This window comes from Athalia rosae, chromosome 7 (assembly GCF_917208135.1).
Source record: "Athalia rosae chromosome 7, iyAthRosa1.1, whole genome shotgun sequence".
In the NCBI taxonomy this organism is placed as follows: Eukaryota; Metazoa; Arthropoda; class Insecta; order Hymenoptera; family Athaliidae; genus Athalia; species Athalia rosae.
Window position 1 is genome coordinate 2,149,295 of NC_064032.1, and position 115,770 is coordinate 2,265,064.

Genomic DNA, 115,770 nt, shown 5'->3' on the forward strand with positions numbered 1-115,770 from the left:
TTGCAAGGCTCATTGTCAAAAACGAAGTCCTACCGCTGTCGCCGGTGACGTTGGGGGGGGGTGGCGCGCCCCCACCCTTTGTCTAGAACTAACCGCTCTCTTTGGTCGGACGTCCTACTGGCCGGCCAGCCGAGTTACCGCATCGGTGTTACACTATTTTCTTGAGAACAATATCTGTCATACGGTATACTCGCGCGGATATTACGTAAACCCCCGTGGATAATTGAACGTCTCGTGGAAACGCGGAGTGCGGCGACAAATGCGGGCTCGAAAAGCCCTCCAGTCGTCTACTCGTTACGAGAAATAAAGAGTTTGTTTGTTCGGAAAACTTCGCCACCCGGTCGCACGGCGCGACCAAGTGTCCATCGATATACGAGGACGATTGTCCAGGACATCGCGAACGGCCGTAGCCTTAGGCGTTGAGCTTATTTTTGCGCGTGTGCCTCCACGCTTCGCTCCGTTCACCTGTCAATTTTTTCGTAGTTTCGTTTTTCTTTCTACTTGTTTCTCTACCGAAATAGACGGACGTCGATAACGCGGTCGTCGATAACGAGTGTAAATACAGTAATTATTTATGAGGTAAAGCGCTCTCGTGGTCGCTACCGATTTTATTTCCTCCGAAAAAAAAAAATGTCAAGTTTTTTTCCATTTCGCTCCGTACGATCGGGAGATAAAATAGGAAAAAAAAAGGGAACGGCGTCAGTCCAGAGCTTTGCACATATTATCGTAATAGTTTTTTTTTTTTTCTTTTTCGCTTTTTTTTTTTCTCGGTCCTTCGAACGAGTTAAGAGGTTTTGTATTAAGATACCCAAGACTACCGAAGTAATTAGACTACGTACCCCTATCTGCATCCCTTCGCGATATCAATGGGAGGATTAGCCACCGTATTTGAAATCTGAGCTTCAAGCTTTCTCTGGTATTAAGTCGCTCCAGAGCCTCGTCTATAACCGCGAAAGTATGTACATCTCGTATGTAATGTACAACCCGGGCGTCGGAGTATATAAATGGACGGCGTACGAAAAGAGTAATGAAATTTTTTCGATACACACCCACCTGTCTCACGTGCGAAAAAGTTCGAGCCCGATCAAATTCGACTTCAAATTGAAGTAAAAAAAAATTACCGGTCGACATTTCCGTCCGATATATTTTTTTTATCATCAGCCCTTCGGTTTCTTTTTTCAATTCTTTTCGTTTGCGAGAGTGTAATACCTGCGTGGAAGATAGCTGTAGATTTTAAATAATTTAACTCCTCGGAACCAAAAATGCAGCGATGAAAGGGGCGAGAGGGAAATGGGGAAAGAAATCTCATTCCCGCGTTCAGTCATCTCCCGTCCCCATGTTCACGTTTCAATATTTATTCGGTAAATAATACAATACTTAAATAATCAACGAATGTAGCAACGGTGTGCTCACCCCCTGAAATTCTCCCTAAAAATTTTCAACATCTTTCGCGGCGCACCTCTACCGCTGCCTTTCCGGACGTCGTTCGTCTCCACAATACGCTTTTTAAAGCTTTCCAATATTTCATATTTCGGTGCAACCGCCACTTTCTCAGCACTCGCCATCCGTTCCGCACTTTCTCGACGGTACGCAAAGTGGACAACCGTATTTACATTTATGAATGCACCGGGTGTCGCGGAATTCCGGCGCAAAGCGCATATTTCCAACCGGTCATATTTTGGAAACGGTGCTTCGAAAAGCACGTGTAATACACGCGGATCTATTCGGCTCCTACCCTCCTTCGAATTTTCGCATTCAGTTCCGAGACACCCCGTACAGGTCAACTCCTCCTTTATTCGGTGAGGGTAGTTTAAAAAATGCATAAATTTCCGGCGAGCTTTCGCGGGAGGGAATTCGGAGAGGGGCGGCAGATCTGGCGGCACGGTGGGTGGTTTAAGGTTGGTTGAACGGACGCGCCGAGGGAGGAAGGGGGAGGGTCGGTCGAGGGTATACATCCGGCTCTCTGCTGAAATTTTTGAATTATGAACACCGCTATTTGAATTATGAAACGAGAACGGACCTTGTCTCTTAAGGGATGTTATACCGCTGCGGAAGGAAGGAGATTATAGACTCGAGTAGCGAAAGCTTTTATTTAAACCTTTGTAACACCCGAAGACCGGCGCAACCCCCTCTCTCCAATCCCCTCAACATTTTCCGAAACGCTTTTCTGCCCCATCCTCGACGCCGACCAACGCGTTCCAAAAAATTAACCCACCCTCGTAGCGAAGGCTGTTATCCTCGTCCTCGGTCGAATCGTTTCTGGTAATTTATAATGTTTCCCGACTCTTATTGTCAGCGGAATATATTCGATGGAAGAAGATTCGGGGTGAAAGTAGGAGGGCGAAAATGTTGATAAAAATTTACCCTCTATTACGTATACCGTAGGTTGAGTGTGCATTGTATAGGATGGGTAACGAAATAAATAGATCGTAGAGTACTGGACGGGCGGCGGGGCTCGTGTAGGAGGAAAATGTAGATAATAACGACCTATTGATTTTCACTTAGAGAAGTCGATGTTTGCTTATATAGGTATATATATTTTATTCAAGTTATCTTAGACGGTCTTAGTTTTGGAGCGTCGGTTCCTCCCACCCTGCGAACCTCCCATTCGAATACTTCATTCAACGGATCACCTTATACCCGGTGGTAAAGTCTCCACGTTGATTTCGATTTCGATTTCGACTTCGACTTCGACTTTGAACTCGGAACTCGAGTTTCCCCGCTCATTCCTCCTCCTCTCCATTCCGCTCATTGCTACCTACCGCTGCTCCTCCTCGCCACCCTACGCCACCCCTCACCCTATCGCCTCGGTCTTATCACTCCAGTTATTTATGACTACCAACCGAATGGCATTAAATTTCCATTACTTAAATATCGGCAGTTAATCGCCAGTACGTTATTTATTACATCTTGATATAAACGAGAACCTTCACCCCCTCCCCCCTCCGTTCACCTCCCTGACCCTCGCGACGAAACCGCACCGCTCGTTATACTTATAATTCCGCGGTGGGAATTCGAGGTATTACGTTCTTTTCATTGCTGTATATTTTCAGTGTTGAAAATAATGTACCGCGTCTAAGGACGGGAAAAAGGGAGGGGGGGGTGTGTGGGGGGTGGGTGAGTCGGTCTCGGGATTCCATAAGGGTAGAGAAATGTGAGAATCTTTCCTTTGTATTTACCAATGCAGCGAGCAAAAATACTCGGAGAGAGGGAAGAAGCTCTTCTCCTCAACAGAGAGCTCAGTCAGGGTGAAAAAGTTACGCTTTGTTGGCTCACGAGTTGGGAGAACATTGCCCGCTAGTGATAAGCTTCCAACAGATTTCGTGGCACGTATACCTAGAGGATCTCGATAATACTTTCGGAAAGAAAATATAAATGAGATAAATAAAATGAGAAAATAGTTAAAGAAACTGCGCGCCGTATCACATCGTCGTACGGAGCAAAAGCAGAAGGAAAAAAAAAAAAAAAGCAAATCATCGATGATTTCCCGATTGAGGGTGAAAAATTTTGGCTGCGGAAAAGTTGTTGTATCTTTCCCACCGTAGCGAGTGGCGTTGCTGCTCGGGTAGAAAATATAACTTTTTTGATATTCGCTTGTGAAAATATTGGCATTCGAAATCGTTTTCATTCACGCTAGGGGTGTTCGAGGCGAATAGCTACAGATATAATAGCGTCGAATCAGCTCAACTCGCACAATACCCAAAAAGCCCAATAAGAAGAAGCCTCTTTCGCCTCTCGAAAGCCCCGCGAGATCCGAAGGGGGGTAAAGGAGATGAGGAAAAACTTGGCACTCCCCAATATTTTGCACACCCCTTTTTGCGCGCCCCTTGTATCTCGCGATTCCCGATGTGCGGACGTGTATATTTAATGGCGGGGGTGTGAAAAGAAAAAACGTAGTTTAAATCGTTTGGAATAATAATGCGAAATTAATTTGCGACACTTACGCTTCGAAAGTTCAATTTTCGACTTATTTTAATTCGAAAAACGAACGAGCGTTGCATTATTTTTTTTTTTCACGTTTCTCTCAAACCGAATTTTCGATGCAGTTTGTGCAAAAAAATAAGTCAACGCCGCACGCGGAGTAGAAGACGAATCTGACAATCGAGACGACTCGACAACGTTCGCTTTGAAGTTTACGTTGCATTCCCTCGAGTCCTCGTCCGCTCGTCGCTCGCTCGCCTTCGTCTCGACGTCCACCTCGCATCTCGCGTTGCAACGAGACGATTGTCAAATAATTCGCGCGGCCACTCCGCGCTCGTAGCTCGAACTGGAATATTTTTTTTTTCGCCGTTGTTTCGAAGCGAAAGAGTGAAAATGAAGACGCGCGGGGGACGACTGCTTGTGAATATCAATGCGACGAATTGGCAATGTGTAACGATCAGGTCGGGGCCGGCGGAGGCGGGGGCGAGGAAAAGTGGAAAATCGGGCGAACGGGGAGGGGTGGGAAGCCGGGATGTGTCGGGGTTGGGCGTAATGGTCGAGAGCATTCCGAAAGTAAGCGAGTCACGACCCTCGCGCGGTAACAGAAACTGGAGACCACCCCGCAGTTTCCCAACTGTCGCTGGGTATATAAGAGCGCCTCACGAAATGTCTCCACATTGTTCGCGGTAGCTTTGAGTGTTTGGACAATCAGAAAGCCGTAAATAGGGAGCCGCTGGGAGGGTGGAGAGAAAAAAAAAAAATAAAACAAACAAAATAAATAAAATAAAATAAAGATGTCCCGCTTCCGTTACCGCCGTCGCTTCTTTCGCCCATTATTTTCAACAATTTATACGAAATACGAAGATATAAATCCGGGAATCACCCGCAATTCGCCCTCTAATTGACACCGCCCTCGTTTTTTCCACCACATACGTTTCCCGTCCACGCATCGATTCGAGACTCAACCGTTCGCGCTCTTTAATTGATACCGAGATAAATTAGCCAAATTAGCATCGGCCGATTTTATTACTCTGGATTCGCGAAATTCGATTTCCAATTTTTCACTCTTCGTTCTATCTCCGCTCTCGTTGCGCACCGGTAAGGATATTTGAAATCCATACGACGTACATAAGTAAGTATTTCTCTCCGTCGAGATGCCGCGGGCGGTTGGAAATGGCGACGTGGAACGGGGTTGAAGGGCGGTAGCATCGAAGGTGCGGGGGTGGGGGTGGGTGGGGTTTGGGGGTGGTGCGCAATGTATAATTTGCATAACCGTGTTAAGGAGAGCATATTCCGTATCAACAAAACAAAATAATAATATCGCAATACTGTAGAAGAGCATATCAGGGGCTGAAAGCTGGCAGGCAGGCAGCCAACTGCCATCGCTGTGGGCAGCATCCTCCCATCTAAATAACCAGAAATATTCTAATTCTATTGAATCTACCTCGAAGTTTACTCCTTGGGGATTTCAAACGTCTGCGTTAGGTATATACGCGTGTATATATACGTTTATTTTATAGTACACAGTCTCTGCACACCCGCGGACCAATACAGACGCGATCGAGTAAACACCCTCTTGAAAATTCTCACGCTCCCGTGCAAGGACTCCGTTCGAACGACTTCTTGCGCCGTTTATTTATTAATGTATTACATCGTCTTTATTATACATTCTTGAATTCAATTATATCATTCTCCGTCAATTTTCGCGTACATTTCTTTCGCTCGTGTTGTACTTTGTTGTTTTTTTTTTTCTTTTTGCTTTCTTCCCCTCGCGATGAGAGAAAAAAAAAGGAATATGTAGAAAAACGAGAGAGAGAGAGGTGTGTCCTAGGTGACTGGTGAAAGTAACGTAAGTTGATTTCATCCACGTGGAAGGAGTTGGCGTAAAAAGTTATCAGCATCGCGTGTATATAGAGCGATTGTTGAGGGAGGGAGGGAGGAGAGCGTAGGTACGGATCATTTAGAGTCCCGATAGCTGGTAGTCGTCGTCTTCGTCGTCGTCGTCGTCGTCGAGGCTCCCGGGTTAAAGTAAGTCGTACACTTACCTTAAATAACTCGGTGTGAACGTTGCTCCCGAACGTCCTCCCCTTACCCAACACCTCCTCCCGAGGGAATTATGGCCACCATTATAACCGGAAGATTAGAAGACCTCGTAATACTTTTATTATCAATCTCCTCTCTCCCGTCCCACCCGTTCCTCTCCCCTTCCTACTTTTTTTAGTTTTTCTTTTTTTCTTTTTTTTTCTTTCATGTCCCATCATCCGATCTCTTATACGCGACCGTGAGACACACGCGTCTGGCTGTCTTGGTATTCTATTCCGTTCTATCGAGGTATGATGCGAAGATTAAGCGAATAACTTCGTTGTACTATACGGTTGTACGTGCTGTGAAGAATCGTTATTATTTTATATCGACCGATAACACGCGCTTATCAAATTTATGTGCTACGTCTATACGACTGTATTAATAGCTTTCCAAGTTTCTTTCTACATATCGAAGGTGAATGAGGATCGAATGGTCAACCGTAACCGTCGCGAATGTATAACCGTACGGGGCGAGTCATTCCAAAGTCCGAAATTGGGAGGGAGCCTCTTGTCTGGTTTTACCGGCGAGTCAACGCACCCGAGAAAAATCAACGACAGTTCACCGAATCGAGCTCATTCCATTCTCGGACTTTGAAAATACTCACCCTGTACAGAGGATGCATAAATTTCGCGTCTGGATATGCTCGATATTTTTGCACGACGCCGCACCACACTTTCGGAAGGAAAATTGTCCCGCGGGTTATTTTCCGGAGAGTCTGATACGGCTGAAGATCGCCGCGTATGGTCGTTGGCTGGGGTTGTCCGGATATTCGGGGTTAGCTGGGGGCAGGCTGGTCGAGTTTAAAATCGAGTCCCTAATTTCCATAGTGAAGTGCGAGCGCTCGCCCCTCGACTCGAGGGCAGCTCGCTCGGTCTGGTCCGTTCGTCGTACTCTTCGTATCTAGGTATATATGTACAGCGGTCGCTCCTTCTTCTCTCGTTCTCCAAAGTAGAGTTGATTTCAGCTTCGTAAGCACATATTCTTCATCCTCTCTTTACTCCCATACCCGACTGGCGTTTTTTTTCTTTTCCTTTACTTTCCTTTTTTTTTTTTTTTTTTTTTCATCTCCTTGAACTTACCACCTACCCTGAATTTTTTTTTGCTACCGGTATATCTCGCGGCTCATTCTCTACCTCGTTTCAATTCTATACTGACAAAAGTGAAAGAGTGGCGTGGTAAAAGAAAAAAAAAAAAAAAACAGACGGGGGGTAAAAAAAAAAAAGTATTGCATGAAAATAATTTACAACTTGCCAACGGCGAGCTTTTCATTACGCGTATAGTCTTCTTTTACGGTTACGATGTTTATAAAAATTGCTTTACTGCTTATTATGAAAAAAAAAGAAGCGGATAAAAAAGAATATGGGGCGGTTCGAGGACGAGGTGATTTTGCAGCGGTACGGGTGTTGCGCGGGGTCGGAGGTTGGAGGGTTGCGAAGATAGTTGGGAAGGTTCGCAGTTGATTCCGTGCTTCGCGGTACGGTGAAACTTTTAACACTATACGGTGCAATTACCCCGTTGCGCGGTACTTTTTTCTGGGACTTTAAAACCCCCCCCACGTTTCCGTTCCACCCCTCGTTTTCCGGTGTGGACCCCCGTCGACGTTCTATCCCTTGTTTTGCTGCAGTTGTGTAATGGATTCTTGATGGAAATTTAAACGTCGCATACCGACTGGTACGGCTACACCCGGGTACAGCGGTCCGCGGTCCGGTTATCAACTCCTCTATAGGTACTCGTCCGGAGGATAGAACTACGTACGTACGTACCTACGGATAAATAGGAGTGACGGGCGAACGTTGCGTTACGGGTTAGCGCACACCACGCGGTCGATACCTTGAAATTTAATTAGCCCAGAAAAGCATCGTGCAAAAAACTAGCGGCCCACGACGGGGCTATTTTTCATCAATTTTCCTAACCATTTAACCTTGCACCAGTGCGTAGGTGTGCGAGTTACATTGATTCGCCATGCGCGTTTGACCGACACCGTGCCACGTTCCGTCCCCATGTACATAGTTGGGATTGGCGGGCACAGTTATATGCTCGTACAATACAGCCGGTTGCGGGCATCGGGAAATTGGATATTAAATTATTCAGACCGAAAACAAGTTTGAAAATTTTACAATATAACATTATTATGTTTATTATTATCATCATTGTTCATTAACCGTAGTTATTCGTTACAATTGTTCTGCTCTCTGTTCTTCCTTTTTCCTCGTTATACTCTTCGTCTTTTCATTTTTAGTTTTATTTTCTTTTATTATTTCGTTTCATTTTATTTTCTCCTTTGTTTGTTCCTTATATTGTATTATAGTTATTATATAGGTCATCGTTATTGTTATCATTATTGTTAGTATCATTATCATTATTGTTATATATATATATATATATTTTTTTTTTTATACAACTCTCTATACATCCTCGCTATTGTACGCCTAGTTTTTTTTTTTCCATTTTCTTTTCATATTATTTATAGTATAGTATTTATTTATATACCTATACATATGTTACGTATATATACAAAAGCATCATAATATCTTCGGTGAACCCTATATAGTACATGCCTATAACTATGGGCCCTTTTCCGGCCACAAAATTCACCACATTTCCACCTCGTTTTACGCTACATTTGCGCGGTTTTTTCTCTATTGTAATTTTTTTTGTTCATTCATACATATATATACATTGGTATGTATGTATGTATGCATAGTCGTACTCGTTGTGTGGAGATGTCACAATAGTTTTACTCTATTTATTTTTTTTTTATCTTCGTTTTTTAATATTTTTTTATCCACGTTTTTTCTCTTTCCAAATCTAATTTTTCATTTATTCATTGTTTTATTTATTCAATTCAATTTATTTTATTAGTATTACTATTATTAATATTATTATTTTCGTTTCTTTTTCTTTCTCTCTTTATAGTTATGTGTCATTTCTTTATTTTTTTTTTTTGGCTAAAAAATTAATTGACAAAAATTCGTCACGGATTTCATTTGATCGTTTTCTTTTCGCATCTCTTCATATGGTACATAGTATAATTTTAGTAGATTCATAACTCCGCGTACGTTCGGTTTAGCGTTGAAATTTTTATTCATTCAGCTGTACGTTGCACTTTTTTTTTTTTCAATTTTTCATTCTTTTATACTTGTTTATTTATCTACCCTGAAAACCTACTCCCCGCTTTACTTTCTCTTATCCGAGAAAAACTTACCGTGACCTACGTCCGTTGGGAAATTTTAGCGCAATTTTTTATTATTTTTTCTGAAACGCGATTGGAGGTTTTTCACATACAAATCCAAGTGCGAATTATTCACTCCCTGACTCGTTTCTACCACTAGAAAAAGAAGAACGAAAGAATTAAAATAATCTAATAACTGGCATTCTGGTGACAGACAAAAGGTGAATCTGAATAACTTTTTTAAAATTTCGGTAATGATTTAATTATAAAATTTGGATAGAAATGAATCAAAAGAGTTTTTTCGTTAGTGAGAATTTTCGACCCGTTAGGATCTAACAAAGATCCCATCCTTTTTGGTATTCGTGCTCATAACATTTTTTTTTTCTTTTCTAATGTACGATCGTCGTTGCCGTTTTTTAAAAAATATCTCCTTTATCTTATTTCGTTAGACAAATTGAAATTAATTTATTCCGCGTCGATTTTAAAGTTTATCTGATAATTTTTTGAATTTAATTTAATTTATGTTTATTTTTTTTTCAATTCTTTCAAATTTTACCATAACTTGCGTAATTCGTATTTCGGAGAGACAAGTCGTCGTGGTTGTGTTTCGAGTTTGACCATTTTATTGGGGTGTGTGTGTGTGTGATTTATTATAATGTTTTTTTTTTTCTTTCCTTTCAAATTATTTCATTATACGACGTTGTGCGATAAAGAACTGTCGTCCCGCCACGTGTTGGCTGGAAAGAAGAAGTCATCTTTTTAAAAATCTTATTGAAAAGCACCGGCGTGTTACCGCGGTCGAATATTTTACGGTTAAATTAAGGAGCGGGGCTTTACCTCTGTAGTGCATGTCCTTCGCCATCGACGGGCACTTTGCGTCCGGTCGCTAGAAACAGAAAATGAAAATGAAAAGAAAAAAAAAAATAGAATGAAAAAAGAACGATTGACATTGAGAGAGAGAGAGAGAGAAAAAAGGAGAAATCGATATCGAAAAAATTGCGATGCATGAAAAAAAATGAAGCGACTCGATCAGGAATATTAAAAAGTGTTGACTCGTCAACTCTGCCAGCTCGAGTATCTCTTTTACTACCGACCCTTTTGTTCTACATGAAATATGCTAATTTGCGTGGTGGTAAATCTGATGAAGATTAATTAATTAATTCGCGAGTGGATGAAACGCGGGTGCAAAATGTACCGAGATTGAAGGGTGAGAATTTTTTTCTTCTAATTAATTTTTACTCACCTTGCGAAAATCTATGTTCGTCCTGATCGTTCTGTGATGTAGTCCCTGAAGTGGTCTCGCGTTGTTACCCAGGGGTGCTTTAGGCGTGCCGTCCGGACCTTGCATCAGTTTTCTCAGTACGTAGATCTTCGCGGGAATCGCAGAGGGGCGGGGGTGGGTGGGGAAAAACAAAAAAAAAAATGGAAACGATTATTCGTCAGAATTTTTCAATCGTCGTTGATATCGTAACTATTTTTTCAAACACATCATCGACAAATCATCGATTTAATTACCTCCTGCGCCGTTATGTAGATCGGTTTGTTCAGTATCAACCAAACGGCCGTTTCCCAGCATCCCGGGTGCGTTGTGCTACCTTCGTAGGTCATGTAACCGTTCGTGTCGGGGAGAAGCGATCTCAACGACAAATGACGAACCTGGGCTTTGTCCCCTGTTGGAAAAAAAACAAAAAAAAAATAGAGGATCATGCGAAAAGATGGAGCTGTTGAAGGACTTCCAAATTCGTCTAGTTGCGTCGCAATGAATTTTGGAAATCAGACAGACTTCGCGACGCGTACATAGATATCCGTGCGGTAGACAATGGAGAATCGGAAATATAAGAACGAATAAGGAGTGGGACGGAAAATGGGGGGGCGGGAGAGGAGGAGGAGGAGGAGGAGGAGGAGGAGGTGGTGTGTACGAGGTATAGTTTGAGCGTGTGTTTCAATCAATACGTTGTTAACGCGGTGGCGGGCAGCGGGCACCGGCTAGCCGTACGTATAAATCACGAGACAATGGGCTGCTGCGGGAATGACATCAGGAATCTAAGTGTCCCATTGTCGTTTCACGTGCCCGCAGAGATGCGAATTAATGTAATAGCTCAGCCTCTCTTCCCTCTTCCATTCTAGTAGCTCCTCCATGTACCAACGTGTCAACTCCGCGCGCTATACACACACCGAATATCAGAGTTGCCCGTCCGCACAATGCCCACGAAAATTCAACCCCATTTATTGATTCAACTTTACATAATAATTCCGATCGGAACAGGGTCGTATGTTCCGGCGTTCCCGGGGGCTCGGGAATATGAAAAATATTCTATTCTCCTATTCATAGTTACGTGGGGAGAAAAGGTAAATCCATTTTTTGTTCATTTTTGTTTTCATTCCGGTACGAATGAAAAACCCATCATTCAACGGCTTCTCTTAGCGACAGAGTGGTACCCCGGAGGGGGGTGGGGTGGTGGGGTGGGGGACGCGAGGGGCAACGCAGCAATTTTTCACAACTTGTTTTTGGTACCACTTAGGGGCGCCCTGCAGGACCAAAAAGCTGTATAGGGTGGCGGGGTATCTCCTTTTCGCGGGCCGCCTCTATAGTCTAAGATATCTTTTTCTCTATAGTTGAGTGCCTTTCCTCGGCTCGCCCCTCGACGTACCCCGACCAAAATTCGCTCCATATTTTCCGAGGGGCGGGGGTGGAACGTTTCAACGAATCTAGAAATTTCACGTACATATGTACGGCGGTGCGTGTAGACGGCTCCGGGACATTTCTCGTATTGAGACTGGTTGACATTAAGGACGAATGATACCCGGGCACGGGGTGAGGGGGGGGCGGAAAGAAGGTAGAGATTCTTAGCTCTCCATTCAGAACGTTGAGAGCAGAAAGTGGGGCCCTCCTCCTCACTCCCCTCGTCATTCCTTCGTCTCCTTATTCTCACCGTTGATATTATTATCGTTATTTTCGTTTATTATTATCATTGTTATCATCATCGCCGTTCCTTTTTCCATATCCGGAGGTATTCGTGTCTTTCTCACTGTGTGCGCTAGGACGCGTGATGGTTCATTTTTATTTATTACCGTGGGGTATTATGTGCGAAAATTTTCTCTGTACCGGTGACGCTTCCGTCACCCCTGTCCATGATTCCTGCATGGAAACTTTAACTCCGACTCTCGCCCCGCTTCGCCGTCGTCGTCCTGATTTTCTTTACTACGTAGTCGACGTCGCGGAGGGTTGATCCTCCGCTGAGGTATGGCACGGTATCCCCTCCCCCCCCCGCATACCCCCGGTACACCCGTACTCGGATCCAGGACTCTTTCTTAACGTCGCCTCGTACCCGATGCCGGGACGACACCCGACCACCCCCGTTCGCTCACCCCCACCCCTACCCCCCGAAGATGCGAGGGGGTGGGTCGCAAAAATGACAAATAATAACGCGGAAGAGACGAGACAGAAAAATATCAACGTTCTCTACGTTCTCTTCATGGTGAAGTACCCACCTACACCCACCTGCTCGTCGTGTGTGTAGACGAAATGGCGCGTTGACTATATGGAAGGAAAAGGAAAAGGAAGAGGGGGAGAGGGAGCGGGAGAGGGAGAGGGACGGTAGGGAAAAATATACGGTGAAAGGGAAGAGCTAGTAGAGAACCCGTGCGTCGCGTGATTAATGAAAAGCATTTACTTGAAGTCTGATAAATTTCACGCGTCTAGAAAACTCTTGATCGTATATAAATACGTACATAGATTTTTTACGTACATGTAATAAGTTTCGTTGATTCGCACTTCATATTATTCGGATGTGATTTATTCGTTTATCTCTTCAACATTTCACACCGTCGCCGATGATCAGAATTTTCTGAAGGTGTGAAAAAGTATTATAAAAAAAAAAAGCAGAAATTTCGTACGCGAATAATCCATTATTATCGCGTCCCCCTCTCCTCCCTCTCCACCTGTTTACTCGCGTTGTTTTTTTTCACGTTGATTTTTAGATTTTTCTCCGTTTTTTTTTTTCTCTCTTTCCCCCGGTAGATATTTTTTATCCTTGCCCGTTGTACCGCGCGGGTTGCGGAGGTTTGGGGGGGGAGGAGGTCGGCGGTGGAAACTGTATATGATGCAGTTACCGCGCGAGCTTGAGGCGCTTCGGGGTTTCTGCCGGTGAAGAATTTTCTCCTCCTTCTTCTTCTTCTTCTTCTTCTTCTTCTTCTCTACTTCTTCCGCATTCTTCTTTCGTCGGCCTCGTTTCCCTGCTGCTCTCTCTCCTCTCAATTTTTCCCGTCATCATCGCCGTCGTTGTCCTCCTCCTCGTCGTCGCGGCGTCGTCGTCACGGTAAGGTAAAGCTTTGCGAGATAACTGGCGCGTGATAGGCGACGTGGCGCATTCACGGTATCGCTAACGTACGTCGTATACGGGGACAAGATACCTTCCAGTGAATCTCCGCGAAGCTTCTATCCCCTTCCCTTACCCCGTCCCGACTCCACCCCCACGGGTACGCGGGATATACGACAGGTAGGGTAGGTAGGTAGTTACCGCTTCTGGGTTGTACACCTTTTTGATGCCCGCTAATTGCAACCAACCGACTCTACGCTTTCATCTCTTCAAACTCTAACTCACTCCGCCGCGTTGTAGATGTAGAAGCGGTACGGTAGAGCGCAAGTCGCGTAACGACGTGTGTGTCACAGACGGTGGAAAAGTAAGGTGCAAGAGGCTTGCACGGAATGCCTGGCGCCGCATCGTCACGCGCGTTTCCTTATTCGCGCCAAGAATAACGCTACGGAACGAGAGGGGTTTTTAGGGAATTAGACGCGCTACCGTACACGCTACTTTACGTTACGCTTTCACGGCGTCAATTTTTTGCCCTACTATTTTATTTCCTATTTTCTCTTTTTTTTTTTTTTATTTTCTCCGCTCGTCACTCCTCCTCTCCGATTCGCCATTCTCTGTTGCGAGCTGCACTTCAAACTCACCTCTGTAAATAACCTTGTTGAAGGTGCTCGTCAATATTCTTAGTTCTGGATTAGGCGTGTCTCCCAACTGCAAAAAAACAAACAAAGAGAGAAAAGAAATTAAATTAAATTTACCGTGTACTTGTCTATTAGAGAAACGTTGAGAAAAAAAAAAAAATTGAAAAAAAAGAGAAGAAGAAGAAGGGAAAGGTAAAAAAGATTCGGTAAGCTAGAGAGAATCGAATGAAACGGTGATGGAAGGGGATGATTATATCCCCCGTTTTTCGAATTTTCTTCGGAATCGTTATTTACGAACTCATCATCCCGTGCGACCCGAAGTGATTTGAAAATGAAAAAATTGGCTCTTGGGGAGGTCCGCGCGAAGCGATCCTTCATGATCATCCCTCCGATCCCACCCCATCCCCCGCCCCTTTTATCTTGTCCCTCACCGACGGTCACGAAACTGCGGCACGGGGGTCGGGAAGAGATTTTTGTTTAATGAACGGATCGGCGTCACTACCGCCCCACCTTCTCCCTCCCCCCTGGTTTTCACCCCGTTTTCACAGGGGGTTGCACGGGACGGCGCTCGTAATTCAGACAGATTATAGCCCACGGGGCCTCGACTCGACTCGACTCGCCTCACCTCGCTGCGCCTCGTCCGCGTGACGTATCGCGGCAAATCTGCAGAAAACTCGCGAGAAAAGCTCGTGCGAGAGTTGAATTCTATGGGGGCTCCTTGTTGGCCGCACTTACTCACTCACTCTCAGCTGCGGTGCCGACGACGAAGGCGTTAAGTGACAGAGCGATGAGCTGCGTGGCGTTAATAACCGCGCCCGCGTAGCTTCGGGACTCTTGAAAACACTTAAAACCATTTCCCCTTGCGAAACCAACCCCCGTAGTCGAGGGAAAGGGGGGGGGGGGGGGGGGTAAGCTCGCGGCGTCTCTTTCGCGCGGGGTAACCTTCCGACGAACCAACCTCCGCATTCTCCTCACCTCGAGACGCCAATCCCTCGCGAATTAAGCCCCGCAAGTTTCGCCTTATGAATATTAAGAGCGGTATAAGAAAGACGAGGTGCTACTACCGGTCGTCCTCGTCCTCCTCGTCCTCCTCGTCGTCGGAGTCGGAGTCGGAGTCGGAGTCGGAGTCGGAGTCCTCTCATCCTACCCAAGACCCCACCGACTTTGGGGAACGACTGAGAGGATTAGACGTCGCTTAACACTCGCTACTCATCCGCGTCAACCGGCACCTGCAGGACCCAACTTTTCCAGGGGTTGAACACCCCCCCGAAAAAATTTGCCCCTGCAATTTTTTCTCTGTCTGTTTGTTTTGTTTTTTTTTTCCGTTTTTCTTTCAATCGGCCCGGTACAAGGAGATTTGGTTGAACCGCGATTACCTAAGCAAATAGTGAAAACTTGAATCGTTGAAGGTATGAAATATGAGCCCAGTCGACGATATATCCCCTCGACGCGTCAAGTTTGCCGGTTGTTGTACCACGTTGACGCGAACTTGTAACTCGCTCTTATCTGCGCTAACCCCATAAGGGTGAGACACGGGGAACGACGCCGTGATGTATTTTCGAGCTCGGATTATACCGCGGACGCCGCAACGTTTTATCTACTTTCGAGTTATCAAACGCAGGAGGGGGGAGGGGACGCGTTTTTTGGAAACTTCGATGCCTGACGAGTCGCCTGATTTTTTTTTTTCCCCTCCCGTGGGATTCGTGTACGGCGGACGAATCGGAGCCATGTGTTTCGGCATACCGCGGAATCGACCGTCTCGTTTCTACGGGAAAACGTGTAATTTGCATAAGCTTATACGCTTCGGGAACACCTGGAAATCTTACAGGTCGAAAATGGGGGGGGGGGGGGGGGGGGGTTTGTGTTGAGGATGATGCTGAACAGCAGCTCTGGCAACCGACTACGAAGTACTAAGCGGAGGCAAAGACCTGCCCGGAGCGTTAAACTGCCCTCGTAATTGTCAATTTAGACGTGAACCTCGGAACTGCAGATTAAACCCTAAGGAGCGAGAAAGCTAGTGCTTCCTGTTTCCTGTTTCCTGCTCGCCGACGCAACTACTCCGTGTCTCACCACTTCGGGATATGTCGCTAATACCCTCGCGTAGTTATTCCCGAGGGATAGTCCGGCGCAGAAGTCACCCAAACCCACGAAATTATTTTGTGCCTAAATTTTCTTTGATTCAATTTTTTTCGACGGCTGGAAATTTATTTCTTCTCTTCGTCATTCGCAACCGAGAACCGCGTCGAGCGGAAGCGATTTTTTTTTCTTTTTTTCTTCTTCCCTTATAACGTTTTGGCAGTGTTTCATTATTTTTTTTTTGCGCGAATTTGATCGAATCGTTTGGATTACCGGTGGGTTCCGGAGAAACGAAGACCACATCGAACGTTGGCTTCCAAGCATTTCTCGGTCTCACAGTTCGTTCTTCGCGAAAATTCTGTAGCCAGACTCGGGGACCCACCAGAGCCAAAGTCGAATCCGAACGAACGTTCGCGCGCGGGTTGGTAATCTTGTGGCAAATTGTGTTAAAAACTACCGGCGACGCGGCTACGTATGTCTGGCCGACTTCCTAACGCTCGAAAATCGAATAAATTCAACACCCGGAATCGAAGGGGCAAATTTTCTACTTGAAATTTATGCAAAATTACGGATGAGTTCGCAGCCAACTGACGTACGGGATAAAAAGTAAAAAATTCGAATCTAATGTGGATTTGGTTTTGTGAAATAATTCGTTTTCGGTAATGGGGTATTCGCTTTTCTTTGAAAATATTTTAATCTTCCGCGTCGAGTTTTCATAGAAGTTGAAATATTTTCCGATCACCTTTAAAGGTCTGTTCGAAATTAGGAACAGACTAAAATCTTTGAAAAAGGCACGTCGTTTTCTCGATCCAAAAATCGAAAACGATCAAAGCTCTCACCTGAACCATCAGCGAAATGGCGACCAGTCCTTGACTTTTGTGCTGCGCCTCGCTCATGTTGTGATAAAGTTCGGCGTTGAATCCGTAGACTTGAATCTGCGAAGGACAAAAAAATAATACGTGAAAATAATTAGACGTGATTTTTACAATTCTTATACCTGGTTTTCTCCACAAATATTAATCTACGTTTGCGGATAATTGAATTCGCCTCACTGCGAATCCGTAGAGATTTAATATTATTAGATTATTTTTTAATCAATCATTAATCGTTAAACGAATCACAAGATTCCCACGGATTATTACCGAATATCCGTTCGTCGATTCTATCCGTATACTCATCTCTTCCGGTATCAAATTTCAGGGTTCAACAGCCGTGTTGACACCTCCTCGAGATCTACAGCTGGATTTGGATCCACGGGATTCACGGTTGGGAGTTGAGGTACGAATATTCGACACCCCAGGAATACCGAAGGGGAAACCTCACGGCGTCTGGAACACGACGTGGTATCTCGCGGTACGTATATATGTCCGCGTATGCATGAATATATGTATACCGCCGGTTTGATACGGAGAGGATGTCGAGAGCTTAGGTGGCTCAAGGTTTGCTGCACACCTAGGTGAACCGAGCTAGCTGGCTGGTTGTGTTGAGAGGGTGGGGAAGGGGGGGCGGAAAATCGTCACGTTGTTCACAGGAAACCCTGTGAAGTTTCCGACCCGCGCGATTATGCAATCTCAAAATTATTTAGCTGGAAACGATTAGGTACGTTCCCACCTCACGGTACCAGGGGCTACTCTCCTTCGCCCCCCGCCCCCTCTCGTTGCAAATTCACCGTTGCTTTTCTCCCAATTCGCAAAATCGTATTCTAATTGCGCGCCGCTAGATGTTATCCGTATATCTTTACGCGTCCTTTGTCCCTCTCCCTCTCCTTCGCAGCTCCTCTTATTACCGTATACTTTTTTCGTACTCTTTTATCCTCATTCTCCAGCGCATCTATTTTTCCAAGTCCATTTCAACGGATGAATCGCCACTCGAGACTTTCCGATTTCTTAGTTTTTCTCGACGTTCGATCTCGTTCCAGTTTTTCTTATCTAGCTCCTCTCAAAGACCCTTTGTACGTTATTACGGTTTACTCGACTAATTGCTTAGAATTATACGTACTCGTTCAGTTATCGGATCGTAATCCCATCGCCGGTCTCGAGTTATGATGTATAACGTCCACTTTTTACCCTTTGACCGATCAAGTTTAATTGTGCAATCGCATCGTATAATTTCTTCTGTTCTTCGTTACCTATTTTTTTTTTTTTTTCTTCCTCCCTCCATTACGCTTCGTAACGTTCGATTTTTCATTTGTGAAAAAAAAAAGAATTTTCGCCCCACGTTATCGCTCTCGGAGGATCCCACCTTTGCGGTACAACTCCGACTGAATTACGTACGTACGTATCTTCCCGAAGGAATCAAGCATTATGGAAAGTGTCACGTCTATACATCAACGTGTTTCCGTCTGTCTGCTATCTGTCTGTCCGTCTGTCTGTCTGTCTGTTTTACCGCGTGTCGTACGTACGTGTAAACAGAGCGGGCGCGTGTGTCGCGTAATGCGGAGGCTACAAAGTGAAGCATTTCCTACCCTCCGCCCCCATCGCCTCCGAGGATCGTTCAACTATAAACGACCACTACAATTACCACGCCGTGCGACTAGACAGTCGAGGGTTCGCACTCGTCACCCTTACGAGCTGAGTTCTCTCGCAAGCTTTCAGAGACCCGCTCTACCGTAACTATCCGATGATTAAGGAAATTTCTATACAACTTCAATATACACACACGAGTGGATAACGGGCGGGGAAAATAGGTGACTGGGGGGGGAATTCGAGTCTTCGAAAGTAATACACGTTTCGCTCATTTTCTTCGAGGAGAAGGCGAATTTAGATTTTCGTTAATTTTCTATTTGTCGTTAGTCCGAATGTTTTTTATTTTTTTTTTTTTTTAATCAACGCGAACAGGACGGATAAAGGTATTACAGAATTTACCGTTGTTCATGAAACAATCCGCGGTTACGCCGCGCCGATTGTTTCGCGATAATCTGCAGTCTATAAATATTATAATGTGACCGCGTATCGATACGATACGATACGTCCAATTATAGAATCCGTTGCTCTCCCGCAGCAGCGAGAGCAACGCGATAACTTTGGATGGAGGAAATCTTCTCGGGGCGCAAAACGTGACGATACAAAGAAAAGGGCGGAAATTATTATTATACAGAATTTGCGTTACCCGTAGCTGTACGCAAACTCGGTGTATTTTGCGGTAGATGAGAATCGATCGGTATGAGAAAAGAACAGAGAAGTGTGGAGAGGCGCAGTTATCCGGCGAAGAATCACCTATGCGAATCGCGATTTTCGTCCAATCGTCAAAGCGTTACAGAATATGGATAATCGGGAGATATTCCCGGGCCTAACGAAGACCGGGTCGACCGAGGCGTCTCTGCACGCCCCCTCCCTCGCGAATTCACCGATTCACTCCCATCGTTCCCCGTGAACGCGTTCGGGGACAATACCCCATTCTCATGAGTGATTGATATATCTGGAGCTGGATTTGATCGCGAGCTGTGGTAAAGCGTACGGCTCGAAATGTGCCCGACGCAATCGGCGGCTCGTTGATTCGAATTGACCACCTTAGCAGCTGGTTCCCTGGTCTACGTCCGCCATAATTCGAATAGAATCTTGTTCGCGACAGGGTAAGCCAACGTCTGAAAGTCTGGTTTATTATTTGAAATTATTTCTCGGAAACTTAAGACCGAGACAAATTGATTGCGAATACATGGGGGTAAAGGTGGGGTTCGGTTTATACCAATTCTCCAGGGGGTTTAGCCGATACGAGGAAACTGAAATTGTGTCTGTATTGTATGCAGCCGGCTGCACTGCGGTCTACCAGACTGGGTTGGCCGCTACCTACCTACGTTACATATAAACCTAGGCGTGTAGGTGCATGTGCAATCTATGTATGTATACATGTGTGCGAGGTAACTAACCACCTAACAACGTATAGCCCCGCGCCGTTGCATAGAGGTGGAGCAGAGGAAGTCCCTTGGCGCGGAATATGATCCTCGGGTTTTTAGGTATTCGAGGGAAATGAACCGCTCGAATCAATCCGACCCCCGTCCTCCCGCGGCTCCTCCGCCTCCCGCATCGAGAGTCAAAAAAAAAAAAAAAAAGGGAACAGGGGGAAAAGAAACGGAGAGGGAAGGTTGAGAGGGTGTCGTTCCGCGAGGGGTGGATCTCTTCGGCGGCGGCGTTCGTTCGTTCGTTCTTCTTTGATCAGTTATTCCGACGAAGGCGAGCCGGGATGCAGAAACGGCGTGGTAGCGATGACGCCCGCATTTCAACGAATAAAGACAAGGAGGAGAACGTGGTAGTCGGTCGCGTTAGTCGCGGCGGTACCATCCCGCCCAACGTTAGTCGTCAGCCGCGCCATCGCGCCCTTTTTATAACCAGACCGAACGAAATCACCCCGTGTCCCCCTCCCCCCCCCTCTCCTTCGCACCTCGGTTCTCGTACTCCGAAAATTTCACCCACGGCGATTATCCGGCCTTTCCTACTTTGATCAGCGAACTATTCCTCCGTCGTCTACATCACGAACGCGCCCCCAGGCGTCGAAAACCAAGTCCCCCCGGGATTGGGACAGATTTATTTCAATTTTTATTTTATTATTTTTTTTTTTTTTCACACTCACGTCGGAATTTCGTTCAAAGGATCCGGCTGATGCCGACCTTTTAAATCGACGGAAAAAAAAACAGATGTCCCTACCGATTTTATATCATTGGATAATTTTGGTCCGCCCGATCAAAGAGACGTTTAATATTCGAACGGGAACGGTCACCGTTTCGCGGTCCCCATTCTACGGCTCGCTCACTTATTTGTCTATCCGTGTCCGTAGCGATCTACATGTACGTCGTCTGTACATTGTCAATAATAATTACGCTGAGATCACACCCGGTGTTTGACCATTAGCGAGCGCATACTCGTGGGCGGAGGGGGGGGAAAGAGAACGAGACGGGGAAGATACTGGAACGGAATTGGGTTCCGGTTTCGGGGTGCCACCGCGACGCTTCTCGATGCCCTTTCTGCCCCGTTTTCGTCCCACCTACGACCTACGACCGATGTACGTACGTAGAGGTACTCGTGTGAGCTCCGGGTATGACGGACCCTTCGACGTGATTCGACCCCATTACCTGATCACGTTTGAGCGACAGTCTAGCTACGTCTGCGGGGGGCTTTTGCCGTGTGAAATCGTCCGTTCGGCCCACGATCCTCTCGGCCGGCTCCCACCCCCGTTTACCCGCGATACCGGTGGCGGTAGCTACGTAGCCGATATAACCACACGGACTCGGCATCGCCGCCACTTATCGACCAGGTGATCGAGTGCCCGCAGTGGCCCTTGAGCGACCCTGCGAAGCCTCCACTACATCACTCCTCTCTCTCCGTCTCTCCGTCTCTCTCTCTACTGTCACTTTCTCTCCATCCCGCTCCCTCTCGCTCGGGGTTATGCGCCCTCCGGAGAGCGAAATTCGTACCCCGGGGTTACTCTAATCTTAATCCGGATCCCCGGTCGCCTACCAAAACTAACCGAATAATACAGAAAATGTGGGAAAACGTCGGGACCGCGGGAGCAGTGATTGAAGAGGCGAGATTAATTAGCCGCCTCGTGAACCGCGTTTTGGAAAGAAGCTACGCCGTACCGATCGTTGGGCTCGAATTGCGGAGGAGGCTTTTTTTTTTTGTCGACGTGTAGTTTTTTTCGTTAACCGTAATAATAATTGATACCCCGGAAATTTTTGTAGATCGTAGAAAAAACTTGTTCGGGAATGGGTTGAACGTTGAACTTGATATTGTATTAAGTTAACTCGTTTATTATTCGTATAATTACGGGGAATATTAAAATCGAATAGTTCCCATTAATCTAAAAATAAGCAACAACAGAAACAAGTCTTTTTCGATAAGATAACGTTAAATATAGATTGGGTGGTCTTCACGCACTGGACAACCGTCTTTTCAAGGTCCAACACGACAGCAGTCTAAAAACAATAAAGTATATCGTTAGGGCTCCGACGTTCGGCCAAAACCGGCTCTCCTTCATGGACAGTTCCTCCAAGATGGACTGGGGGTACCGGTAATGACAATAGTCGTTTTCGCGGGGACAGTCGAGTTTGCCTCTGTCGAATCCGTACATCGCCACGATCAACGCCTCCACCGAATACCTGAGGAAGCTCAGGTAGGTCAGGTTGTACATGAATCCGGGCATGTGTTTGTAGAGCGGTATGAAACCGGCGAGCGAAATCATCACCGCCATTGTCGCCGCCCCTATGAACGTTCCGTTTATCGGATTGAGCAGCGTCCCGAAGAGGAGGCCGATGGACTCCGCCGTTAGACCGGTCAGGGTGCCGACCAGAAGGAACATGAGGAACCTGTCCCACTCTATCGGTTGACCGGTGAGGACGTAGCTTATCCCGCAGTAGATGGTAGTGAGTATCACCTGGAATGGAATATTGATCGAACTGACGGCGGCGAAGTATGTCCTCAAGTAATACCAGTTGTTGAAATGTTCTTTCTGGAGTACGGGTAGCTCGAGGGGAAAACGTAGTACGGCCGGCATTAGAGTTGTGTAACTTAGGAAAACCGAACTGCAAAGTATGAACCTGACGTTGTCGAGGCTCTTCGAACCGTCGTTACCGCTGTCGAGGAACATCGTCCCGAGAAGGATACCGAGTAGCACGTGCAGGGCGATTTTCATCTGGACCGCGCTCCAGTCCCGTATCAGTTGGGTCATCGAGCGTTTCAGTAGAATTCGGTATTTGTGAAGTTCGAACATCCACTTGGTAGTTTCCCCCGGGAGCGAGATCGCCCTCTTTCTCCTCCTGTTTCTCTCGCATTTGCTCTCGTCCGCGGCGGGATGGCAGGTCCACGTGCGATTGAGGCTCGCCGCGTTCTCCAGTACGTCGATGAAGTATCCGTACTCGTTGCTGATCACTTCGGTGACGTAGTCGGCCGGGTTGTGATAGAGCGGACAACACAATCCGAAGTCCTTGAAGTAGGAGACCGTCTCCTGGGGTAGGCCTTGATAGACGCATCTTCCCTCGGCCAAAAAGTACACCTGGTCGAACGCCTCGTAAATCGCCGCGCTTGGCTGATGGATAACGCAGACTACCGTCCGTCCGTCTTTGGCGAGGATTTTCAGGGTCGCGATGCACTCCGCGGACAACGAAGAGTCCAGTCCGGTGGTCGGTTCGTCGAGGAATACCACGCGAGGGTTGTCCACGAGTTCGACGGCGATGCAGAGACGTTTTCTCTGACCACCGCTGAGCATGTCGCAGCGCACGTCGCGTACCCTGGCGATGTTGAACGTCTTCAGGGTTTTTTCGATCAGTTCACTTTTCTCGTCGAACGTGTAGTCGGGACCGAGCTTGAGCTCGGCCGCCAGCCACATCATCTCGTTCACCGTGAACGTCGGGTACAATTTGTCCTCCTGGTGGATGTAGCGAAGCGCTCTTCTGTACTCCTCGGAACCGGCGGACCTGCCGTCGATCCCCACGTAACGGATGCTGCCGGCCACGTTCCTACGACGAAATCCGGTGAGAATGTGGAACAACGACGTTTTGCCGGCACCGGAGGGTCCCATTATGGCGGTCAGTTCGCCGGACTTGAAGTAACCGGAAACACTGCGTAGGATTTGTTTTCTACGCTGGCGAAAACCGCTCTGCACCGTGTAAGTTATGTTAACAAATTCTATGTCGACCGACGGACGGTTGAGTCTCATCATCGACGCGGATTGTTCGCCATTTATGGTAAGCGTCGGAATAATTAATTCCCTCGCGATAGGAACTTGCAGCGTGTTTTGCTTCATTGTGTTTATTTTATTTTATTTTTTTATTTTTTTATCGTTGAAACAACAACGTCGCACGAAGAAAAGGAAATTTTTATCGACGTCCCGACGAATCGAGTCGACGTTAAAAAAAAAACAAATAATAAAAAATAATAAAACAAACGGTTTGCACAATACGAACGAGCGTCGAGACACGCGAGGCTTCACGGACCTCGGCCCGATCTGGACTGCCGATCTTTCGCGATCTTTGAAATGAGGATAACCCAAACGATGATGGACCAATTCTTCCGGCTTTCGCACGGATTTCAACTAATATTGTTGAACCGAACGCGGGATCGCGAGGCGGCGTATACGAGCGGTTCTTAGCCGCGAAGTATGGAAAAAAAGATTGAATCGAAAGAGAGGAAAAAAAAAAAAGCGTATCATTGAGTCACTCGGCACTCGCTCACTCGCTCCCAATAAACCAGTTTGACGTCGAATCATTTAAACTCCGTTTGTCGCCAACTGTCAGACCTACCGATACGTCGTCGTCGCATAAGCAAATTTAAATACCACGGTGTTGAAGTGTTGCCGAAAACACGGCGAAGCCAAGGCTATACCCGGATCGGCGAGCGCATTCGGTGTCCTCGCACGAATTTTTTCATCCTTATTCTCCCAATCGAAGCGAGTGGGGTTTTTTTCATTTCCCCTTTTTTTCACCGATTTAATCAACCACATCTCATCTCGTACGCAAATATGTACTTAAATTATGTACGCGGAAGGAAGTATTCTAAATTCATTGAATGACGATAAATATCTCGGATTGTATTACGCGCGATAATATTATGCCGAATACGCTTCAACTCGTAACGATATTCGATCTAGTAAATCAACTTGTTTCTACTCCGGTGCAGACGACGGAATTACTATATTTAACGTTAGTCGAATAGAAATTTAATTCCGGTTTCTTATTCTCATGTCGTCTTCTTCCTTTTTTTTTTTTTAAATATACCGAAGTTGGAGCTTTGACACGATCGTGCAATGTGGGGTTCGGTATTGCCTGTGATCATCTCGCGACTGTGCAAGGTATAATATCCTCTTCCGAAAGATGAGTTGGCGGTAAAAATCGGAAGGGTTTTCGGAATTTCATAGTAGTCGGTTGGTTCTCGGAAATCGAGATCTTGAGACCCTCTTCACTTCTCATATTTCAACGATCCACGTTTTACCGATTTATCGCTTACAAATATTGTGAAAAGACTTGTCTCCTTTTTTCTTTTTCATATTTTGACTTCCATAAATCTTGGTAGTATGGAAATTATGGCGATAAAAATTAATTCCTCAAACGAACCCGCGACGCGTCTCGCGCAAAAGAATGCGACGATCACGGGGTCAAGGAAGAAAAAAACATTTGTATAAAATTTTTCATTCAAACAGTCCCATGAGATTTGTCCGTCGTAAAGTTTCTCCTCGGCCGAGATGATGGCGGTGACGATGGTTGCGAATAATTTCACGTAATATTCAAACGCGACAGCCTGCATATCGCTACTTTATATAAAATCGCACGAGGGCGGCGGCAAGCCGGTTATGAGAATATTTTCGATCGATTTCAATCGGTCGTCCTCTCGCACGAAACGCGTGAGCGCGAATCCGACATTTTGTGGCGTTGAAAAAAAAAAAAATAACCGAAGTGGAAAAAAGTTGGACAGTTTTTCAACTGGATTACGGTACTTACTTCGGCAGGAAAAGCGTAGTTGTTAACGCGATGTTCGGATCCGTGGTTGTTGTCGCTACCGTAGTGGATATAAATTTCCTCAAATTGATAGTGATACGCCAACGGACCACCCGTTATATTGACGCGAATTTTCGCCTCTCTGTCCGCTCTGAATACCAGCGACTGACCGGTGTTGTGTAGGTGGCCGGATACCTGAAAAAGATAAAAATATAATTTTCATTTTCATCCTCATCTTCTCCTCTTCTCTTCTCCTTTGTTTCCTCGATTTTTAACGTCCTCGTCTTCGGTTCGGGTGTTAAGTGACACCCGAGGAGATTTCTCGCGCGCGAAACGGGCTCGTCTCGTCTCCGGTTATATTATCGTTTGATCGGCGTGTATAAGTCGTCGTCGTCGTCGTCGTCGTCGTTCTAGCTTTGTTCATAACTCATTGGTAACGAGGCATCTGCGGCCGATGGCACTCATCATTCTTTTTCGCGTCGTGCGACGCAAAAATCGTCGTCCTCGCGTCTCTTTCGTAGTTTCCGGGAATAATATATTTTTCCCCCGCATTTGATACATGCGACGGATTTATTTTCCCCGTACATATGTACGGTACGTAATATATACACATTCCAACATACGCGCTACGCGACGCGCACACACTCCTCCGGGTCCTCGTGTTCCTTGATCTTTCGGGAATCAGCGGTCACGGAACGAGTTTCCGTTACTTTGTTTTCATTTTTTTTCTTCACCCACCGCGCGTTCGCTACTCCTTGATTATTTTTTTCATTTTTCTTCCTCCGAATCCGTTCGTTTAAATTAATTTTATTTCGGTATCTCGAATATTTTTTTCGACGCTCCGGTCAGCAACAACGGCGATCCTTGCCGCGTCGCGAGGATCAGGGATCTTCGAATGTAACCGCGAGCTGAAGGCATTTTGACGTTAATTTTCCTCCACCACTTATCGCGAGCGATGCGTGTCGATTATTAGGAGGCACGAATACGACATCCTTACGCTCAACTAGTTTGTATGACTTGCGCGATTAAATTCACGATCAAACGAGAGGTAATCATACGAGTGCGAGAAGGTCGACCCGCGCGTCGACGATCCACTTTAGCCGTGTAATTTACCATCGGGGAATTGTAGAAATAAAAAAAATTAATTAACGAAGAAAAAAACCGATGACAAAAATTATCGTTTGCTTTTTCTCGAGTCGATACAATTTCATCATATCCATGAGATATGATACACTTGAAATAATCTAATGACACGTTCGCGCGTTCCGCTAGGAGAAATAAATATCTATTGAATATGTAATGTAGTATTTTTTTTATTCCGTTCGGGCTGACCAGTCAGTCAGTCAGTCAGTCATTCAGTCAGTTCAATCATTCGTTCCAGCGACTAATGGAGGTAGAAAATAAAATAAATTGAAATTGATAAGAAGTAGAAAAAATAATGCTACCGATAGCCACGGCGGTTTCATCTACGTATAAAAAGATGCGAACTGGAACAAGTAATAGATAAATAAATAAATAAATGAATAATTAACCACCAGGTTGTTTTTTGAGGAGTTGTAAGTCGCGCTACACCTACTGTAGAAATAATGTTATTTTTAATTATCGAGAAAAGAGAGAGAAAAAAAAATGTGGGACGAAACATTTCCAATCATTAGAGAAAAGAAGAAAAGAAAAAAAAAAAAAATCTACGTAATCCCAGAAGGCCGTTTTGATATGTGCAACGCGAAGACGATTTTCTAGAGAGTTTTGAATACATTAGAGGGACTTGGTAATTTTAAGCGTGGCCATACGATGTGTGCGCGTGTTCCGAAATTTTTACTTTCTAAATTTTTAGTAGGCAGACTCCGTCGTTATGGGTTTTTCTACGTCAAATAATCAAACGTCTGGAATTCGTTTGGTTAATTAAAAAGATTTGGTATCATTCGGAAGAGAATAGTCTTATACGATTATCTATCATAGTCTCGCATTTATTTACATCAACCACATCTGGTAATTCTTCTTTTTTTTTTTATTCTTCAATAACTCGTGTTCACGCGATGAGAAAAACCATATTCTTTTATATTTATTAGCCTCGAGAGTCTTAAATTATTTTTCTCCGGCCGATTAAACAGTTGAGAATAACCAATAAAATATACCAATGTATATTATCATTTTAAAAAAAAAAAAAAAGAAAAAAAATAATTATTAATTAATACTGTCGGTGAGCTGCAATAGTGAAAATTTACGTCTTTTGAACAACGCAACGTGACGTGTTCTTTTTTTCATCTACCTATCATAATAATATACGCGGTTTGGAATAAACGTTGTTGACCTTACGTAAGAATTTATTATAAAATATTTTTATTATATAAATTATCGCGTTATATCTTTTCTTTTTCTTTTTATACGCGTTTTTTTTTTTTTTTTTCTTCTGCCCACACCATATCCGCGTTGTCGATCGAACATCACACGGTTCGCTGTAATTCCGCAGATCCATACGGTCGGGATCTCGGTCGAGTGTCGACGAGTTGAATTATTTTAACAGTCCGAGAGAGGACCAAACGACTCAGAAATGATAATCGAAGGAAGGCCACGATATTCGAGTCTGTTTAATTATTCACGTATAGTGAACTACCGCAGACGGTTTCACGAACCAGCCAAATCGACCGAATAAGAATATATCGAACTATTGTAATAACGATCGACTAACAATCCCGCGAATAGAAAGAAAAAAAAAAAAAAAAAAATCAATCACAACTAAAAGTGACCGATCACAAGTATATTCGTTGTCGGATGTAACGTAAAGTAATGATCGCTTTCCGCATTTCTTTTTTCTCTTTTATTATTTTATTTATTTATTTATATTTTTATTTATTTTCAAATTGATCACGATTACCGTTCGAATTGGAAATAAAGAGGGAGGGAGGGTGAGGAATGCTTGTACATTACAGCACGTGTAACATAACAGGGGTGGGGTAATGGTCGGTAAATCCCTACCGGGCGAAGCGATTTCGTTGCAGCATTGTTTGATAATTAACACGGATTCGGTGTGTCGATATCGAAATGGGTAGTTTGATTACTTAACGTGCAGCTGGGGGAAGACAATGGCGCCGATATTCGAGCCGAGGTTTGGGGCGCTCGCCACCCCCCGTACAATTTCAAAAATCCAATTCGCTCAAATCACTTTTTTGAACGTGTACGCGCGAATGTATTTACTACTGCGTACCTGATTCTGATTTTATGTGTCCGGAACCTTCCATCATACCCACGTGTGCAGTCGTATCGCGAATTGTAGTTTTTGAAATTGATCAAATTGCGGCGAGAGTGAATTAATCGCCGAAAAAGATTCATTCGATTGACTCGATTCGGGTTTTGAAAATGTTAGAAATAGCGGTTCGTTTTTTCAAGTGAACATTTTAAAGAGCAAATACCATAAGCGAAAAACCAAATGCGACATACAATGGCAGGCCACACGTGCGTTCGGTGTAAACGTCGTATTATTGGAGTCTGACATTTTGCTGGCTTGACATTCTTTAATTTTTTTTTTTTTTTCTTATTACTCCATTTCATTTTCTTTTTTATTCGTCTTTCCTATTGTTTCTTTTTACCGAGGGTCGATGAAAAGACGTACTTTTCTTTACGCGGATATACGTACGTTACGTACTACCCGTTTGCCTTTTTTTTTTTAATTTTATTCTACAACAACCGAACAGCATCGTCTCAGACTTTGAAAAATTTTTTTTTGCTTCTTCAGGCTATCGGGAAAATCGACGATCAAAAAATCGCGAACGGTTTATTTTCTCAGGTTTCTTTTTTTCTATTTACGGGTTGTATTCAGTCATCGTCCGTACGAATTGCCTCGCTGCACCGCAGTGGAAATTTGCAATACGAAAACGCAGGGGATGAGAAAAGAACCGACGTAAATCGGGGCGAGCGGGGGATGAATGGCGTGAGTTTGGGCCAAAGACATACGTTCGACTCGTTCTATTGTTTAATTTAAGTGCCGAAGTTTTAAACGGGTTAAATGGCGTATATAAATTCGCGAAATCGCGGATAAAGCCAACCGATGACGTCAGCCCAATACCCCGTGTACGTACCCACCCATACATTCCGCGGGGACCGTACCTACCCCTCGCTCAGATGGGGCTGAAAAACTTCCTAGGAAAAAAAAAATATATATGTATAAAATAAGTTTCAAACTACTAGCGTTTTGAAAAATTTTTCTACTGCAACGTACGAGTTGGAAAAACTCTTGCGACTCGAATTCGAATATGTTACACGAATTTCTGTTTCGTTTATTCGATAAATGTTGAGTTCTGTTTTCCGACTTTTATTTATGATATTTTCTAAGCCACTCGGCAATTTTTACATAAATTTTCATTCGCTTTCCGCAACCGCGATTATCGTTGTTCCCACCCTTCTACCAAGTAGTTAGTCAATTCGATAACGAAGTTATTAATTATGAAACTGCCTATTTAACGGCTCGGAATACAAAACATTCGTTGGAAACACTAATTTTCCATTATGCAAACATTTATTCATCGTTTCCCAAGATTCAAACCTCCGTTCTACCCCCCCGTACACACAACCAACACCAACACGAACACCGCCACAGTCCGCATCGCAACGACCAACTTGAACAAACTTTTCCTCCCGCTGTATAAGAAACAATAATTAGCACCCGAGATGGCGGTGGACAGACAGCCGGATAAAAGGTACTCGCAGATTTCTCATTCTTAAGTGCGTCTATTTTACTTAGTTTTTTCACGATTTTTATCTCTCTTTTTCGCCGCTATTTTCCGTCTCTCGATATTACGCTATGGAATTTATACAGTGGGGGGGGAGGGGGCGAGAATAAAATCTATAAATTTATACCCGCGGCCCATTCATCTCGAAAATAGCACATACATCCTACCGTGATCCGTAAGCCGCGGTCACAACTACCCTTCGTAAAGTCGGATACAAGAAACCCTTCATTGAAATTCTATTGTCACGGCGGTTTATCACACCCCGTAGACTGGCCTACGTGGTCCCGAAGACGCCCACATTTTACTTCAGTCTAGTTGTAAAACCCTGAAAAATCATTCGCTCGGAGATGAGAAGTTGGAAAAAGGAAAAATATATACCGAGGAGAAAAAGTCGCCATTTATTTATCCATTTATACAACGGTGGACAGTGTAGAGTTTCACGAAACAAACGTGGAGTGGGGGGGGGGGGGGGGTGGTTTTTTTTTTACCTTGTGCTTATCAACGTGCAAGGGACGCAGGTGAGGGTCGAAGAGCAATTTGTCCGGTTCCACGTTGATCGGACTCTGTCTCCTTCCTTTGCTGCACAACGACCACTGTGGGTTAATGAGCCCCCAGAAGGACGGACCTGAAACACCCCATTAAGGGAATATAATTAACCGGAAGAAGCGGGAGATGAGACATAATATTAGTGGCGAACCGAGCGACGGTTGTACCTCGTGTACGACGTTTTCCAATTTTCTTTGATGAGCGAAAATGATGGAAAAAAGTATTTCGAAACGAGCGTCGAAAATTTCGAACCGACGCGACGCGTGTACGGACAAAATATTTCGCGTTATGGGAGCGCGCGAGCGAAAAAAACCAAGTCCGGTTTTTATTCCCCCTGAGGAATCCGGCTGGCGGCGAAGGTATTATCAAAGTTTTCGAAACAGGTGTTCGAGACCCCGTATATATCTACATAAATACAGCGGTTATAATTTCGCCGAACTGCAGGTGGATATCGAAAATCAGTTTTCGTACGTGAAATGCGTGCGCCCAGAAGTTTTATCATAATTTTAACTTCCGAAGGATATCGAATGGGATTTTCCATCCTCCTATACGTACTCACCTTCTCGCAGGAAAATCTTTTAAACTATTTCTCGGATTCTACACTTTTCTCATACGTATTTTGATCGCGGAAATTAATCCGCCAACTGAATCGATCCGTCGATCGGTTTTCTTCGTTAATTCTATTCGATTTTTTTCTGATCTTCACTCGCGGAAAATTCGTTTCGCAAAGGGTAGTGTCCCGTCAATCCGTCGAACGAAGCGTAACCCGACGCACCTGAAATAACGTCGATTTTTTTCTTCTTCCTCTCCGTTTTGTTTTTTACTTGGCAAAGTTAGGAACGTTCGAGAATAAGCCTCCGTTATATATACTCTCGCGTTTTTTCCCTCATGGAATGTGTCAATCTCATTCCAGATATCTTCGCGATCCGAGGGGCGGGACTCTGTTCTTTTTGTTTCTTCCTTTGTCCTTTTTTTTCATTTTTTCGTCGTTCTTCCTTTTTATTTTATTATTTTCTCATCATTTGTCGCAATCAATCGATTAGCCCCGTCTTCTCCCTTTTCGTTCACCTGCATCACTCCGCCCAACGTCGAACGGTTCGTTCGCCACCGAGCGCACGGGGATCCCCCGATTATTGGCAGGCGAAAAGTCCCCGCCGCGTTTTCCCAGGACGTCATCAATATCCTCATTCATTTGTCTTGACAGCGGCTCCTCGACCCCTTGCGCTTCTTCGGTGCCCGAACACCCCCAACCTCCGACCCCCGAAAACCCTTACTACCTTCCGCCATACGCGCGTCGTCGCCCTGCGGCTCAAAAACCTTCGCAGTTCGTCTCCACGTCCCGCATGTAGCTCTATACTCATAATACGCCTGCCGTCACGCAGCAAAGTCACCCTGCATCTTTCCAAGTAGTTTCCTTTTTCTTTTTCTTTTTTTTTTTTTGCTCTCCCTTTTTTCTGTCACCCCTAGACCTTTCATTCGTGTGGAGCGTTGACTTTATGCGCAGGGTATTTTTTATTGGGTTACTTTTTCTTTTTTCGTTTTCGTGACGTGTTCGAATGAAAGTTTGAATTTTTCTTTATTATCGATAAAACATTGTTACCAATTAGACGATGCAGTTTTATCGTACGTGCGGTACACGGTCGGGATGTATCCGGGATTTTCGCGAAAGGGTGGTAAAACTTTAGCAAACAGCGGGTAGATCAATAGATACGATAGAATTATGGGATTATATCCGTTGGGGGGGGGGAAAAAAAAAAAAACCAATATCTATATATAATAATCATGGTGATCGTAATGATAGAGGAACGGAGAGAAACAAGGAAAGTATAGAGGGGAGCGGGACGGGGGATGATAAAACCCGAGGCTTAAAAACCTGAGCGGACGTTGAGGGGGGTTGGTTGTAGGTATTAAAAGCAACGTCGATGGAGTAGGTGGTACGGCGGAGTGGAGAGAAAATTATAGGTGGATAATTAAAGGAAAAAGAAAATCGTCGATCGTGGCAAATAGAAAATGATGAAAAGAAAAAAACGAAAAAAATGGAGCGAAAAAAGATGAAGCAGAAACAGAAATAAAAATGGAGGGAGAGAGGGAGGGCGACGTACGCCCGTAGGAATGGACGAAAAATTGTTCTTCGGGCGAACGATCTTCCCGCGGTTCAGGTGGCGGTCTACGGACGAACTTACAGGGTGTCCTGCCGCAATAAGAATTGGACGGGGATGATATTGATAAAAGTGAAGAGGGGGGTGGAGGGGGTTGCGACGCTTGTTTCCAGAGTTTCTATCCACCCGAACCGTACGGTACGATCCTTCGGAGTTTTCGGTCGCTCCCGTTGACCCGACGCGGAACCGATACCGAATCTGATCCTCGCGTTACTCATTTATATATTTATACGTACATCGCGGTACTACTTGGTACCGTTGAAAAATTCACTCGCCCATTTTCTTGGCCCGATCTTACGTCGGACGAGGTGAAAGAAGACACCCCGTCACACCCCCCTTCCGCCCCCCAGCAGACGTCGCTCCTATTTTGGTCCGAATTTTGACGCTGGCAGCCCAGACTTGTCAACAACCCCAGCGAGCAAGCAAGCAACCAACCCACCGCGACACTCCGCCCGACTCGACTCGACTCGGCTTCACTTTACTTTTGATCCGTGATTAGAATCACTGCCAACATCCCCTCGCCTTTCTCGGGGGTCGCGAAGGTTACCGTAACAGGACAGGATGGGACGGGACGGCCAAAAAGGGGTGACGGGACAAGAGCCTTCGAAAGAGGTTGGGAGGTAGAGGCGAGACCTCGACGGCTTTTACCACGTCCTAGCTGGTTGACGTAAGTGGTTAGAAGCGTCGCGACGTTTTAGTACATCCGAACACGACGTGTATTCGCTCGACGATTGTGGTGTCGGATGTGTGTACGGTGTGTGTATATGTACACGGAGTGGAAAAGAAGTGGTAGGGGTGTGCCGTTGCCGCTGGCCGCAACAAGACGTTTATCCCGTAAAGTGCAGCTGACGTATTCGACGTAGAAAACTAATCTGAGGATTATTATTCGAGAAAATGCGTGACGGATTTTTAAGCCGACGCGTCGGCGAACACCCGGTAGGGGAAAAATTCCGCGCGCTCGTCGCACACACCGCTAAATAGATTCGATCGGGGCGAAGAAGGTCGAGGAGACAATAAGGAAAATGAAAATAAAAAAGGAGGAAAAAGGAGGCGAAGTACCGGATTCTTTTGTTGCTTGTGCGATGTTAAAAATAATAATGACGGCAATACACAGTGACGATGATAATAACAAGGAAAATGTAATGAGAGTAAAAAGAGGAGCCTCGGAGTGAGAGAGAGAAGGGGAAAACGGAAGAAGAAGAAAAAAAAACATGAAGAACACAAAAAAAAAAAATTGTAACAGAAAATTAAAAAATGAAAAACAACCAACGGCGCTCGCCTGCAGGAAGAAATATATATAAAAATCGTCGGAACCGGGTCAAAAGTTTTCCGCGTCAGACACGGCGGCAGCGTCGGCGGGGTTGGGGTTGATTGGGGGAGTTCCGAGTAGAAATGTATTCATGTATGCATATGAATTCACGGTAGGCCGCCGCAAGCGACCGCGAGACGCGAAACGACGAGCCGACGACGACGACGACGAGTCCCACGCGGAAGATGTCTGCCGGCTAAAACCCAACCACCGGAACTCGCTGAAAAACATCTTAATTGGACTCTGCACCACCCCCCCCCCGCCGACGCCCGAGCCCCACCCACCCCCACCCCCCTCGCTCCGTCATCATCGCCACCCTCGCTACGTTTCTCATCCCTCTAACCCGAATATCTTTCAACCACTAACGACACCTACGTGCAACGATAGCCAGAGCGTAATGTAGGCGAGACCCCCATCCCCCCGACACCCTGAAAGTAAGCTACGTGTGCACGTGTACGAGGTATCCGGCTGCTCGATAATGCCCTCGGGAATAACCAAACAATGGGGAATAACAATGATAATTGTACCGTTGATGCTAACGGCGGAGTCGATGACGATAACGGAAATCAACGATAATAAAGGTGATACCACACGTCGCCGTGACGAAGTAATCATCGTTGAAATATTTTCAACGTATCAAAATCATCGGACGCTCGATTTCGACGGTGGGGAAAAATCGTTTTCGATTCTTTTTTTCTTTTTTCTCTGGCCACGTGGCGAACGGACTCGAATTAATTCCCGTCCGAGGGATTTCGAGTTTAGCCGCGCACGGGGGTGAATCGCATTGTACGCATCGAGATCGTCTGCAAATAGCAACGCGATTACGGCTAATGACGTTATAATATCATTGATTATAATTTTCGTTGGAAACCGGTGTCGGATCTACTTTGTTAACGAGGATATGTGGCCGGGTTGTTTTCATTCTTTGAGCCACCGGTAGCGGCGGGGCCACGAATTGCACGTCCACGGGAGAAACGACGGTGGTCGGGCGGCGGTGGTTGTGTCGAGAGAGAGAGAGAGAGGGAGAGAGAGTGGGGGGGGGAGGGGGGGGGATCCGCTGCTTGTTAGCTTCCGCACTTAATCACTTTTGCTAATTGCAGAATGATTGCTCCTGCAGGCCTGAAGTTTCAATAATAGGGTTGTTTCCACGACCCCAGACATCAGCCTCACACCCCTACCGTTACTCGGTACCTACGTTCCTCCCGTTTCTCATTCCCACCCTCGTTATACACTTCGTCCAACGGAAAGCAGTGCCAAGGTGTGTAGGCTCTGCAAGCTCGGGCACGTGATAAATGTGATAATAGTCTTACCCGGGGTGATAAGAAAGTAATCACTACGGTTGCACGGTATCCAATTTCGACCATTACCCACCACCTCCGACTCTCCACCCTCCGCCTCCGCCCTCCGCCCCCGCCACCGAACGAATCTTCATAGTTTTCCATCGGAATCTTGGAATGCTAACTCGCCGAGGTCATTAGACTCCGGTTCCCGTCGTCCCGGTGTAATTAGTACCGACCAACGCGGTTACAGTCCGACGAAAAATGTTTGGAAAAATTTTTTTTTATCCACGGCCTTCGCGGCTACGCGCGTCACACGGAGTGTCGATATTTTCCGGGTACCGAAAAATCGGCACGTCGAAAGAAAGGTGGTCAAACAGCTGATTCGCGCTGCGCGGGGACCAAGGCCGGTCGGTCCGATTTTAATACTTCCATTATTACTCCGAGCGGTAATCGCACTTACACACCCGTTTAGACGTAACCGTGTAACCATTAACCGATACAATAACACCTGGACATCCGCCAACGCTGCTTTACTCTGCCGACTGCCAAATGGCGGATCGTTGAACACGGAATGGCACGATAATAATTCATCGTTTGGTGTACAAGGTGTACAAACTACCTAGCGGAAAATCACAAGTCCTAAAAACTAACGGCGGACCGTCTGAAAAAAGAGAAGAAAAACTAAATGAATGAAAAATAAAAATGCGTGCGTACGAAATATGTACAATCAATTTCGGAACAATTTTATGCCCGTATGAATTAATTTATTTATTCATGTCCGCTGCCTATTTTCTTTTACCTCGTGTTTTTTTTTTTTCTTTTTTTTTCATCGCCTCAAGGTTCGACGCGACGGCGTCCGGTGGAAATCAAGTAATAAAAATCGATAATCGATTACCTTTACGCTCTATCGTATGTGAAATTTAGCAGATTTTATCGAAATGAATTTACCACGGGAACATGCGAGAAGGTTTTTTTCCACTGTGAAATTTTGGAAAAATTTTCTGAAAATAGTTTTTTGAAAAGAGGCAAAGTGAAAACTGCATATCTTCGTGTTCTGGTCCGTCTCAGCTAGCCATTGGCCGACTGCATCCCCTCGCGAAGCCCTCGTCTGTGTTTACCGAGCGAGTTAAAATATAAATGAAATTATTTAAATGTCGTAATTTAACGCGACTACGCGATACGGCGGGACGTCGCGGCTTGCGCCTCGTTTTGCAAGGATAGTTTAGTTATGCCCGTACCCCGTATGCGGTGGCGTTCGAACCGACGTGTACACGGGTATATATCTCTTATGTACATTTGTACATAGCCAACCTTTACCTAGGTTATTTTACACCCACCAGCGTGGGGGGATATCCACATCCTACATCCTCTCCTCCTATCCTGCACCTACGTACGACTTAATATACCTGAGTGCCTTGACTCAACTCCGCCTATACCACCTTCGCTCCAACCTTCCCGTACTTTTTTCCACCTTTTTCAACCGAGTACTGTACGGTAGACGGTTACGCCAGCTGCGAGAAAACCGCGACGCGTCGTGGCCGGTGGTGGTCACTTGCTTCGACAACGTGTTAGGTATGCATGTATGCATAGAATATGCTACTGCTTTCTATCCAAACCCTCTCTCTCTCTCTCTCTCTGTTTCTACTTCCCCATTCCGCACAGACCCGCAGCGAAAGATTCGAGCTAAACGATCGTTTCGAAAATCGGCGGAAAGGATTCGAAAAATCGAAGCGTTGGGTTTTTTCCGTTTTAATTCTGACCCTCGTTCCGAACGCGTTTCAAATTTCTTCGTCGGTGTGAAGAATTTTCGCAAAATTTCATTTTCCTTCCGTCGTTCTTCACTCGCCCTTGATCGTGCTCGATTCCGCCTCGTTTCCGTCGCTACGCTCCACGGTGTGTAACACAGTGTTTATGCTGTCCGGGATTGGGTGTATTACGAGCAACACGAGCAATTATCTTAGTTAATTAACAAATTTACAACCCTGACGTCATGTGTATACACGAAGTGCGACGACCCGCCGTTCCACTACCCGTAGCCGCGCGGTCAGCGTTACGCCTCCGCGGCACCGCGCGGGTTCGCTAAAAATTTTACGAAACTGTAACTAACCGACGTCGAGGGAAAGTTTTGGAAAATATTCACCCCGGAATGTCCGAGTTTTTTTTCCTTTCTTTCTGTTTTTTTTTTTTTTTTGTCTTTCAAGAACGCCAGGGCGGAAACGATTTTAATACACGAGCCGGGCATCGGAATATCCGCACCTCGTTATTCGAGAGCCTCCCGCGACTGCAACTCTAACCCTGCGCCGGGTTGCAGCGGGTACCGGCGCTCAGAAGGTGCTAGGGAATTAAGGGGTTGAAATAAACATGCAAATGTTCTCGCTGTTCTCACTTTGCATCAACCTTATCAACGCTTTGAACTGAATACGCAAACGGCACGAACTATATATTATTATGTACGTATATATATAGGTACACCATTTCCTTGCCGCGCTTCTACGCCGCGAACGTATAACCGAAGCTTTTCTTCCTACGGTAATTTCAGCGAGTATTACTGCCGACTTCATTCCGTACACGTACAACAATTTTTAATACATTATAAGCAAAAGATTTCGAAGGAGCAAAGAGAGAGAAAAAAAAAAAATATATCTTATCGACAGTCGTCGTTGGAAGAATTGAAAGAAATATAAAGTTATTTTTTTTCATACCGCAAACTCGCCAATTCCGAACCATCGATTTTTTGACTTTTCGTTTTTTCTCTTCTTTATATTTCGGGGTATCGCTGACGTAACGTACGTCAAGTTACGACCGGTGTAGTACCTTGGCCGTAGTTTTCCATAACCTTTTTTTTCACCCTTTGCCCTTCGGTCTTCCCCCCCACACCTCCTTTTTTTTTTCGTTCTTACTTGCTCTTTTTGCGCGCGAGCCTCTATATTCGTTTCTCCCAAGGTTTTACGACACCGCATTGTGCCGAACGATGTACGTACACTTGTGCCTTTTAAGGGTGCAAGCGCGTTACGGACGTATACTATAATACCTATGCCCACATTTTACTTTACCTACTTTATTTATAATCCTAGCCGCGAGTTATAACCACCTCCAGGTGGTTGCCGGTCGTTACGGTATACGTTCACCTATCTAGAACGATTTTTCCCTGATTTTCGATTTTACTCACCCTCCAGATTAAGAATATAAAAAAAAAAAAAAACTTCCTCTATCTTTCTCGTAACCCAATTTCAAAAAAATTCGACACCGACATTAATTCTTAACCCTGAGCACTCGCCTTATATGAACTGCCCCTGTCTGGCCTTAAATAGAATTTCGAAAAAAATGAAAAAAAAAAAAACACGAGAAAACAGGAGAGAAAAATTTGGAGAATGAATGCGAAAATACCGACGTCCGGTGAAAATATGAAGAGGTTGAAAAAAAAAAGTATAAAGTAAAATAATTATAATAATAGGAAAAAATAAGGGAGGGAGATTAAAGAACAACGTTGGGATTAAAAATTTTCTCTCCTGTACAGTAGGTATGCACGATTATAATATGCGGATCGTAAGTTTAAATTAAGAAAATTAAGATTTTTTTTTTGTAATTTCTCTCTCCTTTTTCCTTTTCTTCTCTTTTCGGGGCGAGGGTGAAAAAATCCCACCCTTTCGTAATATGGGGTACAAAAAGTGATATTTAATATTTACGTACACCGACACGGAGGTAACATTATAGAAATAATTTTTTTTTTCCTTCTCTTTCGGTATTTTCTTTGCCGAATTTTGAATTTTCAATGTTTTTCTATAGCATCAAATGTTATATTCTACCTGAAATCCCATCGTAGGTCCACCACTCTTCCCAGCTCGCGTGCGATTCTGTAATCAGAAAATCGAGAAAATAAATTAAGTATGTAGAACATACGAAAAAATTGTCGAAAAGTTTTTCCACATCTACGCATATTTTCAAGGGTCGAATCGGAAACGGAAAAACGAAAGAAAAGACCCATGGCGTGAAACGAGGGGGGGAAAAAAAAAAAAAAAAAAAAGAAACAAGAAGAGAAATAAAAAATGATACGAGAATAATGTTGGTCGAGGTGATATATAAACGGCTTTTAATAATTTAGCCGCAATACATAATTTAACTAGGAGCTTGCGAAAGCACGTGCGGAGGGGCGGGTAGAAGAAGGTTCACGGATTCCCGAGAATTCTTCTCGCGAAAGCTTTTTACCCGCGTTTCTGTGGAAAGAAAATGATATTTTGTATTTTTGCCCTCGGTCTGTTGGGTAAAATTTCACGAACGCAGACCGACGCGTAGGTTGCGTCTGTTGTATTCATCGCGAAGGTGATACATATATCGCTGTGTAAAATTGGAAAATTGCAAGGCAGAATCGGTCAGAGGTGCATTAATTGGACGGTAAATTTTTCAACGCGTCGCGACGATGTGGAAATTTTTTCTTCCTTCGGATTTTAACGCGTGCCAGGAGGAATAAAATATTCCATTGCAATTGACCCATATCTATACGGGTATCGTACCACGCCTCTCGCCGTTGGGTAGTAGCCGCTGGTTTTTGAATAAATTTAGCCAAGTTTTTCTGAAAAATTATCGCGTTTTACAAGGTGTGCCGTTCGTTACGTAGAATCGTCGGTACGTATGTAAATATAGACGCGGTATATGTATACACGAGGCATAAATAAATTTACGTACGTGACGAATAAAATCTTTCCATATGTGCTTTCGCGAGGACGACGAGTACCACCGTGCAGCTGAAGGTGCTCGAGGGTCCGCGTACATGCCCCGCGAGGTACGTACGTACGTACGTCGGGCGAAGGTGAACAATAAGAAATACCAAACTTGCCCCTCGCAGGCGCTATGGAAACTCCGCGAAGTGGGTGGATCGTATCCGCGTAGGTACTCGTGTGTAACGTACGTAGTGGTGTAAACCTCGGCGTAATTACACACCCCGTATACGTTTACCCATGTGGCCGTACGTACCGTACCGTACCGTACCGTACGTACATCGCCACTTATTATTATACGGTAAATGCGGAGCGACGAAAGAATAAACGCTTGAAAAATACTTTATTTCGAGCAGCGCCTTCTTCCAACGTTAGCTGAACCATTTTTTTTTTTTTTTTTTCTTTTTTTTCTTCAACTTTGAAAACATATTCACACGTATAAAAATGTACACTGTCTCACATCCCCCCCTGATGCTAATTCCGTTTCTTGTCTTTTTTATTTACAGAATTTTCGGTCCGGAATTCGGGGCGATAAATATCAATTTTAAGAACTACGTGTAACGGCGGGGGATACGTCAACTGCGGCGAACGAAGGTCGTCGCGGCGGAGGTAAGAGAACCTTTAAATACTCTTTTTGCGTGTTTTTTAAAACCGGTAAGGGATAAGCAGCGTGGAGGGTTTTCCAACCCCCTTCGCGTGCGCCGCCGTAATCAGTTAATTCTTTATTGGATCGTTAATTTAAATTTATTCACTACACACGTTTTACTTCGCTGCCTGCCTGCAGTTAAGAATAAAAAAAAAATAAATAAATAAAAAGAGCTGGAGGGATGCGGAGAAGAGGGGTGGGAAAAAAAAATTCAAAACTGACTCACTCTTTGAACTGCTGCCGCTGTCCAAATTGTATTGTTTGTTTTTCAGACGTTCTCGTTCTTTCTGTGTGTTTTTTTGTCTTTCTCTTTCTCGTTCATAATTATTATTTTATTTTGTGTTCACTCGCTCAATTATCGAGTAAAATGGCTTCCCATTACGGCGCCATGACATTATTTTTCATCCCTAATTAAAAGCGAATGCCCCGATATTTTTGCATTTCTATGGTATTTCTCCACTTCGGGGGCATGAGTTGTTATTCGGAAGTTAGCTTTCCCCAACTTATTTTCTACTTTCTTTTCATATTAATTCTTTCTCGCACCTGCTTTTCTTCGTTCAACGCGAGCAATCCACATCTCATACATCAATCCCTCCCCCTCCCTTCTTCTTTATTTTCGCAAACACCCCATCTTACTTCCCTCTTCTTTTTTTTTTTTTTTCACAAGCCAAACCCCACTTTTGGCTGGGAAATAAAAAATTCCTCGGAATTATTCCATTTTTCCAATGATTCATTTATACCACTTGCATCGTCCGCTTATTCAACTACACCCACCGCAAGCTATTTATCATACCACCCCTCCCCCTCCCCCCTCCCCGCGACTCCTACCCTTGAACTCCTCGCAGCTTATCGGGGATTAGTGTTTGTTTGGAAAATTATATTAACAAGACCGCACCCATTGCGGTATTCCGACTAAGCTGAGTACATACCTACCCCTTCACGTGTATTCGTGAAATATTTCTGTTCCCTCTACTTGTATATTTATCTCGTACATCATACGGGGGATAAAGACCCACGATAATCCCCTGCTCGCCAAGTTCTCCTTGAGGATGAAAACGGTAAAGAATTTTAATTCGTTAAAAAAAAAAAAAGTAAAGGAAATAGAAAATATATCTTCGTATTTCGCAGCGGTGTGTTCCGGGTCTCAGACCATAGAAATGCGTGTAATCATAGTGTCGTTAGTTTCGACATAGCAGGGAATCCTTAATTATCGTGTTTCGTTGGTTCGAGTTGACTCGCCGCTACGTTTGAGGAAGTTGCGAGTCCGCCGGAAAGGACGGTGATAAATGTCCCGTGGATCAGTCTGCTTATCTAAGTTCAACGATCGCGGGACGTGGCGGTGGTCGTATAGGTACAGCGACAACGGTAGAGGTGGTTTCGTCGATTAAAGTAACGCGCACGAGTTATTGTGAGGAGTTGGAGTGCAAGTCTCGTTGCTCGACGGGGGTTCGAGGGAGGGGGCGGGGGAGGAAAAGCGGCGGAGGAGAGGAAAAGCGGGGAAGGTACCGGCGTTGGAAAATGGGGGAACGGGTAAGAAGGCGGCGAAATAAAATTCTACGACGCAACGAGCGGCGAATGGAACCGCACCGGGGGAGGGGGGAGGAAGCCTCGCGAAGTCAAATAAGACCCGCGGTGGCCTATGCGGGCGGAATTGTAAACCGTTGGAAGTTTTCACCTCCTCTTCCTTATTTTCGCGCACACACACACACAGAGAGAGAGAGAGGCGGTGGTACGTTCGTTCGGATCGACGGAGAGGCGAAGGATAAAAGCTCGGGCAAAAAGGAGATAGAAAAAAGAAGATAACTCTAGGAAGCTAAGAGAAGAAGAAGAAGTTGATAGTAAGAATGAAAAAAAAAGAAGAAATAATAAAATAAGAGAGGAGAAGAAAGAAAAAAAAAAAAATACACAGCTCCGCCGGCGAAGAAGGAGAGGAAGTGAAGTTGGTTTCTTCTTTAAATTACATTGGGCCACTCGTTGGCGACCCTGCCACGTCAGAGTGACAACTCGTTTACCCGACCCTTCGGTTCGCCAACTGGCCCGTTAATTTTCAACGCGTTGCTCGCTTCGCAAGATTCTTCGCCCCCTTCTCTCGTGCCAATTTACCACCGACGCGAGGACGAAGCTTAGGTCATTCTCGGAAGGTAATCCGACGCGTGTGCGCCTTAGAAACTCCGTCGAAACGTACCGACGACGATATCGGTCGATCGGTCCCGATCATCTCTTCGAGGATTCGGGAGACGTTTAAAATTCGGCGAGACATATTTCTCGGTACCGCAACCGTATTCGCAGGCTACTCGAGGGGGTCTCCGTGATTGTCTGATTTCTGCGTAAAAAATAACCCGCCATTCGGCGGGCCGTAAGCTCGAGTAAACAAGGGGAGGAACAGGGTGGATAGAAAGCAACCGCCTTCGTGGAACTTGAACGACGACTGCGGGGATCGGAGGGTTGGACAGACGGTCGGAGAGGAAGCGAAGCAGACGTGATAAAGAGTTGGGTGGAGGTGAAAAAATAAATGAGAGCAGTAGGGGGGCGGGAGGGATGTAATCCGGGGACGAGCTTTATAGTTCTGTTTATTTCTATGGCGAGCTGGGATTGCGCTGATGACGTAAAACATCGTCGCTTCTCTTGCCGCAAAGGTCGCGCTTCGTCTTGTTGTACGGAGCAAAATTGTTACCTTATTCACGATGACCTTGGAAGGGCTGAAAGGAAGCAGTCCGAGATTGATCGGAAAAATTGTCGCTCGTTTCGTACCAGAGGAAAAGAAAATTCTCCGAATACCAACCGCTCGATTATCGATTGATCGGGAATAAAATCGAAAGCTATTCGCCCTGTGAATAATGACTGTGAAAAAAAAAACCGACCGCCAGATCCGACGTGGCGTTTGGGCATCGCTGGGGGTTTTTTGACCCCGCGGATTGTCTCGGTATAGCCGGAAATATTTTTCGCAATATTTTACCGTCGTTTCGACGATGATCATCCCCAGCTAGGTTTCCGCGGTTCTAATATATCGAGTCGGAGCCGGTTATTCCGGAGCACTCGGAAAACCAGTGGCAACTCGGGAAAGAAAATTAGTTTTTAGGTTTCCCTCGCGCTTTTTTTCTCCCCCGTTCTACTTCCTCCCGTTTTTTTTGTTTTTTTTTTCTACACGGGGCTACCGTACGGGGATTTTTTTGTTTCCTCCCCGCGATTCCCAAATTCGGGATTCCGGATTCGGGATTCTGGCCACCTTTTCGCGCAGGACTTTTAATTGGATCGCAATCTCATTTGACCGTAGTCGGGTGTGGTGATCAGAAAGGGATCAGCGCATCGCACGGATCTACTTTTACAGAACTTTTCGTAACCAACGCCACTTCCCTGTTCGCTGGCACGCTTCGCTCGTTCCTAGGTATTTCTCGCCTCGTGTCTCGTCTCCGCGTTGCAGTTCTCTTTTCCATTCTTTCCTTCCGAATTCGTCGTTACGAAAAACGACGAACGCGCGACACGAGGCCGTTGAAATTCGCCGGATAGGTTAATGAATTTCGCGCTCTATTTAGCCGCAGTAATTCTTTCCGTTTTATTTTTTAATCTAATTTCTTATTTCTTCTCGCTACACCCGGCCGACCAGCTATCCCCGTGTGTGTACGTATACCTACTCCGCGGTACAGCGTATAAGGTACGTGTACAACCTTCGCTCTGCGGTGTGCAAAGGCAAAATACTGCGCAAAATTGTTCGACAAACTATTTCGGAATGTTTAGCAAACTATGTCATACGTAACGACGCCACTCGGGGGTTTCGTATACACGTATAGTGTAGCTCTGTGGCTTATTACCACCTATACCGAAACCACCCCCCCCGAACCCCCCCCTGCATGCGCTACGATTCCGAGCAAAGCAATCGTAACACCGGTACCGGGGAGGCCTCGATCTCTTTCGAATACGGCGGTCGATTCGTACGACGCAAGTTTCGATAACGCGAATGAAAACAGCTGAATAAAATAGGGCGCAATTTTTTTTTCGCCGAAACGCGTAGCTTCGGGGCGGTGTAAGCCGCGCGCACGTTTCGCGAGCTTTTGCCGCTGGATTACGGGGGATGAAAAAAATCGCGGAGACCGGCGAATTATCGGTACCCGATCGCGGGAATAAAAAAATTCATTTCCGTCTCTCCTTTCGATTTACGATCCCGTACCCAAAGGGAAATGTGGTTTTTTCTCAGGGACGGGAGAAGGCGGGGCCAGTAGGGAGAAAATTGTATATCATATTGTTCGGCGTCACATAAGTACGCGCGTACATAGCTCCTGCCGGCTTTTTTTTTTCCTCGCTATTTTCTGAGCCGATATTTTTTTTTTTCTTCCCTCGCCGCGAATTATAACGACGTTGTTGGAAGAGAATTTCTCTGAGTTCTGGTGTAACTAATGCGTAAAATCTAGTTGAAATTTTGTACATTTCTTTTTTTTTTTTATCTCGGTACCTCGTCCATATACTTATGTACATGCAGGGGAGATGCGTGCACGCGTAAAGGAGGATAAAGAACGTGTACAGTATTCTCTCTTGGGTTTTTTTTTTCTATGGTTTTTTTTTCTTATTTCTGTTTCGTTTTTTAATTTTTTTATCATCCTCGCGGTTCGGAGGCGGGAAAGAAGAGAGCAAGTAGCAGCTAGCTACGAAAATTTAATATTGTGTAAAAGCTTTTTGCCGTTTTAGGAGTAGCCAGGGCAGAGTCAGTTTTAACGCGGAGCAATTTAATATGCTGATGCCTCGCATAAATACCGAAACAGCACGCTTGTATATTATACGTATATATATATATATATATATATATATATATACATACACCTGTATACATATGTACGCACACATACACACCTATACGTAGGTACATCTAGTCTCGAAGCCACCACCCCTGACCCCTATTTTCATCCCTATCCACACGTATGTGCGAGGTTCGTTCTGGTTACGCGCCCCGCAAAATGTTCAACATTATTTATACTCCAGATTTGAAATCCCAACCGCAACAAGCTCAAGCGCTCGGGGTAGTTACTCGGATTCTAATAGCGCGTAAATCTTCCGCCGTTCTAACGTTTATGTACAAATAAATTTGTATAGAGAGAGAAAAAAAAAAAAAATGCGAACAAATATTCGAAGAAACTATGGAAAACGACGCGGGTTGCGGCAGTCGGTCGATTGGTTGGCTCCTCAAGTTTTGCACGTGCAACAGAAAATGTGGAAGGGTTTTCTTTCGGGGTGGCGTAGGTAAGGCGACGAGATGTTCGCCGGTGGTTGTTGTTGAGGTCATGTAACGTGGCGTTAATGGCGTCGCGACGGACCGAGGACGAGAAGGGGACAAACTGTGTTGGGAAAAACCCGAGACGCCTGTGCTACCTGCTGACCACGTTCCTCGGAAGAGAAGGACTCTCGACGTGTACAGTGCGGACGTTGAGGCACGTCAGGCATTCTCGGCAATGGCACTGAATTTAATTAGTCACCCTTACGTGTCCGAGAGTATTTCGGGGTCGCGGTTTCAACCAGGCAAACGCCGCTGGAAATATCCCCGTTGGGTGGGAGCCCGGCGAATATTATTAAATTGTCAAATGGTATGTCGGGTGTTGTACAGTTACGTCCATTATGCTACTGTAATTAGGACAACCTGCCCTCAACCTCTAGGGTCATCCGAAACGCCGACTCTACTCCTTCCTCTATCGTGATTACGCTCTCCAGAGAGTTTTATAGCTCAAACGAATTACCACCTATTTTTTTTTTTTTCCCCCCTCTCGACTTACTTTTTTCATTCTCTCCCATTTCCGTTCATTTCGACCGATCAATTATCTTCACACGTTTGATAACGTTTGTCTCATTCTTTTTTTTTCATATCGGAATCGCGTCGTGTTTTATAGATTTTGGGAACGTGTATGCTCGGAAAAAAAAAACAAATTTTTCGTTCAGGTATACGGACATTTTTGTAAAATATAGATCAGGTTTGGAATAGAAGGCAACAACGATGGCTCGTTAGCCCGTCAGATTACGGAATATTTTAGTGATGCGGAACATCCGGGGATTCCGAGCTTCCGGGACTCCCTTCGAACTCTCCGACCTCCTCTACCCCCCACCCCCACCACGGAACTACGGCTGTGCAGGAGTAACCGGGTTCCGCGCGCGGCTTTCCAAAAGCAAAAAATCAAACACATGAATATTGTAATTCTTGCCCGGAAATTTTGCACCCAACCACCCCGCCCCCGTCGTCTACCTTTTCTTCGTTATTTTAGAAAATTGCGAAAATACATGCGATGTGTTAACTTATTTATAGGGGATGAATAATAGAATGAGAAAAAAAAATAATAATTGTATATCGAAGAATGATTATAGAAAAAAAAAACAAAAAAAACGGAAAAATAGTCAAGAAGGAGAGAAAAAGAGAAGCGCAGTGCGAGTTGCAACAGCATGTTGATATTGTAATTTATTTACGATATAAAATTGGATAAAAGTTGAATATAGTACGTACACAGGAGAGAGGAGGCAGTGAGAAAACTATAAATTGGATATCGGGCGTTGGAAGTTGGCGAAGGAGATGGGGTTGTATTGATAGAACGGAGAAAATGATGTGGAATTGGTAAAAATTGTGAAAATCGCAGCGGCCCGAGAACGACCGGGGTTAAAGTTGAACGTACAGAAAAACGCTTTCAGTCGAACGTCTTAATTGTTATTTCAAATATTTTCAATAACCTATAGCTCAGGTATATACGCGAAGTGGGTATAATAATAGCATATATTCTATACGTCATACCAGACCAAACTCTCATATATATATATCCTCTTCATCTTTTTCTTCTCGTCACTCGTCCGCAACCGCGGCTCGGTTCAAATCTCCCAGACGTTTTCGTTGCGCCCCGCCCCCCTGCCGTCGCGCTGCCGCAGCATCCGCAAGTTTTAATCTGTTAAGTGAATCGTGAGCCCGAAAATATAACCGACTCTCCGTGTATAACGTATACATCTATATACCCATGTGCACGTATAAAAATCCTCTTACTCTATTCCTAGGTATTTTTCACACGGAAATAACAGCTTCAGCGTCCACTGCGAGAATATTCCTTTTTTTTTTTTGAGATTCAAAGAGCAAAAAAGCAAAAAAATGATAAAATTTATTTTTGATTCGTGAAATTATGACACTCAACGAATGAATTTTTTTAATCATAGATCAATGAGTTATCGAGAGCACGGTAGATTGGATAATGAAGTAAAATTTTCTGATAGAAATGATGCGATAAAAAAAAAAAAGAGGAGAAAGTTGTTTTACTTTTGCTTTTGGATTGAAAATATTCCGTTTTTAAAATCGGCGGTATAGTTGATTAAGCCGGTACCGGTGCAGCGGCGACCAGATTGACGGGCAACGATGCGCGGGTTAGAGGAAAATGACGGAGAAAAAGGATCGGAAAAAAAAACCAAAAAAACAACAGGGAAGACAAAAGCAAAAAAAAGTGAAACGAAAAAGCTGGTGGTTTGTGGAATTAATTTTAGGGATTAAAAATAATTATTTGCCGCTCTCGTTTCTCTCCCGGTCTCGTCTCTTTTTCTCATTCGCTTTTACTCCATTTCGCATGTTCATCGCGGTTTGAATCCCCTGCGGGGGATTGAACGGGGCAGAGAGGAGAGGGGAGGAGAGGGGAGGGGGAGGGGGAGGGGTGGCGGTGGGGAATCGTACCGATAGTGGAGAGGATAGGATTAGTCGACCGCAGTCTAAATTGGGTTTCCGTACAGTCGCGGGCAAGTACTTTTTGTCGACATTTTTCCGGTACCTAGATCGTATCCATGCAGCACACGCGGGGCATCGACTCGCCCCCGTCAAAATCCGCACCGTGAGTTTTCGCGGATTTCTTCGACCCGCCGTATTAATTCTAGCAAACTCCGCTGGAAAATTATACGCGGTAATGGTACGCGGAACTTGATCTTCCCGACCCCCGACGTTATCACCCCATCCGACGAAAACTGCGTCATGTTTTGCCAGAGCCACCGGATGTGGGAAAGAGTGAAAACCCGCGGGAAACGCCGGTATGCGCGTACTAATCTTGGCTTAAATGAGAAAACTGTCAGGTTACAAGGAGATACAGCAGCCGTCTCGAGACGGCGTTATGTCGGGGGAAATGGGGGGGGTGGAGGCCCCGAAATGGAAATTAAAATTAAGGACCACCTCCGCCTCGCCGCCCACTCTCTATTACCTTTTACCTTTGCCCCCCGCTCGGTGAATATGGGTTTATTTTCGTTTCCGTGGTAAGAGAAATTTTTTTTTCGGGAAGCGAAAAACCATTACGATATATTCAAAGAGTTTTACGCTCATTGGTCCTACCGCCGGCGTACGTACGTACGTATACGTACCTACGCGCGCCCCTTTATTGAAACTAATAGTTTTTTTCGACGGTCAATTATTTTTTCGGGATCTTGCGTGAGTGTGGCTGGGTTGAATGAAGGCGGTACGTGGCTCGTTTATATTCCTTAAAAATATTTTTTCCCCCTTTCTTTTTTTTCCAGTAAAAAGGTGCGACATGGTCGTCCCTTTTTACGGGGTCTGCAGGCTAGTCGATTTCATTCGACGGAAACAGGAAACCAAGAAATCATTCAAAAAGATCCTGATTTATATTCGTTAGAACTGCACGTAGCAGAATTTATTCTCGCGACACTCGTGATCCTCGCTTCATTTATTCATTTCGAACTGTCGATTTTTTTTCTCGCAAGCTGTAGATACGGTGCCCAAATTATTACCAGGTATTCGCGAATCGCTTCGATTCGAATTTCGGGGGTCGGTCAAAAATTATTCAACCAGAGGTGAATTTCGAGGTTCCGAATCGGCGTCGACTCCTCGAAAAATCCCTGTGGGCTGAACGTGCGCGTAAAGACGTCGGACGTCGCGACGACGTTTACGTCGATGTCGACGTTCCGCGGGTCTCGACACTTCGCGGAGCTTCAGGTGCAGACTTTGAAGATAATTTCTGCGCCCACCCTCGCCCCCCTCCCCCCCCCCAGGTGCCGGGGAAGCTTGAAATAGATTTTATGCAATAAAGTAAAAAGCAGCGTGCCACGTAGTCGGGTGCAATTTTTTATTCTCATTCTCTCTTTTGTCGGTTCTTTATTTTTTTTTTTTGCGATTTCTTTTTATCTCGCATAAAACACTCTCGGCTCCCCGGTGAAAGAATTTCGTTGCATCGGTTTTAGATATACGTATAGAATTTACACGCGCACGCGACCAAAGAAGATAATTAACGTGCAAGGTCGACAAAATTTCTTAATGGGACGTGTTGAGGTCGTACCACGTGGGGAAAAAAAGAAAACGTACGTTCTTCGCGAGGAATATCGAAGCGTGGAAAAGAGGGGGGAAAAAAAAAAAGGAAAAAAAAAAAATTTCACGCAGCGAAAAGATATTTATAGTTTACCGAGGGGTAATCATAGCAGATACCGTATTAGCACCGGCAAATCGATTCACCAATTTCGATAATGCAGTGTATCTAATTCCAAGAATGCCGATCGGCCTATGTAGGTATACCCGACTTGTACATAAGTATATTATATCTCATAAATATATATGTGCTACAGTCGACGGGTGCCCGCCTTTCCTGTAGGGCGTGCCGGTGTAGCGAGCCTTTTGAAATATGAATGTTAGTCGAGGGGAGAAGTTAGGGGCCCCCGTCACTTCTCCTTCTATTCCCACTCCCTCCGACTCCAAACCCTCGTCTTATATTGCACTTTCGAGATATCGAAACGGCTCGCAAATATAGATCAACTGCAACAGCTTCCGTATCGCGCACACACATGTGTGATACAGTATATATACCCGAGCCCGATTCCGGTTTCCACTTTTACTCTTTTACTCGTACCCCCCACCGATTCACGATCGATATCCCACGGGGACACCGGTGATTTACCACCAGCAGCTACGTTCAAACTTGCGATATCTTATTAATTCTGATCGAATTAAGAGCCCGACATTCAGCTACCCCAATTTTTCATATTCATCGCCGGTATCACCTGAGCTCTCGCACGTGCCGGGGTAACGAGGGAGACGGTGAGTGGGGGGAAGGGGGTTGAAAAATTCTTCCCCCTCCTCCTCCAGCTTCCTCATCTCACTTCTATCCACTCGTCTCAGGTATGACGAATGGAAGGGTTAATTATTACGATTAAAATAATGTTGAGTTGGGAAAATTCATTAGCTAATTCATCCCCGCCTGCGTTCGGTGGTGTATTAGGGTGGGTGGGAGATCGATGTGAGACGGAGGAACAAGTAAAAGGTGAGAAAGGGACGGGGCCGCAGGGGGGAACTAATTAGCTAACTTATTGCTCGGCGGGAATAGAACGCATCCCTCTATTATACATCGCTATGGAGTTCCACGTGTCCGTGTCTCTTTTCCTACGGATACGGCGTGTAGGTAGTACATAGGGTCGGGTATAGGTATATCGCGGTCGTGTTACCGCTGCGGGTCACAGAGCTTGCGGCTAACTCCTCATGTCACACAACCCCACGACGAGGGTGGAATTAAAACTTGCTCTGTCGAAGGCAAACCGGAAGTTAGATGGAAACGACGACTCCGTGTAATACCAACACTTCGCTCTTCGTACTCCAATGGTCGTTGTCCGCCTTCGTGGTCTCTCTTTATCTGTATCTCTGTATCTCACATTTATGCACATTTATTTATGTGCACGGGCGTATGTGCGCGTGGTGTAATAGAAACGGGAACTAACTATTCGTTTCGTATGTACGCGAAGGTATATAATTTATGTACTACATGGTTTTATCCATCAACCTGTGACCGCCGTTTTATCCCACCGGTATTTTGGAGCAATAAATTGACGATAACTCGATCAATTTTGTGGATAGATCAATTTTTCTTTCAGATTTGGATTTCTGAGCTGTTTATACGCGAGATTACTCTTGAAGGACCGAAAAAAAAAATCGATTTTTGAGCGAAAGATAAATCATTTTTTTTATTGGGTTTAATATGCTTTTCTGGCGTATTTTGATCTCAGGAATTCGAATCTGGAAGAAAAATTGATCTATCTACAAAATTGACCGAGTTATCGCCAATTTTCAGCTTTTTGGGGTCAAAAATAAAAAATTGATTTGTTAGTCTATCTCAATGTGATTTGAGCTCAGGAATGCGAATCTAGAAGAAAAATTGATCTATCTTAAAAAATAACCGAGTTATCCTCATTTTTTCGCATTTTTTGGTACAAATTTGAGGATATCTTGAAGGGAAAAAATCGCAGCTCAATTTGGACAACGGATTCGTGTTCCTGAGGTCAAAATACATAAGAAAAGTGCCATACGATCAATTTTAAAAAATAAAAATTTTTGGCCAAAATTTGAAAAAATCGTAAGGGGTACCCCTTGGAAAAATCTCAAATTTTGGCGAAAAATTTTTATTTTTTGAAATTGATCGTATGGCACTTTTCTTATGTATTTTGACCTCAGAAACACGAATCCGTCGTCCAAATTGAGCTACGATTTTTTCCCTACGAGATATCTCTATTTTTATGGTAAAAAATGCGAAAAAATGAGGATAACTCGGTTATTTTTTAAGATAGATCAATTTTTCTCTCGGATTCGGACTCCTGAGCTCAAATTACATAAAAATAGGCTAAAATATCAATTTTTCATTTTTGACCCCAAAAAGATGAAAATTGGCGATAACTCGGTCAATTTCAGAGATAGGTCAATTTTTCTCTCAGATTCGGATTCCTGAGTTCAAAATACGTCAGAAAAGCATATTAAACCCAATTAAAAAAATGATTTATTTTTTGCTCAGAAATCGAATTTTTTTTTGGTTCTTCAAGAGCAATCAATCGAGTAATCATCAATTATTCGCTGTTGGGAGCAGAAAAATTATAAGACATATCGATTGGTTTTAGTCGTAGACCCACTTTGAGTTATCGCAATCCATGCATGGGTCGAAATATTCGAATTATTCAATTTACCAGTAAGGCCGAGCTTAGCTGGAGTCAGGTAGCCCCACGGGCGAGCGGTTTGTTTTGAGGCGTCACCTCTGCTGAGCCCCCAAGGTGACGTCTCACAACAAAGCGCTACGCCGCTTGCTACGCTGACTCCAGCAAAGCTCGGGCTTGCTGGTGAATTGAGAAATTCGAATATTTCGACCCATGCATGGATTGCTATGATTCAAAGTGGGTCTACGACTAAAACCAATCGATATGTCATAATTTTTCTGCTTCCAACAGCGAACAATTGATGATTACTCGATCGATTGCATGAGTAGATGATTTTGGCTTTCAGATTTGGATTCCTGAGCTGATTATACGTGAGATTACTCTCGAAAAACCAAAAAAAAAAATCGATTTTTAAGCAAAAAATAAATCATTCTTTTAATTGGGTTAACACGCTTTTCTTACGTATTTTGTTCTCAGGAACACAAAAGATAGATCGATTTTGCTATTAATTTTGGATTTCTCAGAGCAAAATATAGGTATAAGAATACCATAGTTCACTCGATGAAAAAAAATTGTTAAATTTTGGCAGGAATTTTGCAAAAAATCTCAAGCACGTCGTTTTTTTGGCTTGGTAATTTTTAATTCGATGTAAAAAAAATTCTACAAATAATTGGTAAGAGTATGTTCGTCCTTAGTAATAATAACCGGTTCAATAATAAAATATTGCGTCAAAAAAAAGTCCCTCAAGTTCGGTTTGGGAATGTCACACATGTAGATATCCAGAGGTTAGCGTACCTGTACATAATAATTTTATTCATTCATTTATTCATTTATTTGTTTATTCATTTATTTATTTTTAGCGAAGTGCATTTTGATGAGCCGAGAGTCTTTCGTGTCCATAAATATTCCATTGACTCAAATACGAGAGCCTCGGTGTTCCGTTGGTGCGGAGTAGAATTTGCAAATAGTATTGCGCGTGATGAAAAACACTGCGTCTATATCCGCGCTATCAGATTCGAGTCGAATGCGAAATGGAAAATTTTCATAATTTGAATAAAAAAATAATCGAAATAAAATTATAATATCCGAGTGCAAGTTTTGAATTATAAATTGAAACACGTAGGATACGAAGCGCGTTTAGTTATCGCTTGGAACTACGACCAATCGTACGGAGATCATAATCGACGACGTACACATAGAATCTTCTCTTTTTTCCACTCTTTGAATGAGAAAAAAAGTAACTAAACAGCGAATGAATAAAACAAAGATTTACGTTTTTATACGGAACTACTTACAGGCATATAGGTCAACCGCGATTGAGTCGGTACGAAGGAATAATTCTCCAGCTATCTATATCGAAAATATTTGTGTAAGAAAATTTATGAAAATATAGCTAATATTAATGGCTTTGGTGGAGTCTTCGTCGTTAGATATTCTTATCGAATTGGGTCAAGTGATAAACTCGAAGATTTACGGTTCAATTATAATTATCCGAACTCCCTAAGTTGGTTTTTATCTATTATAGTTCTTCTCTCATCTATTGGCCAGTTTCTTTTTCGTCTCCTCTACATTCCACGGGTGACTCTGTAGCTTGGGAAAAATATTTGAAAATTTCGACTGCGGAAATCTACAACGAGATTTGAGTAACCGCAGACGGCAAATGTATCCAATCGATGAATTAAAATCCGCCTCAGAACTCGTATCGAATAACTGAGAACGTTGGCAAAAAAATTGATCGAATTTCGACGTTAGGAACGAAGAAAATTGCTAAAGAAAAAAATTTCCGCTCACATACCTAGATGTACACATGCCTGTGTAAGATACAAGCTTTTTTTGGAAACAATGCTAACGAAGCAATTTCGGGGATGTTTCACACCCGGCGGATTCGGCGGTGTAAGGGACGCTCCGAGAGATTAGGCGAACGGCAACAAGGGTGTAGAAATACCCGGGGAAGGAAGAAGGGTGGAGGTGAAGAAGAAGCGAAGCGAAGGGTCTGGGGGTGCAGGGGGGGGCACGGTTGTGCGATGAAAACGCGATAAAGGGATAAATTGCACGGGGAATCACCATATCTCTGCCCACGTCTCGCGTCAGGAGCGGATAGTGATTTTCCATTAACCCATTGTGGCACCAAACATCCACCCTTCAAAACCCCTTTCTCCACGTCCTTCCGCACCTACGGAACCTCCGACTCTCTTCTCTTCTCTTCTCTCGCCCGTCACTCTCTTCTTCATTCTTTTCCTCCTGCCGGTTTTTTCCTTCTTCTTTTTACATTTTTTTCTTCCCTTCTTTTTTTTTTTTTTTTCGGCTCTCCCACACACCCCGCCAATACCCTATCTATAACTGTACTTCCCCCGGTATACACCCACTAAAACTACTTACACTTTCACCCTCGACGAACTTCGCATACATAAACACCGTACTTTTACATCCGTGTACGTATGGCTCGTAGGGAAGGAAATGTGCACATAGTGCGCGTACGTGTGTATAGATATATTAACCTATGCCACCCTTCTTTATCTGGTAACATACCTTCAGGGCGTCTATAATACCCAGTCGTATCGCAAACCCCTTTTTTTATTGTTGTACGTGTTTCCTTGTGTGCGGAGTTGTAACTATACTACGATAATGTTGGATAGATAAAGCCACCTGTGCCATTGAAAATGAAAGTTGTAGATTTTCCGATAATAAACGTGGTATAGCAGGGTACATAAATTCGGGGGGTGCGGGTCGGATAAAAAAAAAAAAAAAAAACAGTTGTTTAATACCCGTCATTTTTTCCTCTCTCTCACTCACGCGTTTACTTATTATTTTTTCATCCTTCTTTTTTGGATCTTCGAAACGAAAACTTATCTTTCTTGTTTTTTTTCTTCAATTGATTTCAGGTGAACGATTTTCGCCTCCGTATCGGCAACGTACGTACGTACGTATGTCCGGTTTGATTATCTCCAAGGACGAGGGATGGGTCGATCGACCACCATTTGAAATCCATTCGAAACTAATTCGCCGAGGAATAACGGCTGACGTCAATAAATGAGGTCGGAGGTTTGCCTGGTGCCCCTAAAACCCTACACCCTATTTACCCACGGCTACTTCGACGGAGCAAATTCGTTACCGGTCAGTCGGAAAGTTGGCGCTACGAAGGATCTCAGTGAAATTTCTAAAGGTATTCGTCCGATTTGATTAATTTTTTTTTCCTCCCCCCCCCCTCGGTGATATCAGCAAATATGTACCTGTACTCAGAACGAAAAAAATCTAACGAATCGAAGGAATCAAGGCGGAGAAATTTGACGGTAGAGGTGCGAAAAAATAGTAGATGGGGGGAAAAGGAAGGGAAAAAAGTCATCGACTATACAGACACCCCTTTTCGTATATGCAGGGGTCGCGCTCGACGTGTGCGGCGCGGCGTAAAGGTAGGCGGCTAGAGTGCCGGCTGCCTGCAGGGTTTTCCTCCCTCCCTCGTTCCTACCCTTTTCCCTTTCTCTTCTCTTCTCTTCTCTTCTCTTTCCCTCGCGCCGCAGACCGCGAAGCAACAAGTGAGGGTTATGGAATAAAGAAATTTTCAGACAAGATCCTCTCGAGTTTCGCAGCTGTCTCGCACAGGGGTGAAGTAATAAAAAAAAAATAAAAAGGAAAAAGGAAAAAAGGGGGAGAAAAAAGAAAATGAAAGAGCGAAAAAAAAGGAAAGGAACGAGAGAAAGCTCAAGCTCACTCTCGATCGGGTTTAAACAAGGCCTCTTGATTTTATACTCTTTTAAAATTCTCCCTCGTTTCTTGTTTTGTGACGTATATTATTCTCGTTCCTCTTTCTCTCTCTCTCTCTCTCTCTCTCTGTCTCTGTCCCTTTTTATCTCTTCCTGTTTCGCGTCGTCTCCGTTTCGCGGAAAACGTTTATGTTCGGAATTGGTGTAGATGAGACGGATATCTCCGTGGGAACTCGAGGTCGTCTCTTAAACCATCCAATCAAACTCCTCCTCCCTCTTCCTCTCCTCCACTCTTCTCCGATGTATTTCCCCTCTTCCCTCTCTATACTTTTACGCGATTAGCCAACCGTGTGTTACTCAAACCGTCGGTTACCTAACAGCGTACAAACTTTCCTGGATATGTGGAGAGACCGACACTGTTCGTTCGCAACAGGCTATCCGGTTACTCGCGAAAACTAAAATCGTCGTTGCGACGCACCATTCGATGTCCGTATCCCGTCGACGACCAGACGCGCTCGCGTCAGAATTTTCATTGGCTCAATTTATTCCCGACCTTCGACCCGGCGAAAATTCATTCAATTTGCAAAAAAAAAAAAAAAAAAAAACGTACGTCGGTAGCGAGGCACTTCGCAGTTATAGATAACCAAGTACGTGATCGTAGGTTGACGTCGATTCCAGAACCATAGAGTACCTAGGTACGTATACGTGAACGGATAATCAGGGAAACACCGGTGATGCATATTCGCCAGGGGCGTCGATCGGCATTCGGTTCCTACGTATATGTATATTACGGGTTACGTAGAGGTATAACGGCCAGGGTAGAAAGCGGATTGGTATAGCGACGTACGTACGTACATACGGGGGTACGAATATACCTATGTAGTTAGCTACCAGACAGCGAATTGTTTTCCGATACACGAGACGCTCGAATGGCGTGGGGCAGGGGGGTAACCGTTGCAACGGGGACTTAGGCGGTATTAGCCCGCGTCGGATGTAGCGAGGGGTTGGTATAACGTTCTCCGGTATCTAACAACGTACAAGAGAGATCAGCCGGATGTATCCCGATCTTTCGAGTGCGAAGAAGCCGGGATACGAGCCGCGCTCGAAACGCCCCAAACCAACGATTACGGAATAAGAAATACCAAGTCCTCATCACTTCCGATTTCGATAATCGATCGACGGAAGCCTCGATCGCTCTGCTTCGCCCGACGCCGAAAAGCGCGGGTGACGATCGTCGGGTTCCAAATAGGAGCGAAGGAGGTCCGGACCTTGAACTGTAGGGTGAAATAATTGAGGGTGGTTCCGAGCCATCGCTCTCGGTGGTTCAGTCGTATAGCTAACAGGCTCTCTACGGTGAAGGGGTAGCTATTTAGAAGCTTAGCACCTCGGTGGGTGGCCCGTCGGCAATAGCCACGCCGCTACCCCTGCCGCTGAGGGTTTGGAACGGGGGGAGGGTGGGGGGGGGAGGCTGAGTGGGCTTCGGTAGGGGGTTACCCGGCCTGCAACCACTGTGTGTCACCTTTATCACCTTTATCACCTGCTGCAAATTGCCGCCATTTGAATGCTAAGCCCCTCCACCTCCTCCTCCTCCTCCTGTTCCTACCGTTCTCACCTCTATACTAACCCCCCCCCGTGTACTTCCAGCTATACCCGAACCGACATCCGCGCGGGGACGAAGGGAACGACGGGATGAAGGGATGAACACGGATGAAGGGGGCAGTAGATAACCGTTGATGCTACCGCTGATTCTCTGGGGCTGGCTGCCGTTCGTTCCGTCGGAGATACTGTAAATGGATTATACGGACAATTTTCGCAAATCGGTACGTATTGTACGAAAGAATTTTTTTTTTTTTCCCCACGTCATCCCCGATGCAAGTCTTTTTTTTTTTTTTGTTTTTTTTCGTCAACACAGTTCCCTCCTCTCTACAGCTCTCCGTGTACACAGCGCATAAATTTTTTCTTTACCCGTTCGAAAATTTATATACATTCTTTTTTTTTCCCCCACGAGTCTCTCAACACCGATGCATCCCGCGGAGCACGAACTCTGTACGGTTTTAGGGTTAAATATGTTCGTCTCCCTTTTTTTTTCCCGTTATTATTTTTTTTTTTTCTCATTTTTTCTTGTCTCTGCTCAGCCAACGCTCTCTTCCATCTATTTATATTCGTCGTTGTCACAGCGATGAGTTTTCCCGTTTAGCGGTGGCTCTGCAATCTGCCATGCAGGTATCTGGAAAGCAGCGGAAGGAATTGGAGGGGGTTGAGTCGCTGGATATATATGTACCCCGTGTTACACCGTATACCGTAGGGATGCAACGGGAGGAACGAGGGGGGGGGGGGGGGGGGGAGCTAGTCGCTGGATCTCTCTGGCAAGGGTTCTTCCGGTAGCGATAACTTAGCGACGTCGACGTTGGCGTCGGCGAGCTGGCAACTCACGGATGTGCGCGCCATTTGCTCTCTGGAAGAGAACCTCAGAGTTATACATTATATATACGTAACCCATATGTACGTGTATATATATGTATACATATACATATATATATATATATATAAATTTATACCTAGGTATACGGGGTGTGCACACCGTATGCAACGCGGGGAGACGCCACACTTCGATACACCGAAATACCGTAGCTGATGGACGCGCGTTTATATCTACCGAGTGTTATTTCATCCCCCCCCCCGCCGAAAAACGTAAGAAGGTTGCCCCGAAAATACAGGGGGTGCAAAACTCGCCCGGTGAAAAATAAGGGTAGCTAGATGACTTTATAATCGTCGTGGAATATTTGCTTCTCCACTATTTTCCATCGTATTCGCGAACATAGTCGTATGAAAATTTGCGTGTATGTACGTAGGTTTTTTTTTTTTTTCTTTTTTACTTTTCCAAGGATGGATTTAAAAGCTCGCGCGTTTCTCTAGCATGAATTTTTGTTCGCGACTGGATACAGAACCGTTGCACGTCGTATATTAACGGTAGTATATTTCTACGAGTTCGTATGTACTACTACGTACATATGGGTATACGTACATAAATGCGCGGCAGTCTAGCGAAGAGTATGTAAGCGATAGGGAGTATTTAGTTTGTTCGGTTTTTTTTTTTTTTCTCTTCTTTTCGTTCGCGTTCATTTTTCCATCCGTTATCCTTATTTATTTTATTTTATTGAATTTTTTTTCGTTGTTGCGACTTCCGTTTAAACTGCGAATTCGCTGCGTAAAGAAAGAAAGAAAGAAAGAAAAAGAGCGAGAGCGCGACAGAGAGGGTAAAAGGTATTCGGACCCTTTAAAATTTTAGGGTAGCGCGGAGGTCGTGAGACTCGAGGGACGAAGGGTGGTGGTTTTAACGCATCGAACAAACTCCAGCCCACTTCATACGTATACACGTCTACTTTGACCGCGACGCGATATTACCGCAAACTATTTTCCCGCCCCATACCCAATCCCTTTGAATCCTTTGCCTTATACTTCAACCCCCACTCCGCCTCTCCTTACCTACCCCGTAGCGGTATCCCTTTATTCGTCAACGTGAAACGAGTCGTGGGAGAGAGACTCTCGTCTATGAGTCCGTGTAGGTACTGCTAATTGTTTGCGAGGAAACTAATAACGTTCGCTGAGTGACGCGCTTATTGTTCAAATGACGTCGTGCCGGTTTAATACGAAGCCCCCCTCGACAAAGGGGGAGGGTTAGGGGGGTCGGGGGTGGCGAGGAAGGGGGGAAGGGGGAGGAGGGTGAGCGCGGGAAGAGGTGCGACGGTTGAAAACGTTGAAGAGCACTCTCCGCGGAGCTCTTCAGTCCGCTGAAGATCCTCCGAGGATCACACTTTGAGTTTTCCTACTCGAGTGTTGATTCTCACAATTTTAACATCGGCTCGAAAGCACGGGCGTTGAAAAATCCGCGTAGACGGGGGAGGGGATAAGGGTCGACCTACGATCCTCCCCAAAAATTACGTTCGTATACGTCGGAGTATTTGGGGAGGGAGAATTTTTGCGGTTGGCTAACTTAGAGGTCTTTTGACTTTTTCGAGTCGTCGTTAATTAGCGAAATCCAATCGACGGAACTGTACGTTAAAATGATAATTAGTCGAGGAAGGATTTTCTTGCGAATTGTACACAATGCACGTAAATAATTATACGTGTTCTCGGACGACGTCGTTACTCACGGTCGAGGTATCTTCGGAGGACTTTTTTTTTTTCTCTCGTCGAGATACAGTTCGCGGTAACGAACGTCGAAGTGGCTTCATTTTTATTTATTCCCAAGTACCGCGAGTGATCCGCGCGGCGACTTAAAAATTTGCGGAGCGTCAACGCGCCGCGGGTATTCGCCCTCCCCCCCGCCCCCGAGCTTTCACGAATCTCTACAAAAGCGAGACGTCGGATGGTAATAAATCTATCGACGGGACAGAGACGTGTATAAGAAGAAAAATGAAATCTCTGCCTTTTCTTCTTCGCATTGTTCACGGATGGTTTTTAGGGGTTGTTCCGCGTACCTCATGTAATTCTTGCCTCACTCAACGCTCGGTATTCTTCGTCAACTTTCTTTCGTCAACTTTCTTTCGGGGTTGAATCGGAAATAAATTTGCTCGACGATTTTCACCCACCCGCGAACAACCCCCCTACGGTCATTGTCGGACGGACGGGTTTTTTTTTTATTTCCTTCTCCCGTTACAGATTTCCCCGTCGTTTGAGATTTGCTCGAAATTTTCTTTTTCTTCTATTTTTAGAGAGAAGAAGAAAAAAAAAACAGAAGAAAAAAAACTCACGTTCTTTCCGCTTGATAAAATTCAAGTGCGAAGCGCGCGAAGAGCAATTTTAGGGAGAAACTTATGACTCGACGACGCAATTATAACGGTTCTAGTTGTAACTACGGTCCACCACCACCGCCGCCGCCGCCGCCGCCACCCTTCCAAAAGTCGCTTTTATACACACCCCGGGCGATTGTACACTTACACCGTACGTATTACATAGATATATATATATATATTCTATACGGCTGGAGCTTTTCAAGCCGCGGGCTTTCAGCGCGACGCGCTTTCCAGTTTTCGGTAAGGGTGGTTTTGAGCGGGACGAAGGGGGATCGGGGATCGAGGGGGGGGTGGAGAAAACCCCGAGACTCGACGGGATTAAGCTTTGCAGCTTTGCAACGGTGCCGAGAAAATAGGGGGGGGAGGTGGGGAGGTGGGGTGACAGGAAGGGGGTGAAAAGCTAGGCGACCGGACCCAACGAAACTCTCAAATTATACCCACGTCTCATTATTTGACTTCTGTTTAGCTACGGCCGCCCGGGCCATAATACCCGGCGGTAGGTCAGTCAGGTGAGGGGGAGGGGTAGAGGCGCGCGTGTGTTACGGGGTGTTCGGAATCACGGAGCGGTGGAAAATGCCAAAGGGGAGGGAATGTATTTATTATTCAGATAGTTTAAAACGTACGAGCGGAAAAGGTTTCCGCACTCGCTGACTGTGGTTCACGTATTCACGTTGTGTATAGTGAGAATATTATATAAACTAGAAAATACACACTCGCGCGAAATAACACGTGGATTTGAGCGCGATTGTGTGCGCGTATATATGCGTGTACGCTATACACAACGTTGGATATTCGGTTACTTTGCAATGCCACTGTGAAATATGTTTCAATTATACATGCGCGAATATTCGTAAAAGTTTTAACCGCGCGAATCTAGTTACCACCGCGACCCGGTGGTAACGGTAACGGTAACGGTAACCCCCCTCCCCCCCCCCCCCCCGGTACAGGTGAAGGTAGACAGGTACATAGGTACACGGTACATAGGTACAGGCTATGTGTACCCATCGGTTTCGTACCAATATTCTAGGCTGACAGTGAGTTTCTCCGAATCGTAGGGGATGATTTTCATCCACGCGTGCCGTCTGTACGGGTGTTTAGTTTTACCGGGAAACGGGCGGCAGCGGAGCGAGGGGATTTCATTTAATCAGCTTTACCCTCCGTTATTTATTTTATTTTCTCTCCTCTTTGGCGAACAATAACATGTTCGAAACTTTGCTAATTAATATTATATATCACACGGTTTGATTGTTTTACATTTATTTTAATTTCGTTTTTATTTTATTCGATTCAATATCGTTTGTTCGCCCATGTTTGAATTGTGGCGAACGCACGTAATACACACCGATTTTATTGTTATGCTTATATAATACCCCTTCTCGCTGCGGTTCTCGATTTTTTTTTCTCTATTTTTTTTTTTCTATTTTTTTTTTCCAACTCTTTTTCAAAAACTTGCGGATACGTTATGAGGTGGTATAGTGTACTTGACGTGACGGTAGACGCGCCGTGACGTTCGAAACAAAGATAAAAATAAATACCTACACTCTGACGGTGGAAAATAAAACGGGATATAAACCGAACGAAAAAATAAATAAAAAGGGAACAAAATAACAACGATTTATAAACAACAAACCCGATTTCACGAGCTAATGTATAACGAAACCGGGGAAAACTGAATCCAACGCAGCGGACTGCAGATAACAAGCGACTCGGTTCCACATATCGTTCGTAACACACAAACCTTCGTCCACAACCGCCTATAGAATACCGAACCACGTGAAACGGAGGGACAGATTGACGGGGGTGAAGAGAAAAAAATAAAAAAAGTAAAAGAAAAAAGAAAAAAAATTCAAACAACGAAAAAAATAACTGTTCAATTTTTTTCATCTTCTCTCTTTTTCATTTCGTTTACCGCACACAATGGCCGAATTGTCCGAAATTATATGGTTTATTTGCACGGTACGGGGGTGGAAAAAAAAAATAATAAATAAATGGATTGGGGTCTTTACACTGAAAGCGATGAAGAAATAATTCCTTTTTTTTTTTTTTTGTTCACCTCTAAATTATTTCGTATCGTTTGAAAGACTCGCGATTATTATACGGGGTGGGTAATATAACGGCGTCAGCTTAAAATGTAAAAAGTGACAACTAGCACTCCACCTACATCTCTCTCATTCCGCAGAGCGTTGATGCTGAATTAGTAAATGTACTGTTATAAAATATGTCGACGAGCTTCGTAAATCACACCGTGGAAACATTCCGTAATGGTGAAAGAAGCGTGGGCAAAAAAAAAAAAAATAAAATAAAAAAAAAGAGAGAATGTAAAAGAAAAAAAACGGGAAAAAATTGTCGCGAAACAGGAATAGCGACCAGGGTGGATGGCGGGGGGGCGCAGGGTGGCGAAGGGAGGAATAAAGTAATAGAGAGGTGCGGGCACCACGGGATAGAAAAATGGAGATAAGCTCCGGGTGCTACCAACCATCCTTTACAAAGATATTCCAATTATATTTTCTTCAAACTCTGAGAGCGCCGAACGGCATACTTGCTCACTATATACGTATAAACGTGTCGTTCTATATGGTCACCCTATATACAGACTACATAAATATAAATTTACAGCAGATCTGCAATTCGATTTTCGAATTGACGCTTGATGTGGAAAATCGAACGTAGTCGCCCGTTATTCGTGATTTTAATTTTTTTTCATCGCGTTTCGGAACATTTCCGGCATAGATATCGGTGTATGCGTTTAATGCATGTCCACATAACCTCACTTTACGGTTTCCCATCACCGAAGTCAGGGAGCGCTCGCGTTCGTGCCGAAGTTTAAGTGGTTATTCCAGCAGTCGAAAGTCTTGCTACGTACATTAACTGTGTCTCTATGTACACGCGCCAAAGTATATGCCAATAATGCATCTACCTTACATGCATATAATATAACCCGTGTACAACGTAGACGTGGTACACGGAGAAATTAGATCGCGGATTACAAGTTGCCGTCTGCAGGGGGTAGTGGACCGACTCGTATCATTATATCCTAGGCACGAACCTTACTCGCTTATTGCGCTTATATCGTGTGCATATATTTTTCGTACGATCTTGCGTACCATTTTACGTAAAATATTCTTTCGAATGTTTCGCTATTTTATACGCTCCACCTCGCGTCCCGCCTTTTGATTTCATTCGTTTTTCTATTTTTCTATTTTTTTTTTGTTCATTTTAATTTATTTTATTCGATTCGATTTTTTGCATTCCCTTTATTTTCACCGTTCTTTATTTTCCCGCCACGCGTAAAAGCTACGCGATTATTTCCCAGGCATTTTTATTCGTCGTACACAATTTTCAACGGTACACGTAGAGACCGCAGCAAGTAGCGGCGGCAGCAACAGGAATGAAAAATAGGAAAAAATGAATACTTGAAAAATGAATAAAAATGGGGTGGGGGGAAAAAAAGAGGAAGGCGTCGTAATATTCTTGGGTGTATGAAAACACCGACGACGTCGTCTAAAAAAACCGCTGCAGTTCCGGCCACGATTGTGCAGCTGGTAGAAAAAAAAGAAAAAAAAAAGAAAATACATATATATAAAATCCGGCGTAACTGCGGCAGCTTTTTAGAGGGTCGTACGTGGAAAATGAAATGAAGAAATTAACACCCTCGATTTTTTTTCAACCTCCTTTGGGACGGACTTCTTTGTCCCGCGTCTATCCGTTTCCAACAACGGTCGTATCGCTCTATTTCCATCGCTCTTCCCTCTCGCTTTCCCCTTTTTACTTTTCACTTTTTCCTTTCTTTACTTTTTGTTTTTTTTTTTTACGTTTTTTATTTCATCTGCTGCTTCTGTTTACCCGTTGGCTGCTCACTTCGGTTCACACTTTAATATAGAGCTGTTAACTACTCGACGGAATTCCAGCATCCTCACCCCATGGTACTTGTCGTCGTCGTCGTCGTCGTCGGATTTCAACAAGCGCTTAGGGGTATTTTTCATTTTCCTCTCTTTTTCCCATAAATATGAAGCTCGCGTTTATATATATATACACGAGAATAGCAGCGAATGCACGTCGTACCCGGGGAGTTCGGTCGTTCCGCTCTCCCTCCCTCCCTCCCTCCCTCCCTCCCTCTTTCTCTTCGTCTTTCTCTCTCCGGTGTCACCCTCTCCTAAGTTGAAACTGGTTGGCGAGGGTGGAGATGAAGATGGAGGTTGAAGTGGAAGTGGAAGTGGAAGTGGAAGTGGAGGCAGAGGTAGATGGTGGCAATCTTGATTCGTGTACGTGGCGTCGGTACCTGTTCGTGCAGAGGTTACAGAGGGGAGCAGCCAATCCAAAGTTTGGCAAAAGCAATTCGGCCGGTTTCAAACGCCTAATTCTGCGCACGTATCCTCGGCACCCACGTGGTCGGCATCGCTTCCCTTATATAGAATATTATTCTTGACAACGCTCCGTCATTTCCATTTTATTATTTAACTCCTCGAACTCGGCTTCAACCCCCCCCTCCCTCCCCCCTCTCGTTCCATGCGCAATGAATTTACGATTCCCGTATTAATTCTTATTTCGTAATTAACGTTTGGTTAAAATCACCGCTCAGACGTCTGAGAGGGAATGTGTTTGCTGTGTGTATACAATTTTCGTTTATCAACTCCCGGTAAACCCCCACGTCGTAGAGGGGGAGGATGGGAAGGAGATTACCAACGAGACACGGGTTTTCCCTTGATTCCGAGACAAAGCTCCCCTGAACTCGTCAAATTTCGTTTCAATAATGAACTCGGAGTTCGCCTTATCACCTTTCGAGTGTAATGAAATTTTCGTACGTTATCTCGTCCTACTAGAGAAACTTCTACTTCTCTCCCGCTCGTCTTTTCGACTGTCTGCAGATCGGCCCGTTGCAAGACTCCCTCCCCCCCTTACGTACTTTCATTTCTCTACCCTCTTTATCCAACTACTACATTTCGCGTGTATACATCTCCTGCTCAGAAGCTAACCGAGCCCCTCGTACGTTATATAGGTATACGCGGCCCTTGTTCTTTCTGCCCCTCGGCAGTTTCCTTTCACCAAAACCATTTCAAGCCTGAGAGACACGAAGCGATCCCTGCCTACCTACCTACCTACCTAAACCACCGCCATCCCCTCAATTGCCGTACCTATATCTCTCTCTCTCTTCAAACCCCTCCCTGAAACAGACAAACCGCAGCACCGCGTCGTACACTCTCGTCAATCGAGCGTGAGTTTATAAAGACTTCGTCCTCTTCTCTCGCGTATTCTTCCCCCGATTCCTCTCTCACTCGCCTCGTCTCTTTTTTTTCATCCCTTATATTCGACGTACGTGAAAATATAATATCTGTATAAATATTTTCTATTTTCTTTCCGCCGGGAGAAAGGACGCGAAAAAAAAAAAAGGAGAGACGGAGAGACGGAGAGAGAAAATACGACGGTTTACTTATCACTCGCGATTGTCTAAGAAAAAAAAAAAAAGAAAGAACAAAAAAAAAATCGCAGACCACAACACGAGAGATTCCTCTCGTTATAAGCTCGAGCTTCCCTGCCTCTTTTGTGCGATATTCTTGCGGTTGCCCGGCGGTGCGGTCATCTCGCGCTTCGGCAGGAGGGGGGAGGGAAAGTAGAGAAAAAAACAAGGGGGAGGAAGAGCGGCAAAATAATTAATGTCGTAAATTTTCTTTTTCCGCTATTTTCTTATTCATCCCCGAGCGTGGAGTTATATACGTATATATACCTACCGCGAGACGGGCGACGCTGACGCGAGTCTCTATATATACGTTACGCTACGCTGGATTTTTGCACCGGATTCGCGACGACGCCCGCCTCCCCCCCCCCCCGTTAATCTCATCAGTCATCACCGTACACCCCCGCCGCCAATCTCGTCGCACCCAAGCTGCTGCCGTTGGATGCTGCGGGACCGGTAAACTAACGCCACGCGGAGAACGAATGAGAGTGAAAATAAAAAATTATAATATAAAATGAAATAATACGCGCGTTTCTTTCCGACCGATAGGGAAATTGTTATCTCTGAATTTGAATATCGGTGGAAAAATTCCGTTTTTATCGCCGACTGTTTATTCGACGAGGATAATTGTTAATCCGAGTGAGCTACGGAGTTGTTCGAATGCAACTGTAAGGTACAGATGGGAAAAATTGAGGGAATCGAGGGGCGGAGGAGGAAAAAGTTGAAATTCGGAAACGCTTGGTTTATCCGGTACGTTGGGTATGATGTCAGATACGTTTGTAACACCGCGAAGAGATGTAAGTTGGCGAACTAGGCAAGGATTGTTTTTGAAAAGTTTTTCAGTTTTCCGATGCGCCACGGAGCCGAGTGGCTGTGTATATCCGTGACTGGATTCGGGAGCAGGAGACCCGACCGGTGGCGTAGTACCTCTTAAAAGTTACATGCAACCCATGAGGTTCCGTCGATAACGAAAAATCGAGAAAAAGAACGGAAACGTATAAGTACTTTGGGGCTGAGACGGAGATTTCCGAGCTTTCGAATACTCCGAAGCCCCTGCAACTGTACGCGACTACCGTCTAGCGTATTCGATCATATTTATGAAGTATAAATTTTTCGATTCTCGATTAAAAATCCCATCGATAATATTTTCCAATTTTTTCCTCTAAAGGAAAATATACCATAAAGTAGAAAAGGCAATTAGCTTTTTCGATATTCAACGAGTTTATGCAAATATTTTTCATTGGTTTGCATATTTTTTCCGTCGTCGTCGTCGTCGTCGTCGTCGTCATCGCGCCGATCGTAATGTCGCGTGTAATTTTTTTCGATTCGCAATTAACGTTAATTTTTTTTTTCTCGTCCCCTTCGCCTTCCCCCCTCCCCCCCTTTTCTTTTCTCACCGAACCACGGGGTTAAGTATAACGTCTGCTAGGCATCGGAGAGTTCCAGAAGTTTGCGAATTTGAATAGGCCTTTGTTGCGCCGCGGGTCGAGTTTGGCGGGGTGGCGAATGGGGTTGCCCAGCTTGTTTGCGAACTAAGTTCTTTAAATCCGTAGGTACAACCCGACCTCCCGTAACCCGCCCGCCGCCCCCGGGCATCGCGCCGTACCGGTTAAGTTTGACTTTGCCGGTTTTATAAACGCCACGGTGAAGACGATGTCCCGTCGACTTTATACCCACCTACCTACCTACCTACCTACCCTCTCACATTTTTATATACCTACGCTTCAGACGCGGGCAGGTCACGTTTACCTTCATACGTATACGGGACCCTCCTCCACCTCGTGGCAGTGAAGGTTGATACATAAAACCTCCTCCCCTCAGACGTTTATTTTTGCCAGCACTTTTTCTCCCCTCGCTCACTTGTTTTCTCCTTTTTTATTTCTTCTTCTTCTAGTTATTTTTATTTATTTATTTATTTAGTTATTTCGTCTGGCGAAGAAATAATGTGTATATGTATACTGTACAAGAGCCGAAAAATTTTCGCTGTGCAAACGTGTAAGGAAAGACGCCGAAAACGCCCAGACGCCCAGACGCCAAGACGCCAAGACGCCAAGACGCCGTCTGCACTTGAGATTAAAAAGAGAAAAAAAAAAAATTGTTTGGGGAGTTGAAAAAAGAGGAGAAGTACGAGCGGGGGAAAAAGCGAGGCCAACAGACCCCTCCGCCCCCGGTTTCTTGCTCGATAAAGTCTGCATACTCAGCAGCACGTTGCCGCCTACTGCAGGGCAGGGGGGTCGGTTCGAGTAATCTCGGTAGGGTGATAATATTATTCAAGCGTCCGGCATTAACGAGTGAAAAGCTCCTTTTGAGACGGGATCTTCATTTTCTCTCACTGCGCAATGTCAACATAGCTCGTTCCCGCCCTTTTTTTCTTTTTTCCCTCCACTTTCGTCCCCGGACGAAGAAGAAAAGGTGGAAAATTCACCCCTTTGTCGTCAACCGAATGCAACTACCAAACGAACTCCGTGGAGAACTTACAATCCCACAGTTTTCAATTGCGATTCTTTATTTCCGATCGAGATTCTGAGGATCTTTTCTTTTTTCTTTTTTACTCATCACCCCGTTCGCGCGTCACCTTCTTAATCATTCTCAAATTATTTAAAACCTCGCGGAGTTTATCTAAGAAAAAGTCTTTCCATGTTTTTTTTTTTTTTTTTTTCTCCTTTTCACAGATCTATTACGTTCCTTATCGGCTATAGATTTCGTTCATTTTGACGCATCTGATTTTCGTTCGGTCGCCTCCGATTCGAGTCGAATCTGGTGTTTCTGCGTCCCCTCGATAATGACTTTTAATTAAGGTAGAATATCAGTTACCGGTCGGGGACGGATTATCGAAAAAGTAAGATTAAGCGAGGATCAAGGGCTTGACGTACCTCGGCGGGTGCCCGCCCCCGTAGGTCGAAGGTATTCGATATCCGGTTTATTGCTTCGCGCGTTTTCTATTGGTCATTCGCGCCTCTTTCGCTAATCCCATCGGATATTTTCACAGCCACCTATACGGAATTATTACCCCTTAACGTCCAAGATCACCCGACGATGATACGAAATAATCCCAATCGAAGGATCTAGCGAATCCCATCGGCAAGAAAAAATGTACAAAAACAATTTCACAAACTTCACCGAGTCTTGGATCTCAAATTCTTTCGGTCTCTTTTATCGAGCAGGTTTTTACTACCTTTTTTGAAGAAAAAAAAACAAACTTTTAATTACATCTTCGCCATTCATTTATTACGAGATTCGGGGCTAAGTGCTGATAACATCTCTACATGTGTACAGTATGTAAAAGTAGAAGACCTCGCTGCGCTGAGCATGCACTGGGGTAATATTTCTACTCAAAAAACACACATTATACACATGTATACATCGCCGTACATAGCACACCTGTGCATATAATCCGTGTTTACTTTACCTTCTTCGTTTTTTTTTTTAGTTTTTAATGTTTTTTTTCTTTTTAATTTCTTTTTTTTCTTTTTTTCATTTGCACCGGAAGCACCGCGCTCTCGCATACCGTGAAAAGTATTTCCTTTTATATTTATGAAAGGATTTCATCCAGACCCTTGAAACATCTTTTTAATAAATCGCGGTGGCCACGGGATGCGCAACCGGCACGTCGGCACCATCCGACAGTGGAACAGCATCGGCAACGGGAGCTTTTCAACCTTCAACGTACCAACACTAACCCCACCCCGCAATCCCGTTGTGTGTATATACCCACTCGTGGTCCCGTTAAACCCTTCTCATTTCTCCTTCTCTTTTAAACATTTTATTTCATTTATTTATTTCAATTTCTTTTTCTTTCACTTTCCGTTGGCTCTTCTATTTTTTCTTTCCATTCCCTTGCCCAACCCCTTCGCTCTCTCCCTCTCTCTCTCTCTCTCTGTACTCCAGACGGGACGTGAGATCTAATTTTTATTCATTCGTCGTACTTACGCGTGAATGAGAATCAAATGAGACCACGTATCGCTCAATTATGAGAGAAAGAAAAAATTGAGGGAGAATTCAAAATCTTCGTAAGACTCATTCTACTTGTATTTCGTACAATTATCGCATTCGTCTTTCTTTTAGATAATTTTTTATCGCCATTTTCTCCTCTCTTCTATTTTATTTCATTCGAGTGAGCTATTTTTTATTTTTTCTTTTTCTCTTTTTTAAGACTTTGTTAACCGAAACTTTGCGCGTCAGCAAGTTTTGTTGGGTTTCAGGTTGGGTTTCTAGCTACCCACCTACCTATCTACCCACCATTCCGCCCGATCAGAGTTCGGCGACGTATAAGTATGATATAGATCACGCTTATGCCTACTTACCCTCCGCGAACATATGCGTGGGGGATTCACGGTTTCGTTGAGTTTAAGCAGTCGAAAAGAATATTGAGAAAAAAAAATATATCGTCGATTCTCTTCCGTCCTTTCGTGATACCTCGTTCGATAGATAACAAAAAATTGTATTCCATTTTCCTAAATTCTTTTTTCTATCTTTTCAGTTTTTTCTGTTAGTTTGTCCTTTTTATGGTTGCGAAGCACACTTACCGTTTATTGCTGCAAAAACGCTGAGCAGACAGAGAAATCGCCACCGTCCGTACATTTTAGCGGGTTTATTACAGCCAGTTTCTTCCTCCTCCTCTTCGTCCCTCTTCCGTCCTTCTCCCCTACTTTTTCGTTGGTTTTTTCTTCTCCTCCCTTTCGAACGTCGGACACTTTTGCTCTCGCCTCGCGGGTGGACGGAGCTTGAATTACTTTTGGCTCTTTTTTTTTGGATTCGTTTGATATTTTATTTATTTATTTTTTATTCTTCGTTTTTATATACCTAGTTTGGGAAAAAAAAAAAAAATGTCTCGACGGTGTTTGAACGAGTGTTTCTATTTTAATCCAATCGAATCTCCAGCCTCCGGTGATTCGACGCTGCGGGTATAATCATCCTTTTTTGTCGTCACGCCCACCTTATCTATCATCATTCATTAATCATGCGACTAATTATAGTTGTTCTTTCAATTTTACATGTGTAACATCGAATACGAACGCTAGACGAAATGACTCGGTACGAATTTTGTATTTTTTGAAACCGGTTTTCGATTTTATCGAGCCTCGACGGCGGTCTTCAATTTTACATAATTTTATGCAATGTACCCGTTTCTAATCCCACTAGAAAATGTGATCAAAAATTTTTCTATCTCAGATAATCGCAGACCGATTTATTTCTCAGAAATCAATTACCGCAGTTCGTAACGAACAAGGATCGGACCGATAATAATTGGTGAGCAGGGAAATGAAATCAAACGACATCAACGAAATCTTGGGAAATCTAATTTTATTTTTCTCCCCTTTACCGCGGGTTTTAAATATCGTTCTCACTTTTTACTGGTTTCTGAGTTTGGTGGTTTTTTTTTTTTATTCATTCGGAGTAAGGGTCGATCATTTGTTATCCGTTTCTTTTTTTTACCAACAATTATCCGAACAGTCGTGCTCGTATCCGTAGTTTGGACACATTTTAAGTTTTTTTTATTTTCTCTCTCCTCAAAAAAAAATGACACCTGTTTAGATTTTTGGCGATTAGTTTTTTTTCATCGGTTCGATCCGAACTTTACCCGGTCAGGGGGGTGTTTTCAGTCGCACGAAATGTCGAATGATTTTCCCGCGCGACGCGCGACTCAGGACGTGAGAACGTACGACATATGGGAATGAGCGGAGGTTCTTATCGTGCGAAGCTCTTCGCTTTCGGAGCTTGCGGCGGGCACTGATCGCCGTTTCGATGAAACGTACGCGTGAAACCACGTTTCGTACCCCCACTACGTCGAGTGACGCCAACTTTGGACATCCCCTACCAATGAATAACGGCGCAAGCGCATCGGAAAGCTTTTGATAAGAAACTTGGGCAATAGAGGAACGGCGTGCTCGCACTGCCCCCCCGGTTCCTGCACCTACTTTTCACCCCCGGACCGCGGTTCGCGGAGAAACCCATTCGCGCTTCCGTGACGGCGACGGCCTTTGCGGCCGACGCGCGCGGCTTTTGCGGACACGACGGGAACGAGGAGGGCAAGAAATTGGACGTAAAGCCCGAATCCGAAGCCTAAGTTGAACCCGAAATCCTGAAGCGGAATCAAAACCGAAACCTCGGGTAGCGCGTGTCCTCCGCAAACGTGTAAACGTAAGGGTGTGTGCGTCTGTGATACACATCCCGCGAGTAATACGGAGGCAAAACTTGCAGTTGAGGGGTTTGGCGCACCCGGAGCTACTGCAGTTTCTCGCTGCGTGGGAAAAGTTATTACCTCAAAGGGGTCGTTAGCGTTAGCAGCGCGCGAATTAGTATAATGTGGCTGTTGCAACGCCGAGGGAAAGGGAAGGGGGAAGGGAAGGGGGTGAGGGGGAGGCTTTCGCGGAGACTAGACGGTCGGCGCTTTCCGCATCTCTCTATTTCCGGGATTCCACTCTCTCTCGCTCCCCGTGTGCAACGACGTTGGCGCTACTCACAGAAGCCAACGCGGATACGGGGCGCCAGCCGGGTATAACGCTATGAAACTGAAAAGGGGGTAGCTTTCGCCTCGCCTCGCCTCGCCTCGCCTCGCGGTTGCAACGACGAGCGAGAATCGGTGGCTTGTTATGAACGGATTAAGGGTTGTAATTAAACGTGTTGAGTCAGCGGAGGCGCGGGATTGACGACCTCCCCCGTAATTTAGCACTTTCATCCCCCTCGTCCCTATTCCAGCGAACAGTCGCGGGAAAACAGAGTCGAACGCGGACCGTCGTTTTCTTTCCGTTTTCCCGTATCGTCACCGCGCAAATTTCCTTTTTTCTTTTTTTTCTTTTTGTCCATCGTACGTCCGGTTCTCCGATCTTCTCGCAGAGCGATTTGACTAATCGAACGAACGAACGGAATCATCTAACATTGACATCGAGGAAACAAAACGGAGGGATAAAAATTAGAATTAGTTTTGAATTCGCGGCGGTGAACAGTAGGTACCGAAAATGGATCGACGGTTCAATAGCTTGTAATTGCTGATATTCGATGGATCAATTCGTTTCATGTTCATAGAAATAGAGTTTCAGCTGAAACCGAACAAGCCTTTACCTCTACCACCCCCCGGCCTCCCCGTAGGCGAATGACCAGTTCCACGATTAACCCCCCGGGGAAAGGGCGTGCCGAAGATCGTGGGTGGGATAATTGAAATTACTTGTTTCACCAAACCTGTACAGTATATATACACGTGATTGGATATCACTTTTTTTCATTTTACTTTTTCACTTCCAACGGACATCACATCGTAATTTGTGGTTCTGTTTGGCGGGGGGTCCAATTTACTACCGATGCATTATTTGCACGTCCCTTTGTAAAATACATATCACCGTTGTTGTTGTTGTCTGTTTTTTTGTTTTTGTTTTTTTTTTTCTCGTATCGCACAAACGTCGCGAAAACCGTAATTGCGATTGAAAATTATATTGAAACATTTTCTCTTGCGAGCCCAACGATAATTTCGCGGGAGAAAATCCTCCGTTCGGTTTCACGATTACAGACGGACTCCGATTTTTTTACTCAATTTTAATGCGCGTATAAAAAATTCGCTAACTTTGAACTAGAAACGAACGAGGAGTTCGAAAGTTTTCGCGGACCCTGACGGAGACCCGTCGTCAGGTGATGTCTGGAACGGAGCGACTGATAAGCCTTCGTCGTAATCCATTCCGTTAACGTTTTCCCTCTTCAACTTTATTCAACTTTATTTTATCCTCCCGTACCGCCGATTTGAATATCTCCGAGGTGAAGAGCGCCGCATCGGGTGAATTACGAGATCATCAAGCCCCGTGTACCGTAAGGGTTACAGACCAGCCTACGCCCTCCCTATCGTTACGCCTACCAATAATCCCTACGAACCGCGAGATCCTCAGTTTGTTGGTTTTTTTTTTTTCTTTTCTTTTTTCCAACTTCTTTCTAGTTTTCATTATCGCTTCGAACGCTTCCGATCGATACGGGGGAGGCTTACCAAATACCGTTTTGCACTCTGTGTCAAAACCCTCCCCATGGCTCGGTTACTCCTCCTCTTTCTTTCGCGCTTTTATCCTCGATTTAGAAACTGGTACATCGATCACGAATTTCCGCAACACGGCTCAGTCTGCGAGTCGCGACTTCTTAATAAACCACCCCTACGGCTATACCTGTACCGATTGTTTACTCGTCCCGTTATAACGGGGGGGTAATCTGTTTTCCCATCGGATCTCCCGCCGCGATTCCAGCTAACATAAACCAAACGGTCGAAGCCGTTGGGGTATTTCATCCCCTAATCGGCTGTACGCGTATACATCTAGTCGTGCGTTTTTTTTTCCTTTTTTTTTCAATACTTTTTCGAAACTAGGCACCGTGCCCGTACGCGCGGGAATCGACCCTCGGTTTTCACCCCCTCGAAGCCTCGTTGGATAAATTTATCCTTTTTTTTTTTTTTTTTTTTTTTTCTCTCGTCAGTCGAAACGAAACGCGTCATTAAAACTCGACGAATAACATCCGCTTGTTCGCGTTTGCAAGCTCCTCGCAGTTATCGCTATGAGAACGTTCCCCCGGTAATGGGGCGGGGGGCGGGGGGGCGGGGGCCCCGAAAGGGGGAAACTACTCCTACCGAAATTCGAGAATAAACCGCAGGATTCACGGCTCCGGCCATAAAGGCCCGGTCCGCGGCCTAATCTCCACACGGACGGCGGCGGCGTCGTGTTTGTCGGAGGGGGGGGGGGGGGTCTCGTAACAACGGTAGGGAAAACCATCCCCTATCCCAAAAACACCCCCCTCCGTTACGCCCCTCCGAAAATACCGACGGTAAATTCCTCGCCCGAGGTGCGTCGCCCCGCAAGGTGGGTAAGGTGGGTGGTCGGGCGTTTTCGACGTTTTGCCCACACATTTTGTACGTTGGGGACCCCGAGGGGTGCGGCGGGTGAACGTGTGTACACTTATTTACTTACCTACATGGATTCGAACGATCCGTATGACGGCGGGGCCGCCCGGGGGAGGGGGGGGGGGTTCGAATGGCGCTGATAAGAATACCCATGGATTTATGGTACTATCTTAACCTACGACCGAGAGCGGAGCCATCCCTTACGTTCGTCCCTAACGTCGTTTTTACTCGGTCGGATTGTAATATGCTTCCGAAGCATCGTTGTACTCCACTCGAAACGACTCGAACGCCGGGATAACGTTCTCGCGATAATTTCGATCCAGGGAATATACGTCGTGGAAACTATTAATTAAATTCAATTCAATTGAAATGCGATCGATTGAAATTCATCGGGCATTTTTTTTATTTTTTTTTCTTCTTATTTTACGTTTTCGCTGCCCTGACCCTCTCGGTCGGTTGGTTACCGTTCTCTTATTTCGGCCGCCACTTTCTTTCGGGACTTTCTTCGGTCCGGTCGCGTCGCACGAGCTCCAGTTGGTCGGTCGGACGGTCCAACGAAATTACGTACTCGGGTAGAATTTACGGTGGGTTCAATTATGAACGAAGTTCACTCGCCGCGTCACTCCAGATGACGGTACCCTTCCTTCCCGCTCGCGTCAAGTTTTCTCTTAAAGGTGACGGTGTTTTTCCGACCCTCGCCGATCCGTTTTTTTGTTGAGAATTATTTTTCAAAATCACCTCGGAACGATTGTTGAATTAATAAAGGGCGCGTCGATACCCCGGCAGTACCGGATATTAAAATTTAACGCCACCTTCTTCGCACCGTGGATAAGACAAAGTAGAACAGGATATTGCGAAACCCGGTGTGATCGTTTCACTTGCATCTGGTTCAATCCGTGATCCGAAATTGCGATTATAAAAACGTCGGACGTTCGACGAATCGAACGGTGGATAATGTTCCCTTTTTTCTGAAATGTCCTTTTTCTTTGTTTTTTTTTGTTTTTTTCTTTGCAAAAAGACTGGATCACATTCTCGACGATTACCACGTCGGTAGATCAACGCGCGAACTGCAGAGCCGTCCAAACGCCGAAGAGCGAGGGTTTTTTCTAAAACTGCAATGGGGGGGGGAAACGGGCAGGGATCGAACGTCCGCGATATGCTCGCCGCGTGCGCAATTATCTTCGGTACGGATCTCTCCGCATGCGGAACGTACCGCGTCCCGTCGAATAGAGAGATAGAGAGAGAGAGAGAGAGAGAGAGAGGAGCGAAGGGTTCGCGGGGCGGGGAGGGGTGTGCGAAAGTCACCGTCGTACTCGAAGAATTAATTGAATGCCAACCTGCAGGTTCGGATCTCTGGCAACCTTCATCAACCGCCCGTCGTAGCTCGGATATCGTTTCGTTTGTCCACGAAGCGTACATGCATTCCAGATCCGCACCGCGCTCCGCTCCTTCTCCAGCGGGTCCTCCTTCTTTCCCCGACTATCCGAGACGCGTTAGTTTCCTTATTCGATGACGAGAGCGTCCACGTGGACGGGGAGAGCGGGACGCTTCCGGTTCATTCACTTTCCTCCGTCCTTCGCTTCTGTTTTTTTTTTTGCTCATTTTTCTTCGGAGCAAAAATCCGTCGACGTCCGAACACACGAGACACGCTCCGCGTTCCGCAGTTGCGGTAACTCGATCTCCGGGTATTGTGTGCGGATGGTTTCGTTTCGGTGGAAAACAAAAAGAAAAAAGAAAAAAAAAAAAAAAGGAAGAAGTTGAGGGAGCTCGGAAGGAAGCGGAACGAGATGAGAAAGGGGGAGGCGCGGAACGAGGGTGGTACTTAGCCAGCGTCTTCCCGGCAATGCGAGATTCTCGGTGCTCTGCCGTTGATGTCCTTTACACGTTTATGACCGCGCACGTACACGTGTGTCGTACGTTCGCTTGTGTAATGGAAGCGCGGGTGGTGCGACATCGCCGTTACAGGGTGGTTTCACCTTACGTACGTCGTCGGACTTGTATAGACGCGGTGGCGTCTCTTTTCTAGCCCTGACCGTCCCCCCCCGCTCGTCGTCCCCAGTCGTCGCTAACGGTACAACAAACAAACTTTTCACTTAGCCTCGGGCGCCGTTGGAACCCTCGCGCCTCCGCGACCAACGGTTCGTAAAAAAAAAAAAAAAAATAGAGAAAAAAATAGAGAAAAAAAGAAAAAACAAAAAATCGAATGAAGAACAAGTGAAATGAAAAAAGTAAAAAAGTAAAAAAAAAAAAATAAAACCCTCCTCGCTGTACACGCGGATAACCGAACGATTCGAATTATTTTGTTCATCGACATTCCACAAATAGGTATACATATATACAAGGGGGGGGAGTCATGTATACGTTCACTTTTGTTACTCGCCTTTTTTTCGCTCCTTCTATTTTTTGTTTAATTTTTTTTTTTTTCATAAGTTCTCGCCAATCGATGTACCGAATGACGCGAGCGCGGTGAAAACCCCGGTGGTTTTGAATGCGGCTGATTTCCTTTTCTCTCTTTGGTTGGTTTCTTTTCTTTTTTTCTATTTCTATTTCTATTTTTTTTCACCCGTTCCAGAAGGTGTTGGGAAATCGGGTTGGAATTGGCTGTTGCTATTTCCAGATCGGTCGGGGTCCCGCACTCATTCAATCATTCACGATTCTGAGCCGTTACTCGGCTAGCGAGCCCCCTCTGTGATTTGAGCTTCGCTCAAGAGATTGGCGATCCGCCAGGTATAAGAAGTTCCTCCGCGACGGAGGGAGGGAGGGGGGGACGATATCCCCTCCCTCCCCCTCTTCTCGTCCGACCGTTTTTATCTGTCTTATTTTTCGGGGAGACCGAACGGGGGCGGCCGTCGGTGCCGTCGGAACGACCGACCCTGTTTGATATAATAATCGCGAAGGGATAACTACTGCACCTCCTTGATTTACATTCGACTTTGCATTCCTACTCACCCCCTTTATTATTACCTTCGTTAGTTTAACTACGTAGCAGGTACTAGAGATTTTGATTGGTCACGGCTTGAACGAGCTTTTAATTGTCCGCCCCATCGCTCGCATCCCACAGTTCCCTCTCCTTCGTATCCACTCACTTCACTCGCTGTACCACCACCACCACCACCACCATCACCACCCACCAGCCCCCGTCGTGGCACAGAGAATTTATTCATCACGGGTTAATAATGACGAGATATAAAACATCGTTTTGCGGTTGAAAAGTGAAAGAGTCTTTCAAGTTTTTTTCCGTTTCCCTTCTTTTTGTTTATTTATCGAGATTTCTACGCTCGATCGATTTTCGTCATCCCCTTCTTCGTCATTCGTGCGGATTCTCCTCTCGATGTACTCGGGGGTTTTTTTTTTTTTCTCCGTTCGTTTTTATTCCATTTTTTGGAAGCGTTGTTAAAAATTGGTTCGCGGCGCGGGGCAGGACGACGATACAACGAGAGGAGAGAGAGAGAGCTCCGAAGGATATGAAATATCCGGTCGTCCAACCCTTTTGAAAAGATTTAAGGGGATTATTCCTTACTCGGTGGTGATAAGGCGCTGATTCTACTGTAGGTGGGTACCGCACGTTAAAATGAACGGTGAATTTTCCAACACATTTTTATGCGATTCGTGGATAATAGCGTAAGAGGGGAAAGAAAAAAAATGTTTCACTAAAAATTATGCCGCGACAAAAAGTTCTCTTTTTTTACCCCGTGAAGATTTTTTTTCCTCATGGTTTCGTGTACGTTTTGAAGTCGTAGTTGCTTCGTCGACGTTGGATGGGTAGGAATAGTATAGAACGTATTGTGTGTGAAGTCCGTTAAATTTTTTTCTCCCGTATACTTCTCTTTCGGTTTTTAAATTGAATCCGTCAACGGGCGGGGAAAAAAACGAATGGCAAGAAAACGGATGAGCTGTAATGAAATGAAATTAAACGCTTCGATCGGCCGGCTGATCGATAGTAGGTACCTTACAACTCGCGTCATCCACATTTTTTGCAATCCTTTTTATTCCCCCCTTTGTTTTTTTTTTTGTTACTTCTTCGTTCTCTTTTTTTCGCACATCCGTTGCGACTATTCAAACGGCGGCAACGTTTGGGGATATGCGATTTTTTTTTTGTTCAATTCGTTTTAAAAAAATTCTCCCCACCACCCGGTTCAATCTCATTAATCGCAATGACGGTTTTCGTCGGACAGTGTCATCGTTATCATCATTTTTTCTCTGGGTTCTTTTTTTTTTTTCTTTTCTTCCATCGAACCTTTTTTTTTTTTTTTTATTATTAAAATGGTTTCCACGGATAAAAGCGAGAGCCGGTTGTGCGCGTCGCTCCAAAAACCAACGACCGGGAGCTCCTCGCACGTACACGAGGAAAACTTTTGATTACAGCCGGAAGCGTGCAACGGTCGCCGACCGTAAATTTCTCCCTTACTCTCCGAGGACCGCCGCTGCCGAGCCGTCCACGAATTACAGTAACCTCGTTACCGCAGATCTGATACCGATACCGGGGGCACGTCGTTTCTCCCCTTCAACTCGCGCCGCCTTTTCTTACGTACCCGTTTCTCCGGTGCCCATATTTAATCCTTACCCCCCCTCCCCCCCATACAGAAAACACCGCCCGAGGTGTAATTTTAGGTGATAAAATTTTGGCAAAATTCACGCGATACACCAACAACGTGCAGGTGCGCCGTGAATTATTCGGTTGAACCCTGAATTACGGAAATTTGGTGAACGAGATTTTGGTGTTGAAAAAATAAGCGACGAATAATCCATCGGATTAATTTATTCGAGTTTCGCTCTATTTTTTTTTTTTTTTCTTCGATTGGAATATCCGTAACTACGTAGCGAATCGACCGAATAACGAATACCTAGGAGGTTGACCGTATTATAATGGCAACGAATCCATCGAGAGCGGAGTTCGAACCACCGGAGATCAAAGGATTAATCATCGCGCATTTTTAAAAGCTCTCTCTGTAGAAAATATAGAAAAAACTTTTAGCGTACGAACCGTAAATATGATACAGCGTACCCATCCATTCGGAAAAATGGATGCTCCGCCCGAACGATACCTTCGGAGTGGGACGACCTGTACATTAATTGAAACGTTGAATATTTTGGATACGAACGAAACTTACGATGGAAATTCATTTGTTGTTTCAGGTCGAGAAATTTCCCGTACACGTCATAACCGAGGAGAGAGAGAGAGATGTTTCGAGTTCCATTGTGACCACGTGATATCTGCGAAGGTTTGGCAAACCCCAAAGATTTGGAGTTACGCTCGGTCCGAGCCGACCGTGGAACGTAGAAATTGAATCCTGAGTAACGCGGTAGCCGGAAAACCAAAACTACGCCGAAGGATACATCGGAGGTATGTGTGTTGTGTGTATGCGAGTAGAAAGGCTGAAAGCTGATGTACAGTAGTGCATAGCGGGAATTTCGACGCGTTATAGAAGCGGGCGGTGTAACTCGCGTTTGTCCCGCGTCTAATAATAATTCGCTTTTGCTCAGAGCTACCGACGACCGACGTTAAATTATTAGAGCGTTTTGAAAAGTTTATTCCTCATTAGCCTGGAACGTTTACTCCGGGCGGTTATACGTTGTCGTTGCGTTTCCGAGTTCCGTTCGGTAAACGGAAACGTTGAGGGTGCTTTTCGCTTTGAGGGGGGTCAGTTCCGGTACGCGAGGCTCGAGCGGTAACTCCTTAAAAATTGAACGACCGAAAAGGTTCCCCCGGACGTTACCCCGAAATGGGGTGAGGGGAACGTCGACGACTAAAATTCATTAATATCGAAAGCCCGGTGTTCGTATCACAGACGGTGCGAAAAAAAGTGATAGAAAAATGTGGATAGCATATATAAAAGAGAAAGGAAAACTTGGCTCCTGCGAAAACGACGATTCAAATCTTCACCCCTTCCGTTACCCCGTTGTTACCTACTGTACGAGCTACCGCGGTCGCTCATTTCGGTCGGACACGTCGTCTGGTTTCGGTAACGGGGGTTCCCTCGAACTATGAGATTCGGTTAGGGGCGAGATGGAGAGATAGACCGAATGGACGGAGAGTTTGATTAGGGGGATATCGAGGGCCGAGAGGGAATAGGGAGGTAACAGTTTCGCGTCCGGGTGGACTATCAAGTGGAAGGTAAGCTCGACGCCCCTCGTCTTCGTCCCTTCCAGGTACCCGGAGTCGAGTTAGTCGCCCATTACGCGGAGAAACCGGACGGAGGGAACGCCTGTTTATTCATATAGTCTAGCAACTACCCATTCAGCATCCGAACTCCGGGATTCAAGAGATCGAGAGGAATGAGAAAATCCAATCTTTTTATTCCACTCGTTTTCGAACGCATTTTCGAAAAGCGATTTTCACCGATCGACGGTGCGCCGTGTGTTGTGCTTCAGTTTTATTCGCGATCTAACGAGGACCTTAATCGGAACGGGGTGCGTTGGTTGGTTTGGCTTTTTTTTTTTTCTTCTCTCTCTCTTTTTTTCCCTCCTTACCGGGGTCTAATTTGTCGGACAATTCAGCGCGTTGGCATTGTCTAGCGGAAATGGGGTGAATCCGTTGTTGTGTGTGTCGGGGGATCCACGTTCGAGGGGACAAGAAAACGTGTGAAAAACGTTTGCCGAGGGGAAACTTTGTGCGGATAAAATAAAGGGAACTTGTCAGACACCGCGGTTTATCCTCACCACTAGTACTCGTCTCGTTGAGTCTTTGGATTTTTCGAATTCTGGATATAAAAGACCATGAAAAATCGAGCGGTCTCGCAGCGACGACGGGGGTATATATAAGTTCGGTTCAGGTATTCGTACAAAGTCCGGGCTTCTCGATGAGTCTAAGGTCTAGAGGTAGTGAAATAAATTATCATAAGTTAAAAGCCCTTTCACACTTCTCTGGATAATCCCGAGCAGTGAACTGCAGCAGACAATTTTCGTCTCGCTTATCTAACGCCGAGTGTCTCAGTTATACTCGTGGGGGAGGGGGGTATCTCCGTCTCTCTCGGCCTCGCGGTGAGGAGGACCGTCGAGAGGAGGAAGGAAGGGAGGAGGCTACCTACGGTGGAAGACGGAAAATTAGAAGGAGGAGAAAAATAAGACTCAGCTTTCGCGTAGCCCGGGCGCGCTGCTATTGCGCGTTAAAACAAAGTTAAAATCTACTTTGCATAAAATTATTTTAAAACTCCCTGACCCGCAGCTGTTACTCGTGGTACTTATTTCCTCAAATTACTTCCTCGCCGAGTTTTCCAACCGACGTACGGACGGGGATACCTGTCCTGTCCCCCCCCCTTGGCCGACCCGCGTACCGCGATCCCGCGATTTCCTCACCGGTCAACTTCGATTTCTCCCCCCGGTTATCGCGCGTCGATTCGTTCGTCACCCCCCCCTAAGTTCGTTCGCCGTGAATCCGGTCGTCCCTCGGAACGGTTAATACCGCGAGTACCTACCGCGACTCCTGCGGGAATCAATTGATAGTCCGACGGCGTAGAGCCGCAGCCACCCTCCACGCGCTTCTCGAAACGGTACGCTGCGCGATTCCCGGTTATTCCCGGTTATTCCCGATCTCCCTCTCCCTCTTCATCCCCCGCGTCCCGCGTCGACCTCGAAATCGGCGACGGCGTCGCGACGTTGCGGGCGCTGAGCTGACTAAACATATTTCTTGTTCGCTACGCCGTTTTTCCGTCTGACCAAGCGCTCCTCTCTCCGCGTGTGCCGGGGAGCCCCCCGGCCCTCCGTCCGTCCGCCCTTTCGCCCTCATCTTTCTCCCTCGCGTCTCGAATCTCACCGCAGATAACCAACTCGTGTGTTACAATCCCGCTTATGAATGATAACACCGAGGAACGATCTTCTATCTTTAATCCATACCACCGTAACCGGTATTAATATATCTACCCCTCGTCCCACCTAACGGGTGATCGCGTTCGACCCGGTCTGAGTTTTTCTTTTTCTTTCAAATAATATGGAATTCGTGTTCATTTTTTCCCCGCCCGTTCTCGGTCCGAAATACATCGCTTCGCGTTCGGAAAATTGGAGGGGGGAGAAAAAGGGAAATTCTAGGAGTCGATATGCGGGACGAAGTTATAATAGAGAGAGAGGGTGGTTTTTTTCCTTTTTCTTTATCGCTCCGTTTTACTCCGCGATCGATCCTCCGATCGTAGTTTTTTGCTTATGGCGAAAATCGCGTATCGCCCGCGGACGACCCGGTATATTTGTTCGGGTCCCCTCAAGCACGCCTTTACGAGGAGAACAAAAAAAAAATTTATAACCCAGAGATGGTATTGAATTCTTGGTGGGGGCGCCAACCGAATACTGATTACTACCGCGTATGCGTCATACCGATCCGACCGTCCGCCGCCTACTAGCTTCGCAAGTTCGCGATGCCGCGCATACATTTTCCAGGCGTAACCTACCGCCGGTTACGTTTACTCCGACTGTAATAATACACGCGACGACAGCGATTACGGGGATAAGGAAATAGGAGGGAAGGGAAAAAAGGGAGAAGGCGGAGGAATGAAATAATCCGAAACGATCCGGACATGGGGAAAGTTGTTCGTTTCCGAGCGGGGTGAACATGGGAAACGTACGCTACGAGAAAGGAGGATTTTTCACGGGACAAGTTCACAGCTGCGTCGACAAGATGGGGGGTGCGACTCGTGAAAATTCTTATATAATATTCAAAATCCTTCGGACGAACGTTCGCCGAAGTAGTGCGGAGACCGGAGGCCAAGAAAGAGAAAAGATCAGACTGCACGCCGTACGCCCCCGGGCTGCCGCTTCTTCTTCTTCTTTTTCTTCTTCTTCTTCTTCTCTTCTGCCTCTCATCCGTGCACCGGCGCTACTGCTTCCTCTTTCGTCTCTAATCTAATTTAACTTGAATTATTAAAACTACCATCTGGCGGCCCCTTTTCCATACCCCCTCGCAGAAATGTGTCTATATGTATACGAAATGTAGGGAATATTCGCGCGTACATATACATACCTATAAGTGGAAGGGCAGCTGTCGTAGTTGAGATATAATTAATTCTCGACTTTGGATTTTTTTCTCCGGATACATTCGGTAGCGAAACGATTTCCAAGGGTCGTCGAACGTTTCGTTTATTTGTTTATTTTATTTATTTTATTTTTTTTTTTTCTTCTCTCTAACTGCAGCGTCGTTCTCTCGCCGAGCTGGAACGGGAGTAGGGACTTTAATTGGTGTATACCCAAAAGGACGGAAACTACACCCGGTTCCCCCCCATACTTCGAAGGTTGGATAGGGTACGCCGCAACTATTCGCCTGTTGTTATTTAGTCGTTTGGGGGATGTCGCCGAACCGGGCGACGGTTGCCTTCGCTGCTTTCGCGCGGGGTAACTGACTGCCTGCGGTTGTCAGCTGGGGGGGGTTAAACTAGGTGAGTTAAGTAAACCGAAACATCTGAGCTAAGTGAACTTGCCGCCGGCTTCCACCTAGTTACCCACCTTCCTTTCTATCTGTCCGCCTATCTATCCGTCTATCTATCTATCTTCCTAACGCGCCACCGAGACCCAAAGTTTTCTCATAGTTCTCACACCCAAAACGATTTTGAATTGCTCATCCCGAACCGACTACCTCGCGACCTACTCTCCGTACACCCGCCTGTGTTTCCGTACGTTTTACCCAGCGCTCGTATTTTCACTTCGCAACGAGGTCGCGGACCCTGTGCGAACCGAAATTTCTATTCGAAAACGGTTTTCGTTGCCGAACAAAAAAATTTCGACTCGATCGATTCGATTCGGAGCGATCGAGTTTCGCGGTAATTGAGATGGTGGTTTAATAGGGGGAGGGAGAAGGGGGGGGGGAGGGGGGGACAAAAAATGGGGTAAGTTAATGGAGGGTAGTTCGTTGATTGGATTGACAATGGCAATCAGATTTGGAAGTGGGTTATTTCAGGGGTTTGTTGGTCATAACCTTTACGTACCTTCTTACAGCTCCGTTTCGGTTCTCGAGGTAACGTACATTGAATGTACGTGTACAAGTCACTTTCGACCCCTAACTAATTACCAATTAGGTAATGAACAAAGTGACTTATTAATTAATTCGCTACCGGGCGATTGTGTTGGACTTAATAGCCGCGGGACAGAGTCCGAATATATTAGTTCGTTAAATTTAACCACCGGATAATATCGACGATGTTGTTAACCGTCGCGATTCGATTCTCCCGAGCCTCTCCGTCTGTATTATAACGAACGAAAAACAAATAACATTTTCCCTCCCCCCCCCCCGCCTACTTTCAACGTACATTCGCAACGCCCCTGTACACAGGCCATCGATCAAACTCCTTTTTTATCTCGACGTTACGCAAAACGAAACAGAAAAAGAACACGATGAAAAAAGCAAATCGAAGATCGAAGATAACCATGCGGGCAAAAAAGGGTTAACCTCGGGTATATCTGACGTCGAATCCAGAATCGAAAGTTCGAGAGTATTTCGAATTTATGCTGAATCAATTAATGGCCCGCTGAATCTGTCGTCGTTTTTTCTTTGATTTTTTTCTTTTTTTTTTTTCGGGCGACCAACGGACCCGAATTTTTCGTTGCCAAAGACCGTTAGGTTTTGAACAAGGCTTGGCGTCGGTTTCTACCCTCCACTGAAATTGAATATTGCCGTTGAATATACACTAGTCACGGCTGTCTGGCCATATCAATCACATTACGGGGTAGTGTGTACGGGGGTGGTGGCACCGAAACGCCATCCCCCTTACTCGCGCATCGAAATCCGACGGAAACTCCGCACCCTGCGCCCGTAAGCCCCGCGGCCGATCCTTCTTATTCGTAATATTCCACGAGCCCTTATCAACGCCCGCTACTCGCGCTTCTCTGATTACCGATCTTCGTCGAATTGTTTTATGGCCGTCAGTCAAAATTTCGGATAGCCACGACGTTTCCGCCGTACCGAATAATTCTGCCTCGCTGCACCTGGCTGCAGAAAAAAAAAAAAAAAATTGCGAACATTGCGTATTCGATGAAATTCCATCCGTACTTACGTGAACATTTCAATTTCACTCTTCCGTGGACTGTCCATGTTTGAAAATATTTTCGAATTCTTGAAAATTAGTTTACTCCCTCTACTTCTAAGCCTATAAATTATAAACAGCGTCGATCGGAGTAAGTTGGGAATGATTTCCCATCGAGATATTCTTGATTTTTCACATTTCAGACCGATGAATTGGCGATAACTCGATCAATTTTGTAGATAGACCGAATTAAACTCGTGAATTCGGATTCCTGAGATCGAAATACACGCGAATAGCATGTTGAATAGAATATGTTTTTTTTTTTTTGTTCACCCAAAAATGAAGTATCTTCAAAATGGATTGCAGGACACTTTTCCAACGTATTTTGACCCTGGGAACGCGTTCAATTCTTTCAGAAGAGAATGGTCGTCGAAAGTGCGGGCGACTACTTGTACCTTGACTAACATTCCCCGAGTCCCTTAACGCGGAAATAAAGTACAAGTTAAACGATCCCACCACATTCTATCTACCGAAATCACGTGGTCGCGGTTACACGCGGGAACATCAATTATTCGGATTGATTCGAGTCAGGTAAATACGAGAAACGATCGCGTTTGTTGAAGTTGAAAAGAAACCTACCTTTCCTCAGCTTCCGCTCGTCTCCCCGTATGAATTCGAAAGGAAAGAACAAAAAAACCTTCTAAGATTAAAATAAAACGGAGAATACAAGGTAGCGGTTTTCGAAAAAGTTCATCGGTAAAATGCTCCGAAATCTACATATCGCTCGCTTATCAGATTTTGGGAATGAGCCCCGATTCCGTAGAAGGAATCGTACGTTACGCTATCCTAGACCGGTCTAGCCTTCGGTGGGTTAAGTCGGGTGGCACTGGGTTTCGCTGGAGGGCGGATGGTCGGGGGATGAATCGAGAGGTGGGGGGTGGGGGCTGATGCGAATTGAATCATGGGGGCGTTTTAGCGGGAACGTGAGCGGCGTTCGAAATTCAAATCCTCACCCCTTCTAGCCTTTCCTAGGTATGTAGCTGTGCGGCAGGTACCTGGCCGACTCCGGCATTCGTTCTTTCCCTATTCACGTGAAAACCCCCCCCGCCTCCCCCCTCCCCCCACTTTTCTCTCCCTATTTCCCTTCCCTCGTTTCCAACCCCATCGCCTACATCTAAAACACCCCCCCCCCCCCCCCCCCCCGTCCGCGCATCTCGCAGCTCGCAGTTCACTCGCTCACCGAAAGCCTCAGCCGCGGAATCCCCCGCGCGCGGTACCCGACTGCATCGATTTTTAAACTTGTTCACCGAACGGGGAGTTTGCCCTTTCTGAATTTGCTCGATTGAAAATTTACCTGATGTGCCCGGCGTACCAAACAGTCCCCTATCTCTCTCCCTCTCCGTCGACGGAGCGCAGAAGGCAACGGGGCAAGGTATGGAATGAAATCGGTCGCACGGTTTCTAACGCCGACTGCCATTCCGCGATCGCTCGGTCGCTCCCAGCCGAAATGTCGGCAACGGCTATGATTTTTCGAAAGTCTTCGAAAAACCGGAGGAGAAATCCCGCCGACGAAATATCGAGACGGGAAAAAAATCTAGTTCCGCACTTTCGGAGAGAACGGTGTTGAGTTAAATTTATTTCGTTAGGGATGAAATTATCGTTTTCATAATCGTTCGATCGGGTGGAGCGTACGGAACCATCGAGCGATATTTTTTTGAGGAGGTCGGTACACCGTCGGTTGCCCTGGAAAGGAGAAACGGTTGTCGAAAGGTCGTCGCCGGATCCGACTCCGTAGTGAACTCGAATTTATTAAATTCGCATCGATTGACAGGGGTAGCAAATGTTTGTCGTTCGCGTCACACCTTTATTTTATTTTATTTCCACTTGCTTTTTTTTTTTTTTTTGCTTCTTCTTCTTACTCTCTTTTCCCTTCTTATATCCACTTCACCCGCGACTCACCTCCTCTTTTCCTCCTCACTTTTTTAACCACCGATTCTTCCCTCTTTGTCTTTCTACTCGAGTCAGCATCTTCGTCACATCTTCTTCTTCCCCGTTTCCCTTTTTCTTTTAATTTTTTCGCTCTTCGTTCCTCCTTCGTATTTTGATGAAAAAAAAAAAAACAAAAAACCAAAAAAAGGTAACGAAAATTCAGCCTCTGTGAATCGTCGTTGCCGGTGCAGGTGGCTCGTGAGGAGGGGAAATACGCCGAAGAGTTTTACGCCGTTGAGCAGAGTTCGCTCGCGATATTCGGGTGTTACGTTGGTTGGTACCTACCCACCTTACCTATCCACCTATCGACCTACCTTACAGGCAGTCTGCCTACGCGCTCCTCTTTTTATTCGCGAATTTTTTTCTTCCCTCGTCACCACCGGTACGGGTTGTAGAGGTTCCGTTTTGCCGCGTTGGGAAACGGCGAGGATAAGGAGAAAACGGCAAGGAAAAGGTGAAGGAGAGTCGCGAAACGTGAATACACGAGGGTTGAATTTCTGACGAGATAATTTGAGGCTTCGCTTCTAGGGATACTTGAAAAAAAATAAAGAAAGGCGAGAATAAAGAGGGGCCTCCGTAAAGTAGGAAAGGGAGAAATACCTCCGAGGCCGATGAGCGCGAACGAAATGGTCTGTTTGAAATCCCCTAATAACGTCGATTCGCTCTTATTCTTCTTCTTCGGTAACTCCGGCCTCCTTGTTTCGCCAGCCTATTCTTTGTCGACTCGACGCCCGAACGAATTCAAAACCGCTTCAAATCACTCGCAATTTTCACGTCAATTATTTATCCACACAGCGGTGGAAAGAAAGAATTTTTTTCCCCCCTCGTCTATCAATATTTCGGAAAAAAACCTACCTTATCCCTCCGATGATTTCAAGCTCCGTATATATTTTCCACATTCTTATTTTTATATTTTCATATTTATTTCACCCGGCAACCGGGGGGTGGGGAAGAAGGTAGGGGGGGTGGTAGGGGGGGGTTGAGGGATATGGCAGCGTCCGGTTTCACGTCAAGCGAGTGATGGATCGAGGATAAATGGGGAATATTGACTGGAAATATTAGAGATATTAAAAAGGCTCCACTCTCGCCGGAGAAGGCGGAAAATGAAGGCGGATGTGCCGGACGCGGCAGGAAAGACGATAGGGTTGAACCTCGGGGCGGGGGGTGGGGGGGGGGGCAGGGGGCCGTAGAAATAAAACACTTTGCCTGGAAAGATTGAAATATGATACGATTCCCGTTTTTACTTGCATAGAATATATCGATAAGATATAAACCCGTACGGGTTATACGCGCGTCCGGAAATACCCGCGCGCACACGTACGTACAACGATTTTACATATACGTATAATATACTTACTTTGCTGTCTGACAAATTGCCGAAGGAGAGAAACGCGAGCCTCAAAGCTTATCCCGCGTCACTTTATTCCCGAGTTTACTTTTAATCGCCGATACATTCGCGGATGGATCGGGTAGCCAAGGATATGGATGGATAAAGTGGTTTATTTTAGGGAAATCTACTTCGTTCCTAGCGCGAATAAAGATATCGATTATATTTCGATCTTTGGACGGTCAATCCGCGGAATATAAATCGGAGGGTGGGAAATTTTGGGAATCGGTTTTTTTTTGCGGCTGCATTTGTTGAGTCGTATCTTCCGCACTCTGAAAGATGTGGGGGGGGGGGGGGAGGAGGGCCATCGAATCCCGGGGGTATCGAGGTTGGATGAAAAGTGATTGGCACTTTCTCCATTAGAAAATGAAATTTGCAATTCAAATATCGCGCGACGCCGCGTCGTCGCTTCGCACGCTAGGCTCTCCCGTTGGTTTTGCAAATTCCGTTCGGCGTTTATTCGGCTTCTTTCTAATCGGGATTGAGACATGAAGAAAAACGAAATCCCTCTCACTTTCCAGTCGAACGAGACCCACCACCGTCGCGCGGCGGCTCCTCGCTGTTTCCCTCACGCCAACCGGCCCCCGGCCCCACTCCACCTCCGGCCAAAACGCTCGAGCCAAGAGCTCCTCGGAATGCCGATTGTGCAAGCCCCATCCATAAACAAAGCTATGTTTTATTTATGGTGAAGCTGCCACGTCGTTGGCCGAGTGATAGCGGCGCGTGAGTTTTCTAAAAAGGACTGCCTTTTTCGGAGTATGCTTTTTTTATTTTGCATTTTTTCCTTGTTTCTCACTTTGTCGATACGAACTCGAAAAATTGTTTTTTTTTTTTGATTCAGCGATTCCTACGAATTTTCCGAATTTCTATTTCGTTCGTTCGCCCCCGTTGCCTTCGGTCGATCGATCGAACGGCGAATATAACATCGGATCGACGTTGACGCTGCGGTTCTTCCTCTCCGGGGTATTTTTTTTTTTTTTTTACGCTATCCCCCTCCGCAATCCTTTCGATATTTTTGACCGATACACTCGTATCTGTATATCATCGACGCAGCATTTCTCCGCTCACCATCCGTTCTGAAATGGGAACAATCTAGCGTTTCGCGAAAGGGGGAACGAAAATCCAAAAAAAAAAACGAAAAAACGAAAAAAGAAATCGCGCGGCCCATCTCGTCAAAATATTTATAATTCACCGAGCAATGTGTGCGCTTAGAAGGGGTAGAGAGAGAGAGAGTGGGTATAAAAAACGGGGGGTGGGTGGGTGGAAAAAAGGCCCGATAGCGAATTGATAAAATCTGGCGGGGAAAGAACAACGTACGTGTTTCGACCCCTTTCGTTTTTCCGAAGCTCGGTTATATCAGATGTGGTTGTATACGGGATGTACAGCGGTAGTTTCGGAGGGGAGTCCGGGGCCTTGAGATCCGGCCGTGACTGTAACTATAACTGTAACGGTGTAGTAAAGCTATAGGGTGGCGTAAATTGTTAAGGTGCGCCTCGTCTAGTTATAAATTAGAAAAGAGGCAATCTTGCTGGCACGGTTCCTTTGGTTGCTCTCCTTTTGCCCCTGGCGACGTCGGTCCCTTCAGCCGCGCCGCCTTATACTTTCTACCTTCTGCCCGCTCACTTCGCTTCAGCGCTCGGGTTTAGCACTGGCCATAAAAAAAGTCTAACAACCGAGCAAGATTACTCCGGAACGTACGCCGCCGCCGCCGCCGCCGCCGCCGCCGGTTCTTGCTCCCGGAGTTCTCTACGCTTGCACCAATTCGCTTCCGGTCACCGCCGTATTTTTCTTATTCTTCCTCCGCTTCTTCGCCGTTAGTGGCGGCGGGGGTCGTCGTCGTCGTCTCGTTGCTTTCGGGCGTCGCGACTACGGGGCCGTAGAAACCGATCCTCGTTGGGCGGGCTCATTCAACCGCGACACGACCGTGTTTCTGTCGTGTATTGAATTCCCCCTCCCCCCCCCCCCCACCCACCCCTCGCCGCTGATTAAAACGACCCCGAAACCCGCGGTGTCGTCGGTCGTCTGTCGTTTTCGAATTTCCTCTCCCAAGTTTCGGGCGGCCCGCGATACGATCAATTAGGCCTAATAATCCGGCGGAGAAAATGTTGCGGAAGGTGAATCGAGGGTCTTTTGACGAAATAAATTTCCGACCGTCTCGTTGGCACTTGATACATTTTTTTTTTTTATTTTTTCTTTCATTTTTTCTTTCATTTTTGTTCCTCCTTCCGATCAGCGCGGGAGTTTGATTTTATCGGCGCCGTTCGATGGTCGATTGCTAAATTGCAGCCCTTTTAATTCGACGAAATTGTTCGGTCGACGCGTCCCCGTCGAGGCCGTGTATCTCCGACGGGGGCTCGTATAACGCCGGGTAAGATTCTTGTACTTCAAATTCCGAATACCTCGAAATTCCTCGACTCTCGGCGGGACAAGGACGACCCTTTGTGCGGACGGTGGTTAGAATGTTCTCGCCTTGTTCTCCAGTTTCATTCCTTTTTTACTCTCCCTCTGCTCCGCGCTTCTGCCTCGTCGTTATATATCCGTAATAAATGTCTTTCGCGACAAGAAAATTATACAGAGGACTAAACTTGGGAATAAAAATTCCGCCGGCTTTCTGAGGGTTATTTTTTTTTTTTTTTTTGTTTCTTTTCTGCCGTTCGCTTTCGTTTTGAATGTTGAAACGGGAAATTCGCGCGACCTTCGATCCGCACCGACTCGACCGTAGCGTCGCGTCGTTGCAGATTGACGCGGAACGAACGAACGAACGAATGAGATTTCTCCCGTAGTCGAAGCAAATAACAGAGAATATTATTCTCCGAGGGTGGTAAAAGGGCGGGGAAGGGATCGTTCGGGGGTGAGGCGGCGGAAAATGGACTCTTGGACAGTTAGACAGTTGAAGGGGAGTGCGAAAGTGGAATAGAGGGACACGGAGGAACGGAGGACAAAGTCCCGCCCGCACGGCCCGGCTTCTTGTCACCTCAACTTTGTGACGGGAGATGACGTAGTTACCAAGTTATGCTTTTGTTTTACCAAGACCTTCCCTTTGTGTCTTGGGCGCGACGCGCCAAAGTAGAACCGCCACCCTTAGGTACCGACAGAAGCTTCCTTAATAACTTATTACCGCCGCGGTAAATAAGCCGCCGATGGTGTACATATACATACATATATATATATACTTACCTTGTAACCGAAGGAGAGAAATCGGAGGGAGGTGATCCGAAATTGGAATGTATTTCATTTCGGGGGGTAGTTTCATCGCGCTGATCGAACCGAGGGGGGGGGGGGGAAAGCGCGCGCGTAGATCCGACGGGATCTTCTCGACACCCTGCATACGTATATATGTATATATATCGGGGTAAAAGAATAGAGGAGACTGACGTGAAACGGGGGACGTTTGACGGACGGACCGAACGGTCGCCCCTCCCCCTTCGATTTGGCAACACTCAACCTCTCGCCGCCGGTCGTGCGCTTCTTCGCTCAATCGAGTCCGGCATCTGCAACCACCCCGTAGAGGTCCCGTTCTATCGTTCGTTCGTTCCTACGATGGCGGTGGAGGCGGTATATAAATTGCCCACGGATTGATAGTTGCTTCGAAAGCGAGAGAACGAGGAAAGTAGAGAGAGGGCGTGTATTCGCGGAAGGGAGGGGGGGTGAGGGGGGGACGAAGGCGGCGGAAATGGAGAGATTCGGTGAGATTTTGAGATTCTGGTCATGTCCGAAGGAGCTACCACCGGCCCACGGTTTCGTAAAGAGAACGTAGAACGTATAGAGAAGTGAGGTCGAGTGAGCCGAGGCAATACCGTAGTGTCCATACTTGTCTGACTCAATTATTACTTACTACTTGTTAGCTGCTGTTTAAGTTTCGCCACCCCGACTCACCGGTATATGGAGGACGGGGCCCCCCGCCCCCCGCCCCCCGTCGGTCCGCGTATCTCCCGTGAAAACCGAGGGGTTTGGCAAAAGTGCGGGCAGATCGGACTTCGAACTAAGGGACAATTTGATTTTCACCGCAGATAAAGAAAGCTCTCCCCTCATTATTGGTTCTTCGGAGCTTCTCCCTACCCCCCCCCCCCCCCCTCGTCTGTCTAGGAGCCGCCGACCGGGACGCTCCCTCCTCCTTTTCTTTCTTTCTTTCGGGGTTGAATTCGTTCGGACGTGAGATCCGACCCGCGCACCCGCTCCCCTTTTCTCTCCTTCCTTTCTTTATTTTATCTTTCCTCCTCCCGCGGTTTTTTCTGTTTCCTTTTTTTTTCTCGCCGAAACCGAGGAGCGTCGCGCGAACTCTTTTGCCTCGAATTAGAAACACGACGAACACGAGATGCTTCCTTCCGCCCCTCGTTGCCGAAAACACGATCGACGTGCGCCCCCGACGTATTCTACCTGTTCCGCCGCGTCGTCCGATCGTACGTCGATCTCTGCTACTTGTTTTCCGTCATATTTTCTGATTTTGTTGAGGTAGTTCGGGGTGTGGTTCGCCGGTGAACGGTATCGAGAATCGAGACCGTTGCGCTACGGAGTTGGTACAGCTGGTAGAAAATTAGGGTGAAGCGAGTTCGTCGAAACGGAGATGAAGTAAAAGAGGCAGAGTGAATGAGGGAGGGCCGAAGGAGTTGTTGTTCGCTGCGGTTGCCTCCGCTGTGTTCTTAAGCCGAGTAATTACCCGGGGGTATTAAAATAACGGACACCGTTCTTTGTTTTCGCTTTCAACATCGTCGTTAATACTCGCCACCCCTCGCCACCCCCCACCCCCTTCAACTTCGTCATTGTAAAACCGGTCGACCGAAATTCGAGCAAAAGTGCATGCCTCCTAGGGGTCAGAGAAGAGAAGAAGAAAGGGGAAAAAAAAACAAAAACAATATTCGGGGGTTGAACAACGGAAAAATAAAGGAAGAAAAAGAGAAGAGTTTTTATTTAATAGTCTCCCGGCATCGCGCAAACTTGCGCGGTTATACGCAAACATACTTTATGCCACCGAAACTTGTACGCGGGTATTAAAACGCTCACCCTCCCTATCCCCCCGTTCCCCCCGCAAAAAACTGACGGTGTCGAGTTACTCGCCTCTGACCGCGCTCTTATTATCGCGGGGCAACTTTCTTTTTTACGGTCATCATCATCACTTTTACGATTCCGATCATTTCGTCCGTATTATCATCCTTCCCTCGCCCTCCTCAACTTTCTTTCCCTCTTTTTTTCACCCCTGCATTTTTTTTTTCTATCATTCTCTCTGCATTTTTCCGACCCAAGATCACCGCCATCTGCCATCCGATATGGAAAAAATTGGGGGGGGGGGGGGAAAAAGAAGGTGAACGACATCCCCGAATCGCACCCCCTCCCCCTGTTCTCCAAGAAAACGTGGATACTTTTAACTACTTCGTGGTAAAAATTGTTGGGTTTTTTTTTTTATACTGTTTTCTCCACCTATCTTGGAGGCTGATGTACGCGAACGCGGAGACTAGACGAGACGCAGGTGTTTCTCATGGTTTCCGGTAGCTGGGGAAGCTGAGAAGGACGTTGAGCAATTTTTTAAAATTAGATTCAACCTCGAGGGTATGGTGAACAAAGAAAAAACTGAAGAAACTGAGTTTATTGTCCGATCGAACGCGATCGTTGTCGATGCGATCCACGGTAGAAACCGACGACGACGTTCTAATCTTCGATTTTCGAAGGGGGGAAATTCTATGCGGCTACCGCGTCGTTATTGTCCAAGTTCCGAAGCGAAAGCCCAACTACTCTCTATTCGTACGTTCATTTATGAGACGAACATCTGTACGTATTTATACGTACGTCGAGTGTACCGGGGGCCCCCCAAGTATAACGTGGTCAACTGTAGGGAACTTTACGGTATCGCCGGGCGCCGCATACCAATCGCGGAGAATCGGTAGCGCCGGGAAGTATTCAGCGGTGTCGGACCCTGTTACGGGGTTGCAGATAGACGCGGGATGGTCGAATTAGCTGCTGAATAGGAAAACTTTGATCATAGATACCCCGTTTATGACCTGTAATGCATAACTAGTCAAAGCTCCGATTGTTAGTCGCAAATAACGAACAACTCGCAGATATATTTAAGCCCCCCCACCCGCCTAGAGCTCGCGGACGTTCGACTCGAATTAACGAGGTGGAGTTTGGAATTCCGTTGTTGCGAGAAAAATAGAAAATTTCAACTTGATATTTATTCTAGCGGACGTCGGACGTCCCGGACGACTGAGTGAGTGTCAGTTGGGTATATTGTTCCGACTCGGGAACCCCCCGACCCGTTGACTAAATTAATCCAACCCTTTGAGAATAACGAACTTACGAAACTTCTTCTTCTCCTTTTTTTTTTCTCTTTCTCTTTTATTTCATTCAAAAGAATTTTCCGACGGCGAGATATATTTTCGATAGAAAGTAGACGCTACTCGAGTATTCGGGGATCCTCGGACAACTCGCTACAACTGAAACCGTTTCAGATGTCTTAATTATTCAGTTGCACGGAAAGCAAAAAAAAATCGAGCCAAAGTAACCGACACAATCGAGCGTAGCTCGCGACGAGCGAAGCTAATGCGACGGGGTAAAGGTCGACGATTGATCCACCTATCGATTGATACTTCTGTTTTTTTTTTTTTTCAATACTCCGACAGGAAAATCCTTTTCACTAACGAAGACTCTTTTAGATAAAGAAGCAATAATTGCATCTGATTGACCGGGAATTAGTAGCTCCGCTCGCGGGATGTCGTGTGCTTTGTAATTCCACGGGGAGAGGAAATAAAAGCGAATACATGTAGGGAAGTAGTAAATTGTAGGATGGATTAGCTTATGAACGTCACGCGATTATTATGGTACTCTGAGAACGTATAGATAGATTAATAAATCTGCAGGGTGTGCCTTTGAATTGATCTCCAGTTTCCAACGTCAAATAGAATAAATCTGCTTTGTCAGAGAGAGCGACTCTCCACGGGCTTTGCTGACGCGACTCGATTCGACTCAACTCGGCTCGCTTGGTTCTGTGACTTCTTTCATTCTTTTTCACTCGTCCTTTTCTCGTTCATTTTTCCTTTTTTTTCTTTTTTTCTTTTTTTCTTTTCTTCTCCTTTTTTTTTCTTCCTTCCTCCTCCTATTCCCATTATTTCTACTTTCGATCCCGAAGTTCCGTGGGTATGTTCATTTCCCGTTACCATGTTACAACTTACGGGGAATGATTTTTGCGCGGGAATCACAGTTCTCGGGTAACCCGGCCTGAATGCGGTTGGCGAGAGAGAAGTGAAAATAAAAATATAAAAAAAAATAAAAATGAAAAACAAGGTTGTCCCGCAACGAGAGGATCTTGAATCGTCGATTTTATCACCTTTATTTGTTCCCGTCTTCATTTATTTTTCGTTTCACGTTCCCAGGGTTCTTATCTACGAAATACCTGTTTTCCAATTGAATTTGTAACGTACGGGTGAATCGGAATCAAGATCTGTATAAAGATAAAAATTCGAGATCGGAATCGAAATGAAGAACAGAAGAGCGTAAAAGGCGAACGGAGTCGCCCTTCGCCTTATAAACCGATCCTTTCGAGCGGTACGCGGAGACGGAGGCGCGGGTTAACCCGTGATCCGTGGGAGTTCTAATCCACGACGCAGGATGCCGAAGGCGAAGGGCGAAAAGGTTGCCGGGATAAAGAGCGCAGATTCAACGAAAGGCTGTAGCTCAGCTGCCCCGGAGCCTTTTTCGGAACCATCGGACTCGTCTAGTTCATAGAAAACCGGGCGAAGGTGGTCCTTTTAATCCCTTATCCCTTATCCGAGCAGCCAGCCGACCCCCAGGTCCAATTTTAATTCCCCGAATTCCGCCCAATTTGAGCGCAAAACCCTAAAAAGGCATCAGATAAACTCACGACGGGTAAGAAAGCTACCGGTCGGATCTCCTCGGGCAGTCGTACGTCTCCGTTCGCGGCGGTGCAACGCGCAGATTTCTCTCGGAAAATAAAAAAAAAAAAGGGTTCAACTTCGCGGGGGTTCCCGGGACGGACGCGTGAGGTTTCGAGGGACTTTGAGAACAGGTGTGACGCGGGTGGGTGGCCCCTTTTTCAAAAAATCCGGAGAACCCGCGCGCTCCCGATGAAATTTGATTCGAGTACCGCGGGGTTGATTGAGCCTGTTTTACCAACTGAGTTGCAAAAAACAGGCTTGATTACTCCGCCGTTATCTCCGGGGGCGTTTTCTCCCCTCTTTCTGCTATCCCTTCGTTTCGCCGCGTGGACTAGCTTCGCACACCCTGGGAGGTTTACCCTCCGCCTTAACCCCGGGGCAAATCGACGTCGGGTTAGAATAGGGCGGAATAAGGGAACGGAAGGGGGGAGAGGAGGTTGAAACACAAGAACCGGCCGACGGCAAATTGCCGTTTCATGCCGTGAAAATCGATCTTTTTTTTTTTTTTTTTTTTCTCCTCTTCCATATAACGCTGCCCCGCGGGGTTCTGCTATTTTCCCTCTATACAGGTATAACGTTATACCGTTCCTCATCGAACGACGAGGGTTCGTCCACGGATCACCGCGTAATAATCGACTTGTGCTTTTTCCAAAACTTACTATTCATCGCACATCGCAGTCGAAGGAGCAAAAAAAAAAAAAAAAAGCAAGAAAGAGAAACCGAATAAATAAAAATAAAAGATGAAGAGAGAGAGCGAGAGATGGGTGAAAATTTTACCCACGTCCCGCGAATATAAGTAGAAGTAGATGACCATGAAATACACGTGAATGAGAAATAAAATATAACCGCGATACCGTCGTGATGATGTCATGGAAATTAGAACGAGCAAAATTTGAGCTGGTTTCGAATTTATCCGGATAGATTTTTTTGGAAAGGGTGCCGGACCGGGAAGGGGGGAGGGAGGGAAGTGACAAATCAATGGATATTAAATTAGGGTGATTTGGAAGGATGTCTGAACAAGTATTGATGAATACCACTCCGATATTAGAACTAACTGCCGTTATAATCCATATCCAATCACTTTGGGTCGATTACCGGTTTCAGGAAATGGTTTTACGCCCACCAGCTAGCTGGCTTACCCCGAACATGGAGCAACTTTCTGTTACTTATATGATACGCGTGGCTCGGAAATTTGGAATCCCGAGAAAAGTCAATCAGAGTCCTTCGATGAACTACTCGCCGTGCGAAAAATGCGTAACGACTTCTTTTTCTGGCTCGCGCGATGAACAAAAAAGAAAAGAAAAAAAATCGACCAATTATACTGTTTACCGGAATTACTTTGCGCGCGATAAAAAATGAATGATAATAAAATGAGCTTTCGTGGATTACCTCGTCGCAAACGCGAAAGCCCCCGTCCTACGTACCGCGGCACCTTTTTCTCCGCTTCTGCTCGTGTCCTCTGTGGCGGGCACATGAAGATACATAGTTAAATCCAGCGTAAAATGAAAGTGTTTCTTTGTTCCCTCGCCGCCCCGGTCCGCGGCCGCCGTGATGGCTTTGTACCGAAGACACTTTCGCGTTTACGCCTCGGGGTTTACGGCTCGCGTCTGCACTTAACCTTCTATGAGCCAATGAAGTGGCTAAATCACTCTACACTGGACATTTATATCGCGATTTTCCCACCATTTATTTATCACCCGTGATCCCCGGCCCTCGCCACCCCCGCAGCCATTCTCTCGAAACCTTTCCTTTATTCATCCCACCTGCATTCTCTCTTTCTTCTCCTTGTTTTTTTTTTTTTTTTGGTTTCTCATTGTTTTCTGCTATATTATTTATTTGAGTTCGTTAACCGTCGCGTCGCCTACTTGGCGTAAAATTGCCCCTGATCCGCGTCCAAGAGCGAAAGACGTATAAGTATTAGGGTACTTGAAGAACCAAAAAAAAATCCGATTTTTTGATCAACAAATAAATCATTTTTTTCATTGGGTTTAATATGCTTTTCTGACGTATTTTGATCTCAGGAATCGGAATCTAAAAGAAAAATTGACTTATCTCTAAAATTGACCGAGTTATCGCCAATTTTCAGCTTTTTGGGGTCAAAAATAAAAAATTCATTTTATAGTCTATCTTACTGTAATTTGAGCTTGGAAATCCGAATCCGAAAGAAAAATTGTACTGTCTTGAAAAATGACCGAGTTATCCTCATTTTTTCGCATTTTTTACCATAAAAATGGAGATATCTCGAAGGGAAAAAATCGTAGCTCAATTTGGACGACGGATTCGTGTTTCTGCGGTCAAAATACATAAGAAAAGTGCCATACGATCAATTTTAAAAAATGAAAATTTTTGGCCAAAATTTGAGATTTTTCCAAGGGGTACCCCTTACGATTTTTTCAAATTTTGGCCAAAAATTTTTATTTTTTAAAATCGATCGAGTGGCACTTTTCTTATGTATTTTGACCTCAGGAACACGAATCCGTTGTCCAAATTGAGCTACGATTTTTTCCCTTCGAGATATCTCCATTTTTATGGTAAAAAATGCGAAAAAATGGGGATAACTCGGTCATTTTTGCAGATAGATCAATTTTTCTCTCGGATTCGGATTCCCGAGCTCAAATTACATCAAGATAGACTAAAAAATCAATTTTTTATTTTTGACCCCAAAAAGCTGAAAATTGGCGATAACTCGGTCAATTTTAGAGATAAGTCAATTTTTCTTGTAGATTCCGATTCCGGAGGTCAAAATACGTAAGAAAAGCATATTAAACCCAATTAAAAAAATGATTTATTTTTTGCTCAGAAATCGAATTTTTTTCTGGTTCTCAAGAGCAATCGATCGAGTAATCATCAATTATTCGCTGTTGGAAGCAGAAAAATTAAGACATATCGATTGGTTTTAGTCGTAGACCCACTTTGAGTTATCGCAATCCATGCATGGGTTGAAATATTCGAGTGTCTCGGTCTACGAGGGGGCCCAAGTTTAGCTCGAGTCAGGTAGCCAAGGACGCGCGGTTTGTTTTGAAGCGTCACCTCTGCTCAGCCCCCAAGGTGACGTCTCACAACAAAACGCTACGCTGCTGGCTACCTGACTCCAGCAAAGCTCGGGCTCCCCGACTCAACTTCAACTCCAAGTAAAAAAAAAGAGCATATAATTTTTTGATTTTATACTTGAATTACAAAAATAATAGGAGAAAAATTTTGAACAGTGAACGAGTAAAAAAAAATCACTATCGACAATTTTTAGATATTTCCTATGATTTCCGACCAAACAAAAAAATTTTTTTCAATTCACCCTCATAAGTATGTGGAGGGTGAATTTGCAATTTGAAAAATTGAAACGAAAAAAAAAAAAACGGCGTACGTATTCGAATAACGGGGGAGTAAATTTGAGTTTGCGAGGGTGTGGGCGTCTCTATTTTTTCTGCGTTCTTTTTTCCCTTCCCTTTTTTTTTTTCTCCTTTACGATGGAAACGCGTCTAAATCAAACTCTCCGCGGGGCCACGTGTTGGGGTCAAAGGGACCGGCGGCCAGAGCTATAGGAGACGGGGAACTGCCCCGCAACCCTTGCTAACCCGCCACCAGAGACCCCGACTACATAAACTTTCTATATTCGTGAGGGAATGTCAGACGACTTTTATAGATTCAACGATTTCCCTCCATTCACCGGTTGGGCTCCTTCATTTCGACCGACTTTTATGCCCCCTCCGCAAAGTTTATGCGACTGTAAGACCCTATACTGCGCAGGGAGTTCAGAGACCCTACCGTGCGACATATACGAAGGTTATATACACTATACGTTTCTACACATGTTCACAATCATAGCCAAACTGCTTCGATCGGTGATTTCAGTTTTTTCAACACTTCAATCTCCACCTCCCAAACTTTCCGCTCTTTTCTCTCTTTCTTGTATTTTTTTTTCATTTTTCTTTTTTCTTTTTGGCGCTGAAATATTACTACACACTCGCTACTCCGTCAAATATGGAAAAACGAAGGACGACGACGACGACGACGACGACGGTGATGATAATAATAATCGTCCTAACGAAATACGGTATTCGTTTGACGAGTGAATATTTTATGCTCGACGTAAGGATGATGAAAATAATGCGACGCAGAGGGTCAACGTAGGTTTGAATATTCAATCGCCGGGTTATTCGCGGTTGGGGGGTGGGGGTGGGGGTGGGGGGGAGGGGGTGGGTCGACGCTTTGATCGGAAAAGAAGAAAAACTGGGAATAAAAGTCCGGTCTTGGTCGGGCTGGGTCGTAAATGCATAATAATCTTCCCATATAATAGTCCGTCTTTGGCGAGACCGCGGCGAGGTCATCGATAATGCAGCAAAGGCCACGAGGATTATATCACCCTTTTTGCATTAAATATTCGATATATCTGAAGACCTGCGACTCCCTTTCCGTTTTTTCCTTCCTTTCATTTTTTCTCTTCTCTCCTTTGCTCTCCGTCCACGAAAAATTCTACCGACGAAACGGGACGCGGAAAATATCTCGCGGAGAAGAGGACGAACCGAAAATGACGACGTCGTCTTAATTTGGAAAGAGGAGGAGGGAACGGGAATGAACGTGGAAGAAGAAAAAAAAAAAGAGGGGAGCGGGGGGAGGAACGAGGGAAAGCAGAGGGAAACTAAAAAGGGCGAGAGAAATAAAACGATGGAAAGAAAAAAAAGGAACGGAGAAGGAAGAAAAAAAAGGTAACTCGGCGCAACCGACGTTATCATATTTCGCTGAGTGAATCACGCCCCCTTTTTGTCATCACCCAGACCCCAACAACCACCATCGTCACCACCACCCCTTGCAACGCAGCGGCGAGGCCATCCCGTACAGGATTTTTCTCTCCGTGCGGCTCCGCGCGCGCGGTCAATAAAACTCAATCGAGAACATTGCTTGCAACGTTTCGGCCGCGCTCGTTGTCCCGCCGAAAAAAGCTAATATCGTTAATAACGTTGAATATAACCGTGAAACGGCGAAAAGGGAAAACTGGGAATTCTCGACCATCGTAATCCACCGGCGCGTGGAGTCGAGCGCGTCGTAAAGAAGAAGAATTATATAATACAAAAAAAAAAAAAAGAAGAAAAAAACCGGGGGGAAGAAAGGAGAAAAAAAAAAAAATTACCGAGCCATCGGAGGTTATTTTCTGATTCCCGTATTCCGGAGTGTACGAAGCGATACTTATTTTTCTGGCTCGTTTTTGCGTACGCACACGATCTCAGGGATGAATTTTTGCCGGATAAGCACATTTTATAGGGAAACTTAAAGGCTGGCGGATTCAAACATTTTTTCCCAATTTTTTTCCTTTTCTTCCTCTATTTTTTTTTTTTTTTTCCTCCTTTTTTGGTCTTTTAAAGAGACTGTCCACAACAGTACATAACAGCTGACGCCATCAACGGCTCGAGTACCACCCGCACGTTGGAGTGGCGAGAGGGTCTGAAATACGGGGCAGAGAGGAATGGCACTTGAGCTCCAGAGGAGGACCACCGTTCAATCCATCTGTCAACTGCCGTGCGGGACCGAGAAAACGAGAAAACGAGAGAACCGCGCCGCCGGAACACGCGATTACGTATCGCTGAATTTTTCATCAAATTCAAAGATTCGGTAGCAACAAAATCCGATTCAATCTTATCGAGATTATTCGGCGATCGCGATACTCGAACCACCTATTCACACGCCGTTGTTAATTTTACGCACAACCAGAGACAACGATTGAAAATTTTCTCACGCGACATTTTTTTAAATCACCCCGATTCAATTCATCTAATTTTTTGCGGATCTCGCAAGCCTACGTCATTTTGTGGAAACCTTTATCGTCGGATAACGAGACGTTTTCGAGCTGGTTGAAAAAAAAAGGGAGGGTTTGAAAAATATCCGACGTACGTAACATAGGACGGCATCGGCGACGTTAGTTTTTACCCGGTAACAATATGCCAATCCATCGGGGGGATGGACCAATCGGCCATCGGTCGACTAACAATCTATGGGCCTTCAACTCTCGGTTAATCCGGGCTAATTAGTTACCTGCTTCCACCGAACTGGACGTTCGTGGCTGGCCACCGCGCTCTCGACTACCTTCCGGGATCGAAGGGCGAAAAGGGGGGCGGTGGGATGGGGGACAGTGAAATTGGCCGGAGAGGGCCATTTACAAATTGGAACCGCGACAGTGTAATATAAACAATTTAAAGCTTGGAATCAATTAGGTACAACCGACGAGCTTCGCCTCCTCCCTTTCACACCCACCCCGGGGGGAGCCCCCTCTTCGCGGCCCCCCCCCCCGCCCCCGGATTTCGTGGTTTATACGCCTTTGTGCAATTACCACCCCCCCTCATAATCGGATCAGGACCGATAGTCCTCGACATCTTTAATCTGCCCGTAACGTTACCTACACCCTTAGAACAATCCCTCTAAATTAATACTCCACCCCCGACCCCCTCTGCTGCCCCCACTAGCCCTTAAATCACCGTTGAAAATTCTCGAGCACCGAGGCTAATTTTATCTCTACTCGTACATGGATTGATTTCGATCATCTTATCCCCATAGTTTTTCGAAACCAGGTAAAATATTTCGGGGGTAATAGAAAAGGGAAGAAAATTTCTTTTTCGGGAAGCGGTCCGAAGTATGTAATAAATAGAGACGTATCTTTGCAGTAAAAAAATGTATGAGAAAAATGAGAAAAAAAAAAAAGGATGAAAGTTTTTTATCCGTCGTCTTTGCGGAGGAGGAGAGAGAGTTAAGTGTGTAGCGTCGTAGTATCGAAGGGAAACGCTCTCTTCATCCCCTTCGATTAACGGGGTCTTCTATCTCCCTCTGTTCTCCGCGGATGGCTCGGATGACGGTAAATTTTTATCAATCATGAATTTTCCCGATAATCGTCGCGCTGCACGCCGACGTCGGATGACCAACGTAACGTTAACTTTCGTCGCGGCACGTCCCTCGCCTTACTCCGTGTTCAACGGCAACGCACACTCGACCGTTATCATCATCATCGTAGTATATTTTTTTTTATCTGCTAACCATTTTCCATCCCGTACATCGTACCTCGTATATTTATACGTATACATATACCCGACTACCAGGGAAAGTCCAACGTTCCGCGTCCTCCGCCTATCAATTGCTATCAATTTTTACCTCGACGTTTCTACGCCGAACTACGATCGCTTTAGGGACACACTATCTTTTCGACCCTGTGGATTTATGATACAGAGTACACGTACGTGTGTATACCCCCATCACATACGTAACACGCGGGCGTATCTTGGTTTTTTTTGGTTGCGAAAAGAAAATCAGAAATGAAAAACTATTTTTTAAACATTCCTTGGAATGCACATTTTCTGGATTTCGAATCGGCATAGATAATTGTTGGAATATTCCAGCTTTCGAAGTATGATGGACTCTGAGAATTTTCTAGGTGATTTAAATTCGTATCGTCTCATCGGAGACGCGAGGGGTTAATTTGGCGAATCCGTTTCTTGGTTTTTTTTTTTTTTTTGCGATTTCCGACAGACAAAATAACGGCTCGATTTCAACAACGTAGACGGTACGGGGTGTCGCGGAAAAATACAAGATCGAGAAGCGCGTTGATACCTATTAGCGTATACCGTACGGGTTCATAAACGGAGGATATTCGCGTTCGGATGGTGTGGGGAAACATGAGAGAGGAACAAAAAAGAAAAATTTATAAATAAAGGAAAAAGGAGACAAAAAAAAACGGCAAAAAGGTGCGGCGAGGTACATTTTTTAACGACGTTTTAACAGACTCGCGTATGGGACACTCCGAACAATCGATCAATGCCCGACAATTTTAAACGAACGAAACGAACGAATTGAACGAACCTGCGGGAGGTTCGTGGGGCGGGGTGGCGAGGGCGCGTGCACGCGGTGGGTAGCGAACACGCCCGACTATAAATGAAATTGAAAAAAATCACCCGTGTAGGTATACGTAATAAATACAATGCAGAGGCAGGACTCATAAATTCAAAGTTGTCGCCGCTCTCCGAACGCAGAGGGTCGTAGCCCTCCCCACCCACCCCGTAGGTATCGAAAAATATTTATTTTACACGTACAGCGTATAGCTGAAACGCTTATATACAGAAAATCCCGTACATGGGGCACCTCGATCCGCACGCGTTTCCCAAGAAAATGATTTTCTTACTTTAAGTTTTTCGTCTCGTTCGAAAATTAGGGGGAAATGGGAAAGGGGTGAATTTTCGACGATCGAATTTTTGCATTCTCGCAACAAAAAAAAATAGCGGAACAACAAAAAGCAAATATATTATTCACTCGTAGTGGGTAACGGTAAATTTTCTCGTCTATATTACACGAATAGAGTGCGGATTGTGCGAATGGCTATATTTGGCCATGTTCTCGCGGTGTGTTTGCCTGATTCCGGTTACCGGTAGAATTGCCAGTTGTGTTTCAATGCACCCGGAGTAAATTAATACACGCGATAGTTACACGGCTTTAGCGTTTGCCGAACCTTTTTTTTTCCATTCGTTCTCACCGTTCGACTTCTGGACCGAGCGTATTATACAACTGTGTATCGCGTAGCGTACCAACGGGGCGCAGTTGAAAATTTTGCTGATTCGCTGAAAAAAAATTTCAAATTTTCAAATTTGCAAAATTCCACATTGCCGACGTTGTTCGTTCGATCGATGCGATTTGAACGCCAGGCATTTTCGACGTCGAGTGCGATTTTCGCGCGATTGTAGGAGTGGCGCGTATCTTGGCAATCTCATCTCATAGTTGGCGGTGGAGTTGGAGTCTTTTTATGCGCATAACCGAGTGGCCAGTATGCAGGAGGATTCCGTGTATATATATATCGGGGGGTTTTAGGTAGAAAAAAAATTGAGACCCGTCTCGCAACCGCGGTTATATGCATCCCTCAATCCCCGGATGAATATTTGATAACGAAAGTTATGTCCCTACCAAGTTCAACCTCTCCCGAATATTATTCACCGCTCTCTCTAATACACACCTTGCACTACATACGTAACTATGTACATAAGTCCGTCCGTACATACACACACACACACAACGTACATAGTTACCTATGTACAAACATTTGAACGAAAAATGAAAAGAGAAAGAAAGAATGGCCGGAACTTTTTTACGCGTTTATTTTAGTCTCTGCCATTTCTTTTTTTTTTCAATTTTTTCGCTTTTTCTTTTATCCTCCATGTTTGTCATATAGATTATACCGAGCCCGCGGTATATATGCGGTGCAGTTACAAGATTAACCGGATGTCCGGTATTTTTGTTTCATTTTATTTATTCATCTCTTTTTCTCTTTTTTTCTGATTTTTTCCTATCTACCTGCTACGCTTGGGGGAAAAAGAAACTATCGAGTGTCCGCGGTGCTGGTGATTATTTTCGCGTATACACACAGAGGGGTGTATAATTTACGAAAAATATTCACCGTCGGTGGTGGAGTTGAAAAAAAAAAAAAAAGAAACGAGAAACAAGAAAAAAAAGAAATGGGGGAAGCAGAAAAAGGAAGGGAATGAAAAAGAATGGACTCTGATACTTATGTCAGTGATTTGCGCGTGACCGGGTTTTGCAACTAACTTCCGGTCTATCGAGGGAGACCCCCATGGCCGAACGGCGAGCTGTGGGATTTTTTTTTTCCGCGTTTTCAAGATTCCGAAGGAGGTAGGGAGCCGGGGAAGTCGAGGGGTAGGAAAACGAAGGAATCGTTTTATCGCAAGGATCGGTAGTGCGAGTGAAATTCGATGCTTTTATTTCGCGTTTATATATTTATTTTACCCTGCAACGCACACCGACCCACCAACATCGTTCAATTCCATTCCATTTCGCGTTCGGCTATTCTCTTTCTTTATACAGTAAACATATATATTTCTTTTTCCCTCTCAGCTGTTTTCATTCGTCTTGATTTCTCTCCGCGTTTTCCTTCGATCATCCCCCTATACCTACCCCCCCCCCCCGCCCTTAGCCGCCCTTCTTTTGTTTCATTTATTTATTTTCAACGCCCCCTTGCCGTTTTACTTTTCATCGATTCCTCGAAATCCATCCACATCCACGTCCTCGTCCCTCCTCCTCCCAATTTTCTCCCAACTCAACCCACCCCCGTTCATTGCACAGTTTGACTTTAGACTTACAAAGCTACGCGGTGGATAGAGCTTACGATCTTTGCTCGATTTTCGAGCGATCCACCAACCCCCCTCCCCCGAATTCACCCCTCATCGATACCCACCCGTGCACCCCTGGCTTATAACTCTATCTCTCCGGTTATTTCGTGGAGTATTTAACCCCAACCTCGTTTCTCTGACTTAACGGTGTTGCAACTCCACTAAAACCGCTCCTAACCAAACTCAACACCCCCGTTGATCCGACGCCCTCCCCTGAAAGCCTCAGATTCGATACCGCGGTCATTCCGTTCGGAGTGTCAGATTAAACGTTATGAATCTCTCCAACCAGTTAGTTTGCTCAACCACCGCAGCCGAATCCAACGGCAAAACCGAAGCCAAAACCAACCCCGGGCGTAAACCGGGTATACGGATAAAAAGCGACGAAGCTAACGCGGATCGAAAAGTGACGAATCCAGAGCTATCGAGGTGACGAATGAGAGAAAGCGTTGAAATGATTCTTCTCATTCCTTGTTCTCCAGGTTCGCATGCCATTTTTTTTTTCTTTCCTTTTTTTGCTTCGTTAGAGGGGACCAAACAGAACCCAAAAGAAAATTTCTAACTGTACGATTTAATCCGAAATGGCGTCTGGATATCAATTAATTATCTTAAAATAAAAACTGTGGAAAACTGTTATGTGACTGAGGCGATGATTGAAGAAATGTTTTTCGCAAAACGAACGGAAGACTCGTCCGATTCGCTTTAGGGGTTGATTAGGGATTCCGTAAAATGTAAAAAGTGATTTTTGTTAATCTCAGTCCGTACAATAACGTAACGGGAGAGAGAGAAAAAGATAAATAAAGAGAGGAGAGAAAGGGAATGCTGACGAAATGTGAAGCCGAAGCTTCATTATCGTCAGGCTTTTATTCGTCCGACAGGCTACGCCGAAACTACATTATTCAATTACCGAAAATAATATATGCCTCCGTTAAATTTTTTTTACGATTACACGAAACACGTCAATTTATTTATCCACGTCCATTCTGCAGTACATTTGCTTTTATTCGTTCTTTCGACTCACCTTGAATTCGGATATCGCGTCTTCTCTCTCTTTTAAAATTTGCAACGGCTGCAGCGTGTTTCGGTTGCGAGAGCGTGGGCGCCCCGTTCTCAGGTGAGGGGGTTGCAAAAAAGCAAGTGTTAATAACAAGAGAAGATTAATTACCGTGCTACTTCGAGTTAACGCGAACCACATGATTAATCATAATTAACAACCGTCGAGAGTAGCTGCTTTATGGGAAGGGGGCGTGAGGGGTCGCCACTTTTTTCATGAAAATTACTAAGAACGAGAGCAGGTAAATAATCCTCCAACAAGCGCAACGCAGCCTCAGCCACTTTTATTACTGTATATATATATTTTACGTATAATGTATATATATATGTATATTTAATCATTGTTTGTTTGGTTTTCATTTTATTTTTCTCTTCTTCTTCTTCTTCTTATTTTCGCAAATTAAGAGATTGTAATAATGGCCCTAATGTTCCTTTACCGGCAGCAACTTGCAACGCCGAGCCAAAATTACTTTGCCACTTATAAGTATATATGCCTTACGTATATATATAGATATATACATATATATAGACATACATACCTCATACTTATTACCTATCCTAACCAACCTACCCGTTATTTATTACTTCTTATTACCCCGCCGAACTTTTAACCGCACTACCGCTCCGCGGTTTTAACGAGATTATACTACGCGTCTTCTATTCTTTTTTTTCCATTTCTTTTTTTTTTTACACTAATTTACCTAATCGCGACCTACATGTGTATACCTATGTAAAATGGCTTCCAGCCCCAAAACGATTAATTTTATTTTTCATTTCCTAGTAACGTCCGTGTACAGTGTGCACACCGCGTACGCATAATTCTTTGATTTTTTTCTTTCTTAATTTTTTTTTTTTTTTTCTCTTCTAATTCAATTCTCAAAATACGGAAGTGAGAGAAAGACGGCGGGGGTAAAAAGAAAAAAAAAAGGAGAAAAGGGAAAAGGTGAAGGAAAATAAATAAAATGAGCGACTCCGCGCGACGACGAAGTGTCGAAGAGAGAAGTCTTCGGGGTTGGTTTGAGCAAGCGGTAATCCTAAGACGGTCTGAAAGGCGAAATGAGAAATACTTTTCCGAACCTGCAGCCAATCTCGCCCCACCCGAGCTTAAAGACTTCATGCACATGTACCACACCTACCTATACGTATGTACGTGTGTAAACACCTTACACACCACATCCGTTCGACGGATTAGGATTTTCTTAGAGGTTTTTGGATACCTATACGCACGTGTTCATTGGTAATATATTGAGAATGGTTTTTTTTTCGTTCGCCCCCCTCGCGTTTTTTTATTTTTTTTTTATTCAATTTTTTTTATTCTTTATCATCGACTTATTTAACACGGTAGGTGCGGTGAGCACGATGAAAGAGAGAGGCTCGACGAACGAACGCGGAGTAATTGTAACGTCTGGAAAATTATATTCAAAGCGAATAAGAATATCTCGTCGAAAAACGGTTAAACCAGATTTCTCTACCCCTCGATAACCGGCAGCTATTTTGGAGGCTATTAAGGTGAATACACCCCCTAAAATCGGGGCTTCCGCTTAATTACGGACGGAGCGTTCTTAACCTCGTGTATATATACGTATACATATATATACGGGGATTATCCGGGGTAAAGTGAGAAAATTTTTGGTTGCTCAAATTTTCCACCGCCTGTATCGGGCCGCGCGTTTTCCAGGTCGGTATAGACGTTTATATAATTCGTTTCATTCCGCGTCTCTTCGGTGTCGGGGGTTATTTAGAGTATAAATGGGCGGAGGGAGGAGGGTGGGGGTCGGTTGGCTGGTAAAATCGGTCGGGGGGTATGGGGTGTTCGCGGTGATACGAAGTGGCGTTTCTATTTAATTAGAATCGATTGGAAATGGGAATTGCTTTGGTTAAAGGCTGCGGGTTTATCGCCAAACGCGGTCAGTAGGTAGATGCGGGGGAATAGCTACGGAGGTACGTAGGACGTACGTATTACCGCCTTATATACCCACCCAACCTCGGCTATATACTTACATTTTGTGGCGGTGGTTCGGAAAAGCCTTCTCTAAACCACCTGCACTCAAATCTAGGATACTCGGATCTCGACCTCCCTTATCCCCCCTCGTTTCATTCTCATCCTCCTCACTCCTTTTATATTTATTCATTCTTCCAATTTTATTTTCACCCACCCGCCCCCACCCGCACTTTTTCCCCCATCGGAGATTCATCGTGTACATTCTTCGCGCGCCCTCCACCCACCCCCCCGTCCCGATCTCGATTTCAAGTGATTTGGTTGAGAGACTTCTTTTTCCCTCTTTGTTTTTTCTTCTTTCGCCTAATTTTTTTTCATCTTCTCTCCTCAGTGCGCCGCAAGTGTTTGATCTCCTTCGCAGAAGAGACGAGAACGAGGGTATCGAGGAAATGCAGAGAGAAGGAAAACGAGAATAGGAGGAAGAAAAGGAAGAGAAAAAAAAAGGAGCGAGCGTCAAACGAACGGCAGCCGGCGAAGATCGAACCTTGTTCGATAGATAAACTGAATTTGAGAAGGTACTTTACGCCCCGAGCTTATTTCCAACGACCAACTCTTACAATTCTAACATTTTAGCTGCGGGCTCCGCTACATAAATCCCGTCGTTTCGTCTCGTCGTCTCGTCGTCTCGTTGCATTTGCCTTCATCGATATGATCCGCAGCCCGACCAACACCCGATAAGAGATGCGAATCGCACAGCGACAAACTCGGATCAAATGGGGGCGGCTGCGCCGCGGGTAAGGTATAACTATACACGGCACACCTCCGATCACCTCCTTTCGTACGGAATCTATTTTATACTTCCTTCATTTTTATCAATTTCTTCTCTTTTTTTCCCCGCTTCGCTTTTTCGCCCAGCAATTTAATTCCCTTCGCGCACCGTACTCGCCACACACTTTGCCTGCCATACCTCATTGTGCGGGAAATTCAATCGTGGCGTTTTTTTTTGTTTTTTTTCCCTACGCAACTAATACGTGATACGCGAGCGGAAAGAGAATCGAAAATTGAAAAAAGCTCCCAATTCTGGGCCCTGAAGAGCATCTGGTAAGGGTTAAAATTTGAAAGAGAAATTGAAACTAATTTCTGTGGTGAAAGTGGAGTCTGCGTTTAATAAGCTTTCAAAACGCGGCGATGGTTTTTGGAAAGTTGATCGAGCGATGAGACGATGAAAATCAAAAGAAGCAACCCGAGCTTTTAATTATTTATCCCGTCACTCGAAGTTTAACAACCCGCCATGCGGTTTTAATAGCTCGCCGTAACGAAGGAGAAACGTTAAGAGGGAGGAAAAATCTAAAGAGGTATATAGAGATAATGTGAGGGACGCGAAATATGGGGTCGTGAAACGTCAGTCGACGTCAGGTACCTACGTGAAAATAAAGTACCGGGTATAGTATCTGAATTTAAATTGCGATCGAGTTTAATTAAAATAATCGTTAGCGAGTAAAAAATGCATAGCTGTGTATGAAATAAATTATTTATAAACCAGAGGTAGGGGGAGAGGGGGTGGGAAAAGGAGCTTGCAGCGAAGGTAGGAGTGCGGCGCGGTAAAGGGGGAGGGGGATATATACCGGAATACATATTTATTCTCCTAACGGGCGTACATTCTTTTGCATAATGAATTTTTATTCGATGTATCAGCCGCTCGCCATCCCCGTCGCTGCATATAAACCAGAGAAACTAACGTACGTTTTACACACCATCTGCACTTGGTTTTTTTTATCTCTCTACATTCGTTCGACAAATTTACAATCCACCGAAGCCTCCGCTTCATTCTTTCATACACCGGTTTTTAAGACCAACGTCCACAAAAAAGCTCTCTACGTCAAAGCTTTCTTATTAACGGTCGTCAAAAGTAGAAGTTTCTGCTCCTACCCCAGGTAGAATGCGAAAGATTCGTCTCGTTGCGAATAAAATCGAAGTCCGAAGTTTTTTTTTTTCTTGTCGATTCCTTAGCCCCAGCAGATGTTGTCGGCGGTTGATAACCGATGCGTTACCTCCAGTGAAAAATTGTTCGCTTCAAGAACAACGAGAGATAAATTTACCCGCGGTAGATGAGGGCGTAAAAAATCGATCGCGGTACGGAATTCCGACCGTCGGTAAATACCGGAAAGCTCCGAAAGCCCCGTAGTTCCAATTATTAGTTGGTACGCGGAACATCGATCACCAAATTTATTTTATTTTGCAATCTTTTCCATATTTTATTTGTTAAAAAAAATTTTTATTTTTTTTGTTCACCGGACGATTGCGGTCGAATCTCACGAGAGATTAACTTTCGTATTTTAGTTACCCCCGATGCGTAAATAATCTTCGCGAAAGAGGGATGAGGTTTCGCTTGCGATCCCACGTTATTCGAGACGCGGATTTTTCGGCTAATCAAATTTTCCAGCGTTTTATTAATCGAACGTCAACATCGCGACGTACGTACGCAACGCCCCTTCCCTCCGCGTACTGATTGAGTTTTGAAACGTCAACAAATTTCCTCCGTTTTCAATGAAAACATCAAAAACTCAAACTGGCGGTCAATTGACGAATCCATTATAAAAAATCAACGCGAATTCTCCAGCCCCACACAGGCGTACGCGGACAGGGAAACGAAAATATATTCAACGAATCCCCCCCGGCTCGGAGCAATCATTCCAATTTTTTCTCGGCTTCCTTTTACTGTAATTTTTTTTCTTTTTTTTTTCTCGCCACTTTTTTCGAAGCTCTCCACAGGATGATCCTTTGCACATAGCGAGGAATGGAAAAAAAATTTGAGCGGGTGATACGGTGATATGAAAATTTTTTTCCTTTTCAAAGGTAGACCAAGAATTTTATCGTCGGTAATAATTTCCATTAGATATTGTATGTAAATCGGAATCGCTGCAATGAATAGTTTATTCATTTCATTGCAAGTTTTGTCGAGTTGCGATAGTTACACGTCTTCTCTGGATATGGTCGTGTGGGTGAGACGAACATAACGTCACTCCGATGTACCCGGGGGCAATAAATCACAATCCTATATACCCAACTACCGTATCTGGTGAGTGACGGAGTGACGACACGTCCACATCGCTTCGGGCATTAACAAAACAAAACTAAACTAAACTTTGCTAACGAGAGAATGTTTTTCGAGGGCGTGTATAGTACACACGACGCAATAACTTCGTCCCTCTTATAATTCTCCTCGATTCTCGTTGCACCTTTTACATTTTACATCCCCCGTACCCGCCCCACCCCCCCTCCACTTTCCCTCCTTATTCAGGTTTACACCTTTCAAGTTCAAACTTTCGTCTAATTTCGTCTTCATTCACATCTTACGTTCTCTCGCTTCTTCTCCCTCTCGCTTAAAACTTATCTTATAATACGAGCCCTCCCTAGAAATCAAATTTATACCCAACAAAGTTCGCGCCACGTTATTCTTACACCAACACCACTTACGGAATACGGCACGACTCGCGTTCGATCCGTAGGAACGTCTGCATTTATTTTTATTCTTCGAGGGTCGCGTACGTGAATTTTTTTTTTTTTTTTTCGAATCGCGTTTCCGCGAAGAAAAATTTAAAACAAACGAGAAACTTCGGCGCGTCAAAAGGCTATATTGTCCGCCTCGTTTTTCGGTCATTTTCGATTGAGCTTTTCAGGTTTGTTGGCGTAAATCTATTAAACCGTAACAAAGTTTCGGCGCGTTCAAATTCGCACCCCATCTCGCGCCGTATATTCCGTCTATACGGCGGACGTATACAAAGCCTGTTTATTATTTGCAAACAGGGTTTTCAGCTCATCTCATATTTCATTTCGTTCGCGTAGGAACGTTTTCACGGATGGGAAGTGTTGGCGTGAAATCTACGACGTCGGTACTGCGCTGCCGTGTTTTAACGTCGGGAGAATTTGATTTCCAGCAGCGCGTTATACCTTTTATTTCAATTCCCGTGTAACCGATCCCGGCCAATCTCGTATCTCTTTGCGACCGGGGTTCATCTCTCTAACTCGATACGGAATTTATACTGCCACGGCCCATACCGACCACCCCTCGGTACGCGTATAATATACTCATTCTATTCGCCTCTCGTCTCGCTCCACCTGGAAACAGCGAAACGGGACGAATTATTATCGAACGTCATGTAATTCGAGCGATCCAATTTCTTTTCTCCGTATTCACGCTTCATTTCGTCACTTTTATTAATCATTCGTTCGTCTCGATCTTTTTTTTTCTCTCTATCTCTTATTTTACATTTTTTTTTAAATCGAAATTTTTCCGTCCACGGAGGCGCGGGCTTTTCCTCCGCATTTCGGAATACCTACTCACCTCGGGAAAAAAACGGAGTATCCAGATAACCGTGTAAGCAAATGTACGCGGAAACAACCGTAATCGTCTTTTATCATCGTCGTTACGTTCCGCCTATTCCTGAACTCTTTAACGGCTCGACTGCCTCGCGAATTATTATCGTCACTATCACTTCGTTCGCTATCTATTCAGAGATTATTTCCACGTAAAGTTACCACTGAAACACCACGTGTGACGGGTGAGAGGAAAAAGATGAAAAATACGTGACAAAAAAAATAGTTGGAAAAAAATTTATGGCTAATCACAGGAAGCTCGTTTGGTATTGAGGAAAAAAAAAAACATTAACGACGATGATGATGAGAAATCTGCACCGGTGTTGAGGA

At 45.2% G+C, this 115,770-nt stretch overlaps 2 protein-coding genes across 3 annotated transcripts; both read right to left on the minus strand.

Annotated features, from left to right (window-relative positions):
* Positions 1-9,122: 9,122 nt before the first annotated feature.
* Positions 9,123-72,602, minus strand: LOC105689264 (carbonic anhydrase-related protein 10). Of its 2 annotated transcripts, XM_048657837.1 has the most exons (11): positions 72,207-72,602; positions 71,385-71,799; positions 39,457-39,504; positions 30,845-30,981; positions 25,633-25,824; positions 17,048-17,143; positions 14,136-14,202; positions 10,694-10,848; positions 10,422-10,547; positions 10,016-10,064; positions 9,123-9,933 (listed from the first exon to the last, which is right to left on the minus strand). In XM_048657837.1, exons 2-11 carry the CDS (start codon positions 71,437-71,439, stop codon positions 9,869-9,871), a joined length of 990 nt encoding a protein of 329 aa, XP_048513794.1. In that variant the 5' UTR covers positions 71,440-71,799; positions 72,207-72,602; the 3' UTR covers positions 9,123-9,868. The 2 variants fall into 2 exon arrangements, with proteins under 2 accessions (XP_048513794.1, XP_048513795.1); XM_048657838.1 differs by having other exon boundaries at positions 9,123-9,915; positions 71,385-72,601.
* Positions 21,931-24,838, minus strand: LOC110117181 (ATP-binding cassette sub-family G member 4-like). The gene has a single exon (XM_048657794.1). The coding sequence runs from the start codon at positions 23,940-23,942 to the stop codon at positions 22,071-22,073; it is 1,872 nt and encodes a 623-aa protein (XP_048513751.1). The 5' UTR covers positions 23,943-24,838; the 3' UTR covers positions 21,931-22,070.
* Positions 72,603-115,770: the final 43,168 nt, after the last annotated feature.

Bases quoted from the DNA above. Each gene is read 5' to 3' on its own strand.
- LOC110117181 (XM_048657794.1), bottom strand. From the start codon at position 23,942: ATGAAGCAAAACACGCTGCAAGTTCCTATCGCGAGGGAATTAATTATT.
- LOC105689264 (XM_048657837.1), bottom strand. From the start codon at position 71,439: ATGTACGGACGGTGGCGATTTCTCTGTCTGCTCAGCGTTTTTGCAGCA. The intron at 39,505-71,384 runs GTAAGTGTGCTT...TTCTGATTACAG, and splicing joins CGTTTTTGCAGCAATAAACG to AATCGCACGCGAGCTGGGAA. The intron at 25,825-30,844 runs GTAAAAAAAAAA...TATCTTTTTCAG, and splicing joins TGCACGTTGATAAGCACAAG to GTATCCGGCCACCTACACAA.